Genomic DNA, 144,179 nt, shown 5'->3' with positions numbered 1-144,179 from the left:
AAGTCGGAAGCAACATTGTGTTGCTCTCTCCACGACCGAGGTCGAATATATTGCCATGGGAGAGAGTGTATCGCAATTGTTGTGGATGATACACACCTTAGAGGATTATGGATTTTCTTACAAGGGTGTACAAGTGCTATGTGATAACATTAGCACGATTAACCTAACTAAAAATCCAGTCCATCATTCAAGGACAAAACACATTGAAGTGCGTCATCACTTCATTAGAGATCATGTAGCTAGGGGAGACATTGCACTCACATATGTTGAGTCAAAGTCAAACCTAGCTGATATTTTCACCAAACCCCTTCCGGAAAATGAATTTAGTCATTTAAGGAGGGAGTTGGGAATGTGTTTGGCTCCTTAGGTCATTAGAGTTTCACCATGATCAATAAGGACTATTAAAATGACAAGAGTAATTGGGACAAAAATTTGGGCAACTTGGGAACATCTCACATACACTATAAGGTTTAACAAAATGTTTTTGTTTGCTAGAAATGGGGTGAGATGCTAGGATCAACCAAATTATTCAAAATGTATCATGCATCCCTTGAATAATTAGGTTGAAGAGACATTAATTGAGTTTGGGGAACACCATTACACAATTCATGTGTATTTGGTTCCTAGATCTTACTCATACATTCCAACCAAGGAATCTTGGTTGGACTTTTGTCTAGAAATTGTCTAACATAGTTAATGTGTTTGGTTGATACTTTTTGCTTGATACATTTCATGACTTTGATTGATGTTAGGACAAGTTGATAAAGAAGTATTAGGAACTAAGACTTATTTTGACAAACTTGAAACTAATCATAGAAAGGACGAATTTTGGAATAGGTTACAGGTAGCCTATGTCAGTTTTGGGACTTTGCTTCACTACAGATTGTAGTTTCAGCAATTTCCTAAGTTTGTGGAGATTCACTGATTTTGAAGCTAAGAATCGAGAAGGTTTAAATTTTGAATTTCTAAGCCTTGAATGAGTTCAATTCTTGAGAGCAAATCATTAGGAATTATCCATCTGATATCACTAACCATAATCTATGGGCTTCTAGGATCCTAGGAAGTTGTTGGAACAAAATTTAGGACTTTTGATACGAGTTTCAGATATCAGAAGTCTGAAGTATCAGACACTGATCGGTCGCTGGACCGGTCAGGAGACTCCCTGATCGGTCCACAGTCCGGTCAGGGGCTCTCTTGCGACAATCATATCTGAACGGTCTGCAGACCGTTCAGATATCGAACAGAGAGGTTGCCGACCGATCAGGAAATTTCGATAGGTTCTGTTCGCGTTTTGAACGGTCCCGGGACCGATCTGAAGGATGCCTGATCGGTCCAGGGACCGATCCGCTATCTCCGATCCAAGGATCTGATCGTTCAATCCTTCTCCTGATCGGACGGCCGTCCGATCGGGTTGGTCACCTACCCTCTTAAAACCTCCCACTCTTTGGCGTCTCACGCGAACCCTACCTCTCCGCTTCTCTCGTTTCTTCTTCCCAGCGCCGGCCGACCCTCGTTTCTTTCTCCGACGAACGAAGTAATGCCTCCAAGGTAACTTCCTCTTCCCATTCTATTCATCCTTAGCATTTTTTTTAATTTAGTTCTCACTGCATTTGCGTTTTTGGGTCGGTACTCATCTGTTGTGGTCTTGTGCTCCCATGTGTACCCCGGTCATGTCCCATTTCCCATCCTTAGGAAGAAATCTGCAGGGGAGGGTACCTCTAAGTCGGATAAGTCCAAATCTAAGGTTCCTACCTCTTCCCGACCTCAACCATCAAGTTCGGGGAGATTCCCGAACCAACAGTTTGAGAAAAACTTTAAGGACAGGATTTTCAAGTTGCTCCCGTGTAGGTCGGTTGATAAGAAGTACATGAACGAATTTTGTCCGTCCATAACCGAAACTATCGCCTACTACAAACTTGACGCCTTGGTATATTTGGAGAGAGACATCAACCTTGACTTAGTCTCGGAATTCTATAATAACCTTCATCCGACTCCTGATGGTAGTTATAGAACAAGAGTGGCTAAGCAAAACATTGATGTCGACATAATTGCCTTCTTTGGGTATTTAGGTTGTCGTTTGTGTTCGGGGACGGTGTTCTCCATCTATCCTGTTTTGCCTGAACCCGTACCTCATCCTCTTGATGTCTCTTCTGACTCAATCTATGAGTACTTCTTTGGTCATCCGAGACTGGATGGTTTAGATGAGTTAGATGACGACTTTCCTACATTTGCAGCCCTTAGACTTTCTGCTCCTGACTACATTCTTTTCAAAATTGTCACACAATGTCTTCTACCTATCACCTCTAAACCGTTGGCAGAAATTCGACCATATCACTGTCTGATGCTTTATGGGTTACGTCGACGTCTAGATTTTGATATTATGTCGAGTGTCTATATGTCTATCATTTCCCATAGCGAACCGAGCGGCAACAACATCTATATGCCTTTTGGGCATATAATTACTGATTGGCTCGAGTCCATGGGTATTGACGTCTCTAGGGGGAGGATAGTGAAGATGGTCAGGCAGGATTGTCGACTTGGGAAACGTGCGTTTTCCAAGTCCGGAATCCTAAGTCAGGATGGGACGGTTAGGTGGAAGGATGGGAGGGCACTGGGTGAGTTACCACTCCCACGACAGGGTGCTCGTGCTCCTGCTCCAGCTGCACTTGTCGAGGCGGATCCAGATCTGCGCTGGCAGATCGCGGAGTTGGAGGACCGATTTGATCGCCACGAGGAGATGGTGGCTGCTGAGTTCGTTGGTCTACGTCTCCACATTGACCGACGCTTTGAGACCCTACAGAGACATCAGCTGGCTACTCATCAGGCGTTTATGGGATGGATGGCCAGCCACCCACCACCTCAGCCTTCTACAGACGATCCATCTTCAGGCAGCGGCGTACCCCCTCAGGGATTCTCTTATCCTGTTGCTGATGACACTGCTCCTCATGATGAGGATGCGAGTTGATTTTGATTATGTGATTGATTGTTGATTGTGCTACTTTGTTCTAGATACGATGTTGATTGCCTGTCCTGGATGGTTGCTATTTTAGACATTATGTTTATTTTCATGCGTTTTGTACTCCTATGATATCTTTTTCATGCTATGTATATGACATTGCTTGAGTTCTATCATATCTTACTTCTTTTTGTGGATTATGATATGGGTTTAAGGGGGAGGTGTTTGTCAGTCCTCATATTTTTATATATATACCTTTTCGGTGTTTGACAAAGGGGGAGAGAGTATTTGAAGTTTAGAGACGAATTGTAAACTCAATATGAAAAAGGGGGAGAAGATATTTGAGATATATCCGTCTTAGGGGGAGGATCCCGATTTCCCTAAATTATGGATATGAAAGCATTTTGATTAAATTCTAATGTTAAACAACAAAAGGAGATTGTTGGTGCAATCATCCATTTGGGAGTTAGAGCATTTTCACTCTGGACAATGTTTAACCAGTTTGGTGTGAAGAAGATTCAAGTAAGTCAAGGTTGACCAAATACTTGACTGAGAAGTCCTAACTAGAGGTTGGGATTGGAGAAGTCCAATGGGAAGGTAGCAGGAGAAGAAAATCCCAGTGGGTCATGATTGACTGGACAATTGGTGTGAAAAGTCCCGATGAGTGAAGCCGGGCAATTGGAAAGTCCTGGTGAGTGAAGTCAGGCAGTGGAAAGATCCTAGTGAGTGAAGTCAATTGAAAAGCCTTATTGAATGAAGCCGTGCAATTGGAAAGTTACGGTGAGTGAAGCCGGGCAGGGAAAATCCAGATGGATCAAGGGTGATCGGACATCCGGTATTGGTAAGTCCAAGTATGGAAACTTGGCATGTATAGTCGGAGAAGAGCTCGGTAGCTCGGTCTCTGGACTGTCAGGATTAAGGGTAGCAAGCTTGGAAGCTTGCCTCTTAAATCACAGCCTTGGATCGGTCTGATGACCGATCCGATGGCACTGGGGTGATCGGTCGGCAGATCATAGGTTCGAGTGTGTCGACACTGATCGGTCTACGGACCGATCAGGAAATTCCCTGAGCATATGTGTTAGTAGATCGGTCCGCCGACCGATCGCTGAGAACTCGAAGCAATCTGCGCTCTATCAATCGTGGACCGCGGTCTGGACCGGTCGATTAATGCGATCGGTTTGAGACCGATCAGAGTGTAGGACACCGATCGATGCGGGGGACCGATCGGTTAATTGATCGGTCCGCGACCGATCAAGAACGTCGAAAAGAGATTTGAGCGTATGGATCGGTGCAGACCGATCCATATTATAGTCTGCTTTGCATGCACTTTCTCGATTCTTTCGATTCAAAGTTGCTTTTGCCTAAATATTTCTAACCATCTGCTGCAAGATTTTGAGGTGCAGGTTACTGGTAATTTGCAATTGGTTGATTTCAAATTGAGCTTCATTAGTAGAGGATACCAGAGAAACTTTTGCTATGTTCCACTGTAAACCTGTTAAAGCAGCAAAGTCGTGGCTGCGATCTGGCGGTGATCTGGCATCGATCAGCTCAACTCATGGTGATTGGGTGGAGCTCAGAGACACCAGTGAAGACCAGAATTCCATTGGTGTGAGCTCAGATGATCAGATGAGAAAGAAGCGTGATTGGCGATGCTATGGCTGGATGCAGAGATTTGCTGTAGTTTGGCAGGGATCCGTTGCGGGCGAAAGGCAGAGATGGCAGAGACATAAAAGGCTGGTTGAAGAGAGGGTTAAGAAGAAGTTTTTCTGGAGAAAAGAAACTCTCTGTCGATCGGTGCAAAAGCTTTGACGCTCGGGGCTGAGAAGCGGCTGTCTCGACTTGCTCTCTGTTTCACTGACCTTCGCGTGACTGTAAGCTTAATTTTCATTCTCCTAAGTCACCAAGCTCAGTAAGTCTTGTGCTATATTCTACATACCTGTTGAGATTTTGTTGAGAGGTCACTCCACCGAGAAGGAGAAAGTTCATAGCCGGGTGTTCACCGGGGTTGATCTACCGAAGATCGGCTTGTCCACCTTACGGACACCGAGGAGTAGGGGCAAGTTATCCCCGAACCTCGTAAACACTTGAGTCACTGTGGTTTGCTTTGGTTCTTCTCTTATTCTTATTCTGTTCTTAACTTGTTTTCCGCTGCGCTAACCACTCGTGTGAGTTTTATCTTTGAGTTTTAGCTTTTGAAGAGGCTATTCACCCCCCTCTAGCCATCCAGGATCCTAACAACAACAAGAGGAAACTCAACTGTGGCACAGAAGACTGGGTCACACTCACACTAGACTCATTTCAAAAATGAGTCAAAATGGTCTGGTTAGAGGTTTGCCCAAATTAAAATTTATTGAAAACTCAATCTGTGATGCATGTCAAAAAGGAAAACAAACCAAGTCAACCCACAAGTCAACCAACCTAGAAAGATCCAACACCATACTTGAGCTCCTTCACCTTGATCTATTTGATTCACATGGAGCCAAATCATTAAGCAAGAACCAATATTGCTTAGTAATAATTGATGACTACTCTAGGTACACTTGGGTAAAATTTCTAAAAACAAAAGATGAAACCTATGAAATATTTAGTAATTTTTGCAACTTAACGGAAAATGAAAAAGATACTAAAATCAAAAGAATAAGAAGTGATCACGGAGGGGAATTTGAAAATCATAGGTTCACCGAATTTTGTAAAATAAATGGATACCAACATGAATTTTCATGTCCTAGAACCCCCCAACAAAATGGACTAGTGGAACGTAAAAATAGAACATTACAAGAAGCAGCTAGGACTATGTTAAACGAATATCACTTAAATCATCAATTTTGGGCTGAAACGATGAATACTGCAAATTATATTCAAAACAGAATTTTAATTAATAAATTTCACAATAAAACACCATATGAACTCTATTATCATAAAATTCCCAATCTAAACTATCTAAAAGTATTTGGGTGTAAAGTTCACATTTTAAATACTAAAGATTACTTAGGAAAATTTACACCCAAATCTAACCAAGGAATATTCTTAGGATACTCCTCTACCAGTAGGGCCTTTAGAGTATATAATCAAAATACCTCGAAAGTTGAAGAAACAACTAATGTAATATTTGATGAAGAAAACAGTTTACCTTATATAAATGAAAATATTGACATTAATCCAAGAACTATAGACGATGAAGAAATCCAACCTAATCTTAATGAGTCAGAAGAACCAGTTTCTGACTCACAGATAAGACCAACTAGAGTAAGTACCTCTCACCCACCTGACCAAATTTTGGGTGACCCAAACCTTGGGGTCAGAACTAGATCATCCTATAGAAACCTTAGTCAGATTGCCCTAATCTCTAAAATTGAACCTAAGACTATAGAAGAAGCCCTGCCTGATCCAGACTGGATCATTGCAATGCAGGAAGAATTAGCCCAATTTGAGAAAAACCAAGTCTGGGACCTTGTACCTAAACTCATAGATAAATCAATAATAGACACCAAATGGGTTTTTAGGAACAAGTTGGATGATCACGGTGATATAATAAGAAACAAAGCAAGGTTAGTAGCCAAAGGGTTCAGTCAAGTCAAAGGCTTAGACTATGATGAAACCTATGCTCCAGTAGCTAGACTCGAGTCCATTAGGATGTTATTAGCCTATGCAGCAAATAAAGGATTCAAATTGTACCAAATGGACGTTAAGTCAGCCTTTTTAAATGGTTTTATCAAGGAAGAGGTCTACGTAAGCCAACCTCCAGGGTTTGAAGACATAGACTACCCTAATCACGTATTTAAATTAAAAAAGACACTATATGGACTAAAACAAGCCCCTAGAGCATGATATGAAAGATTATCTAATTACTTAATATCCAAAGAATTTAACCAAGGACAAATCGATCCGACTTTGTTCGTGAAAAATATAGGAAAAGACATCTTTATAGCCCAAATCTATGTTGACGACATAATCTTTGGCTCAACTAATTCAAAATTCTTAAAAGAATTTGTCAAATTAATGGAAAGTGAATTTGAAATGAGTATGGTTGGAGAACTTAATTTCTTCTTAGGCTTACAAATTAAACAAACTAAAGATGGAATCTACATTTATCAAACTAAATATTCTAAAGAGTTAATTAAAAAATTCTATATGGAAAATTCAAAAATTATAAATACCCCAATGGCAACCAACATAAACATTGATTCTGACCCTGAAAGAAAACCAGTTGACCCAAAATACTATAGGAGTGTCATAGGTAGCTTACTTTACCTAACTGCAAGTCGACCCGACATATTGTTTGCAGTAGGTATGTGCGCAAGATATCAATCATGTGCAAAAGAGTCACACCTATCATACGTTAAAAGAATGCTTCGGTATATTAAAGGAACTCTAAATGTAGGACTTTGGTATCCAAGAACTTGCACCTTTGACCTTTACGGCTATTCTGATTTAGACTATGCCGGGTGCAAGTTAGACAGAAAAAGTACAAGTGGTAGCTGCCAAATTCTAGGTCAGTGCCTAGTAAGTTGGTCAAGCAGAAAGTAACATTGTGTTGCTCTATCCACCACAGAAGCTGAATACATAGCTCTAGGAGAATGTGCATCTCAACTACTGTGGATGATGCATACGTTAAAAGACTATCAACTAGAGTATAAAAATACACAAATCTTTATTGATAATATCAGCTCAATTAATCTCACCAAGAATCCTATTCACCACTCCAGGACCAAACACATAGAGGTAAAACACCACTTTGTAAGGGACCATGTAGCTAAAGGTGAAATTGCACTCAACCACGTTGAGTCCAAATCAAACCTAGCTGACATCTTTACAAAACCCTTACCTGAACTTGAGTTCAGTGCACTTAGAAGGCAAATAGGAATGTGTTGGGTAGAGTAGAGTCTCATTTTGTTGTCTTGTTTTTTTTTAAAAAAAAATCTAGGAAAAATCATTTTCAAAATTTCTAATTTCCTAGATTTTTCAAAATTCTGGACTTACTTATCATTTTTTCAAATTCTAGGAAAAATAATTTTCAAAATTCCCAATTTCCTAGATTGTTCAAAAAATTGAAATAGCCTAGGCTTTCCCCCTAGAAATCATGTTCCCCTAGAATTAAGCCAGAACATGTCACAAGCACCTAGGTTTACCTTGATTGTGTTTGAAAAATATAGAACGACGTGAGATGCATAGGGTTCAGCCTGGACTCAAGAATGCTTATATCTGTGCATCGATATGAGTCTGGGCGTTAAATACGCAATATACATTAATCAAGTTGAGTCTTCCAGCTCTAGTCAAATCTAACTGGACCAAATCAACTTGACTTGACTAACCATATGAAAATTGCTGCCCTATAGGCAGTCAGCAAGTAACTAAAGGTTAGACAGTTGGTAAAGGATACTCAATTTTCTAGTTAAGAATGCCTTGATCCTTAGGGCTCTGATACCTAGTAAATCAATCTAGTAAACATGACTCATGCTTGGACTTAAGGATCAACTGAATTTGAATGACTAACCTTGTCCTAAATCTTAAATATTATTTAAGCTAAGTTCCAATCTTAACTTTCAAACCCTGTTGAACTTAGCTAACCTGTTAAACTTAGTAATTTCCTGTACAAACTTTTTTTCAAAAGACTAACAAACAATTTTTCTGTTAAGTAAGAAAGATATAATCACTAACTTTCTAAATCTATCAAAGCGATACACTCCTCAACAGTTTTATAATGCTATTCAAGTGTCTATTATTGATCATTTTTTGATATATGGCAAAGGGGGAGAGTAGCAAATTAAAATTCAAATTAATAATTAAGGGGGAGCATATAGGTTACTTTAGCAAATTTGGTCATCTTGTAAGTAGCAAATTGTAAAATTCAAATTAAGGGGAAGCAAAAGTTAAGGGGGAGCATATAGATTACTTTAGCAAATTTGCTTTGGTCATTTTTGTTCATCTATACTTAGCAGATTTTCCTGTGTTAAAAATGCTTATCTATTCGTTTGTTTACTTAACTTTGAATTTGAGTTGCCATAATCAAAAAGGGAGAGATTGTTGGTGCGGGAAGCATCCGACGATCGAACTTGTGTTTTGATAATGGCAAAGGATTCAAAGTTAAGGTGTTTTGTTTTCTAACAAGTCTACTTGAGGATTTCAAGAAAGTCCTAGCTGCGGTTAGGCAAAGGGAAAAATCCTAGGGGGTGGTAACTCTAGGTCATAGGGGGTGATAACCCTATGCGGAAAGTCTTGGTAGGTCGATGTCTTCAGGCAAAAGTCCTAGGGGGTGGTAACCCTAGGTGGAAAGTCCTGGTGTCGCGAACCAGGTGAAAGACTGGACTGGCCGGGAAGCGGATGTCCAGCAGAAAGTCCGGAAGTATCGAGTGCTGAGCAAAAGTCCAGTCGATCTGGAGGATCGACTGGCAACAGGTAAATCTCCTGAGTGGAGTAGGTGAGGACGCGTTCCCCGTAGAGGGAACAGTAGGCGTCGGGTCGACCTAGGGTTTCCGGTCGGAAATCCGAAGTCAGACCCGGACAGTCCGGAGACTGTCGAACTTTCATTCATATTTATGATATTATGTGCGCTAACTTTATCTTGTAGGATATGTGTGTAGTTTGTAGACTAACACATTGTGCAGGGACAAAAGAGCAACATTAGCCTCGGATAAACAGTGTCCGAGGCGCCTCCATGGAGCTTGGAGGCGCCTCGGGTGCGAAGGTGAGCTGGCTGTGCACTGGACTTGGAGGCGCCTTAAAGGGCAGTGAAGGCGCCTTGGACCGCAGCATGGAGGCGCCTTGAAGGCGCATGAAGGCGCCTTCAGAGGGATAATGCGCGACTTGATCAGCGCTTATCGACGCGTGCAACCCGGGGCTTGGAGGCGCCTCGGACAGCCTTGGAGGTGCCTCCAGCACCCTTTATAAGCAGTGTTCGAGCACCTCTTCAAGTACAACTCTCTCTGAATAATCACTTTCTACGTGCTGCGAACCTGACGATCCAGAAGTGCTGCGACGCGATACCAACGACCCGGAACTACGCTTCTCCATCTTTAGTTGTCGGTATAAAGTTTATGAGCTATAAATTCCTATACTTGTACAAATTATCGTGCTTATAGCTGTTGCCCACCGAAAGCGATCAAGGATCGCGGGCCTTCGAGTAGGAGTCGATCTAGGCTCCGAACGAAGTAAATAGTTTGCCTCTTTGTGTGATTGTTTTTATTTCCGCTGCATTTACTCGAACGGTTTTACGATTCCGAAAAACGAAATAGCCGCGAGCACTATTCACCCCCCCCCTCTAGCGTGTCTCGATCCAACACATGTCCCCAGAAGGAAGTAGGGAGATCTGTATGACTCATCATTGATCACACCATATCTAATAAAGTACAGTTTCTCCTTTCTGATACACCATTTCATTGTGGTGTTCTAGGTGGAGTGAGTTGAGATATGATCCCACACTCAACGAGATGATCATAAAATTCTTGGCTAAGATATTCCCTACCTTGATCTGATCGAAGCATCTTAATACTCTTACCAATTGGTTTTGTACTTCATTCTTGAATTCTTTGAACTTTTCAAAGGATTCAGACTTGTGTCTCATCAGATACACATAGCCGTATCAATTGAAATTATCAGTGTAAGTAATGAAGTAATGATAGCCTCCTCTAGCTGCTATTTTGAACGGGTCGTATACATCAGTATGTATGAGTCCTAACAAGTCATTAGCTCTTGTGCTATGTCCACTAAATGAAGTCTTTGTCATCTTGCCTTGAAGACAAGATTCGTATACCTCATATGATTCAAAATTAAATGAGTCCAAAAGTCTATCCTTATGGAGTTGGGATATGCGACTCTCATTTATGTGACCCAAGCAACAATGCTAGAGATATGTTTGGTATTTATTATAGATTGGGTTGTCAAAGTCTAGAACTTAGAGTCCATTCACAAGATGTGCACTATTTAGAACATTTCATGTAATAAACAGAACAACATTTATCCTTCATTACAAATGAAAAATCTTTCTTGTCCAAACAAGAAATAAAAATAATGTTCTTAGTTAAAGCAGGCACATAACAGTACTCTTCAAGTTCTAAAATAACCCGAGTGGGCAAAGATAAGGAATATATTCCTATAGCTATAGCAACAACTCTTGTGTCATTGCCTATTCGTAGGTCGACTTGCCCTTTGTCAATGATCTACTATTTCTCAGCCTCTACATATTAGTACAAATGTGAGATGCACACTCGGTATCTAATACCCAAGAAGAAGAAATAGATAGATCGACTTCTATAATATATATACCTGAGACAGAAGTCTCACTTCTCTTCTGTTTCAGTTCCTCTTGGTACATCTTACAATTCCTCTTCCAGTGTCCATTCTTACCACAGTGGAAGCAAGTTCCTTCCTTAGCAACTCCACCTTTGGGTTTTAATGCATGAGTCTTGCCCTTTCCTTTGGCTTGTGTCTTACCCTTACCTTTGGGTTTCCATTTGCCTTTGCCCTTTTTGCACCATCAAAATGGTACTAGGCTTTACCTTCTCAAGGTTGAGTTCAACAGTTTTCAACATGCTCAACATCTCAGGCAATGATTTGTCAATTTTATTCATGTTATAGTTCATAACAAATTGGCAGTAGCTCTCGGGCAATGACTGCAGAATAAGGTCAGTGGCCAATTCTTGGCCTAGTGAGAATCCCAACCTTTGTAGATTCTCCACATACCCGATCATTTTGAGCACATAAGGCCCTACAGGACTTCCTTCTTGCATTCTACACTGAAATAATGTCTTAGAGATCTCAAATCTCTCATGCATTGCTTGTCCTTGATACAGTTGTCTAAGATATTCAACCATATCATAAGAATCCATGTTCTCATGTTGCTTCTGTAACTCAGAGTTCATGGTGTCGAGCATAAGGCATGATACATCTAATGCATCATCTTAATACTTCTTATAAGCATCCTTATCATCTCTAGAAATGTTTAGGACTTTTCTGGGATTTAATCTGAGCTCGTATGACGTATTTTGAGGGGATAAATTTATATGTTTGGGAAAAAGTCTGTTTGAAATACCCAAAAGTGGGAGTTGATTGAGGAGTGTACTTAGAGTTTGATTAAGCAAAACATATATATATATATATCAGTTCTTTCCTTTTTCTCTCCTCTCACCGTCACGCACCACCTCCGCCCAATCTCTCTACGCCGACGATCTCTTTATCTTCACTGAGCCCTCGTCTTCGTCACCCCCAACCCGTTGACGCCTCTTCCTCTTCTCTCCTTTTTCTTCCCTTCTCCCCTCACCGCCGCACACAGCCATCCTTGATTTTTCCCTTCCCCATGGCCTAACCTCACCTCTTCTCCCCGACACCAATGCCACAAGGATACTGATCGCCGGTGGCTAAGCATCTCTTCTCCTCCATCGATTGGCCCTGTTCGTCCAGTTGTCTTCTTCCCGAGTTGCTGCCTCGTGCGGGCAGATCTTCGAGCAAAGGAAAGGGGGGAAGGTCGAGCCCTAGCATCGATTTTCTCTTGCGATCGATCCAGTGTTGGCACTTGCGCACCACCCCGATCGCTACCACCATTGCTCGGTGACGCCGTTGCCGAAGGGGAAGGAGCCAACGCAAAGGGGCCAGGGCTACCATTCGTGCCATCACCACCCCTTTCTTCTTCTCTGATTATCTTCGAGTCGGTGCCCTAGTGCTGTGGACATCCTTTCAGCCACAGGAAGGTATGAGGTGTTGTTATCCCTGTTCCTCTTCCCTGCTCGATAGCCGTCATAGCTTATCATGGACTGGTACCTTCTGGATTGCAGATCCATGGCTGCGGCGACCATTTTTGTGCTTGGATCGGTGCCACTATCGTAGATCAGTGATTCTTGAGGCGGCGAGGGTTGCTGGACAACTTTACCATCGTTGGAAGAGCCAAGAACCACTGATATGGGTAATAAACTGAATCTGATCAAATTTAATGAGTTGGTTAATCTATCCTTAGTTGATAGTGTTGGATTGAATTGGGTTTGTATTGATGTGGAATTAGTTGATCGATGGATGTAGATTAGCTATTTGATGTATGAAGAAATTTGGTTGTGATTTTATGATTTGTTACAGGACTTTGATTCGAGACGAGTGTCTCGATGTGGGATCTATCTGATACGACATTCTTTTTGAAGTGGATACCTTGACTTATCTCTTTTGATATTATTCTGATATGCGTAGTAGGTTATATCTAGTAGTAATAGTTATGTTTATATCTGCCTTGGTATGCCACTATTTGATATCTGCAGTATACCCGTATTGTTATCTGTTATGCATTTATACTTATGTCCTCTTGATTGTTGCCATGTGTATTTATGTTCATAGAAGTAGTAACATACAATGCAATACCAGATACAGGTCTAGCTACTAGATATACTTGGCATGTGTACCTAGATTCATGATACCTTGATCATGGTATGGACTTGGTTTTTCCCTTTTGGTACGCATTATGTGGAGGTTGATATTTTCAGGAGTTACATACTTGGTTTCCTTTTTGGTACACATTATGAGGAGACTGGTATTTTCAGGAGTTACATGCTTTAGTGTCATGCATCATTTTGCATGATTGCACCCTGAGCGATTACCGACTCCATTGTTATTGAGCACATCACTAGTTATATGATTTACACACACAACCACTCATGGGTTAGTGGTATATCAGGCAGGGTGTGTGCAGTTTGCTCTGTAAGGGCTCCGCTGGTCCGCTCATGGGTAGTGTGGTTATAGCGTGGTAGCGGGCAGGGATCCCTCCTCTTGACTACGCCACAGGGAGATAAGAGCTTAGGCTCCCCCACTATGTTTGGGGTAGGAGGATTGGTGTACTCTGACAGCATCCTGTCCACTCGGTCACTCAGGAGTAGTGATGGCAAAGTACACAGTTGTCATAGCCCTACCCACTTGGTCTCACCATCACGTGTGAGATGGCTGACTGGCGTCAGGAGTGACCATGTCATTTGCATCATATGCATGGATTGCATTTATTGCTTGTGATTGTTGTATTTTTGTATGTTGCATTTTGATGGTTGCATATGAGTAAAATCCGAGAGTCCTTATACTTGATCGGGTGTCTACCTGGCCAGCCTTATTTGAACACCTTGCTTAAGAGTCGTCCAAGCAGGACCTGAGAATTTTGAAGTTGGGTGATCAACAAGACCAAGTGTGGAATGCCCCTCCATCCTGACTTTGACTATCACCTCTCCTTGACTTTGACTACCACATTATCTTCTGGATTCGCTTGCTATAACTTGTATCACTAGTCGTCTCTTCAAGTCTAATCGAAGGAGATGTAGGTGACTGACTGGACTCGAGTTTTAGTCTCGCTCACTCACCTTCTATACTTGGTGATTTTCAATACTCATATTCTTGATCGTACCTTAGATACTTGATGCTTTTTTTTTAAAACGATATGCCCTCTGTTAGGACTAGTACCGAGGACATGCAAAAAAGTATTTTTTGCTACAAAATATTTCACTTGTCATGTCCTTCATAAATGCCCATTTATGGGTGCATACCACGTGACCCCACTACTCATTCTCTGCAACATTTGCTGCCATTGACCACCTCGTATAATGCACTGACACACTCAATTTTGCAAATCAATGATCCTCCTTAAGTGGGCCATTTTAATCTAACGGTGGCGATTAAATTCCTCTCTATAAAATGCTAAATGATATGGGTTCTTCGTACTTCGTGCTTCCTTTTCTCTGGTGACCTTCCTCCTTTCCTTTATTTTCTCCGGTGACCCTCGTTCCTCTGTATTACGTCTTTTTCGAATCCCCGATAACCCAGTAAGTTACTCATCCTTTGTTTAAGTTTTGTTCTACCATGGCCCAAGAATCTTTTGCCCCCTGGTATACCTCTACTTCTTCAATCTTTGATGCCGCTAATCGAGCCTACCTTTACTCCAGATATGAGATCCCTCATACTTATCGCATTTGTCTTCCTTCTCTGGCTGATCGTCCTCACCTTCCTCCCGATAACCATGTCACTTTCTTTTCTGACCAATTAGTGGCCAGTCTGCACTTTCCCATTCACCCTTTTTAATCAGAAGTAAGCCAATATTTTCGCATCCTATTACAACAATTTGTGTCAAACGTCTTCCGTTATATGTGCGGGATGTTCATGTTATTTTGTCTATTCGGAATTCCTCCCAATCTTTATCTGTTTGCTTACCCCAAAAAATCAGAATTTAAGATTTTCCTCTTCTAGTCCTGACTGAAAGCGGTCTTCTTTGAGGACATGTCGTCCTCAAACAAGGGCTAGAAATCTCATTTCTTTTTATAGAAATACCTGATTCTATCACTTGGTCTACTATTTGACAATCTTCTTTTCCTTCTCTTCCTGATCCTACAAATCTTAAATAGGATCCTATCTTTGCTTCTTATCTCATTTCTTTGTCTCTTTTGGTAAGTTGTAATAAATTTATTTCTATGTTACCACTAATTGAGACATTTTTTGTTCAATGCAGTGATCGCGATTTTAAAATCCCTGATTTCTAAAGAGATTATCTTAGCCAAGGGAGAGCTCCTCACTAAGGAACCAGAGCTGTTGAACAAGCAAGGTCTATCCTCAACCGTCCCTACCAGTGAGACTTCCACGAGCCACTCAACTGAAGCCACTATTTCTAGAGAATTGCCACCTGCTTCACCTTCGATACCTGACATTGTTCCTTTAGAGCAGAAAGTTGCCTTAAAGAAAAAGTACAAGGGGAGGAAACTCACCCTTGCCCCTAGTCCCAAGAGACAAGCACTCTCAGCTCCGGAAGATATCGCCCTAGAGGATGAACAGGAACCATCTCCCAAATTGACTTTATCCTCTCTCTATCCAATCCTCTCAACATCCGCTCCTATTCCTACTCAAGAAGATTCTTCCTTACCAGGTGATTCACTAGCTTTAGGCTTTTTGACCTCCCCTCGAGGGAAATCCATTGTGATTGTCCAAGAAAAGTCTAGCTCACTATCCATTCCTTTTTTCTCTACCTTTCGCCCAAGCTTCAATTTCTCCAACATCTCTCCTTCCCTCTACTCTCCCTAATTTAAGTAACATTTCCGCAGATCCAACTCTATGTGAAGCCCTAGAAAAGTTAAAGGGTGCAAAGTTCAATTTACCCTCCTTGACCATAGAGGGCCTATTATTTATTTTCGGGCTCACTCTGGTCAACTTAGAGCTAAGTGCCACCTTTGGTGAGCAAAAATCCCTATCTTCCTTGTAATTAACCAATTGCAATTTTCCTACCATTTGTTATAGAAACTTCTAACCTTCACTTATTTTTGTAGCGGAGGTCGTTCTCCCAACCTTCCTATACAAGAACACTCGGCTAATAAGAGCAGTCTTAGACAGGCTAGGGGAAGATTTACTGAAAGAGCGTCAATTTGAACAACCTCTGTGCTTGTTGGTCCATCTCCAAATCTTGCAGATATCTATTGGGATCTTCACCAGATAGTCCATGAAACTTCGATAATAGATGTACAATATGTCATAACTCGAAGTTCGTCTCTAAATCAGAATATCTGATGCAAAAAAAAAAATCATCTGACAAGTCTGGTGTCCAAAGTTCTTTGAGCGTTTTTTTAGTGTTCTTCTCCATGTTGCTCATCAAGTCTGAGATCCTAAACACACTGAAACTCTGAAACTACTGATAACACATAGATTTCCTGATCTTACCTGAAATACTCATACCAATACAATCAAAACACACAGGAAATAGACAAGATAGCACACTTGCATACAAGATATGAAATAATTAAACCCTAACAATGTTTTAGAATTTTTTTTCAACCACAAAGGGAATTTAAATAAGAGAGAAAATAGAAAAATAATTCTAAGATTACCAAACACCACTACTTCTCCCCGGCAACGGTGCCAATTTTTGATAACCACATTTTTTTTCATGTCGTGACATGATATCAAAAGAATTATACGTTCTGAACCCCCTCAACTACACTAATACAGTATAGAAATGACTCAGGTCATCTCCCAACGAAAGCAACGATAGGATGGTAATCTAGGATTGTATGTTATTCCTATTTTTGGGGTTTTCAATATGAATGGAGGTTTTGGATTTTAATTCTAAATCTATCAAATGAAAAGCAAAGCAAGTAGGAAACTAATCTAATGCTGGAATTAAATCTAACTAAGTGTCAATGATTAATCCATAATGCATTGTCACTCTACGTTATGGTTTAACTATCAACACAATTACACTAAGGAAGGAAATAGTAAAGCATTAAATGAAACCTAATCTAATAAATGAAAGATAATACGAGTAATAAAGCTAAGCCTAACCTAACTACAATTATAACAAATAAAAGATAACATGAAGTAAAGCATAAAACGAAACCTAAAGCATGAAATGAAACCTAAGCTAATCTATCCTAATTGCATTCAAATGAAGAACTGGAACTTAAAGAAATTGGAAGAACAAGACAACCAAGAATTAAACAAAGGAGAATGCATCAAATTGAACCTAACTATTTAAAGAGACATTTCACCAAACACCTACTATGCATGAAACAAATTAAGCAAAATTAGTGCAATTCAAATATGGAATTAAACTCAATACAAGCATTCAATCTAAATTAACAAACATCAATAAAACTAAGCTAATCCAACCACAATTCACACATCCACTTCCAGCTCCAAGGACTACCCTAGCCGTCATGTAAGGGTCCGGCTCCGGAACCCCCAAAACTGGTGAACAGTAGCTCCAGCCATCTGCTGCTTGCTTCTACAACAACGAGGATGATATGAATCTTGCAACGAAGAACCCCTCCGCTGGAAGTTGACTGGCTGTGGGATTGCGCAGTGAAATCGAATGAACCGCCACCGCCGCCTCCTTGCTCTGCCACCTGAACCCCAGGTGATGAAGCTGCCATAAGGAAGCTAGACGGTGGAGATCACATCGGAGAACCCCTCCGATGAGGTGAAGATGGTTGTTGTCGTTGCCATTGCTCATAGCTTCCGCCAAGGATGCTTGTTGCTACCACCGCTTGGATCTAGAAGGAGAACGTGGAAAGAGCTGGCCGGCCAGTGGCAAGGGAAGAGAAGACGTTGTCGGCCGGTGGTGAGGAAGAAGAAAGGAAGAAGAAGAGGTAGAGGTGAGGTGTGGTGGGAGTTCTCGCGAGCCCTAGCACGCGAGGAAAAGGATCGCGAACAAAAAAAGGGGTTTCACTGTTCGTCCGCGTGAAGCATTAAGAAAGGATTTCTCTCTTTCAATCTGGGTCGTCCATTCAATAGAAGTGGATGTAAGGTTCAGATTTGATGATAGAGATGATGGGTGGAATGATCTTTTCTTGATGAAGTAAAGGCCTAGATTGTTTTAAATCTGGATCAAGGGAAGGATGCTTATATCTGAATGAAGGAATAAGATCTTTGTTGATATGGATCAACGGTTCACACTGATTCAGCTTGATCTCCTTCGTATAACCTCTAAATCAGGCCAAATTTAATCCGGCTTAACCCTAATCCATGACTCTTTGAATTTCCTACAAATCCATAATAAAAACATGAGATTAAATACCATAATTTGTAAAAATTTACAATTAAGTCCAGAATAGATCCTACTCATAAAATATAATATAAATACAAAATTAAGCATGCGAGAAGGTAAAAATTCCAAGAATAAGAACTAAAATAATGCACAAAAATGCTAGTTATCAATGATTGTACAAAGTGTTACTGACCAAAGACCAGGGAAGTGATCCCTGGCAAGGTCCTCCGACGCTCAAGTCAGTACACTTTCTAGCGAATGGGCGAAGAAGAAGAACAGTAGTGGATATGCGTCAGAGTAAGTTCTAGATGATGTGAATTACGTACCTTACCAATGGAGAGGATCTCCTTTATATACCACCTCTCACAATCTCCATGATCGTGAGGTAGCCTCTTGTGTCAAAGTTTGTTAGGTGATGGAAAGAGTACAGTCTGAGTGATCGATAATGATTAGTCCGAGGAATCTTTTTTCTACCCACAGATGTACCTCTTTTGTCGCTTATGGCTTAGGCCTTTGATGAGGTTGTTGAGATATACTATTGTAACAGATCAATTAGTGAGGAAATTCTCAAGGAATATTCCCTGACAACTTCGACAGCCGGTCAGAATGTTGTTTGTTGTTTGTCTGCTAAATATATCTCGGACGATCCTTAAGCCGGACGTTTAACTGGAATATTTTTCATTGAATATATTTTAAGATGATCTTTCATTTGGCCGGGCATATATAGTAAACCCTATGAAATGAAATACCTTTAACCTGTATTGGTATCAATCTTCTCTCTTATGTGCTAAGTACTGCAAAGTCCTACTCAGAGACTAGTATAATGCCCATAGTATGCCAAAGATCAATTCAAGGAACCATATGATAAGTTATGTATGTTAGAGTCTTTATTTTAGAGACAATATCAAATCAAGTAAATTAGACCCGGTCGACCTTTATCCGGTCAATCGTATATTAAGATCTTTGTGAGGTTAAGTGTCTTTGAGCCTGATTGGCCTTTGCCCAGTCGGGCGTACACAAAGAGTCCTATGTTCGACTAGCCTTTATCTGGCTGATCGTATATTAAGATCTTTGTAAGTCTAAGTGTCTTTGAGCCCGGTCGGACTTTACCCGGCCGGGCGTACACAGAGAGTCTTACGTTCGACCAGTCTTTATCTGGCCGATCGTATGTCAAGAACTTCATAAGACTCAAGTGTCTAGAGTCTGGACGGCCTTTCATCAGATCGGATTCCTTTGAATCCAGCCAGTTATTTACTATCCAAGCACATTATTTCTTTAGTTTCAGAGTAAAACTCTAGAGTCTTATACTCGATCGGGTGTGTACCTGGCCAGCCTTATCTAAACGCCCTACTTTAGAGCCTCGCAGGCAGGACCCGATAATTTTAAGGTTGGGTGATCAACATAACCAAGTGTGGAATATCCCTCTATCTTAACTTTGATCGCCACATCTTCTTAACTTTGACTATCACATCATCTTCTAAATTTACTCGCTATAACCCATATCACCTTCCTTTCAAATAATAGGACCAATCTTGTTTTATGAAATTAAAATGATTTTTTCCCAAAATTGATTATTTTGGAAGAAATAGTTTAAATTTGAAGGTTTTCAGTTAAGGAGATTGACACTTGATAGAGTTAATTATTTTCCTTAACCTCAAAATTTCTAAGAACAAATAAATAAATTTAAAGCGATAAACAATAAACTTAATCGAGATATAGTTATGTCGTAAACATGACATCACATAAGAAAACATAATAGACAAGGAACCGGATTAAAGAGTCATGTCCTTGTCTTTAGTGTTGTTGGCTTGATCCATGTGAAAGAAGATGCAGTGGAAAGGAAGATCTTCTAAGGAGCTTAGAGGATGGCGGTGCCAAAAAGTTCTAGGTCAATGGGGAATCAAAAGCTCTGTCAAGATTACCTTAAACCCTTAGGGATCCCCCTTTATATAGAAATCCAATCTATTATTAGCCAATAGATAATAATGGATTGGACTAAAAGGTTCTACACATTGAACCCACATCAAATAACTTGAAACTCAATAACTTTAAGTTAGATCACTTAACAAATTTCAGTATCGTAAGTCTTTTAAATCACATGTAAATCCACCTTAAGGGATATTAAATTCAACACTCTCCCACTTGGACTATATATGATTATAGACAACACGGAAATGTAAATTTAATTGATATCATACTTTATAGGTATAAGATATCCCTGTAAACAACTTGGTTAATTAATTTCATTGGTATAAGACTAAAGAGATTATTACCGTTGAGATGTATACTATAAGCCTAACTTTTGTATAAACATCTGTTTTGAAATATTTTGAAATGAGAATCACTTTGGTCAAATGTTTGTATTTTATATTTATATATATGTCAATGTAGTTGCCCATTTAATTTATATTGTAGATAACATAGTATGTGGTGCCACATAGAAGATCATGTTATCGGTTCCTTATAAATTATAAATAGTAGCTTACAACCAAGATGAATTGGGATAAATCATTGAAACGATTGTAGTGTAATTTAGTATTAGTTTGTCTTGATTATAAAATTACACTAGTATACTATGTGTGTATTGAGCAGGACTATTTGAGGTTGTTCGATTTGTACTGACTACATAAAAGAACAGAACATTTGTTATTATGGATGTGTATCCTCTTAATCCCTATATAATAACAAACATGTATACTTAGTATTTATTTCTTTAACTTATCAATGAGTGAGATTTATTCGTTAAATCAATAGGGCAAATGAGTTGGGAGATAGTACTATTTATATGGTGTGTTGTTGATTATAGAAGGAATCTGTGTCCTAATTATTTAGGCTGATGATGTCCCCTTGAGGATCTTATAAGGATTATCATATAAACCCTGCAGGTGGACTTAGTCCGACATGATAATAAAGTTGAATGGTACTACTCTTGGAATCAGATGTTAATTAATTGGGTTATCAGTAACTCAATTAATTAACGAACACACGATATCTTAAATATAGGGAGATTAACGCACTCATGATAAGAAGGAGCACATATGTAATATGGGATTGGTGCGGTACTTCAATAATAACCCTTTAGAGGTATGTGTTATTATTGATAGACTTGAGTTGAATATTCGGGCCGAACACAGGAAGCCCAAGTCCATTAGGAGGCCTAAACCAATTCCTCCTATAGATCCCTGTTGTAGCCTTTATATAAAGCCTCGCATCCACCCATCCAAGTTGTTGTTGTTGTTGTGTTTTTTGGTGAGCCTCCTCCTTTCCTAGGGCCGGCGGCACCACCTCCTCCTCCTAGGGCTGGCGCCACCTCCCTCTTCTCCTAGGGCTGGCGCCACCTCCCTCTTTTCCTAGGGTCGGCGCCACCTCCCTCCTTTTCTAGGGTCGGTGGTTCCTCCACCTTGCTAAGGCCGGAGACTCCTCCTCCTTGCTAGGGTCGGTGGCTCTTGCTTTCCTTGTTGGGCGGCGGCTTGGAAAAGAAGAAGAAGAGGAGAAGGTGCCTCATCCTAGAGCTTCTCTTGGTGGAGGAGAGGAATACAGCAGAAGATCAAGAGGTCTTTAGCTATAAAGGAAAGGTACAACTAGTTCTTTGATTTCGCTGCGTAATTAGTTTAGTTTTCTTTGTATCGATTTTGAATACCAACACAAGAGGCCAGCGATCTTGTACTTCGATCAAGGTGTGCTTTGATCCATCAAGAACTTGCTTGATTGATCAAACACATGTCTGATTGAACATGGGGGTTACTAGGAAAAGTTCTGTACTTGTACAGTTTTGTACAGAGAAATTGAAATAGAACGGAATTCCAGCGCCTTCAAGTGGTATCATAGCCAAGTTTTCTGGCTCTGTGTGATTGGTTTTCGGTTAAATTATGCACTGCTTATATATAAGTTTAGGTAGGATAATAGTAGGATGTGCTAGAAAGATTAACTCTGTGGTTGCAGGCATCCTAGGCCCAACTATTATGGCTTTGTGTGTTTATGTATGATTTGAACCCTCAGACATGTCGAGGTTGTTTTGTATTGTGCATGATTGTAATAATTAAATACAGCTGGTTGCTATATTATTTTTTTACATTCTATTTGATCTAGATTACATGTAAATTCCTTTGTGGAATATAGGATCGATAAATGTAATTTTTTTTTTTTGCGACTTGTATCCTTGCTATGCATGGTGGTATTTTAAGGACCGGAGGCGCGGTGAAGAAGGAAGCAAGATAGACGCGACGGCTTGATCGATTAGCGACATATTGGAGGACAACGATAGATGAGGCACATATTGGAAAATAGTGATGGATGAGGTCATAATAGTTGGAAATTTTATTTCATATTTATTGCCTTTATATGCTGTTTTTATGTGCTGTGATGTGTGTGCATGTTAAAATTCCTCAATTTAAATAACTAAGTGGGAGAGAGATTATTTAAATAAATTCCACAGTCTCCATTACTGGTTTGTAAGTGATGCACTCAAACTTACGTGTTGTCTTTAAGTGTCTTCCTCTATATCGAATGAATTTGTTTGCGGATCACTAGATCAAACTTCCTCTTTGGATGATTATAGGAAATTATTTAGGTATGTGTGATTTTTTCTATCTGAAGGGGTACAATCCTAATTAATGGACTAAGTATCAAGTAATGGTATACACTTAGGCGCATTTAATAGTATCCTCCCCATCGGAGCCACTGTTATTATTTGTGTGACCAAAGATGAACCAATAATTAATTTTATTTGTCATAAAGTTAGGTTGACAAGATAATAAAATTAATGGATAAAACCTCCTCTTACAAATATTTGAATTAGTATACGTCCGCACTATCGTGGCATACGAAATTCATGGTGTTTTGAGGTGTTGGTGAATTTAAATTATATTGTTTGAGAAATCAATATTATTTTAAATTATAAAGTTTTGACCAAACATTTTATTTGGTGATTCTCAAGATTTTAAAATGGCTTTCAATTTTCTTGCTGTTATTTTAAAAGAAAATAAACTTACTGGTCCAAATTATATTGATTGGAAACAGAACTTGGGCATTGTCTTAACTGCTGAAGAATACAAGTTCATACTTCTTGAGGTCTGTCCAAGCATGCTTAATAAGGATTCTAGTGAAGAGTAGATAGAGAGACATAGGAAATGGGTCAAGGCAGATGAGATGACGCGGTGTTACATTTTAGCTTCTATGTTAAATGTGCTGCAACATCAGCATCAGGCCCTACCTGTTGGAGCAATTTCCCTAGGTCAAGTTTGACCAGTTTGACTAAGCTTGAGTTGAGTCAAGTTTGAGTCAGGATTTGAGTTTTGATGTTTGACAATATAAGGAGATTATTGGAGCAATCATCCGGTTATGGAGATGGTCAAAGGGTTGACCAGGTTGATGAGAATACAAGTCAAGTAGGTCAAGGTTGACAGGAGACTTGACTGGGAAATTCCTAACTCGATGTTAGGCATTTGGAAAGTCCGGGTGAGGAGCCAGGCAACGAAAAAGTCCTAGTGAGGAGCTAGGCAGGAGAAAGTCCTTGTGAGGAGCCAGGCAACGGGAAAGTCCTAGTGAGGAGCTAGGCAGGAGAAAGTCCTGGTGAGGAGCTAGGCAATTGGAAAGTCCTAGTGAGGAGCCAGACAGTTGGAAAGTCCAAGTGTGAACTTGGCAAAGGAGAAAGTCCTGGTGAGGAGCTAGGCAATTGGAAAGTCCAAGTGTGATCTTGGCAAAGGATGTAAGTCCAAGCATGTGGTCTTGGCAAGGTAAGTCCTGGTATGACTTGGCAAGGAAGACCCGACAACTAGGATGAGGCCGAAGGAAGCTCCTGAAGGCAAGGCATGAAGGATGGGGAGATATCTGAGGGGCGCGAGGCTGATGGAGGAGGCCAGAAGGCTAGTTCGAGGTTGGTCGGGTGTGGCCAAATGCTAGGCATGGAGACCCAACAGGTCACGGTTGACCGGGAGTTGGGTTGGAGACTTTGGACTTGAGATTGAGTCAAGTCCAGATCGTCAATCGATTGAACCAGGGTCCAATCGATCAGTCGATCCATTGGAGTGTGCTGCGAAGGAAGAAATGGCCCAATCGATTGGTCGATCGATTGGGAGCATGAATCGTGAGCACAGAGACCTTCCCAATCGATCGGGCAATCGATTGGGAATCTCCAATCAATCAGTCGATCGATTGGAGCTGGGAGTTCTCGCGTGATCGCGAGAACACAGAAAGCATCTGAATCTATCAATGGATCGATTCAGACTGTCCCAATCGATTGCCCGATCAATTGAGATTCGACCATTGCGCAAGATGCAGGTGATGGGCGGCTGCGATTGTGCGGAGCTGACGTGGCAATCGATTGGGGTTGATTTCAATCGATTGGAGGCACTGTATATAGCCTGGGCGGAGCGCCTTCTTCACTAGAACTTTGTGTTCTTCTCCTGCAATCTTCAGCGATTTTCACGCGAGCTTCTTCAGATCTTCACCGCCAGTTCTTGAAGGCGCTTGGGTGCATTCCCAAGGTTCAAGACGCAACAACATGCAATAAGTAAGTAAAAAGGAGGGTGTATTTCATTTATATCTTGTATTTTCTTCTTGTGTGAGTTGTGTTGTTGTGTGTGAGTTTGTACGAGGCTTCTCCGCCTCCGGCTGTGACTGAGAAGGAGGTTTTCATAGTGAAGGAGCATGTCGTGTGTGGATCCTTGGATTAGTCACCTCTTCTTGAGGTGGATACTAAGTAAATCTACTTGTTAGCGTTGTGTGAGTCTTGTATTTTATTTCCGTTGTATATCATCATCAAGACGCAACCAACGAGCGCACAATGAGACGCTATTCACCCCCCCCCCCCTCTAGCGGACACATCGGTCCCAACAATTGGTATCAGAATGAGGTCGCTCTTCTACGGACTAACCGCCAAGAGAGCAAGAAGCTAGAGGAAGAAGATGGAGTTCGAAGGACCGCTTGGATGGGACATCCGGATTCCACCCCCATATGACAAAGAGGACTTCAATTTTTAGAGAACTTGGTTGGAAACATGGTTCCAAATGGATTGGAACCAATGAGTTGTTTTGGAGGACCCATTTGAAGCTCCAACGGACAAGAAGGGTAAGCGCCTTCGACCTCGACATTGGACCTAGGAACAAAGGGAGCAAGCGGAGGCAGATAAGGAACAAAAACTTTGTTAAATCTATTACCCTCTAACATAATCTTGAGTGTAGGTGAATGCACGAGTGCAAGTGATCTTTGGAAAAAGGTCATTGCCTATCATGAGAACCCCACTCAATTTCAAGGAGTGGATGAGCCTAAGGAGAAGGGCTCATTGGTCCAAGAAGAGAAGGACAAATCCGATGTTGACATAAGGTCAACATTCGAGGAGGAGAAGGAAGAAGATGAGAGATCTTCTACATCTTGAAGAGAGGAAGAGGTAGAAGTATCCACATCCTCAAGAGTTGAAGAGGTGGAAGCACCCACACCCTCAAGAGGAGAAGAAGAAGATGATGATGCAACCTCCACAATGCAAGATAAATCAAATGGAGGATCAAGTGTCACCCCTACAAGCAAAGGTATAGAAATTTCGATTGTAAATAATAAAAATCATATTATTTGCTTTGAGTGTAGGGAACATGGACACTATAAGGGCAAGTGTCCAAAATTCGCCAAGAAGAAGGGCCAAGTGGCAACCAAGGCTAAGGAGAAGCCAAAAGTGGTTAGTCCCACAGAACACAAAAGCAAGGAGCACATTGTGTGCTTCTCATGCAAACAAAGAGGACATTACCGAAGTCAATGTCCTAAAGAGAGGAAGCCAACCAAAGTCAAAGGAGGAAGCACAAGCCTAGGGGGAGCTTCCAAGGTAAAAATCAATGTATCATTTAATGAATCTATTCCTTTGACACGATGTAAAAAGCATGCTAGATATAATTCTTACCATCTTAATGCAAATTATCATGAAAGTAGGAAGCATGATAGCGTTAAGGGAAAATACATTCCTCCTCATGCTAGAACTATCACACCTAAGTTTAGGAAGGTAGATAGTAACTTAGGCAATAACTCTAAGGATTATAGATATATGTCAAAATATAGAAATGCTCATAGGGGTCAAGAAATATCCAAATCTATGGATTTAATGATGGAGAACTAAGTCTTGAGGTCAAGACTTGATAACTTAGAAAGGACCCTGGCAAGAATGAAAAATATTCTTAAGGATCAAAATGAGCAAACTCTAGGGAGAACTAGGCAAGAGTCATTCAATGGTCATAAAGGTTTGGGATACAAACCCAAAGCCAAGAAGAGTGAGACTCAATGCCATAGGGTTCCATATAGCTATAGGACCAACCCTAAGTTTAGAGGTCAAGCCAAAAATACTAGGGAAGTCATCCCTAAGAGTACGTTTGTCAAGACCAATGTGACTAAGACTTCTAGAAGTCAAACAAAGTTACAAAGAAGGTCACAAGGGAAGCAATCCCTAGAGTTGACCTAGTAGAAGTGATCAAGGCTTCTAAGAAGCCTAGAAAGGTCCTTAGGAAGGTGACTAGGGAAGTTATCCCTAGTGAGTACCTAAAACATCCAAAGAGCATCAATATGTTTTGGGTTCCTAGGAGCATATTCTCTACACCCTAGATGGGTCTAGAGAGTGTCAACTCTATTTGGAAGGGTAGTGAACCCAACCTTGATGAAGTTGGCACTTGGAGAGCATTTTCAAGGTTTCACTAACCTTTGAAAATGAAAAGGATTATTAGTATTACTCTTTGAAAGAGTAAAATGTGTCAAAATTTGAGGAGTTGAATCTAATTTAAATTGGCACAATTTGGAGAATCATATGAACTACCAAGTTAGGATTTTGGTATGTTCTTAGGGAGTCAAGGGAAAATCCGGGCTTAAAATATAAGGTGATTACTCCTTTGGAAGGATAAATATGCCAAAATTTGAGGAATGTGCTTAATTTTAATTGACATAAATAAATCAAGAGATTAAAGAAATGTCAAGTTGGGGTTTGGCACTTTCTTGATGAAATTGGGCAATCTAGGATTTAATTTTAAGATTAGCTAAGGTTTAAGGACATTTAGATAGGTAATCTAGGTATTTTATTTATGCTAATTTGACATGCTTTGTTTGCACATCATATGTCATGACATCATGTGTTGCATTCATTTTTAGTATGAAAAACACAAAAATACCATGTCATGTCATACATACATCATGTAGCTATAACATTATTTTCTTTTGAAAATTGCTTATTTTGATGTATGCCATGTAACATCATGCATTATGTTAATTTCCTTGTAATTAAGGATAAAAGACATTTATCATGCATGGTAAATATCTCAACAAGTGGGATGACACCAAGTGACATCCTAGGTGGATGATCATAAGTTTCATAATGCCTAGATAGTTATGCATGATCCCTTAGTTTAGGGCAAAACCAAATATACATCTCACAAAGAACCATAAGATGACTTGTATGTGTTTTAGTACACATTAGATATAAGTGAGATATTAGGATGGTGAACAAAACTCAAGATGTTGATTTAGTGCATCTTGTTGAGTTTTAGGTTCATCAAAACACATGGTTATGTGTTTTCCAATCATTGGGAAAGCTAATGTACAAGTCATGTGCATTGAGCCCAAGGAACATGGTTGGATATTGATTTTGAAAATGTTTTTAAAATACTTTTGAAAATCTTGGTGAAGACTACTTTAGATAGTATTTATCGTTGAAAAGTTAGACACAAACTAGGAGAAAACATTGAAGTTTTCAAGAGTTTTTAAATTTGTGTCACTCTTTGAAAATAGGAAGTATTTTCATATAAAACTATTTTTCCTTGATAGAGTATATCCTAAAGAGTATCTACATGAATTTTCATGATTTTTATAATTTTGTATAATTTTTGGGGAGTTTCTGAATTTCGCTAAAACTAAATTTCAGAAAATCAGAAACTCAATCGATCAGTCAATCGATTGGGATGATTTTAATCAATTAGTCGATCGATTGGGAAGTCAATCCCCGTGAATAGAGGGTCAGTGGATCGATCAGCCGATCGATTGACCCAGGCTGGATCGATCAGCCGATCGATTCAGAGGGAATTTCTGCGAGCAGTAGCTTGTGGAATCGATCAATGGATCGATTGAAGTGATTTCAATTGATTGAGTCCCAACTTCAATCGATTGGGAAGTCTGATTTTGGCCTAAAAAGCATGATTTCAGCACTTTAAGCCACTTCAAGTTCCAATAACCATTCCAAATCCCTTGGAATACATTTGTATACATTTAAGGGGAGCTTTCATGATGAAAGCAAGCATGGATTGGTTAAGGTAGACTTAGGTGAAGTTTAGTTTCGTTATTGAATTTTGAACCTCAAAACTTCAAGTTTTAGTTTTCCTAATTGTTTAGGAACTCCAAGTCATTGTTGGTGCAATGACAGAAGTTTGACCATGTTTTTTGGGGGAGCTACTCCTTGAATGTATGAAAATTTATCTTCAAGGACCTTGGAAGGGAGTTAAACCTTCATAATGGATAATACTTAGGGTCGAGTATTGGGGAACAATGGAAGATTGGTTATCTTCATTGCTAGGATGATAAATACTCTCAGATAAGCATTATGAAGAAGATTACTGCTCAAGGGGGAGCATTGAATACAATGAATGGGAGTTTCATTGGGAAGTTGAGCATGCATGCTCTAGGATGAGCATTATGAAGTGAAGTAGAGCTCAAGGGAGAGCTTAGGCGGCAATGAAGAATATGAGATCTTTATTGTGGGGTTGTTAACAACATATGAGGTTGTAAACAACGTAGAATTAACTCTTATGGAGAAGAGTTTGTTTTCAGTTTTTGATGTGTGACAAAGGGGGAGAATGGAAGGTTAAGTTAGGCCTTCATCCCAAGCAGGGGGAGTTTGCCCTCTAGGAAAGGGATAGAATGAAGGAAACCTTCATTCATGCCTTGTCATGAAAAGGTTAAGGCTATGGGATTTAGCCTTGTGATAAAGAAGAGGTTAAGGCTATGGGATATAGCCTTGGTATAAAGAAGAGGTTAAGGCTATGGGATTTAGCCTTGTGAAAAAGAAGAGGTTAAGGCTATGAGATTTAGCCTTGGTATAAAGAAGATGTTAAGGCTATGAAATTTAGCCTAACTTAGAGGTATTGTCAAACATCAAAAAGGGAGAGATTGTTAGGGCAATTTCCCTAGATCAAGTTTAACCAGTTTGACTAAGCTTGAGTTGAGTCAAGTTTGAGTCGGGATTTGAGTTTTGATGTTTGACAATATAAAGAGATTGCTGGAGCAATCATCCGGTTATGGGGATGGTCAAAGGGTTGACCAGGTTGATGAGAATACAAGTCAAGTAGGTCAAGGTTGACAGGAGACTTGACTGGGAAAGTCCTATCTGGATGTTGGACATTTGGAAAGTCCGGGTGAGGAGCCAGGCAACGGAAAAGTCCTAGTGAGGAGCCAGGCAACGGGAAAGTCCTAGTGAGGAGCTAGGTAGGAGAAAGTCCTGGTGAGGAGCCAGGCAATTGGAAAGTCCTGGTGAGGAGCCAGGCAAGTGGAAAGTCCTGGTGAGGAGCCAGGCAATTGGAAAGTCCAAGTGTGAACTTGGCAAAGGAGAAAGTTCTGGTGAGGAGCCAGGCAATTGGAATGTCCAAGTGTGATTTTGGCAAAGGATGTAAGTTCAAGCATGTGATCTTGGCAATGTAAGTCCTGGTATGACTTAGCAAGGAAGACCCGACAACTAGGATGAGGCCGAAGGAAGCTCCTAAAGGCAAGGCGTGAAGGATGGGGAGATATTCGAGGGACGCGAGGCTGATGGAGGAGTCTAGAAGGCTAGTTCGAGGTTGGTCGGGTGTGGCCAAATGCTAGGCATGGAGACCCAACAGGTCACGGTTGACCGGGAGTTGGGTTGGAGACTTTAGACTTGAGATTGAGTCAAGTCCAGGATGGTCAATCGATTGGGCAATCAATTGAACCAGGGTCCAATCGATCAGTCGATCGATTGATTGTGCTGCGAAGGAAGAAATGACCCAATCGATTGGGAGCATGAGTCGTGAGCATAAAGGTCTTCCCAATCAATCGGGCAATCGATTGGAAATCTCCAATCGATCGGTCGATCGATTGGAGCTGGGAGTTCTCGCGCAATCGCGAGAACACATAAAGCATCTGAATCGATCGGTGGATCGATTCAGACTGTCCCAATCGATTGGCCGATCGATTGGGATTCGACCGTTGCGCAGGATGCAGGTGATGGATGGCTGTGATTGTGCGGAGCTGACGTGACAATCGATTGAGGTTGATTTCAATCGATTGGAGGTACTGTATATAGCCTGGGCGGAGCGTCTTCTTCGCTAGAACTTTGCGTTCTTCTCCTGCGATCTTCAGCGATTTTCACGCGAGCTTCTTCCAATCTTCACCGCCAGTTCTTGAAGGAGCTTGGGTGCATTCCCAAGGTTCAAGAGGAAACAACAAGCAACAAGTAAGTAAAAAGAAGGGTGTATTTCATTTATATCTTGTATTTTCTTCTTGTGTGAGTTGTGTTGTTGTGTGTGAGTTTGTATGAGGCTTCTCCGCCTCCGGTTGTGATCAAGAAGGAGGTTTTCATAGTGGAGGAGCGTGTCGTGTGTGGATCCTTGGATTAGTCACCTCTTCTTGAGGTGGATACCAAGTAAATCTACTTGTTAGCGTTGTGTGAGTCTTGTATTTTATTTCCGCTGCATATCATCATCAAGACGTAACCAACGAGCATGCGACAAGACGCTATTCACCCCCCCCCCCTCTAGCGGGCACATCAGTCCCAACACTACCCACTGCCTATGACATGATGCTCAATCTCAAGGAACTCTTCGGACACCAGAATCGGGTTGCCAGGCAGGAGGCCATGAGAAACTTAATGACGACCACCATGACTGAGAGGACACCCGTGAGAGATCATATCCTCAAGATGATGGCTCATTTGAATGAGATGGAAGTCCTTGGAGCTGAAATCGATGGGGAAATACAGGTTGATATCATTCTCCAAACGCTGCCCAAGAGTTTTGAGCAGTTCTGCCTGAACTACAACATGAACAAAAGGGTTTATTTGTTGGCGGAACTTCTGACAGAACTCCAAGCGGCAGAAGGGCTATTTCATCAAAGTTCTCAAGTTCACGTTGCTAAAAACGTTTCTGCCTCTAAGCTGAAAGGTGGAAAGAAGAAGAAGAAACAAGTTGGTTCGACAAAGAAAGTGATTCGACCTCAAGGGACTGGGCCGCAGGTAGGTGTGAAGAAGCCGAAGGGAAAATACTTCACATGCAAGCAGTCTGGACATTGGAAGGTGGACTATCCTCGCAGAAAGGAGAACAATAAAGGTATATCTTATTCATTAGTTGTTGAAACATGTTTAGCGGTATTATCTACCGGTACCTGGTGTGTAGATACGGGAACCACTGATCATGTTTGCAATTCATTGCAGGGGTTCCAGGAAACCAAACGACTACATGAAGGGGAGATCGTCGTCTATATGGACAATGCTACGAGAGTGACGGTTGTTGCAGTGGGAGATGTTTATTTATCTTTTGATAGGAATAAAACTTTGATTTTGAAAAATTATCTTTACGTACCATGTTTTAGAAAGAACTTGATTTCAGTTTCTAAATTATTTATCGATGGATATTCTGTTTCTTTTGATGACAAAGTGATTGTCAAGAAAAATAGGGTGGTTATCTGTTCTGGTACGTTGGTTGACAATTTGTATACTCTTAATCCAATAACTCTCATGATGCAACAAATGAAAATTAATAACACATCTTCTAATTCTAATAAGAGAAAGCAATCTTCGGAAATGAACCAAACATATCTTTGGCATCTAAGATTGGGTCATATTAACTTGAGTAGGATTCAAAGGTTAATAGCCGATGGACCTTTGGGTTCATTGGTAGTGGAAAACTTTCCGATCTATGAGTCTTGCTTGGAAGAAAAAAATGACCAAGAGACCTTTTAAGGGAAAGGGGTATAGAGCCAAAGAAGTGTTGGAATTGGTTCATTCTGATTTGTGTGGCCCTATGACTATCCAGGCAAGAGGTGGTTTCGAATATTTTATCTCTTTTATAGACGATTATTCGAGATATGGGTACATTTACTTGATGCGCCGCAAGTCTGAGTGCTTTGATAAGTTCAAAGAGTACAAGACTAATATGGAGAAACGTCATGGTAAAAGTATCAAGACATGACAGTCTGATCGTGGTGGAGAGTATCTCTTAGGAGAGTTTAAGAGTTACTTATCAGAGGCCGAGATTCAATCCCAATTGTCTGCACTTGGTACACCCCAACAGAATGGTGTGGCGGAACGAAGGAATAGGACTCTTATGGAAATGGTTAGATCAATGATGAGTTATTCAGAATTACCAAATTCGTTTTGGAGATATGCTCTGGAAACGGCGACGTACATTCTGAACTTGTTACCTTCTAAGTCGTACCCTCTACACCCATAGAATTGTGGAATGGGCGTAAGACTAGTTTGAAAAACATTCGGATTTGGGGTAGTCCAGCACATGTACTAAAGGGAGACGTCATATAGAAGTTCTCTTTTTCGTGGGATATCTTAGAGGAACGAAAGGTGGTTTGTTTTATAGTCCTAAAGATCAGAAGGTCATTGTTAGCACCAATGCCCAATTTTTAGAAGAGGACTATGTAATGAACCACAAGCCCATAAGTAAAATTATTCTTGAGAACTAAGAGAGGACACTTCTACTTTAGTACCAACGGTACAAGATAAGATACCACAAGTAACTGCAACACATGTCACAAATGATGCACAATTACAGGTAGTGCCTCGTCTTAGTGGGAGGGTTGTTAAACAACCTGAAAGATTCATGTTTTTGGGAGAGTCTTCGGACTTGATCCCTGGTGAACATGAAGATGATCCCTGGACATATGATGAAGCACTCTAAGATAAAGATGCAGCATCTTGGCAAAGTGCAATGAACTCTGAAATAGAATATATGCATTCTAATCAGGTCTAGAAGCTTGTAGAATCACCAAATGGTGTAAAAGCCATTGGATGTAAATGGCTCTACAAAAGGAAAATAGGAATAGGTGGGAAGGTGGAAACTTTTAAAGCGAGGTTTGTTGTGAAGGGGTATACTCAGAAAGAGGGAATTGATTATGAGGAAACATTTTCGCCGGTAGTCATACTTAAGTTTATCCAGATTCTTTTATCTATTGTTGCTTATATGGATTATGAGGTTTGGCAAATGGATGTCAAGACAGCTTTCCTTAACTGGAGTCTTGAAGAAAACATCTATATGAAGCAATCAGAGGGATTCATTGCGAAGGGTAAAGAGCATCTTGTATGTAAGCTCAATCGGTCCATTTATGGACTGAAGCAAGTTTCGAGATCTTGAAACATCTAGTTTGATGAAGTGATACAGTCTCATGGATTCATTCAGTGTCCCGATGAGTCTTGTGTATACAAGAAAAGTGATGAAAATGTGGTGGTATTTCTTGTACTATACGTAGATGACATTTTGCTCATTGGCAACAATGTCTAAGTGTTGTCAGACATAAGGGTATGGATGTCCAAGCAGTTTGATATGAAAAACTTGGGAGAATGTGGCCATATTCTTGGGATCAAAGTAATAAGGAATCGCAAGAAAAAGATGTTGTGCTTATCCCAAGCTTCATACATCAATATTATCCTAGATCGTTTTAGCATGCAAAACTCCAAGAAAGGTTTTCTACTTTTTCGGCATAGAGTACCTTTATCTAAAGAAATGTGTCCTAAGACACCAAAGGAGATAGAGGAGATGAGGGCAGTTCCTTATGCTTCGGTTGTAGGAAGCCTAGTGTATGCGATACTATGTACGAGACCAGATATCTGTTTTACCGTGGTCATGGTTACTAGATATCAAAGTAACCCAAGACCGGGACATTGAACTGTCATAAAGCATATATTAAAGTACCTGAAAAGGACTAGAGATTATATACTAGTTTACCAGGCAGATGATTTACTCCCTATGGTTTACACGAATTCAGACTTCCAATCAGATAGGAGCAGTAGTAAATCAACCTCGGGGTATGTGTTTACTTTGGGAGGTGGAGTCATAGCATGGAGGAGTGTTCAGCAGAAATGTATTTCAGACTCCACCATGGAAGCTGAGTATGTGGCAGCCTCTGAGGCAGCCAAAGAATTTGTATGGCTTAGAAACTTCTTGATGGACTTAGATGTGATTCCTGGTTTGCCCAAAGTTATTACAATTTATTGTGACAACAGTGGTGCAGTAGCAAACTTGAAGGAACCATGAGCCCATAAGGCAAGTAAACACATTAAGTGCAAGTACCACCTGATACGAGACATCATAAAACAAGGAGAGGTGTTGTCACCAAGATTACATCAGTAAATAACCTAGCAGATCCTTTCACTAAGGCCCTTCTAGCGAGAGCTTTTAATAGGCATGTTGAGGGGATGAGAATCAGATGTATGGTAGTATTTATGGCAACATAATCTTTTAGTATAAGTGGGAGATTGTTGGGGTGTATACTATAAGTCTAGCTTTTGTATAAACATCTGTTTTGAAATATTTTGAAATGAGAATCACTTTAGTCAAATGTTTGCATTTTATATTTATATATATGTCAATGCAGTTGTCTATTTAATTTATATTGTAGATAATATGGTGTGTGGTGTCACACAGAAGATCATATTATCGATTCCTTAAAAATTATAAATAGTAGCTCACAACCAAGATGGATTGGGATAAACCATTGGAACAGTTGTAATGTAATTTGGTAGTAGTCTGTCTTGACTATAAAATTATACTAGTACACAATGTGTGTATTGAGCAAGACCGTTTGAAGTTATTCGATTTGTATTGACTACATAAAAGAACAGAACCTCTGTTATTATGGATGTGCATCCTCTTAATCCCTATATAATAACAAGCATATATACTTAGTATTTATTTCTTTAACTTATCAATGGGTGAGATTTATTCGTTAAATCAATAGGCCCGATGAGTTGGGAGATAATACTGTTTATATGGTGTGTTGTTGATTATGGAAGGAATCTGTGTCCTAATTATTTAGACTGATGATGTCCCCTTAAGGAGCTCATAAGGATTATCATGTAAACCCTGCGGGTGGACTTAGTCCGGCATGATAATAAAGTTGAGTGGTACTACTTTTGGAATCAGATGTTAATTAATTGGGTTGCAGTAACTCAATTAATTAATGGACATATGATATCTTAAACACAGGGAGATTAACACACTCATGATAAGAAGGAGCTCATATTGTAATATAGGATTGGTGCGGTAGTTCAATAATAACCCTTTAGTGGTATGAGTTATTATAGATGGATTTGAATTGAGTGTTTGGGTTGAACACAGGAAGCCTAAGTCCATCAGGAGGCCTAAACCAATTCCTCCTCTAGGTCTCTGTTATAGCCTCTATATAAAGCCTCGCATCCACCCTGTTAGAGTGTATACTAAAAGCCTAGTTTTTGTAAACATTTATTTTGAAATAAAGAATCACATTGGTCAAAAAATATCTACATTTATATGCTAAGTGTAGTTGTTCAATTAATTTATATTGTAGATAATATGGTGTGTGGTGTCACACGCAAAAGATTATGTTATCGGTTATATATAAATTATAAACAGTAGCTCACGACTAAGATGGAAAGGAACAAACCATTGAAATAATCGTAGTGTAATTAAGTATTAGTTGATCTTGACTAATAAATTACACTAGTACACTCTGAGTGCATTGAGAAGGACCATTTAAGGTAAGTTCTTTTTATACTGACTTAATAGAAGAACAAGACCTTAGTTATTATGAAAGTGTGTGCTCTTAATCTAATATAATAACAAGCACATATATTTAGTATTTATTTCTTTAACTTATCAAAGGGTGAGATTTAGCTTGATAAATCAAAAGGCCCAATAAGTTGGGAAATGATATTACTTGTAGTGTGTGTTGTTGATTATAAAAGAAAACTGTGTCCTAGTAATCTAGGTTGATAATGTCCCCAAGAGGAGCTCATAAGGATTGTCATGTTAAACCCTGCAGGTGGACTTAGTCCGACATGACGATAAGGTTGAGTGGTACTACTCTTGGACTGAAATATTAATTAAAATGAGTTGTCAGTAACTCAATTAATTAGTGAACATCCGACATCTTAAACATAGGGAGTCTAACACACTCATGATAAGAAGGAGCCCATAATGTAATTTGGGATTGGTGCGGTAGTGCAATAATAACTCTCTAGTGGAATGAGTTATTATTGATGAACTTGAAGTTGTGTATTCGGGGTGAACACGAGATACTCGAGCTCATCGGGAGGCCAAAATCAATTTCTCCTCTAGATCCCTTTCGTAGCCTCATTAATGCCTCATATCCACCCATGAAAAGTCCATCTTGGTGTCCAATAGAGGGGTCGGCCCAAGGCTTGGTGACTAAGCCAAGGGCCGGCCACTACCTTCTCAAAGGGGGTCGGCCACAAGTAATATGAAGGGGCAACAACTATAAGCTCGAAAGATTGTTACAAGATTATTACAATTAGAACTATAAAAGAAAACAATATCGACAGTAAGAATATCAAAATCTGGAGTTCCGGGTCGTCGGTATGTCGTCACAGCACTTTGGGATGAACTCGTTAGCAGTTGAACGCAGAAGGATCGCTTGTGAATTGTTGTTCTAAGCTGCTGCTCGAAGTCCCCTTTTAAACAGTGTTGGAGGCGCCTCCAAGCCTGTCCGAGGCACCTCCAGGCCGCCGAGTCGCACGCGTGGATCAGCTATGATCTGGTCGCGCCTTATCCCACTGAAGGCGCCTCCAAGCTGCTCCAAGCCGCCTCCAACGCCTGGTCCAAGGCGCCTCCAGTGACCTCCGAGGCGCGTCCAGCGTCTCTGGACAGCTGGCTTCGGCTAGCACCCGAGGCACCTCCAAGCCCCATGGAGGCGCCTCGGACACTATTCATCCGAGGTCTAAGTTGCTCCTTTGTTCCTGCAAATTGTGTTAGTCCCAAACACAAACCCTGCAAGACAAAGTTAGTACAGAAACAATATGATAGACATACTTGACAGTCGTCGGACTGTCCGGGTCTGACTTCGGATTTCCAACCGAAAATCCTAGGTCGACCCGACGCCTATTGCTCAGCATTCGAAGCTTCCGGACTTTCTGCTGGACTTCCGCTTCCCGGCTAGTCCAGTCTTTCACCTGGTTCGCGACACCAGGACTTTCCACCTAGGGTTACCCCCCCCTAAGACTTTTGCCTGAAGCTGTCGACCCGCCAAGACTTTCCGCATAGGGTTACCACCACCTATGACTTAGGGTTACCACCCCCTAGGGTTTTCCACCTGCCTAACCGCAGCTAGGACTTTTGCCTAAGTACCACTTAGGACTTTCCTGCAAGCTCCATGAACCTTGTTAGATAACACTGCAGCTTAACTTTGAACCCTATGTCATAATCAAAACTCAGATTCGATCATCTGGTGCTCACTACACCAACAGTTTCTTAATACTAAGTCATTAATTTGATTTTTGAATCAAATTATATATTTCCATAAACTAATTTCATATATATAAATATCCATGTATATATCACATATACATGGTAATATATTTAATTCATATATAGTTTCTTGATAATCATTAATTTTATTTTGAATCAAATCTCCTATATATATATATATATATATATATATATATATATATATATATATATATATATATATATAATTTAAATTATAGGGTTTATATTATATATATTATTTATACTTTCTTTCTATATACAATACACCCTACATAAAATTTTAGTCTTATATTTCTTTTTTTATTCTTGTTTAATTATATATTCTATATTATATTTAATATATCCTATTATTTTCTTAATTTGATTAATCCAAATTCCATAATTAAAGGTTAACTTGATTAATCCTAACTAACTCATATATTTAAATTTATAATTCTTAATAAAATATGAATTCTAATTAAATTTCAATTACTCAAATAAATATCCTTAATTAAATAACTTCAAAATCAAATTAAATTACAATTAATCCAATAAATCTCCTTAATTAGATAAATTCAAATTCTAATTAAATTATAATTTAACCCAATAAATCTCATTAATTAATTAAGTGGTTTCGGAGACTACAATATATGTACATGACTTAGAAGCTAAACTAGACTTGTGAACTTTCTTAAACATACATCAGGCATAAAAAATGATTTTCCTTTGGACTAACCATCTTTTACATGCATGGATATATATTCATAGACGCAAATGCTCCTAGCCTCCCCAATAATTCTCGCTTTGGTGATAGTATTGGCTCGACTATGTAGTAAGTGTGAATAAGAATCTAGAAGAAAACTGTCAAAAACACAACTAACCAGTTATCAATCGATTGATGTCAGCCACCAATCAATTAACACACTGCTCTATCGATTGCCCACTAATAGCAATCGATTAGTACACAATAATCAAGTTCCTTGATCAACTCGGAAGGCTTCTGTTTGCAAGTTCATTCAACCCAGTCTATTGGTGAACACCAATTGATCCCACTGATAGATTTGGAAACCTTCTGTGGGTAACCCATCGAATAACAATTTATTGGTACTTATAGCCATCGATTGATGTTAACCAATCTATCAACCCAATCAATTCTGTGACCTTTTATATCTGACCTAGGGTTCTCCAATCGATTGACTACTCTTGGAAATCAATTAGTGTTGACCTGTATATATGAATCATAACTGTACTTATAGCCATTACATATTCTCAATTTAACTAATGTGCTTAAATAGTTCTTAAAACAATTAAATATTAGCAACATTTGATTCTAGGTGGATAGTCCCAGTACTTAGGTGGCGTTTGGTTTAGGGGTTTAGGAATAAGGGAATGGATTCATTCCCAAATCTTGTGTTTGGTTAATAGGAATGTAATTAAAATTTTAGAATGAACCCCAAAAAATTGGGTATTGATGAAACTCACCCCTCCCTTAGGTTTTGATGAGAATGAAAATGAGAATTAAATTTTAGATAAAAATATCCTTAATATATTTGTTCAATTTTTCTTTCATATTACTTTTTCTCTCCTTGTTTTATCTTATCATACTTTCTCTCTCTATTCTATCATCATACTTTCTCTCTCATCATACTTTCTCTCTCCTCAATCTCTCCCATCATATACTCTCTCTCTCTCTTCATTCTCTCTCATCAAACTTTCTCTCTCATCATATTTTTCCTTCCATCACACTATCTTTCCTCATTTTTTCGCATCATATTTTTTCTCTCATTATATTTTCTTTCTCCTCAATCTCACCCACTACACACTCTCTCTCCTTACTTTTTCTCATCACACTTTCTCTCTTCATTTTCTCCTATCACACTTTCTCTCTCATCATATTTGCTCTCTTATCATCCTCTATCGTCATGCTCTCTCTCTCACCACACTCTCTTTCCTTATTTTCTCTCATCATATTTTCTCTCTCTTTATTTTTTCCCATCATATTTTCTCTCTCATCACACTTTCTCTCTCATCATTTATTTCACCCATATTCAACTTTCTCTCACATCTATTTTTTTCTTTTATTTTCCTCTAAGGATAAATAAAGAAATTTCAGTTTATTCCGATAGAAAATATTCAATTAACTAAATATTATTTTTAAAAGTGATATCAATGCTCGTATCCATTCTCATTTCACAATACTATGATTCTCATTCTCATTCCAATTCCTAGGAAAGAACCAAACGCCATCTTATTCTACAAAAGGAAACATTTAGCTATGTGGAAACTAAACTGGAAAGGCCTTCAGGTTGTACTATCATTATCCCAAGCTGGCTCACTAGTCAATGCCTCCTACCTCGTTCATCTCATTTCCTGGAAAAAAATTACCATCCATGAATTGAGAGACTTAGCATATTTAGAATCGGGTTATGCAATAGTTAGCGTCTATAATCTAGTGTACTAAGAGATACTCAAGCTAGTTAACTTAGGATTTACCTACTGGCATATTATGGACATGAGCATAGGTGTCAACATAGGCATACGAGCATAAATATAAGCATAAGCATGTAAATAAATTAAGTATTAAATAGACATAATCATGAGCATGTACATAAATATAGGCATAAGCATACTTGCATGACATAAACGTACATATTGAGGATGAGCATAAACATAAGCATCAGCATATAAATAAGCTAAGCATGAAAATAAGCATAATCACATAGAGTTAGTGAGCTCCCGAGCTAAGGTCATCAGTCACACTCAACTACATAGTTTGGTGAGCTCTTAGGCTAAGGACACTTGTCACACTCAACCACATAGAATTTTGGTGAGTTTCTGGGCTAAGGACACCGGTCACACTCAACCACATAGAATTTTGGTCAGCTCCAGGGCTAAGGACACTGGTCACACTCAACTATATAGAATTTTGGTGAGCTCTCAAGTTAAGGACACAGATCACACTCAACCACATAAAATTTTAGTGAGCTCCTGGGTTAAGAACACCGGTCACACTCAACCACATAATTACATAAACATGGGCATAAGCATAAGCATAATCATGCACTTAACATAAACTTGATACTTACTTAAACATGGGCATAATCGTAAATCTTAACATAAGCATGTAAATTCATAACATAAGTTTAAACATAGGTTTGTGCATCAACATAGCATAGCATGCATATCAACTTAGACATGACATAATTGTAATCATAAACGTAAGCATGCAACCTCATATCATAAGCTTAAGCATACAAGGCAAATTCCGAAACTTACAAGTTCTAGGAGCTAACTTGGAATCATCCTCTAAATAAACAAGGGAGCATAGGAATTCATAAAAATCCGAACCTTACAAATTATACAATCAATCTAGAGCAACAAGAAGAATGTCACTTCTAATGGAACGCAAGTATAAGGACCTAAGCCTGATTGTAAGGGAAAGACATGATTTATAGCTTAACTTGTTAAACCCTAAAGATCCTAAAATTTCATCCCATTAATGAGTTAATAAGGTTACTAATTTCATAGAACTTGAATGATACAAACCGAATTACACTATAACATGTGATATCAAACAAACTAGCATATCAACAACCTCTTACAATGAAAGGTCATCAAAGACATGGTTTATGGCCTACTTGTTAAGTCCAGAGGATTAAAAACTATTATCATTTTGATGAGTTGCTAGGTTACTGGTTTCCTAACATTTATCATGATACAAATCGAAACTAAACTAAGGTAGTTAAACATACATAGAATTGAGGGACTAAAATAAAACATGATATGTGAAGAACATGGAGCAATTGTAGTGTAGCATCAAGGTAAAAAACTCCCTAAAATCAATGAATAAATCTCCTCTTAAAAATCTAAAACTTAGAAATTCTAGAACACAATTTGAGCATACAAAATTCCGAATCCACCTAAGATGACGGTACTCTTAAAAATTGAATTTAAACTAAGATATATGAACCTAACAAAAGGTTTCAAAACCACCTCTTATAATATATGAAGTTCCACATCTATACAAGCAATTGGGAGCATAAGAAAAGGACCTAATCTAGAGCATCATACTCCAATATCAGCTAAGAACAGCAAGTTATAGGATCCGAACTACAACAAATCATAGAACTAGAAAACACATAACTCAAGTAGAGATCATGCACAACTTATAAAGCAAGAACATGATGGACCTCCTTTAAAATTTCATGAGGAAAACTATCCTTTCAAGAAAACTGAAATCCTTCCTCTATACGCCCCTGTAGAGTGTGGGAAAAGAACCTAAAGCAAGAGCATCATGCTCCCAAAAACAACCATGAATATCAACCTATGGTACTTGAAATCTACAAACTATAGAAATTAACTATGCATTAACAAGATAGGGAGCATGCCTTCAAATCTTTAGCTACTAACTCCCTCTTCTTGTCCTCCCTTAGAGCTATAGAACTGGTGGAACTTGGTGAGGGTGAGGGGCTTAGGGCCAGCAAAAATCCAAAAACAAGGTGGAGCTTTATGTTAGGGTTTTATATAAGGTAGGAGTTTTAAGACTTGTTTTAAATTTTATCCACTAAATTATATAAATTTTCATACTAGATAGATTTTATAAATGCTAAGTCTTATGTATATATATTTTTTATAATAAAAACCTATATCCATGCTTATATAAATTTCATATGCATACCGAGTCATCAAGTTGATATTGAATCGAATTATATATATATATAATCTGTATGTTATAATATTATAGTGCTTAGTTATTATATACACTACATATTTTACATGTTATATATACACGTTATGTATATATAGATATATTAATCTTTTAGTTAATTTTATGTACACAATATAAATTTATACTTGACTACTATATTGTTTAGATGAATCTATAAAATTTATAAGTCTCTGTAAATTTTATACATATTTATATTCTACTATTTTCTTAATATAATTGATTAATAAATTCGTAATTAAATTTAAACTATTAAAATAACCTTCTTAATTGAACAATTGGGTTTTCGGACACAACACAACCAATCAATTTTAAACACTTCTGTACACAACCCAAGTTCATCAATCAATTGATCCTCATGGCAATCAATTGGTGCCAATTGGTCGCTCAATAGATTCTAGCCCTTTTATGCATAATTTTAGGCATCCCAATCAATCAGTCCTTATGGAAATCGATTGGTAAACATCAATCGATCTGCCTAATTGACTTGGGAGCTTTTGTACCCAAATTTACACTTACTAATTGATTAGCGACCTTCACCAATCAATTGATATCAGAAAACTTGACTTTTTAAACATGATTTTTAGCTCGAAAACCCCCTAAATTTTCATCGTCAATCGTGTTCTTCGCAAATAATACAAAAACTAGATCCTTATGTTAAATCCTAATCTATCAATGCTATATTCAATAGATATATATTAATTTTGCTCAATCAAATGGAATCGAATGTGTAATCAATGTATTGTGCCTTAAAGGATGAGAATAAGCTAATCCTAAATTCTGATACCAATTGAAAGGAATAGCGATACATCAAAAATAATCCATATGATGCATCAATTACAAGATCTAGCTATCATGTATTTTTAAGGCAATATTAAAAATCGAAACAATAGCTAACAATGGGCTAACCTGAATCCATTGCCAAAGTCATTGATCTTACTTATCACCGGAGTGGCTGCAAGCGCGGAATGATTTTCTATAGGAATGGACGGTAATCCGTAATCTTTCTCAATAGGGAAGAGAGGAGGAAGATGAAAAAACTGAATTGAATCAAAGATTATGCTCAAATTAATGAGCTTCTTCTCTTATATATCTTGCTCCATGGGGCCATCCACATAATAACTCATAACACATTAACAACTTATTATTGTTAATAAAATGTATTTGAATCCATATATAATCAAGGGTGGATCTACCAGGGGGTGGCGTCGGCAGTCGCCTCCCCCTTGCCGACGGAATAAAAAAAGGAATTTGGGGTCTCTTCACAGTCGTCGGAGAAAAAAAACGAACAGAAAATGAAGAAACTTTCATTTTTTTTTTTTGAACAAAGTTTACATATATAAATTCGGCTTATTTTTTATTTTCCTTTTTCTCTCTCCTCTGTTTTTTCTTTATGCCACTCACGAAGAAAACATCTTTGCCTTCTTTTTTTTCTTTCTGCCGAAGCCAACTTTCTGTCGTTGTGTCGCCGCCTATCTACCGACTGCTACTGTGCCACCGTGTTTCTTCTGTTGTGCCTCCGCGGCGCTGCCCACCTCCTGCCGACCAACGGCTCTTACCAGCCAGCGGGATCTCCGGGCCTTCGGCTAAACCCTGTCGCGGCACCACCCGACGTAACTCGCAAGGGAGCCGACGAACAAAGTCACAGAAATTGTCTGTCGCCACCCAGCAGGCTATTGTGTCGCCGCCACCTCCTAGGCTCCTAGCTACAGCTGGTCCCGGAGCAACTAAGTTCCCCTGCCGCCTACCGGTCACATGCGTGACGCGTCGCCGCAGCTTCAGCCTTAGTTAAGTGGGTTTTATCTTATTTTATTGTTTTATATTTTTTTTATTGTTTCTTGATTACAATGATACAATTAACAATTAAAAATTTTGATTATTTAAATGTTTAGTTGCTTTTGTATATTTGATTGTTGGATAATTGAAAATTTAGATTTTGTATATTTGATTGTTGGATAATTTATAATTTAGTTTTTGTATAAACTCCAAATATGTAATAAGATTAGTTTTTTTTATTAGTTGTTAGTTAATTGTGATTTGTGAATATTGATAATTTATGCTAAATTAATTTTGTTTTTTTTAAAGAATTGTGTCGATGAATGATAAATGATGCTAAATAATTTAATTGTGTTATTGTTAAATTATTCACATTAAGTTTAGTAAAATAATACTTTATGTTGATAATTTTTCCCCGTATATTATAATTTGTAGAAAAGGTTGAAATATTTTGCAAAGAGGCTTAGGAGTGCAATTGAATCATCTAGTGTTCCCGATGAAAAGTCTACTCCTGCACCACAACCACCACCACCTCCTCCATAAATTTTATTTGAAAATATTGGAAATATGAGTAATGAAGTAGAAATTGTTGTTGATCTTGGTTTACGAAAATTGATTGAAGAGTATGATGTTGGTGTTAGAGATCGTATTCAAAAAGAATATGTTGCTATGGGCCCTTGTTAACTTCGAGGCCATAATTTTCCAAGAAAAAAAATGGGTAAAGACAATAGATGTTTTAGAGAAGTTTGGTTTAAAGATCGTGATTGGTTGGAGTATAGTGTTTCAAAGGATATACAACCTTTTGTTTCTGGTGTTATCTTTTTAGATCTAGTAATATAGGGTTTGGAGAAGATGATGTGTTTACGAGATCTGGTTTCATAAATTGGAAAAAAGCAATTGAAAAATTCAATGAGCATGTAGGTGGAGTTGGTAGTGTGTACAATGAGGCAAGAATACAGTTTGAGGGTTTCAATAATCAAAGACAAAGTGTGGAGTATTCATTTTCATCAGGGAAACATGAGATTGAAGTTGCTTATCGCAAACGCTTGACTACCATTTTAAAAGTAATTCGATTTTTGTTGTTACAAGGATTGCCTTTTCGGGGACGTGATGAGTCTTTGACATCATCCAATAGAGGCATTTTTTTAGAATTGCTCAAATGGTATAGCTCAGAATGTCCAAAAGTTGTGGCAATTGTTGGAATGAATGCACCTGAAAATAATCAAATGATTATCCCAAAAATTCAAAAGCAACTGGTGAATGCTTGTGCAGTTGAGACCACAAATGTTATTCTAACTGATCTTGGAGATAGGTGGTTCACTTACTGCTTGATGAGGCTCGTGATTGTTTAGTGTAAGAGCAAATGATAGTTGTTATTAGATATGTGAACAAACATGGAGAGGTGACTGAACGATTTATGGCTGTAGTTCCTGTTGCAACAACTACAGCTGCTTGTTTGAAGGAGGCAATCGACTCTTTATTTGCTAAGTATGGTTTGTCAGTGGCGAGATTGAGGGGTCAAGGATATGATGGTGCTTCAAATATATCTTGAGAATTTAATATAATGGCTTAAAGTCACTGATAATGAAAGAAAATCCGTATGCATTATATGTTCATTGTTTTGCTCATCAACTCCAGCTAGTGGTTGCAGCTGTTGCTCAAGCAAATCAATATGCTTGAGATTTCATGTGGATTGTTGGTTCGGTTGTGAACACATCTACATCATCTTGCAAAAGGGCCGACAAACTTCGATAACTTGAACATGATAGAAAAGTTAAACTTCTTGAAAGAGGAGAGATTAGTTCTGGTAGAGGACTAAACCAAGAAACTAGTCTAGCTAGACCTGGAGATACACGATGGGAGTCTAATCATTCAACTTTATGTCATATTGAATAAATGTGACCATCTGTTATAGAGGTTCCTCAAAATTTGATTGATGATGGTGATCGTTCTCTAAGAGTTTGAGTTGAACTTTGGTTGAAAGAATTGAGAGGTATGAATTTGTGTTTATTCTACTATTGATGAAACATATATTGGCAACCATAAATCATTTGTCAACCATTCTACAAGAGAAAGATCAAAATATTGTGAATGTGATGCGTTTGATCAATAATGGAAAGGCAAATTGCAAAAGTTGAGAGATTCTGGATGGGATGTTTTACTTGAGGATGTGAAGAAGTTTTGTAACACTCATTCCATTGAAATAATTAATATGACAGATAACATCAACAACTGTAGTCGTTTGAAGAGAGATGGAAAAATATTAATTTTTATCACTACTACCATGTTGAAATCTTTTGTGAGGTAACTTCATAATTTTTTTTATTTAATTATCGTTAATTAAATTCTTTTAAACAGTAACATCTTTATTAATTTTTTATTTTGTTGTTTGGTTTTTAAATTACAGGTTATCAATATTATTCTACATGAGATGGATAGTCATTTTTCTGAAATTACTATAGATTTGCTGATTTATATGTCATGCCTTGATCCTAGGGACTCATTCTCTAAATTTGATGTACAGAAGTTAGTGTGTCTGGCTCATTTTTATAAGGATGATTTTTCTTGGAATGAGCATACATTAGTTGAATAAGAACTTGAAACATATATTGATGACGTCAGATCAGATGAACGGTTTGAAGGCATTTCAGATTTGGGAGCTCTTGCAAAGAAATGATTGAAACAATGAAGAACCGTGTGTTTCCTTTGGTGTATCGGATGATTGAGCTAGCATTACTTCTTTCAGTTACTACTGCAATTGTGAAACGAGACTGGAGATGAATGGATGAATGACAGTTTGGTAGTCTATATCAAAAAGATGTTTTTAATATTGTCCACAATGAGCCAATTTTACAGCGTTTTCAGAAGATGGAGTCTCGAAGAATGCAATTATCATGTATTCATTAGTAGACTACTTTAATATTATTGTACGAGTTTATTCATAATATTGTGCCTTTTTCCTGTATGTCAAGTTATTTAAAAAATATTTTTTTAATTACATAGATTTTATTAACGGTTCAAAAAAAAAATTCGCCACGCTTGATCACGATCGATCCTTCATGCTTGAATTTCTGGATCCGCCACTACATATAATATAACCCCTTCAAATTTAATATATTAAATTATTTAATTAGGGTTTAGATTTTTAACGGCATAATTGTTATGTATTGTTAAAATATAGAATAAATTCTAGAAGACTATGAATGAAAGAATCTTTATTTAGTAGATAGAGAATGTGAAAGGACGTTGGGATCGGTGGAAAAGAATCTGAATAGTCTGAATATTGAAACATTTGACTGGAAGATGGACTTTGCTTGATGCAGATAAGTATGCATGATATTACTTAATTCTGTGGAGTGGATCTCAGATCCTACTGGACTCGCATATACAAATGAAAGCTGCAGATTTATTAAATCTGTGCCTTCCTCCAATCCTTTGTCCATTTTCACTCACCTTGAAGTTGTTGGCTCAACCACAGTTAACTTCTTCATCCTGTTAATTCTGCAGGTTAATTAGCAAGCTAAAGGTTTTACGTGTCCTTTATTTCAGTTCTTCCCTTTCCCTTGCTGCTACAGCTAAACATATATAATTTAGGTGTCCCCACTAATCCTAGAGATAATTTGTATCTAATTAAAACAAACCACTTTGATCTGATATGTCATCCAAACTTCGTGCCACACTAAGCTCGTATCACACTACACATCTACTGTTAATGGACAAAATATTATTAAGTTTAATAATAGTTTGCCAACGTTAAAAAAAAAAAATCTAAATCCATCTTGTTAATAACTTTGTCTTAGAACGGATATCATTATACTAATATTTTTGGAAAAATTTAAGGAATCGAATAAAATTCTCTTATATTTAGATAATCTTAAAATTTTGTTTTCAATTTATTTTGGCTTATTTTATTTCTCAACCAAACAAGGTAAAGTTGTATAGGGTTGGACTTCATTTCATTGTGCGGAATTGAAATGGAAAGTGTCTTCATCCTAATATTGTTTCATAGATCTCTCAGCGAAATTGAAGTAGAAAGTGTCTCCATCCAAATATTGTTTCTATAGATCCCTCAGCTTCTTGATTACACTTACATTAATTGTTGTGCATGATTTTATATTTATCAATTTTCAAACATTATATAGGTTTAATTTGATTTCGGTTCTAAATAAAATTCTGGGTTGTCAAACAAAAATAAAGTGATATATTAATGGTATATATTTTATATGATGAAAATAAATTTTAGGGTGAGTAAAAGTTCAGTTAAATCGAATGAACCGATTGAACCAATTAAATTTAAAAGTTTGGTTTAGTTATTTTGAAAATTTCAAATTTTTTTAAAAAAATATCGATTATTTCAAATAATTTAGTTACACGACCTGACTATGTCTTCTAACACAATCGTACCGCATGGAGATACACAATGGAGAGATAAGGTCGTGTCACGTGATTAGCCATATAAAGTTGAGTTAATTTGGTTGAAGTTGAAAATTGAATTAATCAATATTCTATCAATTTAATTTACTCGATTTTTATTAGAAAATTTGATAAGTTTAATTACATTGAAAAAATTTGGATTGATTTAATTTTAATTAATTCAGTTCAATTTAAGAGGTATCAGAAGAGGGTTAGCCGATGCAAGATGGTGGTTGGCCGGCACCAGAGGCTAATTAGCAGGAGCTAGAGGTGCAAGAGGAGGATTGGCCGACGTAAGACGTGGGTTGGCCGGAATCGAGGTCGCCAGAGATGCAGAAGGTCGATTGGCCACTTTATATTTAAATTATTCTTTAACCGTGTGTTTATCTATAGCAGGTTGAATATCTAGTGAATTGAGACAGCAATAGTGGATTAACATTTTTGGATCAAGACTATATGACGGGTTTATCTATAACATGTGGAATATCTAGTGAATTGAGACAGTAATAGTGGATTAACATTTATGGATCAAGACTATATGATGGTAATAGTTAGGGATAAATACAAGTTCGGTTAATTTAAATTAACCGATTAAATTTAAAAGTTTAGTTTGGTTATTTTAAATATTTATTTTAAAAAATATTTATTTTAGATAATTTTATTTGAATTTTTTAATTCAGTTAAATTGAATACATCAACATTTAGGTGAAAGTCCTGAACGGGAAGGAGGCAATGGAAGCTGAGGAGTTCGGGTCCCTTTTGGGTTCAGAAGAGAAAGGGGTAGCTGTTAAAGAGAAGGATATCATTGTCAAGGAATTAAGTTCAACCGTAAACCTCTTGATCATATGGTAAAAAAAATGATTCGTTTGTCTCAGCGCCCCCGTTAACTCATCCCTAGGTCAACACAGAGGAGATAAATCACGGATGACTACTAGTCATTAATGCAAGTGGTCAAAACATGGGGAAGGGCATGTATGCTCGGACTGACGAGTTTCGATCCTAAAACCTCATGTGACAATGCCTCAATCACCGCACTGCCTTGAGGGGAGGTAAACCTCTTGATCATGATAACAAAAAAAGGCGAAATCCGCCACCCCTGCTGCCCCATACAGTCGGCCCCACGATCATCTGTGAGGAGGTAAATCGGGAAACTGTAATTGGCCAGTATGGAGGAGGGCTTTTTTTTCCTCAACTTTGCCGAGATTCGAACTCTTACCTTATGGTAGCAACTCTTCTTTGCACTAACGAACTCAATCTTACCAAGGGGGTTGATCATGGTGACAAAAGGTGAATTACACTCGCCCCCAGTGTCCCCGCTAGCCTGTCCCATAGCCAACACGAAGGAGGTAAATCACAGGCGGCTACTAGCCTTTGGAATAATGACTAGCGCATAAAGGAGACATTTACCTCGACTATGCCAAGATTTGAACCCCAAACCTCATAGTGACAATACCTTATATACTAGCTACTAGACCATCCCGAAGGGACACCCCGGGGGTTGATCATGGTGGCAAAAGGTGAATATGTTTGCCCCCAGTGCTCTCGCCAACTCGTCCTAAGGCCAACACGGAGGAGCCCCAAGGGTTGATCATGGTGGCAAAAGACGAATACGTTTGCCCCCAGCGCCCCCGCCAAACCCTGAGGGTTGATCATGATGGCAAAAGGCGAATACGCTCACCCCCAGCGCCCCCGCCAACCCGTCCTAGGGCTAACACGGAAGTGATAAATTACGGGTGGTCACTAGCTTTTGGATTAATGACTAGCACATAAGGGAGACATTTATCTCGGCTTTGCCGAGATTCGAACCCCAAACCTCATGATGACAGCACCTCATGTGCTAGCCACTAGATCCATCCGAGGGGATACACCGAGGTTGATCATTGTGGCAAAAAGGGTGAATACGCTCGCCCCCAGCGCCCCTGCCAACCCGTCCCAAGGTCAACGCGGAAGAGGTAAATCACGGGCGGCTACTAGCCTTTAGAATAATGACTAGCATATAAGGGAGGTATTTAATTACGTCGGCTTTGCCGAGATTCGAACCCCAGACCTCATTGTGCCAATACCTCATACGCTAGTCACTAGACTCATCCGAGGGGACACACCGAGGGTTGATCATTGTGGCAAAAAGGGTGAATACGCTCGCCCCCAGCGCCCCCGCCAACCCATCCCAAGGTCAACGCGGAAGAGGTAAATCACGGGCGGCTACTAGCCTTTAGAATAATGACTAGCATATAAGGGAGGTATTTAATTACGTCGGCTTTGCCGAGATTCGAACCCCAGACCTCATTGTGGCAACACCTCATACACTAGTCACTAGACTCATCCGAGGGGACACACCGAGGGTTGATCATTGTGGCAAAAAGGGTGAATACGCTCGCCCCCAGCGCCCCCGCCAACCCGTCCCAAGGTCAACGCGGAAGAGGTAAATCACGGGCGGCTACTAGCCTTTAGAATAATGACTAGCATATAAGGGAGGTATTTACGTCGGCTTTGCCGAGATTCGAACCCCAGACCTCATTGTGGCAACACCTCATACGCTAGTCACTAGACCCATCCGAGGGGACACACCGAGGGTTGATTATGGTGTCAAAAGGTGAATACGCTCGCCCCCAGCGCCTCCGCCAACCCGTCCCAGGGCCAACACGGAGGAGGTAAATCACGAGCGGCTACTAGTCTTTGGAATAGTGACTAGCACATAAGGGAGATATTAATTTTGACTTTGCTAAGATTTGAACCCCAGATCTCATGATGATAATACCTCATACGTTAGCCACTAGATCCATCCGAGGGATCACACCGAGAGTTGATCACTTTGATTTGATTGTCATTGATTAAACAAATATGCAGTATGCTAAGATAGTGTTGGAGTTCAACCACAACGGAGCAAGATTTGGCCGTGGGATCTGGCAGCGCCATTTTTTTTTGTTTTTGATGTTGAAATGCCAAGGAAGAACTTCCCTAAATTTTCGGTATCAACACGAGTCACAGTTGCTGTACAATCTCATCTTCCTTCACTTTTAACTTCCACTGAGAACTTTCACTAATTAATCCAAAATTACTCGAGATTAATTATATCTAAAAATTTTAGTTAATTCAATTAAAAATTAAATTAATTAATTAGTATTTTATCACTTCAATTTATTTAATTTTTATTATAAAGTTCTGTAAATTATATTAGTTTAATAAAATTTAAATTTATAAATGATTACATCAGCCATGTATCATGGCCCTGACGACATGCACGATGATGCATAGAGTTTAATCTTAAAATAATTATTAAAAAAAATTATCGAGATGTTTATATAATTGATACATTACATGCAGATTATATATATCTGTCTTGCGGGTGCATAAGACTTTGTAAGTAATTAATTACGATGGTGATCGATATTAAACTACGTAACTACCAAAAGAGTGTGATTTTGGACGACGGGGCTTGCCAATCCTCCTCGTCGTGCGAAGGAGAATGCACGTGTCGCCCTTCGTACGTCGTGATCACCATCCTCGGATCCTCTGCCAGCCGTTCGATCCGCTTCTTCACCCGGCAGTTCTCCTGTGTGCATCTATAGTAGCTCCTGTATATTAATTTCAACATACAATAACTAGATTTATATATATATAAAACACTAATTCAGAAAGGACAAAGCATTCAGGCATAAGAGAAAAAGAGAATGATTGCAATTTCAATCATCGCTCTTTTTGATCATTCCAGTAGTACTATTAAGACTATTTGTTCACTATCTACAGACTGTTAACGCAGTCCAATATTGGTCCACCACCTTAATTATATATTAAGTTTGAATTTTCAAAGTTAAGTATATATTTAAAAATAATAATAAGAGATATTTAATTCATATAAGAAATTGTTCATAAGATTTGAGTTGCATTCTTTCAAGTACAATAACACTATTGTTATCATAATTGAGAAACAATAGATTTAATGATGATCGTAGTTGACTTAATTAGTAATTTCTTTTGAAACTTATAAAAAGAGATAACATGATTTTAGAAAAATATGTTTTTAGTTGATAATAAGTTTACAGTCTAGTAAATAGAACTAATAAAGAAAAACCATACCGAGACCATTCTATATATAGATATATAAAAGAAAACAAGTTGAAACATGTGAGATACATGAGAAGAATAATTATTTTAAAAGAGATTAATTATTAATATTATGAAAATCACAATATATATTATTTATGTCAAAAATTTGACCACGTGAGGAAAAATAGAGAAACACATATCTTCCATATATATGCGACCTTTCAAGCAAAAAAATTATGTAACGTTATTCTTTAATGGAGAAACTTCTTAACAATGATGCCCATACTAATTAATTTCATTAATTTTTAAAATAAAATAAGAAATATGATTAGTAAGTTTTGATCTGATTAATTCATTCATCAAGCTGGTAGGTCTAACTCAAGAGATGACAAATATGAAAAAAAAAAAAAATAGCCAATGCATGTATATCATACACAATCAGTGAATTTTATAATTGGAACAATTGAAATTATTAGAGGGGATGAAAAGTACAAAAAAAAAATTAGAAGAATTAAAAAAATGCAGGATCAATGTAATAAAGATCAATTGATTAATATACAGTGTTTCTACCTTGGATAAAATTAATTATGTTAACATCTAAAGTATGACCCATGCCTCTAGAACCAAGTTAAACGCGATAAGGCCAAGCTAGCATATATTTAAATAGTTCCTAATAAAACTCTACCTATTAAATCATCTACTGGTTAGTTATGTTGGCAACATAATCTCACACAATGTCATGACTCTATATGTTTGCTGTAATCTAGTTTCAAATGTAATCTCTTGAATCAAACGCCCAAAGGAAGTGCTAATTTTTTTAGAGGTAAATTAAGTGATGGTGTTCACTTGTCTAGATCTGACTGTGGGTCTCCAATCCTCATCATTTCTCATGATCTTGCCCAATCCAAAGAGGGCCCTACCACCCAGCTTTTTTGGCTTGCAATGATCAAAACATTTGAAGCCCTTTCTAAAACCTGAACTCGTACTATAATTGTAACATCCTGATAGTTAAAGAAATTAATTTGCTTGTATATCCTTGCCCTAGCACTTCATATATACTTCATACCACTTAACAATTTGCCTTTATTCCTTTCTGTTTTGGCACATGTGATTGCTTAATCATTCACCTACAGCACCGCCCCTTGAAATGAGATGATCTACAGTTGCAGAAAAAGGAATCACAAACATGTAATTCATGTGTACATGCTTCCCACTTTTCATTTATATGATTATAACATGTTATTAATTTTCATATGTTGTGGATTTCTATGTATATCTGAAGCGATTTCCTAAAAGGAAAAAAAAAATCTTGATGGTCGAGGAAGAAATAGGCTTTAGTTCAAGTACAGATTTGCATTAGACATAATCTTGGAAGAGGATCTTTATAATACATACGAGAAGACCGTTTAAGTATCTTATCATTAATTAGGATGATTAATTACCTTAATTAGACTTAAACTCGTGGTCTCTGCCCTCTCCTCCTTTTTCAATTTCTTCACAGGTTTAGAATTACTCTGAGGAAATAAATCAGTTACCTTGGATGTTGTGTGTTCTTGACAACCTTCTGGCCATACTTCCTCCACTTGTAGCCATCATCCAGCACATCTACCTCGCTCATCGTCTGGAAGCTAAACCTTGGCTCCCTCATCTTCCTTCTCATACCCTTTCCCTTCTTCTTCATCATCCTCATCGAAGTCGAACCGATCGCCAAACTGCTATTGACCTTATCATTCTTGCTACTCATCATGCCATGAATCTGCACGATTCCAACTTCCGTTGATCCCAGCTTGTCCTTTGATGACCTAGCTTCTGACCTAATTATAATTACCAATCACACACGCACAAAAGAAAAATCCTTAGTTGATCTTGTTGGTTTTGGTGTTTGTAAGGATTTGATATACAAGTATAAGAAAGGAACAAAAAAAAACAGAATCATAGAGTCCTCATGACAAAGGAAAAAATGTTTTACCCTAAATCAATATTGTTTGAAGACCTAATACGGTGGTGACCAACATCTTCTCCGTGTATGGGAACAAGATCTCCTCCTCCAACCGTAGCGTAAGCAGAAGAGCTTAAAGGAAGAAGAGAAGGTTGGAAGTTGAAGCTGCTGATCGGAGGATTCTCCACCAAACCTATTTGCTGGTTCATCTTCGCTGCACCTGAAGTGGAAGGAAACATCGATCCCTCTCCCTTATCAATCACAAACTTGATATATCCTTCACCTCTCTCTTTCTGGCTCGATCTCTGTCACTTGTGTCTCACAAATTAAGGACAGGAATTTAGCGAAAGGTGCCTCAAGGCCCAAGTCAATGAGAAAAAGAAGTTATACAGCAATCACCCAATAGTTATAGTACGCATCTGATACTGTTTTCCTTGTTACCAACAGTTGATCAGTCCTTATCTTCTTCACGTTTTTTTAATATGAGATATTTAATTTCTCCAACCAATTAATTTTAGAGATCATCAATTTGATTCTATAAAAAAAATTTATTGACCATCCTAGTAAATCAAGAAATACTCAACTAATTTATTGTATTATGCTGCAGTTGAAATTTAAATCTTAAATTTCTAATTAATTGTTTGGAGAGTCTAATTATATACTGTGTTATATTTGTATGTTAGTTATATAGCACTTTGGTTATTGTCTATATGAATTAAATAGATCTATATATTGAAGGGAATAAAATCATGTGAGGTGCATATTGATTATATTCCTCCTCTTTTTGGCTCTTGCTGCCCATACTTAGCTATTCCACTTGTAGTCAACTACGACAACTCCACCTTTATTTTGTTTAAGAATTTTTTTTTTTTTGAATTAAAATTTTAAAGATAATCACATTCTTTCAAACAGTAGTTATTCAAAGTATTTAATTAATAGGGTTTTTTTTCCTGAAGAATATAGATTTACTCTTCCAGAGTAAAGACAATAATTGTAACTAGTGTCTCATTGATTTCAAATTTCAATAAAAAACAAAGAAAAAAAACTAAGCAAACCTTTTATAATTATATCTTTTGCGAGAAGAGTGTGTTTTGTGAAAATTGGGAGTAAACTCTTCCATTGAAAGATCACTTTTTACCCAATCGATCATTTTAATAGATTTTCATGATTATATATATATGAAACAATTAGTGAATGTACACGCGCATCCTGATCTGAATGTGGAATATTTAATCATTTGGCAATCAGATTATCATTAACTGTTTTTTTTCCGAGATAATATGATTATAGGGTGGGAAAGAAAATGATATTAATTTGCAGTTAAAACACAAAAATTATATTAGATCTCTAATATTATATTCCACTTTAACAAAACTAATCTACTTACTTGAGTCTTCTCCAACTATGTTTATTATATTGATATTTATAATTAAGCCTCTTGCACTTATAATTAGGTCCTAATAACAATATATAAACAATCAATTTGATAGCAACACTAGTTAATTGATTATGTTGGTTGGAGGTACTTGCTTTGTTCAGTACATGCATAGTAGTATGCGAATCTATTTGCATGGTTTAATGTTTGCGATTGTAGTCAGATATTATACAAATCTAATCGTGCTGGAGCACACACTTCCACGACTTAATTAATAGTCATCTTATTAGAGAAAAAAATAATTAAAGTACTAATTGCCATCATCTTTTTCACTCGCATGCATGAACGCATGCTTACACGTGAGATCATAATTGATCGAGAATATGGATTTTGTAAATTAATCATGGCATGCGCAGTAATTTTTTTTGCCTAACAATGTGCTTGATCCGGCCAATTAACTTGTTCAAGCACTTAATTAATTACTTCTCTTGAAAGCCAATCCATGGCATGCACAATAAATTTAGCAGTGAATTAAAAAGAACACACCGTACTCATTAAATACAGTGTGTAAGTCATCAAAACAATATAAAAATAATAAAAATGTAATTAATATTTAAGTTTTATGTGTTATTATTATTTAAATACAAACACTATAGAATTATTATTATTATTATTATTATTTCATTTTATGTCTTATAATAATTTGCTAGACTAAATTTGTGCTGGCTTATGTCATAGTTTGAGAAAAAAAACCTCGAAATATAAATTTTAATCAAACAATTAACAAAATTTCTAACGTTTTTTTTTTTTTTTTTTTTTTTTATTTATGTCAAGCAGTCTTTTGACTACACTCTCTCAAGCTCTTATGCACACACCTCAATTAAAGAAAAAAATATGAGGGAAAAAACTGCGAAGAAGGGTGGTGGGTGAGGTCAATCATGCCGTCCTGTCACCTATAATGATAGCATCTCAACTATCTCAATTCAATTCTCCGTCTTTTCAGTTTTACGTGGTTTTCAGAGAGTGGTTTCCTGCCGTCCTCATGAATATGACTTATATTGATGAATACGCTGGTACACTCACCTGATCGACGAGTCATCTTCATGTTTCATGCATCTTAAATAAAAGTTGAGGGTGAAGGGAAACCTCGAGTCCAAAACTGGCGGTGGTGGCTTGTGTGTCCTTCAAAAACTGGTGCATGATTATTGTGTGGCTATCAAACCCGATTTAATCTTTAACTATTGATAGCATACGTGTCTTTTACCTAATTTAAACCTTCAATAACGCCTTCTTGTTCAGATTTTTTAGTCTGTAATCTTTAATTTTTTTTATTCCCTTTCATAATGTACACATCGGTTTGGGGTCAAAATTTAATTAAAATTAGTTACGATTTTTTTTCATTTAATTTATAATTTTGAATTGAGTCAAGCAATCGGAGACCGCTAGTAGAACTGTATAGTACCAAGTAGAGGGTAGCTCATCTATCGTTGGAAGCTTTTGATCGTCTGATTTAACTTAAATAAGAAGATGAGCCTATAAAAGGTCATAGTCAATTTTGACCAGATTTCAATCTCAATCAAATGTGTAAATTATAAAAGGGCCAAAAAATTACGGAGAAAAAGATCTGCACTCTTATAATCAGACTAACGTATAAGGTCAAAAAAATCAAAAGTATGACTCTTATTTTTAAAATTTTGACGTTTTACTTTAATTTTTTATTAAAAAACCTAATTATAATTATCAAGTCATCCTTTACTATTTTATTTTTATTATTATCTCTTATCTATATTTTCTGTCTAAATCTTAAATTCGGATATATTATAATTATTACATAATTATAATAATTACAAATATGTAGCTATTATATAATTATAATAATTACAATTTTATAATTGTTATAACTGAACTGTCACATAAAGTTATAGTTTTATAGCCATTATATATATATATATATATAGTTATAGTAATTATAAAATCATTATACAACATCATTTGTAACTTAAATATTTCATAATTTTAACTCAGGTTGCACCACAAAATACATACCTGGCTACGCATTCTCCAACCGTCTTTAATTAATTATTATTATTATTATTATTACTTTAATTAAACTTTGCACCGCTTGCAGAGACTCTATGCCCTGTGGCGCTCCTCTGATCTCGCGCTCTCCTCGCCAACGAACTCTTTAATTTAAACCCCCTCTCCAGTCTCCACTCATATATATATATATATATATATATATATATATATAAAGACACCCTCTCTAAATTGAGCAACACCACCAATTCTCACCCACAGCTTTCCTCGGCGATTGGAAGTGTCCACAGCCAACAAAGGATTAAATTATATTGTTCGATCGGTGCGTGGATGTCAAGTTAAGACATACAAAATGGAGCTTTATGTCAAATTCTTCTCTTTCTCTCTGCTTTTCCTCGCCTCTGCTGCTCTGTCCTACGCCCACATCGCCGTCTTCGACGACTACTGGGCGAAGCGCGCCGCTGAGGCTCGCAACAATACGCTGAACGCCTACGTCTCCGATCCGGGGACCGTCGTCAACAATTTCAATGCGGGCTCAGCCAATCTGTGAGCCACTGTTTTATATAAATGACCAATTTAGATTAACTGAATTGTGACGTTAAATTTGCTGGCCAAACCGCAGCAGCACGAGGAGAAGCCTCCGGGGCAAAGGCAAGAGCGACGGCCCGTGCCTCGCGACGAACCCCATCGACCGATGCTGGCGGTGCCGCGATGATTGGGCGAGCGACCGCAAGCGTTTGGCGCGGTGCGCGAAGGGGTTCGGGCGCACCGCCTTGGGCGGCGTCCAAGGGCAGATCTACGTGGTGACCGACCCCTCCGACGACGACCTCTTGGACCCGCGCCCGGGGACGCTCCGGTACGGCGTCACCCGCGACGCGCCGCTGTGGATCATCTTCGCCCGCGACATGGTCATCCGCCTGCAGCAGGAGCTGATGATCAACAACTACAAGACGATCGACGGGCGGGGAGCCAACGTGCACATCGCCTACGGAGCCAGCCTCACCATCCAGTTCGTGCAGCACGTGATCGTCCACAACCTGCACATCCACGACATCAAACCCGGGTCCGGAGGTAACATCCGCGACTCCGAGCAGCACTGGGGCATCCGCACCCGCAGCGACGGCGACGGCATCAGCATCTTCGGCGCCTCCAACATCTGGGTCGATCACATCTCCATGTTCAACTGCGCCGACGGTCTCATCGACGCCATCGAGGCCTCCACCGCCATCACCATCTCCAACTGCCATCTTACCCGCCACAATGACGTATCCACATTTCACTCGATTATGTTGGTCTTCTATATAGGGGGGAAAACAAAACTACATAATTTGTATGTAAAAATTTTAGGTGATCTTGTTGGGCGCCAGCGACGCGAATTCAGCGGATGTGAAGATGCAGGTGACGATTGCGTACAACCATTTCGGGCAAGGCCTTGTGCAGAGGATGCCAAGGTCAGGAATTAGTCGGAATAAATAATCCTGAAATTATTGCAGGGATTTGTTGTCGCACTAGTGATTAATTAACGCTAACTAATCAATCAACGAACTGAATGTAGGTGCCGATGGGGATTCGTCCACGTAGTGAACAACGACTACACGCATTGGCTGATGTACGCCATCGGCGGCAGCATGCACCCCACCATCATCTGCCAAGGCAACAGATATCTCGGCCCAACAAATCAAGCCGCCAAAGAGGTGAGGTGATTAATTAACTAATTAATCAATGAGAAATTATTAATAAGAGGTTGATATATATATGCACGGCAGGTGACGCACAGGGAATACGCAGAGGAATCCGTGTGGAAGAACTGGAACTGGCGGTCGGAGGGGGACCTCCAAATGAACGGGGCCTTCTTCGTTCAGTCGGGCCGCGATACCACCGGTGGCTTCTCCAGGCAACTACTCATCAAGGCGAAGCCTGGGACGGCGGTCGGACGCCTCACTCGCTTCTCCGGCGCTCTCAACTGCCGCCCTAATCGCCCCTGCTGATCGACGTCGACGCCTGCATCAAATGCGAAGTTTGCTATTGTGATGGAGGAGGAAGAGCGCGGATGATAAGAGATGGGAATGAGATGGATTTCCTTTTCTAAAAAATTTCTCAAATCCTGTCTCTTATCTTGTGTATGCTGTGGCTTCACAAGGCGAATCTACTTAATTGCCAGTCATTTTATTTGTTGGGATTTCTATTTTTCTTCTTTACATAGAAGCATTGCACATCAGCCCACGTCGGTCGCCATTGCCATGCACCACGTCGCTTTGACCAATGAGGCTCATTGTTCCTTAATTATCCAATGATACACTCCCACGTAAGATGTCTGACGTTTCTCCCCTCCGCTTCCCGTCCCGCGTCACGAGCGAGTCGTCTCTCCACCAGCGCGAAGAGTCGCGACCTGACTATTCTGTGCCTTCGTTTTCCATGTTGGAAAAAAATTATGGGAGAAATAAAATCATGGAAGAGAAAGAGAATTGTACGAGAATTTTACGTGGAAGCATAGGAGAATAAAAATAAAATATTTTATTTTTTTTATTCATGAAAAATATATATATATATAGGTTTATTGGATAAGTACTAATACTTTAGATTTTTTTAAAATTCTATCTCCACGAAACTCTTATCCTTATTATGATACCTCGTCAAATTCTATCCTATCATAAACTCTCATCAATAATAATTGTTACCTCATCATTCTATTTTTATAAATTTTTTGTTGGTGCGGGAAACATCCGACGATCAAACCCAAGTTTTGATAATGGTAAAGGGATTCAAAGTTAGAATTCCTTGTTATCTAACATGCTTGAATGAGGTTTCAGGAAAGTCCTAACTGCGATTAGGCAGGTGAAAATCCTAAGGGGTGGTAACCTTAGGTCCTAGGAGATAGTAACCCTAGGGGAAGGAAAAATCCTAAGGGGGGTAACCTTAAGTCCTAGGGTTGGTAACCCTAGGTAGAGAAAAACCCTAAGGGTGCGTTTAGTTCAGGGTTATTCTTGATAACCTTGGTTATCCATCCAAGGTTATCAACAAAAACCTTGTTTGGTTTAGGTATTCGATGATTCCCAAGTAATGTTCCATTTCTGACACGTCAGCAAAAGCGTCATGCAGCCCGGAATCGGAAAACCTCAGAAAACTAAGGTTTTTCTTGATTCCGGGGTTAATGATTTTTTTTTAGCAAAAATACCCTCCGATAAGAAAAAACATGAAAAAAAGAAAAAAAATGTAAAAAAAATAAAAAAATGTTTTAAAAAATTTTAAATTTTAAAATTTATTTTTTTAAAAAAAATAAATAATTTTAAAAAATAAAAAATATAAATTTTAAAAATAAAAAATAAAAATTTTAAAAATAAAAATTTTAAAAATGTTAAAAAATTTAAAATATTTTTTAAAAAAATAAAAAATTTATAAAAATTTTAAAATTTAAAAAAAATTAAAAATAAAATAAATAAATAAAAATAAAAAATAAAAAAATGTAAAAAAATAAAAAATATAAATATAAATAATCTAAAAATATAAAAACATTAAAAAAAATAAAAAAACACATAAAAAGTAAAAAAAATATACAGAAAAAAGAAAAGTAAAAAACATTAAAAAATAAATAAATAATAATAATAATATTATGTATAGTTGGTTTTGTAATTGAGGGTAATACGGTAAAATATTAAACTAGGGTATTCATTAAAACCTTCAAACAAACAAGTTTTTGTTGCATTACTTAGGTTGAACCAAACAACATTTGGTTATGTTTTATTCCCCATAACCTTGGTTATGTGATTACCTGGTAATCACATAACTAAGGTTATACATGATGACTTGAACCAAACGCACCCTAAGGGGCGACAACCTTAGGTCTTAGGGGGTGGTAACCCTAGGTGGAGGAAAAATCCTAAGGGGGGTGGGGGGGTAACCTTAGGTCCTAGGGGGTGGTAACCCTAGGTGGAGAAAAACCCTAGGGGGCGGTAACCCTGGGTCCTAGGGGTGGTAACCCTAGGCGGAAAGTCCAGTCGGTCTGGAGGATCGCACTAGCAACATGTAACTCTCCTGAGTGGAGTAGGTGAGGACGCGTTCCCCGCAGAGGGAACAGTAGACGTCGGGTCGACTTAGGGTTTCCGGTCGGAAATCCGAAGTCAGACCCGGGCAGTCTGATGACTGTCAACCACTTAATTTATCATGTTTATATATGTTCAAACTTTGTCTTGCAGTGTACGATGTTGTTTTGGGACTAACATATCTTGCAGGTACAAAAGGAACAAGTTAAGCCTCGGATGAACAGTGTCCGAGGCGCCTCCATGGAGCTTGGAGGCGCCTCGGGTGCAAGCCGAAGCCAGCTGTGCAGAGGAGCTGGAGGCGACTTCATGGGGACTCAAGGTGCGTTGGACCGTGGCTTGGAGGCGCCTTGGAGTGGCTTGAAGGCGCCTTCAAGTGGATGAGGTGCGACCGGATCAGTGCTGATCGACGCGGCTGACTCGGCGGGTTGGAGGCGCCTCGGATGGGCTTTAAGGCGCCTTCAGCAGTGAATAAAAGGAGGTCTCGAGTAGCAGTCTAGTAGATCTTCGAAAAAACTATCCTTCTGTATCCAGCTGCTAACGAGTCCATCTCGAGGTGCTGCAACAACATCCCGACGACTCGGAGCTTTGAATATGATATTTTCCAGTGTCGTTGGTATATTTAATTTCTGTTTATTGTACTTAAATTGTAACATCTTTTCGATATTATAAGTGTTGCCCACCATAAGCGTTCAACGAGCGTGGACCTTGGAGTAGGAGTCGCCACAGGCTCCGAACCAAGTAAACAACATGTGTTTGCATGTGTGTTTGCTTTTATTTTTCCATTGCATATTCTGACTCTATTACTAAATCGTACGAAATAGCCACGAGTGATATTCACCCCCTCCCCCTCTAGCGCTTCTCGATCCAACAATTGATATCAGAGCGGGGTTGCTCTGAATTGGTACAACTACTGTTCGAGCATTTTTTCGTCGCTTTCTCGTTCGTTTAGGGTAAAAATAAAACCTTACGCCTTTTATTTTTTCCCTCCAAAATTATTTTCGAAAAATTCATTCTCATCTCTTCACCGCTCATTAGTATTAATAAAATATCGCATTTAGCAAAATTTGATATAATATTTTTTAATATTTTTTTTATAATATTTTATTATTTTTTGTCAAAATTCGTGACTTCCTATTTCTATTTTTTTTCCCGCACTACTAATCCAAGACCAAGTCTTGGAACAAGTTTTATTATTTTTATTTTACGAGATTCCTTCTTAATGGCCTACGAAGATGGGTATAGCTCCACATGCCTACCACTTCTGTCCGACGAGAATTCAAGATACTGGAAAGACTAGGTGGAGCACTAACTGAAGACCAAAGCGGAAATATGGACCATAGTCCATATTGGATTTATTCTCTCCACTGAAGAAGGTGTGCCCATCATGTGTGACAAGTGGGATGCACAAACAATAAGGACATTCGAGGCAAATGCAAAAGCAACTTGTATTATCCTATGCAGACTAACAAATTCAGATCTTGATCGAGTTGGAAAGTTCAACAATGCTAAGGAGCTTTGGGAGAAATTGCTCAAGCTTTATGAGATCCCTTCAGAGCTAGAAGATCAAATAGAACCTGAGTCCGAATCTGAATTTGAATCCCCAGAGTCAACCTCCGAACCATACTAAGAAGAATCAGAGCATACCGATTTCATAGCACTAATGGCCAAAGACGAGATATCTGAATCTGAGTCAGGAGTTGAAATAGCAACAGTCAAGGGGGAGAATCCTATCATGGATCCTAAAGGTAAAATTATAAATTCAAATTTTAAATTTCACATAACTTATTTTAAGTGTAGGGAGAGAGGGCACTATAGAAACGAGTGCCCTACTCATAAAATTCTGTCGGCTCAATTGGAGGAGAAGGAGAAAACGATCAAGAAAGGGAAGAAGCACATTGAATGCTCTAAGTGCAAACGAATGAGTCACTGCAAAAGACAGTGCCCAGAAAGAAGACCCAATAATCCAGGGAGAGAAATGAAGGTAAATAAATTTACATTATATGAAAATCCAATCTTTTCAACACATCTCTAAATAATCCTGCTTGCTCTAGTATAATTTTTTCTTCAAAATTGGATATGCCTGCTAACAATACAATAAATAGAGTTAATTCAAATCCAAATAAGAATAACTTAAAATTATTTAATAAACATAAGAAATTAACGTTGAGAAAATTAGAGAAACAAAGTAATATCTTAAAAAAATAAAATAGATAAGTTAGAAAAGATTGTTAATAATTTAACTAATCAACAAAATCTAGACTTGGGTTATAAGTCTAAAGTAAAACTTAAACATTACAAACCAAGCTATAATCAAGTACCTTTTATTTACTAAACTTAATTTAAATATAACTCTAATCTAATTTATAAATTTAAATAAAATTATCAATAATGTAGGGGGAGACACCAGAATAGCTGGCACCTCCAAAACTAACTTACCCGACAGGGTAACCCAAACCAAGCTACCCGACAGGGTAATTAAAACTAATTAGGAAGGGAACAAGTTTAACTTGACCTATGGTACTGGTGAAATTCTGGATGATAGTACGTTAGGGAAGTTTAGTTTATACATGTCTAGGAAGATATGACTTCGACCTGGTGCATTTGGCTAAGTGGAACTAACTGAAGCTACCCTTTATGGATCCTAACCAGTTAGACTAAGGTTTTGTATTAAGTTCAATGGATAGGACTATTTGGAAAACCTTGAAGGCATAGTTAATTACTTTAATAATGTCCAAGTGACTCACCATAGCCCAGAAGTTTATCCAGAGAATGCCTATTTACTGAGCCCAAAGCTAAACCTGAATCAAACACAAAGTTAAATCAAATCCTATAACTGAACCAATTCATCTCACAAAATTATCTAATTCCCTGATTTAAAATTTAAATCGGGTGAGATGACTAAGGATTAAAAATCAAATCAAATTAAATTAATGATTAAAAATCAAATTAAATTAAATTAAAAATTAAAAATTATTTAAAAAAGATTTTTAAAATTATTTAACAATCATTTTAAAAATTATTTAAAAATCATTTGGAAAATTACTTAAATATCATTTTAAAAATTATTTTAAAATAATTTTAAAATTATTTTTAAAACCATTTAAAAATCATTTCAAAATTATTTAAAAAAACATTTAAAACTCAAATTATTTAAAAATCATTTTAAAAATTATTTGAAAAATTATTTAAAATTGTTTTAAAAACTTATTTAAAAATGTTTTAAAAGCTTATTTAAAAATGTTTTAAAAACTTATTTAAAAAAGTTTTAAAAGCTCATTTAAAATTGTTTTAAAAACTTATTTAAAATTCTTTTAAAAACTTATTTATAATTGTTTTAAAAGCTTATTTAAAAATATTTTAAAAACTTATTTCAAAATTATTTAAAAAATCTTTTAAAATCAATTTCAAAATTATTTAAAAATATTTTAAAATCAATTTCAAAATTATTTAAAAATCTTTTAAAATCAATTTCAAAATTATTTAAAAATCTTTTAAAATCAATTTCAAAATTATTAAAAAAAATCTTTTAAATCAATTTCAAAATTATTTAAAAAATCTTTTAAATCAATTTCAAAATTATTTAAAAAATATTTTAAATCAATTTCAAAATTATTTTAAAAATCTTTTAAAATCAATTTTAAATCAATTTCAAAATTATTTAAAAATATTTTAAAATCAATTTCAAAATTATTTAAAAATCTTTTAAAATCTTTTTCAAAATTATTTAAAAATATTTTAAAATCAATTTCAATTTTTTTTAAAATTCTTTTCAATTTCAAAATTATTTGAAAATCATTTTAAAACAACATTTGAAAATCATTTAAAAATCATTTTAAAATTATTTAAAAATAATTTTAATTCTATAATTAATTTTAAAATCATAAATCGTATTTAATTCTATATCATTTCAAAAATCTTATTTAATTCTTTAATTATTAAGGTTCAAATCATAATTAATTTTTAAAGGCTAAGTAATTTCAATCAAAGTATTAATTTTTAACATATTCTTCAAAATTCTAAATGTTCACTCATTTGAAATTCAAACTAAAACTTATGTTTTATATCAAATGCAAAGACAACTTCATCTCACGCTCACTCATAAGCTGAACATGCTTGTTTATCTAGAATGAGTGAGATGGAAAATTAGGAAATTAAATATTCTGTTTTAACCTCTCATGCTTGGACTCCTGGACCCAAAGAATTTATTAAGGCATTTATTAAGGGGGAGTGATTTTGAGTTGGCTCTAAAATTAGTTTTTCTTTAAAATAAAAATTTGACTTGACTTCAAAATTAAAACTATTTTTGACCTGTCTTCGAAAATTCGGGTTATTTTTAATTTAGTTTTAAAATTAAAATTATTTATGACCTGACTTTTAAATTACAACTTTTCTAGAATGTTTTCAAAGCTAAGCCTTTATGTAAAACCTCTTTAAGCTAAGTACTTAATCAAGTCTTCTTTAACTAAACTTAGTTAGATTATTCTCTAAACTTAGCTATTTGGCAAGATGTTTTCTCAAGGTAATCATTTTTAAGCTGAATATATAGCTAAGTATTTCAAATTTAGCTAAGTATTTTCAAATTTAACTAAATATTTTTTTTCAAAAACATTTAGCTAAGTACTTTTTAAGGTTTAAAAAAAAGGAGAGTTAGCTAAGTGTCTCTCAAAGCAATTGTTTTCAAATGCTAAGTTTTGCTGAAAACGCTAAGTATTTTCCAAAGCATTTTCAAAATTTTATCAAAACAATTCTTTTTTGAAAAACTAAGACTTTTTAAGGTTAAATATTTAACAAAAATATTATCTTCATAAGTTTAGCTAAGTGTTTGATAAAAGTATTTTTCAAAGTAAAAAATCTTAGTTAAACTAAGTCTTGATCAAATTTTGTTTTTACTAAGTTTATTAAACTCCCTCTTTAAAAACTAAGAATTAGCTAAGTTACTTTTTAAAGACAAAATAACTTTATCCCAGCTAAAAGTATCTCTCAAACTAAAGGAAGGACTTTGTTTTCAAAATTTATGATAATATTTTTTGATTTCACCTAGCTAAAAGTCTTACAAGAAAATACCTCTAAGCTAAGTGCTTATCAAAGTATGGTTAAACCTCTATTTTTCTATCTTTTTGAAAGATAAAATAATAATTATTTCTGAAAAGTTAAGGTTTCTTAAAACAAGCTAATGCCTATACTCAATTTTTTCTTTACTCTCTCGGTTATTTTGATATATGGCAAAGGGGAGAGTATAAAATTCAAAGAAAGTTAAACAAATTCAGAGAAAGTTAAAGAAATTTAAGAATAGAAATCCTTGAAATTTTAAAATTCAAGGGAACTTTTATTAAGGGGAGCTTTTGTAAGCTTCTATTTAGGGGGAGCTCTGTATGTTGAATTTATGCTTATGCTTATTTCATATTTGTCTTTTCATACTTGTGCTATCACTGTCTTTTATTTATCTTTTATACTTAACTTTGAATTTCGGTTGCCATAATAAAAAAGGGAGAGATTGTTGGTGCGGAAAACATCCGACGATCGAACCCAAGTTTTGATAATGGCAAAGGGATTCAAAGTTAGGATTCCTTGTTATCTAACATGCTTGAATGAGGTTTCAGGAAAGTCCTAACTATGGTTAGGCACGTGAAAATCCTAAGGGGTGGTAACCTTAGGTCCTAGGGAGTGGTAACCCTAAGGGAAGGAAAAATTCTAAGGGGGGGTAACCTTAGGTCCTAGGGGTGGTAACCCTAGGCAGAGAAAAACCCTAAGGGGCGGCAACCTTAAGTCCTAGGGGGTGGTAACCCTAGGTGGAGGAAAAATCCTAAGGGGATAACCTTAAGTCTTAGGGGGTGGTAACCCTAGGTGGAGAAAAACCCTAGGGGGTGGTAACCCTAGGTCATAGGGGGTGGTAACCCTAGGTGGAAAGTCCAGTCAGTCTGGAGGATCGCACTGGCAACAGGTAACTCTCTTGAGTGGAGTATGTGAGAACGTGTTCCCCGCAGAGGGAACAGTAGGCGTTGGGTCGACCTAGGGTCTCCAGTCGAAAATCCGAAGTCAGACCCGGACAGTCTGATGACTGTCAACCACTTAATTTATCATGTTTATATCTGTTCTAACTTTGTCTTGCAGGGTACGGTGTTGTTTTGGGACTAACATATCTTGCAGGTACAAAAGGAACAAGTTAAGCCTCGGATAAACAGTGTCCGAGGCACCTCCATGGAGCTTGGAGGCGTCTCGGGTGCAAACCGAAGCCAGTTGTGCAGAGGAGCTGGAGGTGCCTTCATGGGGACTGAAGGCACCTTGGACCGCAGCTTGGAGGCACCTTGGAGTGGTTTGAAGGCACCTTCAAGTGGATGAGGTGCGACCGGATCAGTGCTGATCCACGCGGTTGACTCGGCGGGTTGGAGGCGCCTCGGATGAGCTTTAAGGCGCCTTCAGCAGTGAATAAAAGGAGGTCTCGAGCAGCAGTCTAGTAGATCTTCGAAAAAGCAATCCTTCTGTATCCAGCTGCTAACGAGTCCATCTCGAAGTGCTGCAACAACATCCCGACGACCCTGAGCTCTGAATCTACTATTTTCCAATGTCGTTGGTATATTTAATTTCTGTTTATTGTACTTAAATTGTAACATCTTTTCGATATTATAAGTGTTGCCCACCATAAACGCTCAACGAGCGTGGACCTTGGAGTAGGAGTCGCCATAGGCTCCGAACCAAGTAAACAACCTGTGTTTGCGTGTGTGTTTGCTTTTATTTTTTTGCTGCGTATTCTGACTATATTTCTAAATCGTACGAAATAGCCACGAGCGCTATTCAACCCCCCTCTAGCGCTTCTCGATCTAACACTTTTATCAACAACTTTTATCTCTAAAAAATAAAATATAATTCTCAACACCTCCTCTTAAATTTGATTTTGTGACTCCAAGCAAATATCGCATTTTAATGAAGTCTTCAAATTTGAGTGACTTTATAATGATGTTAGCAACTTGATCTTTAGTCTTCACATAGACTAGCTCCACATCTTTGGTTTTCACATGTTCGCGAATAGAATGAAAGCGAACATCAATATACTTACTTCTTTGATGATATACAGGATTCTTCCCCAAAGCAATTGCTGATTTGTTATCAATGCAAATTTGAGTTACTTCATTTTGTTCAAATTTTATTTCCTGTAGCAAGCTTCTTAGCCATATAGCATGACTAACACATGAGGATGTCGCAATGTACTTTGCTTCACAAGTGGAAAGAGTAACAATAGGTTATTTTTTTAACATCCAAGAAAATGTCGTATCTTCAACGAAGAATGCAAAGCTGGAAGTGCTTCTCCGGTCATCACAGTCTCCACCCCAATCGCTATCCGAATATCCAACAAGTTGAGAATTGTTAGAGTGAGAATAAAATAATTCGTGATTCAGAGTACCTCGGACATAACGAAGGATTCACTTGGTTGCCTTCCAATGAGTCTCTTTAGGCTCCTCCATGAATCTACTTACAAGACCGACTCCGTATAATATATTTTGTCGAGTGCAAGTTAAGTACCGCAAGCTTCCCACCAAGCTTTTGAAACGTGTGGGATCAACCGTCTTTCCTTTGTCACTCTTGGATAGCTTGTTCCGTAGTCCACCGGTGTGTTAATTGGATTACAATCATCCATTCTAATCTCTTAAGGACCTCCTTTGCATATTGTTCTTGAGTCATAAATATGTCATCAACTCCTTGTTTCACCTCCAAGCCAAGAAAGTAGGACATAAGTCCCATATCGGTCATATCAAATGCTTTTGTCATAGCTTCCTTAAAAAGTTTTATTATTTGAGGTGAACTTCCTGTCAATATTAGATCATCTACATATAATGATACCAATAAGATGTTATCATTATTTACTCTTGCATAAAGAGCATGCTTATAAGGGCATTGCATAAAACCATTTTCTTTAAAGTATGCATCAATTCTTGAATTCCATACTCTCGGTGCTTGCTTCAAGCCATAGAGAGCTTTCTTCAATTTCAACATCTTTCTTTTTTGCCCCCTCTTGATGTAGCCAGCCGGTTGTTCAACATAGACTTCTTCTTCTAAGTAGTCATTAAGAAATATCGATTTGACATCAAGCTGAAATATTTGCCGCTTTATTTGAGCGACTAAAGAGATTATCAACCTTATAGTCTCCATTCGGGCAACGGGAGCAAATACTTCTTCGTAGTCAATGACGACCTTTTGTTTGTAGCCTTTTACCACAAGCCACTCTTTGTACTTTTCTATTTCTCCTTGAGCATTTTTCTTCACTTTATAAACCCACTTCATGCCAATGAGTTTGTGGCCATCGGGCAAAGTAGTAAGATGCCAAGTTTCATTCTTCTCAATTGCCTTCATCTCTTCATCCATGGCTTTCTTCCATTTGCTATCTTTAATAGCTTCTTCAAAAGATACAATCTCTTCATTAGTATAAAGACAAATGAGATTAAGTGGAGTTGTCACCTCATATAATTTTTGAAGACTCTTTGTCTTTTGTGGTAGAGGATTTTCTTCATCCGAGGATGATAAAGAAGTAGGCGACAGTGGTGAAGTTGATTCTTTCTCCTTCATTTGTTCTTCTTCTTGAATCGTCACCATATTAGTGCTTCAATTCTAAGCACCATATTCTTGAAATTCAACATCTCTACTTATGATAATCATTCTGTTCACTGTATTATAGAGTCTGTAAGCCTTCAATCTTACATCATAGCCAATGAAAAATGCAAGGTAAGCTTTTGTCATCAAGCTTCGTTCTTCATTGATCCGGAATGTGTGCATAGACAATACACCCAAAAATCTTCAAATGAGATACACATGGCTTGTATCCGGTCCATGCTTCTTGAGGTGTAATTCCTTCTAGATTCCTTGTAGGAGATCTATTTAGCAAATACACAACACAGTTTACGACTTCAGCCTAAAATTCTTTAGGCACTTCTTTCGTTTTTAGCATACTTTGAACCATGTCAAGAATAGTTCGGTTCTTCCTTTTAGCAACTCCATTTTGTTGAGGGAAGTAAGGTGTGGTTAAAGGCCTCCAGATGCCATGATTTTTGCAGAATTTTTTAAATTCTTTTGAGGTGAATTCACCACCATGATATGACCGCATTGCCTTGATAGTATAGCCGGATTGATTTTCTACCAATCCTTTGAATTCCTTGAACTTCTCAAAAGTATAATCTTTATTCTTCAAAAGATAAACCCAAGTTTTTCTACTGAAATCATTAATAAAGGTTAGAAAATATCGATGACCTCCAAAGGAGGTCGGAGTGAATTGAGTGATTGACCCACATATGTATGTATGAATGAGTTCAAGAGACTTCTTAGCTCGGTTGTGCGATTCATTCGGAAAACTTGCTCTAGGGTGTTTGCCAAGAACACACCTTTCACAGATATAATCTTGGGTATTAATATGAGAAAAACTATTCACCATTCCTTTGCTTAAGAGAAGCTTTAGAGCTCTAAAATTTATATGCTCATACCTTATGTGTCATAGTCATGTACTATTTTTTATGCATGCACTTAAACATTTTGCAGTAACATGCTTAATATTGAGAGAAAACATCCTATTTTTATACATAGGAATATGAGCAATAAGTTTGCTTTGCTTTCTTAAACGTAGACTACCATCTTTTAGTTGCATATTAAAACCTTTCTCAAGCAATTGTCCAAGACTAATAATATTAGTTTTCATGTTGGGCACATAATAAACATTAGTGATGTATGTGTGAGCTCCATCTTTAAGTTTGATGAGAATCTTACCAACGCCTCTTACTTGGATTTTGGATGCATCTCCAAACGAGACTTGTCCATTCACCGTTTCATCCAACTCAATAAACATATCTTTATGCCCGCACATATGATTGCTTGCCCTGGAATTTAAGTACCACAAATTCTTGTTTGTGGAATCTCCATCCTTTCTTACTAGCAAAACTACATCATTGTCATTGCCTTCTTTTGATGCATAATTAGCATTCCCTTGCACATTGTTTGAGCGGTATTTCGATGCATAATGTCCAAATTTGTTGCAAGTATAATATCTTACATTTCTTTTGTCATACCTTTGGTCTCTACCTTGATTGTTGTCTTTACTTCTTCCTCGACCTCGAGCAAAGCCCCTGCCACAGCTTCTACCTCAGCCACGTCCACGGAAGTCACCACGGCTACCGTCGTTTTCTTGCGAACCTTCGATCTTTGACTCTTCTTTCTGGTCAATAATTGTGAGCTTGGTTTGTAGAGCATGCTCCATAGGCTCTCTCCGTCTTCTTTGCATTCTTGCTTTATGAGCTTGTAGAGAGCTTAATAGTTCTTGCACCTTCATGTCTTTTACATCTTTTGATTCTTCTATGGCCGCAACTACATAGTCATACCTTGGCTCCAACGATCATAGAATTTTCTCTACGACACGACTATCTTCAATGTCATCACCATTTCTTCTCAATTGGTTGACAATAATCAATACCCTTGTAAAGTAGTCTGATACACTTTCGGACTCTTTCATCTCCAACGATTCAAATTCCCCTCTTAGGATTTGAATGTGAATACTTTTTGCTCTTTCATCACCTTTGTATGCTACTTGTAGGATCTCCCATGCCTTTTTGGAAGTTGTAGCTTCGACTACTTTCTCAAAAGTAGCTTCATCAAGAGCTTTATAGATAAAGAAAAGAGTTTTCTTATCTTTTCTCTTTTGTTCCGCCATTGCTGTCTCTGTGCCTCCGTTTGGTAGACTCCTTCTTGAGACGCTTTATAGCCTCTTTCAACAATATCCCACAAGCCTTCGCTCTCTAGTAAGACACTCATTTGGATACTCCAATTACCATACTTCAAATCAGCAAGATGAGGGATAGGAAGCATCGACATGGCTCTGATACCACTTTGTTGGAAAAAAATTATGGGAGAAGAAAAATTGTGGAAGAAGAGGAGAATCTTTACGTGGAAGAGGAGGAGAATAAAAAAAAAATGCTCCACTTACTTCATTCATGAAAATGTACATATTTATAGGTTTATTAGATAAGCACTAATAATCTAGACTTTTTTTAATTCTATCTCCACGAGACTCTTATCCTTATCATGACATCTCATCAAATTCTATCCAATCACAAACTCTCATCAATAATTAACACCTCATTTTTCTATCTCCATAAATTTTTATCACCAACTTTTATGTCTAAAAATAAAGTTTAATTCTCAACATTCCCATCCCCTCTCTCTCTCTTCATTCTCCTCACATCGATTGCAAGCGCGCTACGGAAGATATTACTCTACCAGAGGATGGAATTTCGCGATGCCATTTCTGAGCTCGAGCGCATCTTCTTGCGTCAGCATGTGGTCCACCTACATCTTCCAGGGTGTCCTGTAAGAAATTGTGTGAGCACCTTCACTTCATTCTCGCTTCGCTTCCACTTTTACCTTTCTCTAACTTTTCCATTCCATCCTAAATTGATCCTTTATCTTTGGCACGAACATTTAGGGGTTTGAAAGATGAATCTTCTTTCTTATTTTTCTATGCAGATCGACCAAGCTTTTTGGGCCGGATGGGAGACGATCCGAGCACGTCTCCTTTTTAAACTTGGCGCAGAACGTGCTTTGCCTCGCGTGGTCGTTTATCAGTATGCGCATTGTGGATTTTGCATGTTCTTGTCAATTGAGGGTGATGTGAGGTTGTTAATTGATTCATTTTGATTTGGGAATGACTAATTGCATAGTGATAAAGTTGTGGTTGTTGGTTGCTACTCGGAATATTGTACTAGTTCCCCTATACAAAAATTTTATACAAGTCCTATACCATTCCTAGCAACCTATTGTGTTCTTTAGAAATTAAATTTGGAATCACAAACAGAACTTAACATTATTAATTCCATATTCAACTTATCTGTTCTTAGAGGTTTAGCTTTGGATTACAAATGATGCTTAACATTATTAATCCAAATCTACCTATGTTACAAATTTGATTAAATATTAATTTCAGAGATCGGCTTCCAGGTTAAACATGGCGAGACACTAGGTCTTCTTGGTTATGGGAGCATCCACCACTTCCTAGACAAATTCTTTCAACGAAATTCAATATTTAATCTCCTTATAGTAACCCTAGGTTTAACCATTAAGAACAATTGAATCACAAGATTGAAAAATAACAAAAGAAACACAAAATCGAATCATAAATTCAAAACCTAGAATCACTAGCCTCTTATGTTTGGTATTTCAAGATCTAAACAAAAGGATGAACTAGTTATGATGCGGAAACTAATAACTAGTTATACCTTTTGTAGCTTATAGAGCTCACGATCTTCTATCGTATTCCTCTTCTTATCTCGGACGTCGTGTGGGCGACGATCTACCGAGACGAGAATCCACCCAAGCTTCCTTCTTCTCCAAGCAAGTTTCAACCACCAACAATCTTCAAGAGATGAAGAACTTTCGGCCACCAACCAAGCTCCAAGGGATGCTAAGAAACAAAGCCTCCTATCTCTCCTTCTTCCTCTAACAATATCCGGCCACCAACCAAGCTCCTTGAGATGAAGATGCCGCCGGCCACACAAGGAAGAAGAATAGGAGAAGGAGAAGGGATGAGGGACGACCACCACCAAGGAAGAGAAGAGAGGAATAATAGAAGATATGTTGTTATGAGATGAGACACCTCTACCCTCTCTTTTATATTCCTTGGTCTTGGTAAATAAAGAAAGTTTTAAACATAATTAAAACTTTCTTATTTTCTTTGCCAATGAAAGGAAAATTTAATAAAACCTTCCTTATAATTCCTTCAATGGTCGACCATATCAAATCCTCCAAACAAGGAAAGTTTTAAACACAAAATTAAAACTTCCTAATTTGTTTCCGGAAAATTTAAAATAAAAATTTCTCTTTTAAAAATTCCCTTCATGGTTGGTTATAAAAGGAAACTTTTATAAATTAAAATCTCTCTATTAAAACATGTGGATGATTACAAAAAGGAAAGTTTTCTCCAAAATTAAAATCTTCCTTTTAACTACAAATAAGGAAAGATATTAAATCTTTCTCTTAATCTTTTGTAGAAAGCTATAAAAGGAAAGATTTAAATTTTAAAACTCTCTTTTAAAACCATGAGGATGGTTACAAAAAAGGAAAGTTTTATCAAAAATTAAAATATTCCTTTTAACTACAAATAAGGAAAGATATCAAACCTTTCTCTTAATCTTTTGTAGAAAGCTATAAAAGAAAAGATTTAAATTTTAAACTCTCTTTTAAAATCATGGCTTTCACATAAGGAAAGATTTTAAAATAAACTCCTTTTATTTTTTATGTGGCCGGCCACCTAAGCTTGTGCTAAACTATATCCATGACCATCACTAAGTCTAAGTGCGGAAAGCTGTACCAATTTAAACTTTGCTAAACTAATACAAGTTCTTGGTCCTACATGTGCTGAGGGATGCAATCTAAGGTATACATGGCATATCCTACATCCCCTATGGTCAAGGAGCTGAATTACAAGGTCTCTTGGTCGAAACCCAGCTTCCCAATCGATCCAGATTGAACTCAATCGATTGCAAGCTGTTGAATCGATCCATGGATCGATTTCGATGGCTACTGTGCTCGGGTTAATATTCTGGATCGATCGACTGATCGATCCAGACTGACCAATCGATCCAGAGCTACTGTTCGCGGAACAAGTTCACCAATCGATCAGCTGATCGATTGAAGTCCCCCAATCGATCGGCTGATCGATCGGGGTTTCTAATTTCGTATCAGAAGTCTGATTTCAGCACTGTTTCGTGCCTAAATCACATATACAAGTTCCAAAATGGCTGGGAAACATTATAACATCAAATATTTAGTATTCTAAACATGGGCTAATGCATAGTTCTCTAGTTCATGGCATTTAAACATACCAAAGTGCGGAACAACTAAAATGCTACAGAGTTCTAATGCTTAAAACAAAATTTGCTAGATCCCTAAGATCTTTATTCCAAGTTCCACCCACACACATCTTCCTTGCATTGACCTCTAGCCTCCACTAGTCCATCTTTCCTTTACCTTTATCTGCAGTATAAGGAAAAGAGTATCTGTAAGCTTGAGAGCTTAGTAAGAAACCATCTACCTCACAAAAACATGCATACGATGAAATCATGCTTTTAAAACATGCTATTTGAAAAATATGTATACTGAACATGTAAGAGCATAGCATGACATACAAACAAACTAGTCATGGCAACAAGTGCTAACATAAGCTATCATATTGTATCAATAGAAAACTAAACCGATACAACCAAACTGAGCTGAGCTAATTCTAACTAATGCTAAAGCTGTACTGAATTCACATAACTATTTGCGAAGTTTGAAAACTATTTTCATAAATAGGTTAAAATACATAATCATGCTACTGTTTGGGCCCGACAACTGTACTTGCTATGCGCGCATCCCTAACTAGACCCGGGTTTGCAAACCCAAGGACATCTGAAGTCCAGACTGAAAAGTAAAATACTGTTTTATAACTGAATTCTCTTATCTCGCTATTTCTAGGTTATCTGAACCTAGAGGCGACTGTGGGAGCCCACCCATTGGACCATAGTCCCATATAAGCTGTAGCAAGACTATTATGCTATTCTAAATGCTTCTACCGCATTTACTGAACTATTAGAATGCCTACTGAAGTATTTTACTGAGCTAAACATTATATCAAGCACTTGGTGTGCTCTACAACACACCCTTCGTACTAAAAATCTGTATACTACTAAACTAATGCATAAAACACACGATTAGCTACTTATACTGCAGGTGAGGGGTTTCTTACCTCTTGTGCTAGTTTTCTTACGAATCTAGTCGCTAGTTTTTTCCGGTGGAGACGATCTTCTCGACGATTCTCTTGCGTCCACACGTTCTTCTCGCGGAGAGAAACGTCCTCATGTCGGAGTCGTCGCCGGAAGATGCTCCTATGGCCGTTGGGACGGAAACCTAGCCCTTGGGGCTTGGTGCGCCGAGAGAGGGAAGAGGAGAAGGGGGCGGCGTGGCTAGGGTGAGGGAGGAGAGAGTCACGTTAAAAATAACTCTTCACTTAATTTTTCTCCTATTTATATTAAGTGGTAAATTCACCCAACTCTAACTTAAATAAAATTGTTTCCCTTTCCTTACAGCACGGCCCTGCTGGGTTCTCCTGGTTACTAGAGTTCACCTTAAGTCGTAGGGCCCAATAGGTCTCGGGTTCAATTTTCGCGTAGGCTATTTTACGATTCTATTTATTTTTGCTACTTCTGCTACTCTAAAAATTTTGTAAAAATATCCTAAAATTCCAAAAAAATCATAGAATATTTCTAAAATAATTTTGAGAATTTTCAGGCGCTACAGCTTGGGCTCCAAGCTAGGGTCGGCCACTACTTGGTCTATCCAAGGCTTATCTTGGCCGACCCTTGCTTGGGCTCCAAGCTTGGCTTGGCCGGCCACCTAAGAATGAGTAAGAAGGTGGATATAGGTGGGTATAAAACTTTATAAATAAGCGGTTACAATAGGGACCGAGAGGAGGAATTAGTTTTGGTCTCCCGATGAACTTGAGCTTCCCGTGTTCTCCCCGAACACCCAACTCGAGTTCATCAATAATATCTCATTCCACTAAAGAGTATTATTGAACTACCGTACCAATCCCATATTACTATATGGGCTCCTTCTTATCATGAGTGTGTTAGTCTCCCTGTGTTTAAGATATAGAATGCTCACTAATTAAATGAGTTACTGACAACTCACTTAATTAATATCTAGCTCCAAGAGTAGTACCACTCATCTTCATTGTCATGTCGGACTAAGTCCACCTACAGGGTTTACATGACAATCCTTATGAGCTCCTCAAGGTGACATCATCAACCTAAATTACTAGGACACAGTTTCATTTTATAATCAACAACACACCATATAAATAATATCATTTCCCAACTTATCGGGTCTATTGATTTAATGAGCTAAATCACACCCTTTGATAAATTAAAGAAATAAATATTAAGTATATGTGTTTGTTATTATATCATGATTAAGAGTACACACTTCCATAATAACAGAGGTATTGTTCTTTTATATAGTCAGTATAAAAAGAAACTACCTCAAATGGTCCTGCTCAATACACTCATAGTGTACTAGTATAATTTATTAATCAAGATAAACTAATACCTAATTACACTACAATCACTCCTATGGTTTGTCTCATTCCATCTTGGTTGTGAGCAACTGTTTATAATTTGTAAGGAACTGATAACATGATCTTCTGTGTGTGATACCACACATCATGTTATCTACAATATAAATTAATTGAACAACTACACTTAGTATAAATGTAGACATTTGACCAATGTGATTCTTATTTCTAAATAAATATTTATACAAAATTATTTCTAAATAAATATTTATACAAAAAGCTAGGCTTTTAGTATATATTCCAACAGTGGTCGAGGAGTTCGTCTGGGAGAGCTCCATTACGGAGCTACCGGAGCCCGAGCATCACTAATACCATTAGTTCATCTATGGGAATTGAAGCTTTGAAGTATATCAGTTATCCCAAAGAGGTTAGTCTAGATTTTGATGTTTTCCCCTTTGTTTGCCGACTACTAATTCATATAGTTAATATCGTGTCTGTTGGCTCGGGTCATTGTACTTTCATTAGTAAAGCTCTAGATTTAGCAATTGCAACTCAATATCTTAGCATTGATAGTCTGAATGCAATAGATAGGAAAACATATAGCTTTTTTTTAACCAATTATATACATGACATATATATTCTTCATGATGCCTTAAAATTGTTCTTCTGTAAAAGTATCTATGTGACTACAATGATAACACATCAATTTAGTGTTGGTTGATGAATTAGGTGATCCCTAGCTTCCATAGATTTCCTATTGTGGTGGTGGACATACTTATAAGGTGGTGGTTAGATCTCCTCCTCCTTCCTCCCTCCCTCCAATTCAAGTATTCTAGCACGTCTTTCCTGCTCAAGGGATTGAGTCACATGGATAGCGTAAAGGACATAGTGCTTATTGCATCTTGCTTAAGATATGGAAATCTAAACTTTCTTCCATTCCAATACATAGTTTGAATTTCCTTCACACGGATGCAAGCATGATAAAGAATAAAATAATATGTTTTTACAACATCCTAGTGTGCTTTTTCCGTTGTGATGATCCTAACATTAAGATATATCACATAAAGTTACTGATATTTTCTTTTAAATGAAGTATTTTCATAAATGGGTCAATTTATATTAACCTATTTATATATTCAGGTCGTGTAATGACACTTTTTGTTCTTCTCTCTATTAACTGTGTTTCAGGTCGGGTTGTTTAATATTCTCAGCTCTAATTGTTGCTCTAACAGATTAACCAATTAATGCAATTCAAAGATGTACTTGGTTCTATCTGCCAAATTAATTTGTTTGGAACTTAGTGTTGAGTTTTAATTCAAGTTATTTCTTTTGGTAATGCATATGTATGCATTTAGTCTCACATTGCTAAGCAAAGAAAGTTGAAAGGCCTTATATATGGACCCCTTCCATCCTTGCTTAGCAAAGTTAAGGGGGCCTACACGCATGCGCGGACCGAACCCAAATCAAGTGATTTCGGGGGGTTCGAGCCGAAAATCCATAAACCGAGCGGGACGCACTTCCTTCCGAGTTTTCCTTCTGTTCTGAGGCTTTGGTTCCGCGATCTGAGGTTGAGTCTGAGTGCGGCGCTCGTCTTGGAGTGCACTTACGAACGGCGCGAGTGATTGTCTAATCTTGGGAGAATTTTGCCGGAGAGCCTCTGCACCGTGGGCGGCAATAAAATCTCTAAAGACAGTCGGCACGCCGGCGCTTCAACTAGAGATACACAATTTCTGAACCTTACTCTTATATTATCCATTTATTGTATGCTTGCTATTTTGATGCAAATAAATTACTGTGTTAGCGTAATCAGATTACAACACTTACTGTGTGTTTCCAAAGGCATTCATATTTACCAATAACAAATTGTTAATATTTGAACTCTAAACTATCCTAAGAATGTGAGCTTTTGGAAACATGTTCCTTTTATGTTACCTGTGTGATTGGGCACAACCGCACATTGACATGATCGCCTCACTTTGTTTCTCTTAATTCACTTCTCTAGCATCCCTTATTCCCTTGTTTGTATCATGAATGGATAAAAAATTACCCTTCTAAAAATCACTGTTTTTATGCTGCCAGATTAAGGACTTCTAAGAGTATTGAGTTTGTTTATAACAGGTATTGGCAAAGTCTACAAAAATGATTCCTGTTGAGTAGAGTGTTTAACCTTATCGATAATAAACATTTTATTTTTTCCTAATTAAGTATGCATATTGTTTTTCCATAATGAAAGATTTGATGCTTCTAGTATGGTAGAACTAGTTTAAAGATACCAACTTGAAAAATTGATTGTTATTTAGAATTCCGTAAGTATTCTATCTGAATGGAGTCTTAACATAAACATAAGCATACTTTTTCTCCAACTGATAATTGTTACTGACAAGTATGCCTTGATCTCACAGTTATGCTGGTGGGTGCTCGTGTTTATGGAATCAAATATAGTATTCCAGAATATGTTTGCACTTTCCTTGTTGCCGGAGGGGTATCTTCATTTGCACTTTTGAAGGTTTGGCATTTCCCTTCATACTCTTTTGCATCAAAATCAATTTTTTTTTCACTCATGGGGATCCAACTCTTGCAATGGGGATGCATATCCAAATGACTAATTTCTTGGGATAAAAGATGGTGGCTGCATCTAACAATTTTGAATATACATTACAAATGACTTTTTTTTGACTGTCATTCAGTGGCTTCTGAGTGAGTTTGTTATATTCCAAGGACTGGGTTCTTTGTTGTGCCTTGGTATGTGGAATTGATTTCAGACATAAATAATGAACACCTTATTAAAGATCTAACTTCTTTATTTGAGGACCAAAACCTCATGATTGCTCATGTAAGTCATTTTCATCCTCAATGCCAGTCATTTTGGCCTGATGTTCTTGGTATTATCTTGTTCCATGAAATATGGTTAGTAGGGTATGGTCTATGGAAATGGACCATGCCTGGCTGTGTATCTTCTGAACTACCACAGTACATTAGAATCTACATTTTTTATTGATATGGTTACATTTTTGTTTATTGTACTTTTCATGCCCTTCACTCTCTGAATACATTTACAATAGCTTTGTTATTAAATTGTTTGATTCGATTGATTACAGACTAGCTCAAAGACCATAAAGAAGCTTGCCCATCCAAATGCTCCACTTGGCTATGGGCTTTGCTTCCTGAATTTAGCATTTGACGGCTTCACAAACGCCATTTCTTAAACAGATGAAACAAAAATGCTTGTGTACCTTCAAATTTATTTTAGTGCTTTAATCGTACTTGAATCCAAAGTTCACAATAATTTATAACTGCATCTATTTGTTTCTCTTTTAATAAAAAACCTTTAATAGGTACCCAAAAACTTCTGCTTGGGAGATCATGCTTGGAATGAACCTTTGGGGAACCATTTACAATGTTATTTACATGTTTGGCTGGCCCCATGCAAGTGATTATGAGGCAGTGACTCAGTGAGGTTCTGCCAGGAGCACCCAGAGGCAGCTTGGGACATCCTTATGTACTGTCTCTGCGGCGCAGTGGGACAAAATTTCATCTTCTTGACCATAAGCCAATTTGGCTCACTTGCTAACACAACCATCACCACCACCCGGAATTTTGTCAGCATCATTGTATCATCATTGACAAGTGGCAACCCTTTATCAACGAAGCAGTGGTCTAGTGTGGTTATGGTCTTCTCAGGTCTTTGATCTTCCTCAAGTGGAGAAAGCTCTAGAGAACAAAGGAGAAGAAGGCTGCTTGAAGACCATTTTCTTTCCTTCCCCAGGATTCCTGGTGGCTTTTATTGACTTTATTGGAACTAAACACGGGAAGAGCTTTATTCAATTTAGGCAGATCTAAACTCGGTGGCCAATCCAAATTTAATAGTGTATGTGACCGATATTTATGTCTTGCTGCTAATAGTATACTTCAGAAATGTATACTATTAGCAGCAAGACATAAATATCGATTATGGCAATCGTACGTTGATTGGACTTAAATTATTAGTCTAATATGATAAAATAGTTAATAGATGTGTAAATCGACTTCATCTAGTTGGATAAAATTTAATTATTATTATTATTATTATAATTAATAATTATTATAATTAATAGATGTGCAAGTAGTTTAGGTCCCTCTGTATAATCTAATCTTGTATATGTAGGGCAGTAAATTAATCAAATATTTATGAATAAGTTTGATATTTGGTTTGGTAAAATTTATTTATACTCGTTTAATATACACAAGATCAATTAAATAAACAAGCTTGAACAGCTCGTTAAACTAAATAAACAAGTTTGAACATATATGTATTTAGTGATCAACATTCGTGAATAATATTTATGAACAACACTCTTGAACAATGTTCATAAACTATATTTATTAATAAAATTCTTATTAATACGTTAAATAAATAAAATAAAATAAATAAATAAGTTTAATTAAGATGTTTAATGATTAATTAAACAAATAAAATTTTCAAATAAATTTGAATTGAAAGTTTGATAATATCTAAACGAATCAAATTTGAACTAAGCTAAAGTCAAGCTTGAGAGTTTGATAACATCTAAATGAACTCAAGCCAAGTTTCAAACAAGCTTATAAAAATTAAATCAAGCAAGTTGAATAATCATTTTAAAAGTTTAGTCATTTTAAGCTAGACTCGACTTGTCTTAGTTATTTTATCAAACAAATTTGAATATCCCAAATCTTGATCCGGCTTGATTTGACTTATTTATTGAAGGTTAGATCCTCTGGTCCAGGATCTTCTGGATTAGGAAAAGTCCTGTAAATTTATTGGTGGGGTGAGTTGAACCTCATCTGTTAGGGTACAATTCATCATACCAGTGATTGAACAGGAATTCAAAACTGGTCTATGGATCCTGGCCAGAGAATTCCTGCCCTGTTTACCGCCATGCGTATTTGAACAGAAAGATTTTTTTGAATGTTTATTAGACTGATCTGTAATCCAAATCTGAATCTTCCTGACCAACTACGTTTGGTAGGATGTAATGTAATACAGCTTGTAATGTAATCAAATTTGTAATGTAATGTAATCAGGATTACATTATTATGTTTGTGAAATAATTATATACTATGCATGTAATCTTTGATTACAAGGGTGATTACATTATCTTATTTGATGTACATTATTTTTGATAAAAAAATGTAATTCATATTATTGTAAAATGATAAAAATAATCTTATAACAGAATTTAAATAATTTTATTCTTCCTTTCAATTAAATCTCATCTGTTAGGGTACAATTCATCATACCAGTGATTGAACAGGAATTCAAAATTGGTCTATGGATCCTGGCCAGAGAATTCCTGCCCTGTTTACCGCCATGTGTATTTGAAAAGAAAGATTTTTTTGAATGTTTATTAGACTGATCTGTAATCCAAATCTGAATCTTCCTGAACAACTACGTTTGGTAGGATGTAATGTAATACAGCTTGTAATGTAATCAAATTTGTAATGTAATGTAATCAGGATTACATTATTATGTTTGGTGAAATAATTATATACTATGCATGTAATCTTTGATTACAAGGGTGATTACATTATCTTATTTGATGTACATTATTTTTGATAAAAAATGTAATTCATATTATTGTAAAATGATAAAAATAATCTTATAACAGAATTTAAATAATTTTATTCTTCCTTTCAATTAAATCAAATTTATCGCACTAAATTAAATAAGATCAAATTAAATAAAATTATTCACAAATACTGTACAGTTGGTTTTACAACATTAACTTCTATGCTCGCCCTCTTGATGAAAAATAGTCAGACAAGTAAATTATATTGATTAATACTAGAGAAAATGACATTAGATTTTTCAAGTTAGACCAGCATCGTACCATGGCGGAAACAAATTGGATCGTTGTTACAAATACATTTAACATGAGAAACATAACAGTCGCGTCTGCATATGCTATACAATGTATTCTCTGACTTGATGCATGCACGGGCTCCTAACTTCATTAGTGTCGATCGAGCAAAGTGTTGGAAATGCATAAGTACACAAAAGAAAGTTTGACACTCCGCTGGGATATAGATTCTTCAGTTGAGGGGACATGACTTTTGGTATATGAAGCAGACAGGTTGTTGGAAAGAAATTGTGCTTCCCTGCATAGGAGCTCCTAGTGAGGAAGCAATGACATTTGATTGATAAGTGCATATCGTTGGCTAGCCATATTACCAAATGGAAACGAATCACCAATTGCAAAGTTCACTGCTTCACCACGGTTGAATCCTAAGATGAAAAAAATGGAGAACGAATCCACTTCAATAATCCTTAGACAATGACGTGTAGAAGAATGTAAAAATTAAAAGAACTCTAAAATGGAGAAAAGGATCAAATTCCTGTAAGAAAGGTGAAAATGTATTCTCCAGATTTTTGCTGATGGAGGCGCTGGGATGAGTGTGCGAGACGAGATATGTGCGAGGCGAGGGAGAGGTTCTGCCAAGGCGAGGAAGAGTTGTGTCGATGATTTTGGTGAGGAATTGGTTCGATGAGATGAGATCAAGGTTAGATTTTGTATTAAAAAATTTTGAGTTGTAATGTAATCCGATTAAGTGTTGTTTGGTTTGTAATTTGGATTACAAAAGGTTATTAACTTTTGTCATTCAGATTACATTACATTATAAATTTAGAATTATATTAAATAAAATAATCAATTTTGTAATGTAATCCAGATTATATTATATTACAAATTTAGAATTACATCAAATAAAATAATTAATTTTGTAATATAATCTTCATTACATTACAAATTTAGAATTATATCAAACAAAATAATTAACTTTCTAATATAAAATTACATTACAAGTAAATTACACCATACCAAACTAAAACGGGAAAGCGGATCCGCACGCAGGATCACGTTCGCGAAACACAACAAATCGAGCTTTGCTTACCTTGCTTATTAGGGTCGATTGCAGCGGCGGCAGCTCCGCTCCCTATCCGGCCTTCTACGAGGCGGTCGTTTGTTCTTGTCTGCTGCGCATCCAAAAAGATGTATTCGCCCTCTTCTTCTCACGCTATCCATTGTCATTGCGCTTCCCCTTCTCCCCTCCGTTCTTCGTCTGCTTCCTTCAAAAGTAGTAGTACTCTCTGCGCTCCCAGAACCCTAGCCATTGGTTTCGTAAGTAACTACCAACGGCAACATCTCTCCATTCGATGCCGCCGCTCCGAGTTCTTAGACCAACACCGCCTAACTGGTCGTTCTCCTTCACCGCCGCCTGAGGAACCTGCCTCTTTCAACCCCCAACCCCCCGGAGGTGCCCATTGGCTTCTCGCTTCAGGTTGTTAACTTTGTCGCCGTTTTAAATTCCTTACCTTTCTTGTTTCGTCTTGCTCTCTTTGCAGCGTTGAATTCGAGGGTGTTCGTTGGTTATTCCATTTACAAAGGGAAGGCAGCGCTCACGGTGGATCCACGAGCCCCTGAATTCGCCCCTCTTGAAGTGAGTTTTTTAGTTTCTACTCAGAGTTCGTCAAAATTTGTTTTTTTTACATTTTTGTAGTCAGCGTGGTGGTTTTATATCATATCGTTGCAGTCTGGAGCTTACAAAGTCTCTAAGGAAGGATTTATTCTCCTCCAATTTGCTCCTGCTGTAGGTACTCGACAATACGATTGGAGTAGAAAGCAGGTATGCCAAATTGTTTTTTTCCTTCTCTCTGTGTGTGATTGTAATGTCATTACACTTAGATAATTGCAATCCTTCCCTTCTTGTCATAAGTGGTGCAAAAGATGAAGAAAAAAGGCTTTTCTATTATCTTTCTCATGATACTTGCCACTAGCTAGAGCCTCAGTCAGCCTGTTAGTGGCTAGGGGTGAGCATTTGGTTGAAAACTGAACCGAAAGTTAATAAACCAAAATTTGTTCGAACCAACCGAATTTTCTAACAAAATTGGAAAAACCAAACCGATATAACATTGGTTAATTCAGTTTTCGACTGAATTAACTGAACTTAAAAAATAAAAAAAAAATCAGAATTAACTGCTTGTAAAAGGTCATTCACACAGCGGCGCTCTCAGCCGACGGACAGAAATCCAGCCATCATAACTAACCTTATAATGATCAGGCAGCCAAAATACGGAGAAAACAACTCGATCTTATCACAGAACTCAAGTTATAATTCCGCAATAACTTGATCTTATCATAGAATACATCAACATGAGAAAAAACAAATGCTTTAAACTATATTTTCGAGTTATAAAACAAATGATTTGATCGAAGAAGAGCGAAATATGGAGAAAACATAAATCGAAGTAATCTGTGTGAGCTACCTCCAGATCTGATCGATAGGCGGCGAGATCATCAAGCAGAGAAAGTGATATCAAGAGTTAAATCGGAGAGGAGTGCTTGGAGGAAGGAAGGGGAAGAGATCGGGTGACATCAATGAGGTAGCAATCCTCTTGATCGCTGGTTGCAGCTTGCGTGAAGACAAGGGGATGCAGAGGACTGCCAATGATGGCCTCACAGGTGGCGAGAGAGACAAGAGGGGAGGGAGGTTGCCGGTCGCTCATTGGCTACAGCCTACGTGAGGATGAAGGGACTTAGAGGGACGCCGATGATAGTCTCATTGGTGGCGAGTGCAACAAGAGGGGAGGGGAGAAGGCAAGAGCTACAGGAGGAGAGGAGAGGGGGAGTCGCGACTCTGGAGGTTGACGAGCGACGAGAGATGGAGAGAGGGATTAGGAATAAGGATTTAGGGATTTTATTTTAATTTTTAAACTTCTTCTCGGTCAAGGCTGGGTCGGTACGATATATCGATACCGAATTCTCATATCGTATACCGTATCGAAAAATTTAGTATAAATAAATTTATATTGATACCGTACCGTTATACCAAATTTTCGGTATGATATGAGTTTCATACTGAAAATTTCGGTATACCAAAATTTGGTACGGTATGTTGTAACAAGATAAAGCTATATTGTAGCAGATACTGGTTACTAGCTGCTACAACAAAGAAAATTATGTTGTAGCAACTATTGGTTAATAGTTGTTACAATGTATTTGTTGCGTGAACTTTGGGAGGTCATACTTTAGATTGAACCATAAGCCGCATAATATAGAGATCTTCGATTTGATATATTGTGCATTATATGATTTATCCAGAATTAAAAGTTCTGACCTCTCAAAGTTTACTTGACAAACACATTATAACAGCTGCTAACTAGTAACTGCTACAACACAATTTTCTCTGTTGTAACATCTACTAATCAGTAGTTGCTACAATATAGTTTTTCCTATGCTGTTGTAGCATCTACGAACTAGCAGTTGTTACAATAGAGAAAATTGTGCTGTAGCAACTATTAGTTAGTAGCTGCTACAATGTATTTGTTAATTTGAGAAGTCATAACTTTTGACTCAAATTGAACCATGAGATGCACAATATATCAAATCGAAGCTCGTTTAGTGATCTTCAATTTGATATATTGTGCATTATATGCTTCATCTAGAATAAAAAATTATGACCTTTTAAAGTTTACTCGACAAACACATTATAGCAGGTACTAACTAGTAGCTGTTACAACATAATTTTCTCTGTTGTAGCAACTACTAATTAGTAGCTGCTACAACAAAGTTTTTCCTGTGCTGTTGTAGCATCTATAAACCAGTAGCTGCTACAATAGAGAAAATTGTGTTGTAACAACTACTAGTCACTAGCTGCTACAACGTGTTTGTCGAGTGAACTTTGAGAGGTTATAACTTTTAATTTTGAATAAATCATATAATGCAAAATATATCAAATTGAAGATCTCTGAATGAATTTCGATTTGATATATTGTTATTCTCAAAGTTCACTCTGAGTCAAAAGTTATGATCTCTCAAAGTTCACATAGCAAATACATTGTAGTAGCTACTAACCAATAGCTGCTATAACACAATTTTCTCTGTTATAGCAACCACTGGTTCGTAAATGCTATAACAGCATAGGAAAAATTATGTTGTAGCAACTAGTGGTCAGTAGTTGCTATTGTGTTAACTAGTAGCTGCTACAATGTGTTTGTCAAGTAAACTTTGAGAGGGAGAGAATTTAAACAAACTAAAACCTATTAAAGCCCAAAATCCTAATTTAAAAAATAAATAATTTATTCAGTATTTTGGTATATACCAAAATATCGAAAAATAATAAATTTTATACCGATATCGAAAATTTTGGCATGAACGGTATATATTGGTATAGTATGTGCGGTATACCGAAATTTTCGGTATTTTTTCCACTCATATTCTTGATTCGGTTTAATCGATTTTGGTTTTTTAAAACTGAAACCTAACCGATTAAACCGAAATAACCGATATTTTTTATATAAAAAATAAACTTCCGAATTAACTGAACCGAATTTCAAATTTCGGTCGATTTAGTCGGTTAATTCGATTTAACCGATCTTTTGCTCGCCCCTATTAGTGGCCCATTGGAGCTATTTATTTAATTTTGAATAAAAATAAAAAGTTGTTATGCTGAAATTTGAGCCTTTGATCTCGTAATAAGCAAAATAACTCTTTTACCAACTTAGAGACTTGATACATATGACATAGTGATGTGTGAAACCAACCCTGGTAAAAGAATGGTTATGTGCCACATGGGTATGTAAAAACCATAAGTCATGTTTTTTCTTCCAAGTTTTGCACGTGGTTAGTGAAGAACCATATTTTGATGACTCATAATTCTGGACAATTTTATGGCACATGGGTGTCCAAAAGTCCTAATCTTCATAGAGAAGCATAATGAGGCATCACTGGTTGCATTGATGTAGTTTTCTCTTAGTTTTTGATACTTGGAGAGTGTAAAATTATATTTTGTCAGACATAGTTCTATGGTGTTCAAACGTTCTAATTTTCAGAGAAATATAATGGAACACCATTTGTTATATTCATGCTGCTAACTCTAATTTTTGACACTTGGAGGATGCGTAACCATGTTTTACCATAAATGTGTCTAAATTTTCTGATTTTCACACATATATATAACATCATTTGACAACATATGGTCCTGCACTTTGAAATGTCAAAACTCAAACAAAACAGCAAGAGTGAAACTAATGACAAGACTTCAGTGACTCTGTTTAGACTTTTGGTTACTCCATTGAATCTTGATGGTTGACAAGACTCCAACCAACACCTTGTAGAGTCCAGCGAAGGGGTATGTATATTTTCATAAGAAAAAGTTGGAAAAGGTCTTCTATAAAGTATTTTGCAAAATTGAGACCTTTCTAAGGCTTTCTGAATTAAAAGGAACCATTCTAGGACTTTTGCCCATAAAGTTTTGAGTCCACTAGGACTTCAGAGATTTAAAAAAAAAAAGTTCTCGTTTTTTCATACTAAATTAACCCGTGTTGAAATTTAGTTGAATGATTTTGGGAGATTTGATCCTTCATTATTGAGTTAATGATGAAATTAAGCCTGTGTGCTACAAATATCATAGTCAATGATGCTCCATTATGATTATTGCTGGCATGCTTTGTTCATATAATTTGTTGGTCAATATACAATTAGCTTTCATTCAACTTATTGGCTCCTTAATTCTGAAACTGTTTCTGTCCCTTCTGCTGGCAAGTCCTTGTTCTCTTTGGCAACTATGTTTGCTTTCTTGTGGTATTTTATACAAACATATGTCAATTTTTTTTATTATTTTTCATTATTGATGCAGGTCTTTTCTTTGTCCATACCTGAAATTGGCCATCTGATGAGTCTTGGTGCAAAGGATTGTTGTGAATTTTTTCATGATCCATTCAAGGGAAGAAAGTAATATTTTTGGACTTTGATAAGAAATTTGTTCTGCACATGAAAATCATTTGTGTAGTTTATCTTGATTCTTGAATATGATGTGCTGCCCTTGGGGCAGAGTTGTATCATAGGATAAGGGTTCGAATCTCGGCAAAACCTTGGAAAAAAATCCCTCCCTGCACTGGTCAATTACAGCTTCCCGATTTACCTCCTATAGATGGTCGTGGGGTCGTTGGGGGGGACGGATTCCACATTTTGCTATCATTGAATAGGGATGTGCTAACCGTTCTAAAATGCTTTTTTAGTTTTTAAACATCATTTTTATGTGTCTAGTTACTTCTTAGAGATATATGATTTTCTCTATTGCACAGCTTTATTTGATCAAACAATACTTGTTAGTTAGCGTATCTTCATATTCATGCACTTCCACATTCCATGAAATAATTTCTTGATATTTCTGAGTCTAGGTAACGATATTCTAGCTTAACATCATAATTCATGAAAATCTATAAGACTACAACTGTAACTCAGTCAGTGTTTTGCCTAAGTGCAACTTTTATTATTATTTTTATTTTGCAGTGAGGAAGGCAAGATAAGGAAGATTTTAAAGGTTGAACCTCTTCCAGATGGCACCGGATATTTCTTTAATCTCAGTAATTCACTAGTTTCCCACATTTTGAATTTAAATAGATTTTTTTTCCATATGATGCAATCTGTCAGGCCTCGACAGTTGCTCTTCAAATTTCTGTGTTTCTCATCTGTTATTAACACTAAAAATGTTCATCTTTTAAATCCTATATGCAATCTATTTGTGCTATTCAAGCTTACAGCCGTACGGTACAACGGATAATTGTTCTTTGGCTTTGTGCCTTTGAAGCCTCAAACTAGTAACTAGTCTTGCCTGTACGCAAACATCCATAAAATCTGCATGAAACAATTTTGTTATTTTCTTGTTTTAGTTCATCCCATTTCTCTGGATCAAATTATTCCATTCATTCATAATTTTTTATAGTTTTGTTATGGCTAATCCTACTGAAAAAATCTCCATTTGTTCATAATGTTTCCTTCCCTTTCTGCTTTTTCTGGCAAATGCATATCATTGTGCCTTTCTTGAAGCTGCACAATATTGGCTACCTTTGGTACTTACAAAATGCTCACCGTTGGTATTAGGAAGGTCTGCCATAGTAAATTGCTTTTTATTTCTCTGTTTCAGATGTTCAAAATCGGCTATTGAATATGGATGACAGCATATACATACCAATCAGCAAACCGGAGTTCGCTATTCTTAACTCGGCTTTCAATGTATGACATCTCTCCTCTATTTGTATTCCTCCAATATGCTATTTTCTTGTTTTAACAATCACAAATATATCTCAAATAACTCCTTTTCTTCAGTTTATTGTTCCATATCTTCTTGGTTGGCATTCCTTCGCTAATGCTATCAGACCGGAGAATTCCTTCCGTATGAACATGGCAAGATCCTCTGTTGATTTTGAATGGGGTAAGTGAAGGACAACTCTCAAAAGAAAGAAGCAATTCCAAACTATGAATGCGTGCCATTTCTTTGAGGCTGGGTTGGTCGTATCGAAGTTCTAATGAAATTCTCTGGACAGATGTGATTTCAGGGAATTTGCTCTCTATGTCATGATGTTTTGAGGCAATTGCTCATAGTTTTTCCTTTTTAAACTGAGTTAGTAAGCTTCGATTACTATGGATTTGAATTTGATTGTGTAGCAAGGGCTGTAGTTGCTAGAATGGGACTTCTAGACTAGTTGGTTCTGAGAAACATAAACTGACGAAAAAATCAAGTTTATTCTCAGGTTGTTCATGTGATTCTGTGATCAAGGTGGCTGCCATCCATCATGCATTTTGACGGTGAAATAGAATGGAGTTTCTTCATCCTGAAATGAGACAAATCATTTGTGAAAAAGGTATTTCTCCTAATACTTAAGTATCATGGATCACTCATTCACCCCTGAAGGATTATTTAGCGTCAACCATGGCAATTTTATATCCAAATATTGAATTGATTTCTTTGATTTTCTCTCCCGTTTATTTTTGAAGTTTTGCGTGTGGGTTAGTCGCACAAAATAATAAATTCACTTGAAACCTTAATGCTATACGTGGCACAAGGCAAAATCGCTCGCCTTCAGCGCTCCTGTCGCACCCGACTTCAGGTCATCACGAGGGAGATAAATCACAACAATCGAGAGGACAAGTGATGATGGGGTGAGTTGCACAAGATTTAGGGATTTATGCTTCAACAATCCTGTGGTTTGATTTTACGATTTTATATGATAAGTATTTCATCATTTATCATCTCGGATGATCCGTGGGGTCACCTTATTGTTATATGGCACTATTATAATGTCATTTGCCACTTATCATTTCGTGATTTTCGTTTCCCTCAAAGTTCATAGTCAAAATTAACGTTCATTCATCGCTCATATAATAAAGCCAATGGCCTTTTTAAAATACGATTTATCTATATCCTTGTTCAATTAATTAATTATAAAAATCAATCTAAGTATTCAATTTCACTAGAAACATGATCAAAATTTAAATTGTAATATAGATGAATATTTTGAAAGTGAATCTCTAACTGTATATAAATGGTACTCTAAATTTATTCAACAAAATCTAAACACTTAAAAATTTAAAAGTATAATTATGCTATGGGTTGAGATTAGGGCGATAATTAAGTCAAGCTAGAGTCAAAACAAGTTTTGGGTTGTTTAATTTTATTTGATAAGATAGTTGAGCTGAGTTTAAAATGAATAAAATTTTTGAAATGATTATTTAAGATTGACTTGGTTTATTTATTATGAGCTTGAGATTGGTTCAAAATTAATTCGTTTGGATGTTATCGAGTTTTTAATTTAAAGTTGGCTTGAATTTGGTATTTTTTAGGGATGTAAACGAGTCGAACAGAGTCGAACAGTATTGTTCGGCTCAAGCTCGGTTCGTTTAAGTTATATTCGAGCTCGAATCGAGCTTTTATCACAAGGCTTGAGCTTGGCTCGTTTTAGAATTATCAAGCTTGCGAATAGTTCGAGTTCGGGTTCGTTTTCGGGCTCGTTTAGAGTTCGTTTTTTTGGCTCATTTTAAAGTTCATTTTAAGGTTCGTTTTAGAGTTTGTTTTTTTGGCTCGTTTTAGAGCTCGTTTTTTGGCTCGGTTTAAAGTTCGTTTTAAGACTTGATTTTTTGCTCGCGAACCTATAAACGAACATGTTCGCGAACTCATGAGCCGAATATCCTTAAGCTCGAGCTCGGCTTGATAAAACTGTTTAGCTCGAAATCGAGATCGAGTTCAGCTTGATAAGATAAACGAACGAACTCGAACGAATTTTTTACCGAATCGAGCCCCGAATAGCTCGCGAACCTCATTTACATCCTAGTTTTTTTAGATATTATCTAGTTCACAATTCAAATTTATTTAATTATTTAAATTTTTATTTGTTTGATTGATTATTGAATTTGATAATTCAAATTTGTTCATTTAAAAAATTTATTTATTTAGTATGTTGATAAGAGTTTTATTAATGAACATAGTTCATGAAAATTATTCTAACATTAAACGAGTTAAATACAATATTTAAATTTATTTATTTAATTTAAGGAGTCTTTTAAACTTATTTACTTAATTAATCTTGAGTCTATTAAATAAATACAAATAAATTTTTACCCAATTGATCATAACACCATTCATGAAGATTCAGTTCATTCACAGCGTTAAGATTGTTAAAATTACAATAACTAAAATTTGAATTTTTTTAATAAAAAAATAAAAAAAATTGGATAAAAATATTATAACATCCCTGTCAATTTCTCTATTCAAAATATATAATTTAAAGTAAAAAAATTATTTTATTAAATTTAGATATTTATTTTTCAATACACTATAATATCTCGTCCTTCTTTTAAACTCTTTTAAAAATAAAAACTTTTAAAAATTATTTTAAAAAATCTTTAAAAATCATTTAAAAATTCTTTTAAAATCCTTAAAAAAAATAGTTTAAAAACTTTAAAAATTATTTTAAAAATTCTTTAAAAATTTATTTTATAAATTTTAAAAATTCTTTAAACTCTTTTAAAAATTCTTTTAAAAACTTTAAAAATTTATTTTTAAAACTTTTAAAATCATTTTAAAATTTCTTTTAAAATCTTTTAAAAGTTCTTTTAAAATCTTTATAAAAATTCTTTTAAAAACTTTAAAAATCATTCTAAAATCTTTATAAATCATTTTAAAAGTTCTTTTAAAATCTTTTTAAAAATTCTTTTAAAAACTTTAAAAATTATTTTAAAAACTTTAAAAAAACATTTTAAAAATTCTTTTAAAATCTTTTAAAAACTCTTCTAAAAAAACTTTAAAAATTTGTTTTAAAAATTTTAAAAATCAGTTTAAAAATTCTTTTAAAATCTTTTAAAATTTCTTTTAAACACTTTTAAAAATTATGTTAAAAACTTTAGAAATCTGTTTAAAAATTCGTTTTAACACTTTTAAAATTTTTTTAAAAAACTTTAAAAATCTTTTTAAAAATTCTTTTAAAAACTTTGAAAATTATTTTAAAAACTCTTTAAATTTTTTTAAAAAAATTCTTTTAAAATCTTAGAATAATTATTTTAAAAATTCTTTTAAAAACTTTAAAAATTATTCTTTTAAAATCTTAAAAAAATATATAATAGTAATAATTATAATCACATTGATAATTATTTTATGAGTAGTTTTACCTAAACAAAATGAGAGTCAAAACTTAAGCTAACCTTCAATCGCTACTTATTTTAGGTAACAAAGTAGATCTTGGACAGTGGTTGCTCCAAACACATGACTGGGGATCACACCAAGTTTACACAACTTACCTTCAAAAGTTTAGGAACAGTTACCTTTGGAAACAATGACGAACTCAAGGTAATTGGTATAGGTAATATTGAGCTTAAAATTGACTTTATTACAAATGTTCTACTTGTTGAAAATTTCAAGTATAATCTCCTAAGTATTAGTCAATTGTGTGACACTAGGTATAAGGTTAGATTCTTATCCTCAGAATGCTTAATTAAACACCTAAATAATCCTAAGATAAGTCTAAAAGAGTTTAGAAAAGATAACATCTATGCAATTAACTTAACCACTTCTTCAATTAAGTGTTATTTAACAGAAAAGGAAGAAACTTGGTTATGATATAAAAGAATGTCACACACTAATTTCAGAAATATGAGTAAATTAAATGGATTAGTTAGAGGTTTACCAAAATTACCTAATTTAGACTCAACAATATGTAATGTTTGTCAACAAGGTAAACAAACAAAGTCTACTCACAAACCAACTAATCAAACTCAAACCAACTTAATACTAGTTGACCCAAATGGAAAACCAGTTGACTTAAAATACTATGGGAGTGTCATAGGTAGCCTACTGTACTTAACTGCAAGTCGACTCGATATTTTATTTGCAGTGAGTATGTGTGCTAGATACCAAACCTGTGCTAAAGAATCTCATTTGACTCAGGTCAAAAGAATCTTTAGATACCTTAAAGGAACAACAAATGTAGGGATTTGGTATCCTAGGACTAGCAATTTTGAGTTAATAGGGTATTCTGACTCAGATTATGCTGGATGCAAATTAGACCGCAAGAGCACAAGTGGTGGATGCCAACCACTGTGTTGGTCCATCACTTGTCAGTTGGTTTAGTAGAAAGCAATACTGTGTTGCTTTGTCTATAACTGAGTCAGAATACATAGCTATAGGTGAATGTGTTGCCCCACTACTATGAATGATGCACACTTTAAAAGACTTTAACTTAAACCTTACAAATGTAAAGGTATTAATTGATAATATTAGCTTAATTAATTTAACAAAAAATCCTGTGCATCATTCCAAAACCAAACACATTGAAATTAGGCACCATTTTATCAGGGATCATGTCACTAAAGGAGACATTGAACTCAAGTACATTGAGCCCAAATCTAACTTAGCTGACATATTTACCAAACCCCTCCTTGAAAGTGAGTTTAGTAATCTACGCAGAAAACTAGGAATGTGTTTAATAGACTAGGATTACAAAAACTATTTTCAAAAATACTATTTTCAAAATTCTAGGATAAAATCTTTATTTTTTTAAAATCTTCCATTTCTAGAATTTTAAATCAGTTTTAGCCTTAGATCAGTATAATCCCTTAGAAAGTATGTACCCCTAAGGCTAGTACTTAAGCATCTCACCAACACCCTAGGATTCCCTTGTTTGTGATTGCCAAACATAGAAAGGGGTGAGATGCATAAGCAAATTATCTTGACTTAAGATGCTTATTTCAGTGCATTGACATAAGTCTGGGCGTTAAAATACCAAACAGATATTAATCAAGCTAAGTCATTTAGTGTAGTCAAGCACTACCTGATGCTTAGACTTAACTTGACTAACCAAGTGAAAGCTGTTATCCTCTAATAGTCAGTGAGTAGCTAATTGGTTAGACATATTTTGTAATGTCAGATTCAGAGAGAGGTTAATTATTTTTATTCTTATTTTGAAATTAATTTTTGAAAAATACCTCTTTTTAAATCAAGTCAAAACTAAGTGTTTTAAAAATTTCTTTGGATTTTTCAAAATTAAGTTTTGAAAGTTAAAATCATTTTTGAAAATTAGCTTTATTTGCAAATTTTAAACTTTTCAAATTCAACTTTGATGACAACTTCTAAACTTAGTTTTAATATAATAATATTAGAAATTTTAAATTCAAAATTTAACTATGAATAACAATTAATTAGAAGTTGATTTTAATATTTTTTTTAAAAAAATTAATCGATAGGTATATTTTAATATAGTATTATTTTATATATAATATTTTAATTAAAATAAGTAATTTTTCATACGATAGAATATATGGATTTATGAGTTGAGATAAAATTGTCGATGAAAATATATATTTTAAATTTTTTAATAAAAAGATAAATATACTTAAACACTGACCAAATTCCAACCGCTCATTGAGAATAAAAGTTACAAGTTTTTTCTTCATATTATATGATATGGTGTTGTGAGCGAACAGAGATAATGTGATAGTCAAAATTAATGTAAAATAATAATTAAAGTTAAGATGATATTATAGGTAAAGTTAGAGTAGATATAGTTGAATAAGTTTTTTTTCATCAGGGCTTAACTCTTCACTTTTCAACACCAAGTCTATATAGTCGATTGGCCCTAGTGTCGGTCAGATTTACGAGGCTTGACTTCCTACTTTACAGCACCAAGACTCTCAGTATAAAGCCGGTCGACCCCAGCATCGGTCGAACTTACGGAGCTTAGCTCCCTACTCTTCAAAGGTGAGTCTCTTAGTATACAACCAATCGGTCATAGTGCCGGCCGGACCGACAAGACTTAGCTCCCTATTGCTTTAATACCAGGTTCCCAGCACCAAGGCATATAACATATAGTCGATCGACCCCAGTACTGATCAGATTTACGGGGCTCAGTTCTCCACTTCTAATGCTCAAGTCTCCTATCATACAGCCGATTGGATACAGGGTCGGTCAGACTGCCTCTAAGGGATAGCGTTATCAGGAAATCGTAACAACCAATCAGAGAATAACAACTACCCACCAAGGAATATTCCGATACTTTGACATATACATGCAATGAAGCCTTCTATAAGAGTGGTCGTACATCTTCCATTACCTAACATCATTCATTCTCAGCCACCTCATCAATGCGAAGGTTATAAAAGATGGTTTATATAGATGTAACGTAAGCATTTTCAGAGGATGATTGTACAACATATTATGATACCAGACATTCTCTATTATCTTATTATTGTAGAGGTTATGAGAGACAATATAAAAAGGGGTTCTTTTCATTGGTCAGGTAACTTAAATTTTAACTTTTATGCTCATACGCACGCACGTATTTACTATTCATCTTCTTTTCCACTTTTTGCTCGACTACTGTTCTGATTTGAGTGTCAGAATACCTGCACTAAGAACCCCCTACCTTGTTCTCCCTCTAATGCTTCCCTTTGATCTCTCTGTAGTGTCTGCAGAAAGGAGTGCTCAGTGTCATCTTTTCTCTAGCTTGGAGTCTTCTCACGGTCAACAACAACGTCATATACTCGGTGTGTCATCTCCACAAGTTTTAGACAGGATCAAATTTGAAGTCGTCTGTGGGAGAGGAGTTGCCTTCCGACCCTCTCCCACGGGGATGACCTCATTTATTTTCTCCTTGCCCTTAGGTGCCACTTGACTTTTCTTTTTGATCAACTTTGGACACTTGCTCTTGTAATGTCCATTCTCCCTATGTTCAAAGCAAATAATATGATTTTTTATTTTTACAAATTGAAATATGTATACCTTTGCTTGTAGGGGTGACACATTTTTCTTTATTTGATCTAGAAGTAGAAGCTTCTTCTTGTATCGGTATGGATGAGCCTCGCTCCCCCTCAATCCTTGAGGTGGATGACTCTTCAATTTTATTCTCGGATGTTGAGTACCTCTCAACCTCCGAATCCTCATGTACATAAAACAAAGAGTTTCCCTCTTTGCATTTGTCGTTGCAGTCCATTGAGGATGGATCTTTATGAAGTTTTGTCAATTTACTTCATAGCTCCTTGGCATCTTGAAATTCTCTAATTTTATACAAAATAGAGCTTGGCAATAAATTAACCAATAATTTGATTACTTTCTCATTGATCTCGCATCTCTTGAATTGCTCCTCATTCCATTTCTTCTTCTTTAGGAGATTTCCCTTTGAATCTTTCAGAGCTTCAAAACCCTCTATTTGCTTTATATCCATCAAAAGAAAATTTCAACCCTTGATTTCCAAAGGTTGAAGATTCCAATTTCAAATAGTATAGGTGCTTGGATATCATATTCAAATCCATCTTGATACTCCATTTTTGAACTTGAGCTCTTGAATGATAATTTATGGACTTGTTGAAATTTGGGCTTCAAGATTCAAACTTATTCTTCTTCTTCTAGCTCATTGCTCTCTTGGCGATTAGTCTAATGAAGAGCGACCTAGCTCTGATAGCACTTGTTATGATACTTCGGGAGCTAGAGGGAGGGTGATCAACTCCATTTACTTTGTTGATGATGATTTGTAGTGGAAAACTCGAAGCAATGCTAAAACCCTTGATTTTACTTGGTATCCACCTCCTTGAGGTGACTAATCCAAGGGTTTACTCTCCTAACTCATATTACACTATGAAAAACTCCTTCTAGGAGATGGAGAAGACTTGTACAAGTAAATACACAAACAAATATGAGAGATACAATAAGAAATACAACAAAACAAAAAAAATGAATACAACAATGAATGACCTTTGCTCTTGATTTCTTGTTGCTATAAATTGCCTTTTGATACTTAGAAAGTGCAGAAACACTTGTCTCCAAGAAGCTTCAAGAGATGGCAGAGAGTGGTGGAGTAGAAGATGATGATGAATCCTTCGAAGAAACGCCTTTTATCTCGTAGATTAGGACTCTTAATCGATTGACCTTACCCCTAATCGATTTCCATGTTAGATCCGAACAAATCTGGCCATTCAAACCTAGTAACAATTCTTTTCTACTTATCCTAATTGGTTATCTAATTGATTACCTGGCTTCAATTGACCACATGATTGATTACGAAGCCCACTATGCGTTCGTGACATCCTCCCAATTGATTACCTAGTCGATTAAACTCCTCACAAGGAAGCTACTGTGCTTCACGAAAAAACTCCTCTTGATCGATCAATTGATTGATCAAGTGTGCTCTCAATTGATTACCTAATTGATTAAGACACTCATTGTTCGTCGTGAGGAAATATGCCCAATCGATCACCTGATTAATTGGAATTAACCCAATCGATTGCCCAACCCTCACTTGGTTAACTCAAGTCTAGGATTCCCTTGCCCAACATCTGATCAACCGTGGCTTGTTGAGACTTCTTCACCGAGTGTTCGGTCAACCTTTGGACCCATTTGGGCTTTCCATCTTGTGCCAACTTCCCATTGGACTTCCGATCACCAAGTGCAGTCCTCTTTGACCCACTTGGATTTTCCTCTTGCATAACCGCAGTTAGGACTTTCTTCTTACCAAGTGCATTCCTCCTTGACCTACATAAACTTCCCTTTCCCTAACCACATTTATGACTTCCCTTTGCTAATGTGCAGTTCTCCTCGACCCACTTAGACTTTTCTTTGCCTAACTGCAGTTAGGACTTCCCTTTGCTAACATGCAGTTCTCCTTGATCCACTTGAACTTTCCTTTGTCTAATCACAGTTAAGGCTTTCCTTTGTTAACATGTGGTCTTCCTTGAACCACTTGGACTTTCTCTTACCTAACCCTTGAGTTAGGACTTTGCCTTTGCCTAACCCTTGAGTTAGGACTTTGCCAGTCAAGTATCCAGTCAACCTTGACCTACTTGACCACTTTTAGATATTTTTCATACATATTGTCCAAACATCAAAACTCAAGCTCAAATCCACTCAACCTTAGTTAAACTGGTCAACCTTAACCCATGGAAGATTGTACAAACAATCCCCCAACATAGATACCCTTGGATTTATTCTGACCCCCTTACTTTAATAGTCAAGATGTTGTATGAGAGAAAGAGGACTTAAATGGGTTAAAAAATCTTCTTCTTTCCTTCTTCAGACGGTCCCTTATACAAAAATAATAACAACAACAATAAAGATTTATCCCACTAAGTGGGGTCAGCTATATGGATCATTTTATGTCATCAAACTCTATCTCCTACTATATCATCATCATCTATACTTGAATAAATTTAATCTTATTTTATTATTGCTAATTAAGTCTTTTTTGGCCTTCATCTTTTTCATTTGATATGCATGTTTGTCATATTTTTACATCATCTAACTGGAGCATTTATTGATCGTCTAAATACATGCTCGTACCATCTTAAACGTGTATCTCAGAGTTCTCCTTCAATAAATGTAACTCTGACTTTCTTTCTAATACTCTCATTTCTTATTTTGTCCATCCTTGTATGTCCACACATCTACCTTAACATTCTCTTCTCTGTAGCCTTCATCTTCTACTCATGTGCTCGAATTATAGCCCAATATTCAACTCCATATAATATAGCAGGTCTAACTATTATTTTATAGAACTTTCTTTTAAGTTTTAGAGGTACTTTATGGTCACATAAAATACCCGACGCTCTCCTCTATTTCAACTATCCTGCTTGTATTTATATAAGACATCTCTCTCAATCTCTCTATCCTTTTACAAAAATGATTCTAAATATCTAAAGCTCTTAGTTCTGGGCAACTTGTCATCGTCTCCTATCTTAACAATTATCTCATTATGTCTAATATTGCTAAACTTAAATTCCATATATTCTGTCTTTATTCTACTAAGTCTAAAATCTTTTCCTTCTGGTGTTTTCCGCCAACATTCTAGTTTAGCATTTACTCATTCACGTGTTTCATCTATCAAAATAATATCATCTGCACACAACATGCACTACGGTACCATGTCTTGAATGTGTGCAGTAAGTTCATCCATAATTAGTGCAAAAAGATAGGGACTTAGAGCTAATCCTTGATGTAACCCTATCTTTATTCGAAATGCTTTAATTCTTCCACCTATAGTCTTTACTCTTATCGTTACATCCTTGTACATATCCTTAAGTAGTTCAATATATGTTACACCAACACCTTTTTTTTCTAGAATTCTTCATATAATTTCTCTTGAGACTCTATCATAATTTTTTTTTAAGTCAATAAATACCATGTGTAGATCTTGTTTTTGCTCTATATATTTTTTAATTAATTATCTAAGAAGATGTATAGTTTCTATTATCAACTTTCCAAGAATAAAGCCAAATTGATTTTCGGTTATCATGGTTTCCTTCTTTATCTTCTTTCTATTATTTTTTTTAAAAAAAATTTTATGGTATGACTCATTAGTTTAATATTCCTATAATTTACATAATTTTGTATGTATCTCTTGTTCTTATATAAGGGAACTAGAGTACTTATCATCTATTGATCAATTTTTTTTTTTCATTTTTAATATCATGTTAAATAATTTTATAAGTCATTCAATACCTTGTTTCCCTAGACACTTCCATACCTTTATCGGAATATCATCTAGTCCAACGACGTTTCCATTGTACATCCCATTTAAAACTTGTTCTACTTTTAAAGTTTGAATTCTAAGATAAAAAAATAAATTTCTATGCTCATTTGATCTACTTGAATTATCTAAGTTGAATTAATCACCTAAACCTTCATTAAAAAGTTGATGACACTATATCTTTCACTGTTATTTTATTTCTCCATCATTTACTAGTGTCCTATTGCATTCATCTTTAATACATTTTGTTTGGATAAGATTTTTTTGTCATTCTTTCTTTCACTTTAGCTATTCTATAAATGCCTCTTTTCCCTTTTTTGTATTAAATTTTTGATATAATCGTTTAAAAATTTCATTCTTTAGTTCATTCATCGCTCTCTTAACTTCTTTCTTGGCTATTGTATATTTTTTTTTTAAAGTTTTTCTCGTTCTTATAAATATATAATTCCTTATAAGTTATTCGTTTTTCCTACACTTTCTCTTGTACTTTCTCATTCCATCATCAATATTCCTTACTTAGTAGTGCATGTCTCTTTAACTCATCGAATACACTCTTAGCTACTATTTTTAACTTTGATACCATCTTATTCCATATTATATTAGAGTCACGGTATATTTCACCAAATATTTATACTTTTACCTTCTCCTTAAATATATTTTATTTTTTATCCTTTAACTTTCACTACTTAATTTTAGTAGTCATATATATTTTCTTTCTATTGATACTATGTTTGAAACGTATATGTAGGTCCCATGGGCGACCGGCTAAAGGGGGGTGAATAGTCTGCACAAAAACAAACACAACCTTTCTCAATCTTTTATAGCTTAGTTAAATAAAACACTTACATAAAATGAATTAAGAAATTAAATAAAGAAAAGGAGAGACACAATCGATTTACTTGGTTACAACCGGGGAGACTGTTAATCTAAGGAAATTAATAGCTCACTAAAGTCTCTTTCGGGCAGAAAAGCTTCTTATAGCAGTCACAACTCAAAAATAGAAAACTAAACTCAAACAGAACTAATCACAAGTGTTGTTTCTTTAATTTCTTGTTATACTTAGCTTCTGGGAGCAGGAGTGATTATATAGCCCTGCTTGGGGTGCTTGGAAGTGTTCCAGGTGCCTAAAAGGGGATAAATTTTTATCCCCGACACAATAGGACGCGCCACATTACATTTGGCTAAACTTTTGATTCCGGGCGCCCAAAGGGGTTCCGAGCACCCGGAGTCCAGGTGCCTTGGACTAGTCCGGGCACCCCAGACTGGACCTGGCACCCTGGATTGGTCTGGGTGCCCCAGTCTAGTCCGAGCATCTTGGACCGAAAAGTCAACATTTTGTTGACTTTCAGTTCTGATCTTCCGCTCCGGCTCTGCTCTCTTGGGTGATTTCAGCCATCCGGAATAGGGTTCACCCAAACATAACTTTCAGCCTTCTCAAGTAAGCTTCTACTCTGACTCCTTGTTCCTCAGAAATGTCGCACGTCTTCTTCTCATCCGCTTACATACTCTTCCGCAGCACTTCGTCCCTCAGACGCACCAAGCTCGTCGGCTCTCTCCCATGTCGTCCTTCTCGCTAGCTGCGTCTTTTGCTCGACTTCTTGTGCTCCTAAGTTCCTGCACACTTAAACACAAAGTTAAAAATCAACTGGACCTGACTTAACTTGGTTGATCACATAAAAACTACCTTGGGGTACTAACAATCTTCTGCTTTTTGATGTGAGCAACTCAAGTTAAGTTAGGGCAAAGCAAAAAGTAATTTGCAACTATTCAACAAAGTGCAAAAAAAAATTTAAATTTTTTTCAAAATATTCAATTACTACCCCCCCTAAACTTAATCTTCATTTCTCCCCTTTGATCACATAAAAATGGGGTACTTAAAGATAACTTTAGAAAATCTTAAAACACAAGTCCAAGGGTAAAAAAATAAAAGTTTAATCTTAAAGAAACTTTGAGTTAAAAAAAAACTTTTTGTTAAAATAACTTCTAAGTGTTAAAAAAATTTGCAAGATAAATAATTTTTAAAAACTTTAACTTTTTTCTGCATATAAGTGATGTTTTTTTTTAAAAAAAAACTATTTTTGACAAACATTGAAAGTATTTTAATTAAATTCTTATTAGTTAGTCAATTAAACATTCATTTCATTAATTGACTTCTAGACTGTGGCGAGGTGTTAGGATGTATACTAAAAGTCTAGCTTTTGTATAAACATTTATAAGAATCACATTGGTCAAATGTCTACATTTATGCCAAGTGTAGTTGTCCATTTAATTTATATTGAAGATAACATGGTGTGAGGAGACACACAGAAGATCATGTTATCAGTTCCTTATAAATTATAAATAGTAGCTCACAACCAAGATGGAATGAGACAAACCATTGGAGTGGTTGTAATGTAATTTGATATTAGTTTATCTTGACTATAAAATTACACTAGTACACTATGAGTGTATTGAGCAGGACCATTTGAGGTAGTTTTTTTTTATACTGACTATATAAAAGAACAAAACCTCTGTTATTATGGAAATGTGTACTCTTAATTATGATATAATAACAAACACGTATACTTAATATTTATTTCTTTAATTTATCAAAGGGTGTGATTTAGTTCGTTAAATCAATAGGCCCGATAAGTTGGGAAATGATATTATTTATATGGTGTGTTGTTGATTATAGAATGAAACTGTGTCTTAGTAATCTAGGTTGATGATGTCCCCTTGAGGAGCTCATAAGGATTGTCATGTAAACCTTACAGGTGGACTTAGTCCGATATGACAATAAGGTTGAGTGGTACTACTCTTGGAGCTAGATATTAATTAAGTGAGTTGTCAGTAACTCATTTAATTAGTGGGCATTCAATATCTTAAACACAGGGAGACTAACACACTCATGATAAGAAGGAACACATATTGTAATATGGGATTGGTGTGGTAGTGCAATAATAACTCTTTAGTGGAATGAGATATTATTGATGAACTTGAATTGGGTGTTCGGGGCGAACACGGGAAGCTCAAGCTCATCGGAAGACCAAAACCAATTCCTCCTCTAGGTCCCTATTGTAGCCTCTTATATAAAGCCTTATATCCACCCATAAGCCTAGCTTCTTAAGGCCCAAGCTAGGGCCGACCAAGCCTTGCTTGGAGACCAAGCAAGGGGAAGGCCAAGCTAAGCTTGGAGCCCAAGCTAGGGCCGGCCAAGCCTTGTTTGGTGCCCAAGCAAGGGGCCGGCCACACACAAGAAGAAAATGAAGTTTTATTTTTTTGTAAAATCTTTTCTTTTATAGAGATCCATAAAAAGGATTTAAAAGGATGATTTTAATATAAAACTTTCCTTTTTTAGATTGGTCACAAAAGGAAATAAAAGGAGTTTTTATTTTGTTAAAAACTTTCCTTTTATGATGGTTTTAAAAAAAGAGTTTTAAATTTTAAAATCTTTCCTTTTATAGCTTTCTACAAAGGAATACAAGAGAGATTTGAAATCTTTTCTTATTTGTAGTTATCTATAATGTGAAAGAAAGATTTTAATTTTTATTATAAAACTTTCCTTTTTATAACCATGTTTTATTTTAAATCTTTTTTTTATAGATATCCATAAAAGGATTTAGAAGAGATAGAGATTTTAATTTATAAAATATTCCTTTTATAACTATCCACAAAAGGGATTTTAAAAGAGATATTTTAATTTTGTTTAAAATCTTTCCTTGCTTGGAGCACAAGCTTGTGGCCGACCATGTCATGGGAGAAAAGGAAGTTTTATTTTTTGTTATAAAACTTTCCTTTTTTTAACAAGACCAAGGAATATAAAAGAGAAGGAGGGGGTGCCTCACCTCATAAAACATCTTCTATTCCTCTCTATTCTTCCTTGGTGGTCGACCCTTGCTCTTTCTCTCTTCTCCTTTGTTTTCCCTCTTGGTGGCCGGCGGCATCTTGGTGTGGAGATCTCTTGGTGGCCGGTTGCTTGAAGGAGAAGAAGAAGAGAAGGAAGCTCTCTTGTCTAGCATCCCTTGGAGGAAAGTTGGTGGCCGGATCTTGGAAGCTTTGGAAGAAGCTTGGGTGGACTACCTCTTGAAAGATCGTCGCCCACACGACGTTCAAGAGAAGGAGAGGAATACAATAGAAGATCAAGAGGTTTATAAGCTACGAAAGGTATAACTAGTTATTAGTTTCCGCATCATGACTAGTTCATTCTTTTGTATAGATCTTGTAAAACCAAACATAAGAGGTTATCGATTTAAGTTATCATTTTTGTTATCGATTTTATTTTTCGATTTCATGTTTTGATAATGTGTTTCTATTGAGGTCTCTATAGTTAAACTTAATTTACTGTAAGAAGTTAAATATCCAATTTATCTGTGAGGTTTTGTCTAGGAAGTGGTGGATGATCCCATACCCAAGAAGGCCTAGTGCCTCGCCATGTTTAACCTGGAAGCCAATCTTAGAAATAGATATTTGATAACTTTTGTAATATGGTTTAACTTAGGAAGATCACATCGGTTGAACTTGGAGTAAGAATGTTATGTTTCGTTCCCAATCCAAGTTTAACTTCTAAAGGGAAATTTGGATTAATAATGTTAAGCATCGTTTGCAATCCAAATTAACTTTAGTAGAACACATGGGTAGCTAGGATAGTTCTATGCTTGTAAAAATTTTTGTATAGGGGAACTAGGACGGTATTCCGAGTAACAACCAACAATTGATATCAGAGCTAGGTTATACCTCTGTGTGTTTGGTTTTTAGTTTAATTATGCACATGTCATACATATTTTAGGCAGGATAATAGCAGGATGTGCAAATAGATTAACTCTGTGGTTGCAGGCTCCAACTATTATGACCTATTGTGATTGTGTGTGATTGGACCCTCGGACATGTCGAGGGCATTTTATGTGTGTGCATGATTGTACTAATTAAATATAGCAGGAGCTGTATTAGTTTTAGGATTTTACATTATTGTTCGATCTAGACTTTATGTACATTCCTTTGTGGAATATAGGATCGATATATGTAAAATTTTATTTTTGTAGTGGATCGTATCCTTGCGAGGCGTGGTACTATTTGAGGAACTTGAAGGAGGAAGAGATCGCACCTGACTTACCTCGTCAATCTTGTTATCCGTAGCTCCCCCTAAAATGTTGTTTTCTTTCGATGTCGCTCCCCCTTCATCAATACTTTCGATGTTCATTTCGGACGAGCTTGCTTCATTTTCATCTTCTTTATGACTTGCCACTAGCACAAGTCAGACGATGGCTTCAATCTATGATTCGGACTACGTTTCTTCTCGTGTTGCCTTTAGATTCTTGTACTTGTTTGTTTGGATGAGCTTCTTATTCTTTCCCTTGTCCTTGTTATTCAATTTAGGGTAGTTATCTTTTATGTGTCCTTCTTCATCATAGTGGTAGCATCTGATCCTTCTTCTTTTTCTATCCTGCAGGGTTTAGTTTTTCTAAATTTAAATAATTTTTTAAATTTACGTACCATTAGCGCCATTTCATTATCATCGAGAGAGAATTCTGAATCTTGTTCATCCATCTTTGCCTTAAAGGCAATGTTGTGCTTTGGCTCCTTCTTCGGATCTGCACATCTCATTTCATGAACTTCAAAATTTGAAAATAATTCTTCTAAGGTAGTTATTTCTAAGTCCTTGGATATATAAGGGCATCCATATTGGTGGGTGTTATAACACCCACCATCTCATCAAAAAGTGTGGGACTCACATGCCACATATACATTATATTAACACATTCATTCTCTTGCATTCGTTTTAACATTAACCTTCATTATTTGTGGGGCCCACTGTCCATTCATCTTTATTTTTTAATACAATTTCAATTGTATTTACACAATGTAAATAATTATTATTTAAAATAATAATATTATTATTTTTAAATATATTATTAAAAAATAATGGGTAATTTTGTGGATATGTAAAAGACATACTAGTTGCATGTGAAATAGATCGATACTTTTGTGGATATGGATTATATGGATAATTTGGTGGATATAAACCATATGGATTTGGTGGGTATGGATTATGTGGATAATTTGGTAGATATGAAAAATATGGATAATTTGGTGGAATTTGTGAATTTTAAGAAGAAGGATTTTTTTCTGGCAATTTTTGGTAATTCACAAAATTTCTAAAAAAATCTCAGTTATTTTCATCCATTTCAAAGGAAAATATGAGAAAGAATTTTAGAGGAATTTAGGTATTGAAAGATTGAAATAAGGTGATGAGTATTTATAGATAAAATTTTATATTTTTTAAAAAAACTATCCATTGAAACTTGAAATAGCCATTGAAAAATTAAAATGATCTATTGTGTTAATTAATATCCATTACGTTGAAAAATTAAAAACTAAGATTTTTTTTTTAAACTATCCGTTAAAAAAATATTGAAAAACTATCCGTTGATTGTTATCCGTTTAAATGATTTTTTTAATATATATATATATATATATATAAAATAAAAATAATAATAAGTTTATGGTGGGCCACATAGGGATTAAAAAATATAAAAATATACATTGAATGCATTCAATATTTGTGTGGGTCCCATATATGTTATAACTATTCCTGCATTGGTTTTAACATTCTATGAACGTTATAACACCTGAATAATGCTCCAATGTAGTTGCTCTAATAAGCATCTACTAATGATGTCCATTCAGTGCTTATAGGGAATGCATTAAGTGTGTACCTTAACGAATCTTGGTTGCTTACCTTTTCTCCGAGATTTGTGAGTTCGGTGATGAGCTCCTTGATCCTTGATTGAAGGTGTGCAACAGTTCCGCCTTCCTCGAATCGAAGGTTGCTGATCTGGTTTCTAGGCAGATCCCGTCTCGTGAGTTTCGCCTTCGAGGTTCCTTTGTGTAGTTCCAGGAATTTCTTCCAGAGCTCCTTGGCAGACTCGTAGGCTCCGATTCAGTTGACTTCTTGTGGTGTCAATACTCTCAATAGATAGAATTCTACTTTCCCGTTTGCCACGAAGTCATCTTACTCCTTTTTTGTCCATTGGTATTATTTTTTACCTTCAGGTGCTACAAAACCGAATTTCATTATTAAAAGTAATTTAAAATTAGTTTTAAAGAATACCTTTATTTTCTTTTTCCAGCTCGCCAATTTCCCATCGAATTTTGGTGGGTAGATGCTCAGTCCGGCCATCTCATGTACGTCGTTCAACGGTTAGTCCTTCTAAAGTTGTTAGGCTCTGATACCACTTATAGGTTCCTTAGGTGACTGGCTAGAGGGGGGTGAATAGCCAACACAAAAATAAACGCAACCTTTCTCGATCTTTTATAGCTTAGTTAAATAAAACACTTACATAAAAAGAATTAAGACATTAAATAAAGAAAAGGAGAGGTACAACCGATTTACTTGGTTACAACCAAAGAGCTTGTTAATCCAAGGAAGTTAATAACCCACTAAATTCTCCTTTGGACGGAGAAGTCTCGTACAACAGTCATAGCTTAAAAATAGAAAGCTAAACTCAAACAGAACTAATCAAAAGTGTTGTTTCTCTAATTTATTGTTATACTTAGCTTCTGGGAGCAGGGCTGTTTATATAGCCTTGCTCGAGGCGCTTTAAATGATTCCAGACGCGAGAAAGGGGATAAAGTTTTATCCTCGACGCAATGGGACGTGCCACGTTGCATTTGGCTAAACTTTTGATTATGAGGGCCAGGTGGGGTTCCGGGCGCCCCAGACTAGTTCGGGTCCCCGGTCTGGTCCGGGCGCCCTAGACTGGTTCGTGCACCCTGGTCTGGTCCGGGCGCCCTGGACTAAGTCGGGGCGCCCTAGACCAAAAAGTGAATATTTTGTTGACTTTTGGTCCCGGTTCTTTCGTTCCTGCTTCGCTCTCTTGGGTGATTTCGGCTATCCAGAATAGAGCTCACCCAAACCCAACTTCCGGCCTTCTCGAGTAAGCTTCTGCTCCGGCTTCTTGTCCCTTAGAAACGTTGCGTGCCTCCTTCTTGTCCGTCAGTGTACTCTTCTGCATCACCTCATCCCTCAGACGCACCGAGCCCGTCGACTCTCTCCCGTGTCGTCCTTCTCGCTAGCTCCATCCTTTGCTCGACGTCCTGTGCTCCTATGTTCCTGCATACTTAGACACATGATTAAAAATCAACATGACCTAACCTAGCTTGGTTGATCACATCAAAACTATCTTGGGGTACTAATAGTATATCCAATACTATTAATCTATGTTGGGTAGTTAAGCTTTCTCTAGGGATGCCCTTACAATCTTTACAAATCTTTCTATCCTTCTTCTTAACCATAAGAAAGTTAATTTGTGATTTATATTTCCACTTTTGAATATGACTAAATATTTTTTTTTTGAAAAATGTATTAGCTGTTATTGTAAAATTTAATATAGTTTTTCTTGCCTCATTTCTTATTCCAAACTTATAACCCCCATATATCCCCTCATATTCCTCATTTTTCATTCTAACATGCTCATTTAGATCACCTTCTATTAAAATTATTTCATTTGATGGAATATTTTATAATATTTCATCTAAATCATCCCAAAACTTTGATTTGGTAGCTTCATATAATCCTACTTGCGGTGCATATATGCTAATTATGTTCATAGTTTCTTTTGTCACTATTATCTTAAGGGCTATAATTCTATCTCCTTTTCTAACTACTCTTACAACTTCATTCTTTAAGAATAATTATCTACAACAATATCCACTTCATTCTTACTTTACTCTTTCTTATGTACCATAACTTAAAACTCGAGTTCTCTATCAACTTTACCTTTTCGTCTACTTATTTTGTCTCGTGTACACACAAAATACTAATTCTTCTCCTAATCATTGTATCTACTATCTCTATTGATTTGCTAGTGAGGATTCCTATGTTCTATGTTCTAAATCTTAGATTATTATTTTTCCTATCATATTTGTTCTTATTTAACATATGGTGTGAGAATTCTTGCTTATTTAACACTATACCCAAGTTCTCGCAGAGATGTAGCGATCTTTGTCGATACATTATAATCAAACCCTGCAATGTGAACTCTTACATATTTAGCACTACACCCGAGTTCTGGAGATGTAGTGGTCCTTGCCGAGATGTTACAGTCGAACGTTATATCACGTTCCTTCCAGGGAACAAACTAGCATTTTGGGGCCCATTATTTTTAGTGTATTAAATATATTTTTGTGTGTTTTTAAAAGAGAATAGAAAAGAATAGGTCCACATGATAAAAGATTGCACAATTTCATTTTCTAAAAATTAGGGCATTATTTTTAATATATTAAATATATTTTTATGTATATGTTTTAAAAGAGAATAGAAAAGAATATGGTTAACGTGATTAAATATTTATATGATCTCAATCTTGATCAAAGTTTCAGATTTTGCAAAGATATCCAATGGATAGAGTCACAAAGGGACTCTATTTTTTAACAAATTAAATTTATTTTTAATTATGGATATTATTTTTATAAAATCTAATCTATTCCTCTTCAATATCTCTCAATTCTAGTCTACTTTCATTAAGTTTCTTATTCGTTGGTGATGTTTTCTCTTTTGATCAATAAGAACATAAATTAGAAATTTTTTATCTTATCCATACTATACAAAATAAAAAAAAACTTTTTTTTTGAGTTCCCCTCTTCCCCTTTTCCAAGTCTCCCTCTCTATACTTCTCTTGCTCATTGAGATTGGAGAGGAGAAATCACATCTAACATTAACACGTTGATCCAGTTAGTGCTACTATGCTCTTTGATTAAATTCAAATATTGATGTATTCATATATATAGTGTCTAATCAAAATGGAAGATTTTATTATTTTTTAGCAATAAGGAGTTAGATAGCTTTACCATTTTACTTCCTTGATAGATATTAAATTTAACTTTTATTTAGATATATTTACAATAATAAATTGTTTGATCTTCTCTTTATCTCCATTCTATCATTTACAACTACTATGGTTCAGGTGATGAAAAATATAGTTTATTTTTTCTTTTGCTCTGTGCCTAAAAAGGCTTCCATTTAGTTCTTGATAAATGATAATGGCCGGTCTAGTCTCATTGACATCTTTATTTTCTAAGGATTGTATTTAGTTTTATCATTTTGTACATATATTTTTTTATTTATTTATTGTGCTTTGCCAATGATGCTAAGTAGAATGAGAGCATACTTTTTTTCTATTGTTATCCTATTTTATTGTTTTTATTTTCTCAATTTTATTCCTTTTTTTAAAAATTGTTCTCTCCATCTTTCATTTAAGTAATTAGATATACTTTTATCTTTCTTCATTATTAAATAATTTTGAATGCATTTATTTTTTTTGGCTAACTGAATTGTAAATTTATTATCGACTTGAGATGTATTATTATATCTAATAATAATACTCTATTTAATACATTAAAATTTATACTTCTTTAAATTAGGTTATCAAAACATGAATATAAAAATTTAATTAATAATTTTACATCTCAACAAGTGAAAAAATTATATTTTATATAAAAAAATATTTTTTAAAAAATTATATTTTATTTTAAAAAAAAATTAATTCAAATCTGAATCAGAAGACTTCTATCGAGCAAACTAGTCTTCTATCCGGGTTGGAATGTAAAGGTATAAGAAAAGAAGTGGGAGCATTTGAGTCACCAAGACAAGCCGCTCGAGAGTTTTGGATGGGGTATCATATTAAATTTTAGTCTATTTTAAATTACACTAATTTTATATATAAGAAAATTAATTTAGTCGTATTTAATTAAATTATTTTATTTTTATAAAGTTAAAGTTAATTGTATGCGTCCTCTATTCTTATTGGGCACTAACCGCTCACTGCGCTCGTCGTCTTTAGCGGCCGCTTCTTTGTTGTACGTCTGTTTGGAGATTTTTTTTCTTCGTTTTCTCATTCTTTCCGATGTTTTTTTTCCGTATGCCAAGCTCGTTGCGTCTTGGTCAGTCAGACAAAATAATGAATTCACTTGAAACCTTAATGCCATATGGCACTATTTTAACGTCACAGTAGCATAACGTCACTTGACAATTTGCATTATCATTTCGTGATTTTGATTTCACTCGAATTGTTAGGACGGAAAGGATTTCCTTTTGACTTAAATTATGATGGTTTTATATTCCAATTTTATTTAAAAGGTCCAGTACCAGTGGAAATATTTTCCCTTATAAGTTAATGGTATATATATATATTTTAATATATTGTTAATGTAAAATTTTGTTTATAACCCTATAATTCTAATAATTCATCTTCGAACGAAAGACCATATATCCACCTCAAGCGAAAAGTTTATCAGTTCAATCGGCCTACTAAATGTTTCTTGTCTAGTTGCAACTAACGATTCTTCATATGAGGTTTGTGTTCAATAAATGTGATGTGAATAGAGAAAAAGTAAAAGAAGAAAGAGACTTAGGGGGTATTCGGTTCTTTCCTACGAATAGGAATAGGAATAGGAATGAGAATCATTGTATTATGGAATGGAAATGGGTATGAACATAAATATCACTCTTAAAAGCAATGTTTGGTTAGTTCCATATGTTCTATCGGAATAAATCAAAATTTCTTTTTTTACCCTTAAAGGAAAATAAGAGAAAAAATTAGATGTGAGAGAAATATATGATGAAAGAGAATAATGAAAGAAAAAGTGTGATGAGAAAGAATGAAGAGAGAGAACATGTTATGAGAGAAAATAAGAAAAGAGCGAGTGTGATAGGAGAGAGCATGATGAGAGAAGATGAGAGAGAAAATATGATGTGAGAGAAAGTATGATGGTAGAGGATGAAGAGAGAGAAAATATAATGAGAAAAATGAGGAGAGAGAATGTGATGAGAGAGAGAGAAAGTGTAATGAAAAAAAGAGAACATTGAGTGTGATGGGAGAGATTGAGGAGAAAGAAAGTATGATGAGAGAGAAAGTATGATGAGAAAAAAAAGGAAGAGAGTGCGATGGAAGAGATTAAGGAGAGAGAAAGTATGATGAGAAAGAAAGTGTAATGAGAAAAAAAAGAGGAAAGAAAGTGTGATAGGAGAAATTAAGGAGAGAGAAAGTGTGCGATAAAATGATGAGAGAAAAAATATAATGAGAGAGAACAAGGAGAGAGAAGTGATATGAAAGAAAAAATAAATAAATATATTTTGATATTTAATATTAAGAGAGAAAATTTTAATTTTAGGTCAAGGGTATTTTTGGAATAAGGGAATATTTTGATTGATGAAAATAGGGTAATGACTCATTGAAGGGGAGGTACATGGGAATGATTACCCAATTTCAAGGATTCATTCCCTTATTTGTATTCCTATTCCTATAATCCAAACAGTAACAATGACAATCAATGATTCTCATTCCATTCTCATTCCCCACTCCTATTCCCCTAAACCAAACACCCCCTTAATTATAAATGAGACTTTAGCCCCACATTAGAAGTTTCAAGGTATATTGGTTTGTTTATATTAATTCATATACATTGATGATGTGAATAAATATATAGGGAGAGGTTCTCTCTTATGCGTGAGTGCGCAGGGGGTGTAAATCTAGAGCTCAGATTGTACTGAACTAAGCTAATTTGTATATGAGCACGACCTACGCGTGTTGAATGTGTCGGGGCAAAATTTGCCTAAGTAAAATAATCAACATTTTACCATATAAACCTTTTAAACCTTTTTGCTGCTTGTGTAATAGGTGCATTAAATTAAGGATTAATGATCATTAATCGATCATCGACGTTGTAATTGATCTGAGCTCCTATATAAGGAGGATATTATCATCGACAAAAGACTGACACACACACAAACAGGAGCTCTCCATCTCTCTACCTCTCCTTCTCTGTCATGCATCTCTTGCTCGACGAAGTACCCGTGATAACAGTCGGGTATCTCTTAGTTGGTCATGACCATCAGTGCTAGGTGGGAATCACAGTTCACCATTGTATTCTAGGAAACGGATGACCCGAGAAAACTTCAAAGCACAACCGGAGGTGGGGTAAATTTATTTTAAGAAAACTATGACTTTCGTAGGCCTCAATCCCTTCACCTACTCGGGACATTAGGTTGCTCGGCCTTTCGGACCGCTCAGCTCTCCCGATCGTTTACACGCCTGACCACTCGATTTCTCTGCTCGGCCGACCACAAACTCACTCAGCCACTCACCCGTTTAAACTCTTCATCCAGCTGCACACTCACTCTGCGTTCACTCGCTTGGCCTCTTCGTCTGCTCGATTACATGCCCGTCTGACCACACGCTCGCCCAACCGCTCAGTTTTTAGCTCAAATGACCGAATACTCAGTCGACCACTTGCTCGGTTTGTCGCTCACTCGTCTGATCTGTCAGCCGCCCGAGACATTAGGAGCGAGGAACTGTGCCCCGATTGTTTGACTAGCTCACTCACCGGGGTCGGGCAAATGTAAGCTGGGAGCCTTACCCATGAGGAGCGAGGAACTATGCCCCGATTGCCCGACTAGCTCTAGGGTTGACTAGATGTAAGCTGAGAGTCATACCTATAAGGAATGGAGAATCAAGTCCTGAAAATTCGACTGACACTGGGGTCAGACGGATATAAACTGGAAGTCATGCCCATGAAAAGTGGGAAAACTAAATCCTGATTATCCGACCGACTTTTGGGGCTAACCGAATATAAACTAAAAGTCATGCCCATAAGGAGTGGAGAACTAAGCTCCGAAGATCCCACCAACGTTGAGATCAGACGGATGTAAATAGAGAGTTATGAATATGAGGAGTGGAAATAGAGCCCTGATTATCCAACCGACGTTGGGACCACGCGGATGTAAGTTAGAAATCATGTCCATAAAAAAAAAAAAAACTAACCTTGGTTGTTCGACTGACTAGATGTAAAATGGAAGTTATATACATGACAAGTAGAGAGAATTGAAGTCCGAGTGTCCGATTAACTCTGGAACGATCAACTACTTATACTTTGACTTCGATTATCATGCCACTTTAACTTTCATTACTATGCTATCGGGAACGGATCCTTTGATCCCCTTGTCCTGGTTCATTCCTAGATCGGGACAAGGGAATTGGTGGGAGGTAATGACCCCAACCTGTTAATAGGTGGGGGGTCATTGTCCCTCACTAATATAAAGACTGGATCATAAATTGATCCAACCTTTACGGACTAGAGGATCCACCCCTATATTATCTTGCTATCAGCCCCTCATAATTTTTGCTATCAGTCCCTCGTAATTTTTGAGATCATTCCCCACACACTGTATCATTCTTAAACTGATTAAATTCCTACCGCTTATCGAGAATAAAAATTACAGAATTTTTTATCATATTATAATTTCCCTTCTTTAATAATAGAAGAGTATTCCTTATGCGGAAAAACCTGACGGAAAAAAAGCATTGGTAAAACTCCCCGATTAAAGAAGGGAAAATATAATATGAAGAACAAACCTGTTAGTTCTATATTAGATGAGTGTTTAAGTATATTGGTAAAAAATTAATCGTGTCTTATTAACATCTCTGTTTTGCTTTTTAATTATTAGACTTCTTTTTTTCCTTTAAAACTATTCTTATTATTATTTCACGTCTAAATCAAACAACTTTGTAATTGATTTCTAAATAATAGATGAGTAAATCAAATCCGTGAAATCATAATTGTTATAATATTTTATAATTACTATAATTTAAAAAAAAATTCTCTTTGATGATTTAGAAAATAACGATCTTTTAATTTTTTTAATTGTCACCCATTATACTTGAACATCGAATTTCAACGGCTTTATTTGGAATAAAAGTTACTTCTTCATATTAAATTTTCCCTTCTTTAACCGGAGAGTTTTCCCTATGCAGGAAAAACGCATAAAAGCCGCCCATTGTTGTCGCACAGTTCATACCCCACAAGATCGCCGCCACCGGCCATGGCATCACCGCCGCCACCTTATAACTGAACATTCCGGTGAGCAGCGAGGCCAGCAGCCAGATAGCCATTTTTAGCCACCCTTTGTCCCGCTCGTTGGCCCACTCGAATCTCCTCAGGCACCAGAACAAGCAGAGGAGGTCGACGTAGGACGCGACGGTGAAGGCGAGGGCCCCGGGGTCGTCGATCGACCTACGCACCGCGATGGCGGTGTTGAAGGTCAAGAAGGCGAAGGCGGCGAGGGAGAGCCAAGAGAAGAAGGGATGGTCGTCTTTACCGTCCTTGGGCTCCTCCGGCGGACGAGATGCGGCCGGAGGCGAGAATTGGAGTGAGTGAGCAGCTTCTGCCTGTAGCGCGGCCATGCCTCACGATGCGCGGAGAAGCCAGGGAGGGAAAAGATAGAGAAAGGATGGCGTGGGTTGCCTTGGGGATGTATCCACCGTGAGGGAGTATGACACCCTTTTATAAGGATGCATAAGTTCCCTGTTGACAATGTCAGAGAACTGCTATTCTGCTATTGTAGGGCAAATTTCCAGGCGTGATTATGTATGTTAGACTTGTTAAAATTTGTCAAGAGACCTACAATTACTGATAAATTGTTTTATATAGGGCCCATTTTATTGTAAACTGTATATCGATAATATTTAATTTATTTTAATTTGTTCTAAAATTAAATTTCATTAAGTTATTTTTTAAATACGCTCCAAAATATTTTTTATTTTTTTTTTATTTTTAGTGAAATATAAATAAGATAAGTCCTCCGCCTCTTATTGGGTTTCCTTACAATTTTTTTTCCTCTCTCTGACGCTCTGTTTTTAAAATTCTGCCTTACAGCCTACCCAAACAAAAAGTCAGTCGCGCAGACGTTAACTTCCATAATTCATATCGTGTGGGCCCCGATCGTGATGGTCATTAATTATGAACGCAAAGAAAAAATGTGCGCAGGAAGCTACGCGGAACTTTCGCGGAAGCTTCGCGGAAGTTTCGCTATTTATTTTCCCGAATTAAAAATAATCAACTATAAAAAAATAGAAGCATCCCCAATTAAACCTTTCAATAAATTTATTTATAATTTTCAATATATCATATCAATGTTATATCATAAATATAATAAAATTCTTAAGACATCTTCAATGGTTAAATCTCTCAATGATTTTTTTTATAATTTTTAATATATCACATCATAAGTATTGATCCTGTCTTAGAGCTTGCGAGATGAAGCACTGGGCGGCGATGGATAATGGCGGCGATAGGTGATGGTGTATTCGGATACCGATGAACAAGGGAGGATTCAAGAAAATCACAGCGGACCTCACTTGCGCTTGAAGATAAGATCACTAATCCAAGAAAACCAAAGCGGATCTAATAAATAATACCTCCCAGAAAAGAACGCCGGTGTGATGACTCCCAAGATCAGTAGAGATCTAGCGATCAGATGAATGAGATGATCCCGCGATCCTGCACACAATGAGACTAATCGACAAAGCGTTAGTGACCTAAGACCAGGGTGGGAATCCCTGGCTAGGTCCTCTGACGCTCAAGTTAGTTTCCGGCGAAAAGAGGAAGTAATCTGGAAGAAGATGAAAATTAGGGTTTGAGTTGTGTCAGAATGATTGCATACCTGGTCAGTGGAAAGGATTCCCCTTTTTATACCACTTCACTTGACCTCCACAGTCATGAGGTGGACCCCGGTTTGTTGAAGTTGGTTATGAGATGACGTAAGCACCACTTGTGAAAATAGTTTAAGGAATCTTTATCGTACCCCAGATGTACCTTTTTTATCGTTTAGCAAACCTGTACAAGCTTCTAGAAGACATTTCCTGCCAATTTAGTTAAGCCCTCATATAATCACAAAGTATTTCCGTATTATATGCTAGAGTTTGTGAGGAGTCAAACAGTGCAAGACTCGGTCGGCCTCTTTCGCTCGGCCTCTTTCGCTCGGTCGGTCTTCACCTGTCGAGCACACTGTGCCTTGTTTGCTATGGGGTCAATACCTCTTCTGGTCGACCGACTGTTCTTGCTCGGCCTGTCTCGGCCGGCCGAACTTAGATGCTCGGTCGGCTTTTTCCGCTCGGTCGGTCTGTTGGTTGCTACTCAGAAAACCTAATGGTTCCACTGTACAAAAATTTTGTACAAAGGTCTGAACATTTTCCTAGATACCATGTGTTCTTTTAAATTAAACTTGGATCGCCTGCGGAACTTAACACGTTTGATCCAAAGTTTAATCTATTTGTTCTTTTAGGTTTAGACTCGGATCTCCTGCGGAACTTAACACGTTCGATCCAAATCACCTAGGTTATTAATTTCATTAAATATTAATTTCTAAAATTGGCTTCCAGTACTGAAGTGGCGAGGCACATGACCTTCTTGAATATGGGAACAACCACCACCGACTAGACAAAGCCTTTTAAGGAAAGTTAATATTTAATTTCCTTAAATAACTTTAGGTCAACCGAAAAGAACAATCAAATCACAAGGAAAAGAAAAAAAAACAAAAGAACACAACCTCAAAAACAAATTCGAAATACTAGAATCGCATGCCTCTTGTATTTGGTATTATTTCCAAAAATAACTAGTATGATGCGGAAAGGAAAAATACTAGTTATACCTTTTAGAAAGACCTCTTGATCTTCTACCATATTCCTCTTCTAACCTCGGACGTTGTGTGGGCAACGATCTTCCGAGATGAGAACCACCAAGTACCTTCTTCTTCCTTACAAGTTTCGGCCAACAAAACTTCTCCTAGGATGAAGAGGTTCGGCCACCACCACCATGCTCCAAGGGATGCTAGAAACAAAACTTTCTTTCTCTTCTTCTTCTCTAAACTTGATCCGGCCACCATATGAATCTCCACAAGAAGGATGAGGTTCGGCCATCAAAGAGAAGAGAGGAGGAGAGGATGGCCGGCCACACCAAGGAAGAAAAGAGAGAGAAAATAGAATAGAGTTATTCACCATGAAGCCTTCTCTACCCCTCTTTTATAATCCTTGGTCTTGGCAAATAAAGAAAATTTAATAAAAACTTCCTTAATTCTTTTGCCATTGAAAAGGAAAATTTATTTAATTAAAAAACAATTTTTCTTTTCAATTTACAATGGCCGGCCACACCATAAAATTTCCAAGTAAATAAAATTTTAAACACAAATTAAAACTTCCTTATTTGCTTTCGGAAATTTATAAAAAATTTCTCCAATAATTTTTCTCTTCATGATTGGTTAATAAAAAGGAAATTTTATAAATTAAAATCTTTCTTTTAACATGTGGATAAAAAGAAAGTTATCTCTAAAAATTAAAATCTCTTTTAATCTACAAATAAGGAAAGATATTAAATCTTTTCTTAATCTTTTGTAGAAACTAATAAAAGAGAATTTTTAATTTTTAAACTTTCTTTTAAATAATAAACATGATTAATAGAAAAGTTTTTACCAAAATTAAAATCAACCTTTTAATCTACAAATAAGGAAAGAGATTTAGCTCTTCTCTTAATCTTTTGTAAAATCTTATAAAAGGAAAGATTTAAATTTTTAAACTCTCTTTTAAATCATGTTATCCACATAAGAAAAAATTTTAAAATTAAAATTCCTTTTTATTTTAATAGGGTCGGCCACAAGAATTCACCCATGAACCAAACCATGGCCGGCCCTAGCTTGGTCGGCCCTTAGGATGGGTGAAGGTGGGTATGTGGTGGGTATAAATCTCTATATACAAGAGGCCGATAGGACCAGGAGGAGAATTGGTTTTGGTTTCGCTTGGAATTAAGCATTACGAACAACAATTAACAACCTATCAATAATAATTCATTCAATAAAGAATTATTATTGAACTACTGATCCCAATTACATTTTGGGCTCCTTCTTATTAAGTGTGGTCTCCACTGTTTAAGATGTCGAATGTCTAATAAAGTAAGTAAATTCACAACTCATTTAATTAATATCTTAGTCCAAGAGTAGTACCACTCAACCTCATATGTCGGGATGTCCACTGCGGGGTTTAACTGACAATCCTTATGAGCTCCTCTTGGGACATTCTCAACCTAGATTACTAGAACACGGTTTCCTTCATAATCAACAACACACACTATAAGTGATATCATTTCCCAACATATCCCTTATTGATTTATCGAACTAAATCACACCCATTGATAAATTAAAGAAATAAATATCAAATATATGTGCTTGTTATATATGGAAGAGTATGAAATATCTTGTCTTTGTTCCTTCTTCATGTGTCGAATGATGATAAGAAAGAAATTGATCACTCTAAGTGTACTAGTGTAATTATATAGTTAAGATAAACTAATACCTAATTACCTATGACCTTCCATGGTTTATTCCTTCTATCTTGGTCGTGAGCTACTATTTATAATTTATAAGGAACCTATAACGATCGTGTGACACCATACCTCCATGTATTATCTACAATATAAATTAATTGAGCAACTACATTTATAGAATGTAGACATTTGACCAATGTGATTCTTATTTCTAGATAAATGTTTATACCAAAAGCTAGGCTTTTAATATACATAACAATCTCCCACTTATACTAAAAGACTAAGCTATATATCGCTACCATACATCGATTCCCCAACCTTCAACATGTCCATCACTCTTGCCTTAAGGGCTTTAGGTGAAAGGATCTTCTAGGTTATCACTTGATGCAATCTAGTAGACAACAACTTTTCTTCTCGTTTACGATTCATTTCGGGTGTGGTACTTGTGCTCATCTGACGCCTTATAGACTTATGGTTTCTTCGAGTTTGCTACATGCTCCACTATTATTACAATGAATTGTAATAATCTTTGGACAAACCGAAATCATATCTAAGTCCATCTTGAGGTTATTGAGTCATTCGGCCTTTTATGGCTACCTCAGAGGCTTGCCATATACTAAACTTCTATGGTCAGAAAAACACCTATGCTTATCACTCTTCCATAGTTATGACTTTACCTCCTAAAGTAAACACAAAACCCCGAGGTTGACTTACTATTGTCCCTTTCGATTGGATGTTAAAATCCTTGCATAACTAGAACAAAATTCTGCCTTTAAGCTATAATCTCTAGTGCCTCTAAGGTACTTCAATAATGCTTTACACCAGTCCATTGTCCTTGTCGAGTTACTGATATCTACTAACTATGCCCGCAAAATAGATAGATATCCGACCTGACATACGATTGTATACATTAGGCTTCTCATAGCCGAAGCATAAGGAACTGCCTTCATATCCTTTATCTCCTTTAATGTCTACGGAGACATTTCTTTAGATAAAGTTAATCCATGCTAAAAAGGTAAGAAACCTTTCTTGGAGTTTTGCATGCTTAAAACGAGCAAGGATTTTTTTTTTCAATATATGAAGCTTGGGATAATATTCTTTTCTTGCAATCCCTTATTACTTTGATCCCAAGAATATATTCATTCTCCCAAGTCCTTCATATCGAATTGTTTGGACAACCATACCCTTACTTCTGACAACATTTTGATATTGTTTCCAACTACCAAAAATGTTATCTACGTATAATACAAGAAATATCACCACGTTTCTATCATACCTTTTGTATACACAAGACTTATCCGGTTAGTAAATAAATCCATAGGTCTGGATTCCTTTGATAAACCGGATGTTCCAAGACCTTGAAGTTTTGCCTCAGTCCATAGACTGATTGAGCTTGCACACAAAATGCTCTTTGCCCTTTGCAATGAACCCTTCTGGTTGCTTTGTATGGATGCTTTTTTCAAGACTTCTATTAAGGAATGCTGTCTTGACATCCACTTGCTAAATAGATAAAAGAATCCGGATAGACTTAAGCATGACTACCAGTGAAAAAGTTTCCTTTTTTATCAAGCCTTGCTTTGAAAGTTTCCACCTTCCTGTCTATCCATCTTTTCCTATTGTAGACATATTTCTACCCAATGGCTTTTACACCATCTGGTGGTTCTACAAGCTTCTAGATTTTATTAGAATTCTAATTCTATATTCATTGCTCTTTGCCAAGATGTTGCATCTTTATCTTGGAGTGCTTTATCATATGTCCGAGATCAGGCTCATGTTCATTTGGGATCAAGTACAAAAAAAACTCTCCCAAAACATGAATCTTTTAGGTTGTTTGACAACCCTCCCACTACGATTAGGCACTGTCTATAATTGTGTATCATTTATGATACGTGTTGCAGTTTCTTGTGATATTTCATCTTGTATAGTTGGTACTAAATTAGACATGTCCTTTATAATTTCTTTAAGAACAAATTTACTAATGGGCTTGTGGTTTATTACATAGTCCTTTTCTAAAAACCGGTCATTGATTCTAACAATGACCTTCTGATTTTTAAGACTATAAACCTACTTTCGTTTCTTTAGGATAACTCACAAACAAGTGAACTCCTGTCCAACTTATCAGTGTCTCTCATGTGCTAGAACACCCAAATCCGAATTTGCTTCAGACTAGGCTTACGCCCATTATGCAATTCTATGGGAGTAGAGAGTTCTGACTTTAGAAGGTATTATGTTCACTTCTGTTTCTAGTGTATATCCTTAAAACGAATTTGGTAATTAATTCATCATCAATCTACTTATTTCCATAAGAGTCCTATACCTTCTTTCTACTACATCATTCTGTTGGGGTGTACTAGGTGCAGCTAGTTGGGATTGAGTTCCGACTTCTGATAAGTGACTCCTAAATTATCCCAAGAAGTACTTGCCACTACGATCTTACCATAGTGACTTAATACTTTTACTTTAACATTTCTCCGCATCAGCCTTGTACTCTTTGAACTAATCAAAGCACTTAGTCTTGCGGCACATCAAGTAAATGTATTTGTATCTTGAATAGTTGTCTGTAAAATAGACGGAATATTAGATACTAACTCTTGTCATAGGATCACACAAATCAGAATGAACCTATTCCACTGTATCTTTGGCTCCATACCCCTTATACTTAAAAGCTTTCTCGGTTATTTTTCCTTCCAAGTAAGACTCGCAGGTTGGAAAGATTTCCATTACTAATGAACCCAAAAGTTCGTCAGCTACCAATGAATCCTACTCAAGTTAATATAACCTAGCCTTAGATGCCAAAGATATAATTGGTTCATTTCCGAAGGTTGCTTTCTCTTAAAGTTAGAAGATTTCCATTTGTTGCATTGTGGGAGTTATTGGATTATAAATTGTCAACCAACATACCAGAATAGATAACTTCCCTATTTTTCTTGATAACAACTTTGTTATCAAAATAGACACAATATCTATTCTATAATAGTTTAGAAACTGAAATTAGGTTCTTTCTAAACTTAGTATGTAAAAACAATTTCTAATAATCCATATTTTATTCCTATTAGAGAATAAACCTCTCCCACTGCAACAGCTGCTACTTTTGCAGTAGTGCCAATGCAGACATGATTAATGACATCTGTATCTACACTCCAGGTTCTGGTAGATAACACCACTAAACATGTTTCAACTAATGAATTAAATACACCTATATTGTTCTTTAGTTCTAAAAAGATAAACTACCTTAATGTCCAAGTCCTATTTCCAATTTTTTTTTTACAATCGGGACTACTAAGTCTTTTCTATAGTATAACAACTAGGGAATTGACGAACATTTTAAATCCTAAGAATCACAAAAATATTTGGTCAAGATCAATTCCTTAAAATTCCCATGAATTTTGTATGCCATGATAGTGTGGACGTATACAAAATCAAAGAAGAGATTTTATCCATTAATTTTATTATCTCGTCATCTTTACTTTATGACGAATAAAATTAATAGTTGATCTTTCTTTGATCAAATATTTGGTCAAAACTTTTGAATTTTAAAATAACATTGATTCCTCAAACAATATTATTTAAATTCACCAATACCTCAAACACCGTGAATTTTGCATGCCACGATAGTGTGGACGTATACAAAATTAAACATTTGTAAGAGGAGGGGTTTACCCATTAATTATCTTGTCAATAAATCTTTATGATAAATAAAATTACTTCAAACACCGTGAATTTTGTATGCCACGATAGTGTGGTACAAAATCAAACATTTGTAAGAGGAGTTTTTAATTTTATTATCTTGTCAACTTATTTATTTAACAAATCAATAGTTGGTTTTCTTCAGTCACACAAATAATAGCAGTGACTCCGATGGGGAGGATACTATTAGGCATGCCTAAGTGTATACCATTACTTGACACTAAGTCTGTTAATAAGATTGTGTCCCTTCCGATGGGGAAGATCACACGCTCTTAATTAACTTCCTATAGTCATCCAAAATGGAAGTTTAAGCTAGTGATCCGCAAACAAGCTCATCCGATATGGAGGAAGACACTCAGAGCCAACGCGCAAGCTTGTTGCATCACTTATAAACCAGTAATGGAGACCGTGGAATTTATTTAAAAATAAATCCCTCTCCCATTTAGTTATTTAAAGTGAGAAATTTTGACTATGCTAGCCTACTTAGCATGCATACTAACAAATACACACAACACAGCATAAAAAGCAATAAATAGAAAAACTAATTTTCAACTATTATAGCTTTTATCTATTGCTGTCCTCTGTGTTTCGCCAACCCTAGCTGCTGCCATCTTTCTTGTTCCGCTGCGCCTTTGATCCTCAAAAGGTTCCACGCCTTGCAAGATTCGATCCGCAACATAAATAGAATTTTACATTTTTTGATCCAATATTCCTCGAAGGAATGTACATGTAAACTAGATCGAACATAAAATAAAATTTACATCCATCGATCCTATATTCCATAAAAGGAATGTACATGTAACTAGATGAAAAAATAAAATCCTAATAAAACTAAATACAGCTCCTGCTGTATTTTATAATACAATCATGCACACACAATAAAATGCCCTTGACATGTCCAAGGGTCCAATCACACACTTAATAACTATAAGCTATAATAGTTGGATCTTGCATCCACAAAGTTAGCACATCCTACTATTAACCTGCCTAAATTATGTATGACATGTGCATAATTAAACTAATACCAAATACACAGAGGTAAAACCCTAGCTCTGATACCAATTGTTGGTTGCTACTCGGAAAACCTAATGGTTCCACTGTACAAAAATTTTGTACAAAGGTCTGAACCTTTTCCTAGCTACCATGCGTTCTTTTAAATTAAACTTGGATCGCCTGCGGAACTTAACACGTTTGATCCAAAGTTTAATCTATTTGTTCTTTTAGGTTTAGACTCGGATCTCCTGCGGAACTTAACACGTTCGATCCAAATCACCTAGGTTATTAATTTCATTAAATATTAATTTCCAAAATTGGCTTACAGTACTGACATGGCGAGGCACATGGCCTTCTTGAATATGAGAGCAACCACCACCGACTAGACAAAGCCTTTTAAGGAAAGTTAATATTTAATTTCCTTAAATAACTTTAGGTCAACCGAAAAGAACAATCAAATCACAAGGAAAAGAAAAAAAATAAAAGAACACAACCTCGAAAACAAATTCGAAATACTAGAATCGCATGCCTCTTGTATTTGGTATTATTTCCAAAAATAACTAGTATGATGCGGAAAGGAAAAATACTAGTTATACCTTTTAGAAAGACCTCTTGATCTTCTACCGTATTCCTATTCTAACCTCGGACGTTGTGTGGGCAACGATCTTCCGAGATGAGAACCACCAAGCACCTTCTTCTTCCTTACAAGTTTCGGTCATCAAAACTTCTCCTAGGATGAAGAGGTTCGGCCACCACCACCATGCTCCAAGGGATGCTAGAAACAAAACTTTCTTTCTCTCCTTCTTCTTCTTCTTCTCTAAACTTGATCCGGCCACCATATGAATCTCCACAAGAAGGATGAGGTTCGGCCATCAAAGAGAAGAGAGGAGGAGAGGATGGCCGGCCACACCAAGGAAGAAAAGAGAGAGAAAATAGAATAGAGTTATTCACCATGAAGCCTTCTCTACCCCCTCTTTTATAATCCTTGGTCTTGGTAAATAAGGAAAATTTAATAAAAACTTCCTTAATTCTTTTTCCATTGAAAAGGAAAATTTATTTAATTAAAAAACACTTTTTCTTTTCAATTTACAATGGCCGACCACACCATAAAATTTCCAAGTAAATAAAATTTTAAACACAAATTAAAACTTCCTTATTTGCTTCCGGAAATTTATAAAAAATTTCTCCAATAATTTTGCCCTTCATGATTGGTTAATAAAAAGGAAATTTTATAAATTAAAATCTTTTTTTAACATGTGGATAAAAAGAAAGTTATCTCTAAAAATTAAAATCTCTTTTAATCTACAAATAAGGAAAGATATTAAATCTTTTCTTAATCTTTTGTAGAAACTAATAAAAGAGAATTTTTAATTTTTAAACTTTCTTTTAAATAATAAACATGATTAATAGAAAAGTTTTTACCAAAATTAAAATCAACCTTTTAATCTACAAATAAGGAAAGAGATTTAGCTCTTCTCTTAATCTTTCGTAGAATCTTATAAAAGGAAAGATTTAAATTTTTAAACTCTCTTTTAAATCATGTTATCCACATAAGAAAAAATTTTAAAATTAAAATTCCTTTTTATTTTAATAGGGTCGGCCACCTAAGCTTGAGTTCAAGCTAGGGCCGGCCACATGAATTCACCCATGAACCAAACCATGGCCGGCCCTAGCTTGGCCGACCCCTATAGGATGGGTAAGAAGGTGTGTATGTGGTGGGTATAAATCTCTATATACAAGAGGCTACGATAGGGACCGAGAGGAGGAATTGGTTTTGGTCTCCCGATGAAATTAAGCATCCCGTGTTCGCCCCGAACACACAACTTAACTTTATCAATAATAATTCATTCCAATAAAGAATTATTATTGAACTACCGCACCAATCCCAAATTACATTTTTGGGCTCCTTCTTATTATGAGTGTGTTAGTCTCCCTGTGTTTAAGATGTCGAATGTCCACTAATTAAGTGAGTTACTGACAACTCATTTAATTAATATCTTAGTCCAAGAGTAGTACCACTCAACCTCATCGTCATGTCGGACTAAGTCCACCTGCAGGGTTTAACATGACAATCCTTATGAGCTCCTCTTGGGGACATTCTCAACCTAGATTACTAGGACACAGTTTCCTTCTATAATCAACAACACACACTATAAGTGATATCATTTTCCAACTTATCCGGCTTATTGATTTATCGAACTAAATCACACCCATTGATAAATTAAAGAAATAAATATCAAATATATGTGCTTGTTATTATATTAGGATTAAGAGCACACACTTCCATAATAACTGAGGTCTTTGTTCCTTCATAAAGTCAGTATAAAAGGAACGACCTCAAATGGTCCTACTCAATATACTCTAAGTGTACTAGTGTAATTATATAGTTAAGATAAACTAATATCTAATTACACTACGACCTTCCAATGGTTTGTTCCTTTCTATCTTGGTCGTGAGCTACTGTTTATAATTTATAAGGAACCTATAACATGATCTTCTGTGTGTGATACCACACACCATGTTATCTACAATATAAATTAATTGAGCAACTACATTTATCGTAAATGTAGACATTTGACCAATGTGATTCTTATTTCTAGATAAATGTTTATACCAAAAGCTAGGCTTTTAGTATACATCCTAACACGGTCTTCACCTGTCGAGCCTGTACAAACATCGCCACTCGTTTAGTCCTCTTTCCCCTCTTTACTAGAAAAATAGATCCCTTCTTCATAACCTGTATCACTAGCCTTTCCTCTAAGTCTAGTCGAAGGAGGTATAGCCAACTGACTAGACCCAAACCTATTTTTGTTTCTTTGTCTATCTTTGGTTATTGGTCTGCCATGGCCATTGCAGCGGTCTCATGACCTTTTCTATAGTAATTCTCGTGACTCCCAATACAACGATCTTGTGACCCCCCAGTATAGTGATCTCGTGAGTCTTTTAGCCTGTTAAATAGAGCTATAATCCTTCCTTCCTTCTTCACTTGCCTCATTTCTTTACCTTCCTGTTCCCCTTGTTGAGAATATGACTTTATATTTTCTCCTCCGGGAGCAATCCTCGTTAGAAGAGGCCAAATTTATAGATGAAGCTACTCAGGCTTTAGATCTAGCTAGTTTCCGGGGGCGAGCGCTGGGAGTACTCTTGTTGATCACCCAATCTCCAGCATGGTGGCAAATGGCCTTGCGGAACAAAACTTACCGAGATTTAGAACTTCAGGCCAAAGAACGAGCTACTTCGGGGACTCGACAGGCTTCGAAGGTATCCATGCTAACTAGGGAGGTTTAGGTAACTAGCTTGTTGGCGTCGCGGTGGCAGCAAGGTTTAAGTCGTTCGCAGGCTAAGGTGGACGCTATGGAAGCAGAGCTCAAAAGGTTCAAGCAGGAAGTGGATCATTTTATCATATGTCTGAGGGGATTTGAACAAGCTCGCACCCCCTTGTCCATGAGACCATTCTCCTTCCTACTTTCTCTCGGGCGCAAAAGAATGCACTGGCTCTTTTAAATGGGGAGGGGGAGGGACAATTTGGTCGAATGACAGGTTTCTCATCCTACTCCCCTACCAGGTAAAATATTCCCACTTCTCCAACCTGGTCGGGTTTACCTTCAGCTGAGTTGAAGTTTTCTAAGAAGTTTGATAGCTCATGTTTTAAAATTTCTATTGACATTCCAAGGTTTAATATTTTGGGAGGAAAATGTAACGCTATGTAACTAATTATGTCCAAAATGTAAAACTGAACGGTCTCTTGTATAAGATTGGATGATTTTCTTGGGTTCTTCTGGTTGATAAGAATAAACATGCTTCTTTATTTATTCAAACACTTCACTTCCACTTATTCCCTCATTTATTATACATAGGAAATTGGATACCTTGATTGGTTCCCTAATGAGGAGATAACATTAGTATCACGATATGCAATGATATCGACATGAATATGACTCGTTCGATTATATTCATTATAAATGCTTTCGTACGGGCTCGTGACACGTGTTCTCCAATCTTCTATGCTGATGTGCTCGGATACTTGCCTCGACGTCATTGCCCTGCCATTTCCTTTTTCTGACAGATCAACGTCTCCCCTTATGGGCGCACTCTATATCCTACGGTGCTGGCTATTAATTAACATTCACCAAAACCCTAAACCATTTACATTATAGCCCCTTCGTCTTCTTCCTTGAGTTGTTTCAGTGGTGCTACGGTATAACTCTTTTCCGTCCTTTGTTGATCTCCTTCTTCTTCCGGCCTCTTCCTGTCGTGTTCTCCCAAAAGATTTCAGTAAGTGTTTTCCTTCTTTACTCCTACATTTCTCCATGACCAAAGAATCATTCTCTGCTTGGTATGCACAAACTCGCTCTACCTTTCGTGATTTTGATCGGTCTGCTCTCTATTCCGGATACAAGATTCCTCAATCCTTTCGTATTATTGCTCCTACCTCTGAATCTCGTCCCCACCTCCCTCCTAAGAATTATGTAACTTTCTTTAAAGATCAACTAGTAGTTGGTTTACGCTTTTCCATCCCTCCTTTTTTGGTAGAGATAAGCCAACATTTCGGTATTCCCTTACAACAGCTTGGTGCCAATGCCTTTCGTTACCTTTGTGGTTTGTACATGCTCTTCCGTCTCCACGTCATCCCTCTTATTTCTCAGAATTTTTTCCTGTTTTCCTACCCCAAAAAGTCATATCCTGGGGTTTTCTTGTTTCAATCCAGACCCAAAATGATTTTTTTCGAAAAAATGTCTTCCTCCATTAATGCTTGGAAATCACGCTTCTTTTTCATATAATTTCCCGAACCTATCTCCTGGCCTTATTCTTGGACATATTCTTTCCCTAATTTGCCTGATGTGAAGGAGTTACACAAGCTTCCCTCTTTTGCCACTTATTCCAAGAAGCTATTGGGTCATCGATTCTACATTCACAAATGGCTTCGCGATGACCCCTTATATATCTTTGGATTGAGTTCTGTCAGGGTGGAGCTTCGTGGCTCCCTTAGTAAGTTGATATTCACTCTTCTAAGTCTCTTTTTACTAACTAAGCTATTTTTTGTTGGGTGCAGTGGAGGCCTATTATGACTCCATGATTGAGCAACAACTGAAGGCGCGAGACGAAGCAATCAAGGCGAAGGAGAAAGAACTTTTTGTTGCTTTGAATAAGCCTCCCTCAACAGAGGTTCTTGCTTGCGTGGGTCAATCGTCTTCCGTAAAGGTCCCCACGAGCACAGAGGGTGCTTCTGTTTCTCAAGCTACCGCCTCGGAGGAGACCATCAATGATTCCCCCTTGATGGTAGAACTTCCCTCTCCAATGTCCTTGGGGAAATCTCCTGAGAGAGCTCCTGTTCGGAAGAGGAGTAAACTGGCTACTACCCTTTCTCCCAAGAGGGCCTCTTCCTCTCTTCCTGTAGATTCTCCTCCCCTGGACACTGCCCCTACTTCTCCGGATCTTCCCCTTTCATCTCTCTATCCGGTTCTTGCGTCTTCTTCCTCCACAACCCCTTCTGTTACTGCTGGTAGCTCTATATCTACCTTTTTTACAAATTTTCCTGTACATACTACTCTCGCTTCAACCTGTCTTGTTTTTTTATCCCCCCTTGACTCAGTCCATTGTATCCTCTGCTTCCTCCCTTACTTCTTCTCTTCCAATAATGCTAGGAGGGTCTTTTAGTACTCTTTGGGAGGAGGTACGTCAGTTATATGAAGGGACTTCTCCCTCAGAGGTCACTATTCGATTTTCAATTGAGGAAACAAAGGTAATGACACTTTCTTATCTGTACTTATCATTCTTCCAGCAACCTCTTAATGCATTGTACTTGTGCAGCGTTGGTTGCACAACTTGTGCCTATCTCATTTATTGCATTCCTCCCTTCGAGAGATTGAGGAGTTAAGGGGGGTAAACTTCAGGCTCCTCTTCAATTCAGGTAGAAGAATAGGTGAACAAGTTGTCCACCGAGCTTCAGGAGGTTCGCTCATCACTTCAGTCTGAGACTCAAAGGGCTGACCAGTACAAAATCGAGGCGAAGAAGTCCCAGTCTCAATTACAGTTAGCTATCACCCATAGTGATGAACTATCCTCCAAACTGGTGGGACAAGCGGCCGAGATTTCTCGCTTATCTTCTCAGCTACAATCTTTAAAGGATGGTCACGCTAAAGAGCTGGCTGATCAATTGTCCCAGCTGAATTTAAAAGAAGATGCTTTAAAGGTCGCTCAAAAAGAACTGGCAGATTACAAGGCTGATGAGGATGCTCGGTTCGAGACGTGTCAGAAGGCTTTCTTCACGTCTCCTGCCTTCATGGCCCCTATGTCTGATTTCGTTATCAACAGCATCAATTTCATACCCAAGGAGGGGGTGGATCAACTAAAAGAATTGAAGTTGGTGGCCGCTGATCCTCCTCCCAGCTTTCCTGATCATAGAAGGATATTGAAGAACCGCCCTCCTAAGTTCTATCCTCAATTTTTGTAATTCAGGAAGTGCTATGTCTTTTACAATGATCTTATGGTGATTTTAAAACTTGGTTGGATGTCTTTTGCTTATTCTTTGGTTGGTTTCCTTCTCCGGGTAATGTTCCCTTCGCTCGACCCTTCTCTTTGAGAATATTGATCGACTAATTGTATGTGTAAGTTAGGCATTCGCTCGGTCCTTCTATCGAGACAGGGCGAGCTTATCCGCCCGACCCCCCTTTCAGAAGACAGGGTGAATCTATAAATTCCTTTTTTCTCGTTCGTTCTATATACCCGGATGAAACTTTCACATCCGCTCGAGTTGTCTCACACCTCTTTTTGATTTTCTCGATCGTGCGGATGCCCGTTCCTTCCATACCGATTGGATATCTCGATATACCTTCTTATTGCCTTGACCGGGCTAATATCAAGCATTCGCTCGTGCTTATCTTCTAGAAGTCTGTTAAAAGGCGGGTTTTCATCCTTTTCGGGATCTGATATTTATTTGGGATTATTATCCTGGGGAATGGCGCAACATAATCACACTTCCTTTTGTGTACCCTCTGCTCTACCTACACTTCCATTGGTCCTCCTTCCTTCTTAGCGCTTTCATCTTGATCTGTGAATCATCTTTTCGAGCTGTTGTTTCAGGGGTTTTAGGAAAAAAGGATGGAAAAGAGATTAAGGGGTTTTCTCTTCGTCTTCTTCCTCACGTTATTTCCCCTATCTCCATTCGATTAGCAACTCCAGCCCTTTTCTCTGGTCCTTCGCTTATGATGGCTTCTTCTTCCTCGGCTACTGAATGGTTTGCTAGCTGCTCTTCTGACGCTAGTGAGGTGGAGGTTTGTGTGCTTAGTATGGATTATGACTTTCCTTCGTATGTAGCTCTTCCTACTCCCGAGGATCGCCTCCACCTTCCTCCTACATGTAGCATCGCCGTCTTTTGGGAGAAAGTTTTGGTAGACTTTCAACTTCCCCTACACCCTTTCTTTGTGGATGTAAGCTCCTATTTCGATGTACCCTTGAACCAACTTATTCCTCAATCCTTTTCCATCCTATCGGGCTGCATTGCGTCTCCCAGATATTGGATTTTCCCCCTACTCCTCGCTTGTTCAGTCAATTTTTCATTCTCCGTCAAGTAGAAGATAGTCTTTTCGAATTTCAAAGTCGTCCTAAGACCAGTTTATTCTGCCACATTCCCCCTCAAGAAGAATGGAGACAAAAAATTTTCTTCTTACAACTTCCTTCTCTTCCCCCATACCCCATAGCCTGGCGACGGGTTGTTCCTCCTTCTCCCCCTCCGGAGACAAGGTCCGTTGATCTGACATTCAGTCCCTCTATGTCAAAGCTATGAGGGGTTAAATTTAGTTTGCCTCCATTGATCGTTGAAGGCTTGTTATTTATTTTTGGAATAAGCTCCGTGGTCATAGAATTGGAGGCTTCTTTCGGTGTGTTCGATACTTCTATCCATGCTCATTAATCTCTTATTATCTTTACATTATCTTCTTAATTCTTGTTTCTCTCAGTTGATGTTGTTCTCTCCGCTTTCATGTATAAACATCTGGGGCTAACTAAGTCAGTTCTAGCCGATTTGGGCGAGGGACTATTACGGCGGCGCCGACTCAATCCTCGTTCCTCTTCTCTTGGATTACTTCCCTTTCACGAGGCTCCTGTTGAGGCTGATGAATCCTCTGAAGAAGAGAGTCCTTTTATTATCTAACGCCTGCAACATTTCACCGCAAAAAATAATCGACCTCCGATTTTTATATCTGAATATTCACACAAGCCTCAATTAAGCCCGCCGAGATTTCCTACGAGAAGGGTAAGGGACCAGCGCCCCCCAGTCGCTTTCGTTGTAACATGGCCCTTAACATGATGCGACCCTGTTTACTGATTTCTACAGTTCTCCCAGTCGTCTCCGCTTATGAGGTAACACCAACCACACTTGGATCTCCTCCACTTCCCCTTGCCTTCTCTTCCCCTCAATCTAGGGCGAGGGCCAAAAGAACTCCTTGTAAAAGGTCTTCTCGTCTAATTTCTCAAAATATTAACTCCGAACCACCCTCGGGATCTCTTCCTTTAGCATTACTTCTCCGTACTTCTAACCAAAGCAGTCATGTAACTCTCAACATTGAGCCCCCACCTTCTTCTGAATCCCTACCTCCTTCCTCTACTGGTCCCTCATCTTCCGCTCCTCCTAAACTTCTATTTCGGCAAGCCCAATGCGTGCCCTCTGTGATGAGGAAGAATATATCCCCTTCTGCTTACGGGATCCTTCAAATGCATGACTCGATAGCTGGAACTTGGCTACGTGGCCAAGACTTTCTAAAAGGCAAGAGTGTTTCCGAGCAGACAGACCTTCACAACCGTCAAGCTTCTACTGTAAGTATTTTGGATATGTCTTCTTACTTTATGACCACAGTTCTGTAATTGTGTTATTACTTTTACTTAGTTCATGGCCTCGAGTTTTCACATGGGCCTCCTGGCTGCTGAATTAAACGAAGAGAATAAAATCTTAAAGGATCAAATAAAGGCTTTGGAAGCAACCCCCCTTTTCTCTGGTGGAGAAATCACCAGGTTGCAAGAAAAGATAGATTCTCAGGCTCAACAGATAACCCTCTTAGAGCAATATTTGCAACATCATTGACAACTGCTAAAGACTAAAGATGAGGAGAAAAGGACTTTAGAGTTACATTATAATTTAATGTGTTAAATTTAAGAGGAATTATACTCATTTTTAAACTTTTTTACCTAAAAAATATGAGAAATAATTAGATAAATTGGTATCCATTATGTTTACTTAAAATGGAAAATTGAGAACGGTTTTTTCCTGCTTAATATAATTACTACTAAATTCAATACTATTTAAAGAGAATCTAGTATATTTTCTATCCAATTGAGTACTATTTTAAAAGAATCTAGTATATTTTTATCTAATTAAGGTGGAAAAAGAGTTATACTCAATTTGATAGAAAATATATTAGATTTTATTGTAATGTGCTGAATTTAAGAGTAATTATACTCATTCTTGAATTTTTTATACCTAAAAAATATGAGAGATAATTAGGTAAATTGATATCCATTATGTTTAGTTATGGACTGGAAACAAAGTTTTTTTTTTTGACAACGGGGACTGCATGTGTTAGTCCTCGGTCGACCATCAAGAAGGGGTGAGTTATCCTAAAAAAGCAAATAGACCTTTCTCGATCTTTTGAAATAATTTAGACAAACACTTATTAAAAAAATAATCAACTAATTAATACAAGAAAGAGGCACATAAATTTGCTTGGTTTGTAATCAGAAGATTGCTAATTTAAGATTATAAAAAGCTCATTAGAATTCTTCTTCGGGCGGAGTAGCCTCTTACAAGGTTGATAGCTCACAATTAAAGTAGAACAGAAAATGAATTTGTATACAAGTGATGATCTGAACTACTGAGACCAGGGTTCTAGTTATAGTCTACTAGTCGAATATAACTGTTTGCTGACATGGCAGCTTCGGGAGCTAGGAAGGGCTCTAGGTGTCTGAGTATGGATAAAACTTTATCCATATCATGGCAGTTTGCAACGGCTTGATCTGGATAAAACTTATCTTGTATAAGTGCTTGGAATAGCTCCGGGCGTCCGCATCGTTCTAACTCCGGGCATCCGCATCGTTCTAACTAGCCTTCGAAAAGGGGGTGTCGAGGAGGCGCCCCAGGCTGCCCAAGGGGGTCCGGGAGCTCGGACAGTCAACAACAGGTTGACTGTCTGGATTCTCCTTCGTTCTGGCTCCATTCGGTTGGGTGATTTCGGTCATCCAGAATGGGGCTCACTCCGAATCCATTTTCCGGCTTTCTCCTCAAGCAAGCTTCCGCTCCGGCTTCTCGTCCCTCGGAAACGTCGTGCGCTTCCTTCTCGTATGCCAACATACTCTTCCATAATACCTCGTCCCTCAAACACACTGAGCCTGTCAACTCTCGCTTGTGTCATCCTTCTCGCTAGTTTCATCTTTCGCTCAAATTCTTGTGCTCCTAAATTCCTGCACACTTAGACACAAGATATCAAACATACACATGACTCAGTTGACTACATCAAAACTACCTCGGGGTATCTACAATCTTTCCATTTTTGATGTGCATCAACCCGAGTTAGAGTCAGGTAAAAAATATAGTTTTAATAAAATGACAATTAAAATTAGAATTTTACAAACTATAAAATTACAAACACAACCTCCCCTTAGACATAAGCTCTCATCTCTCATTCTCCTCCTTTGATCACAGCAAAAATAAAGTCGGAAAAAGAATAATGTTAGGTAAAAAAATTGTGAAACTTTTTCGAAGGGTTAAGGAAATAGAAATCAAAGTAAACAATTTTATAAAATATTTTTTTAAAAAAATTTAATTTCTATGATTTAATAATCACATTTGTAAATTTAATTTAAAAATACGTTTATCATTTGAAATTTTTTTATAAATCTCAACATAAGTATATGAATATGTAGAAAGATTTTCATAAAATAATTATAAGTATTTTAGCACAAACAAATTATTTTACATAAAAACATAGTTTTTACAAGTTAAATTTTAAAAATTTTATTTGTATTCAAATAAATCTCCCAAATTTTCTTAGATATTGAGAACAGAATGCACAGAAAAAATAAACTTTTCAAAAGTAAGTTTTCAAGACTTTTTAGTTTTAAAAATAAGGTTTTTGGTAAATAATCCATAGAAAATTTATTTTTTATCAAAAATTTACAAAAAAAAAATATTTTCAAATAAAAATGGAATGACTCTATCATTATAAAAATTTTGGATAAAAATTTATAACAGAGAAATTATACAAAAAACATTTTAAACTTATTCTTTTTAAAATTGAATATTTAAAAATAGTTTTATTAGCTTATAAATCAGATTGATTTTTCTCTTTATTCAAAATATAATGGTAATTATCTAAAAAATAGGTTTTTCAAAATACATAACTGAAAGAATTTTAAATTTTAAATTATGCTTTTTTAATTAAAAATAAAAAAATAAACAAAAATCAATTCTAAAAATTTAATACTGAGAGCAATAGAGGAAAAAATTTCAATAATAAATGTTAATAGTGGTAAGCATATGAACTTAATTTTATAAGTAAAATTTATATTTCTAGACATAAAACATGCATAATTATTTATTTATACTAAGTAAGATTTTGGGATATAAAATAAATTTTTACCCACGGGATTGATAAGAAATTTATTTGGAATATATTTTCATGATATTTTTTAATTTAACCCTTATGATATTTAAGATGTAAATTTAGGCTTTTATAATTTCTCCAGGTATTTTGATTAGCACATGCATAATTTCTAGATTTTTCAATTTAGTCTTTCAATTTATTTCATCCTTTAATTTATCATATATTTCTAAAAAATATGTATTTGCTAAAATTATTTTAAATTATAAAATTTTCTTTTTTAAATTATTATTTTTAGATTTAAGTTTATATAATGATCTAATCATAGATTTAATACATGTATATAATTTGTCAGGAGGTAGTAAACATATCTCACTTATCAGATATACTCTGAAGTTTATTTCTTCCTTCTCGTTGCAGCTTTCTTCTGAGGAGTCTCCTCCTTTGTCTATGCTCTCCTCTGTGTAACTTGCCATCAGTGTAAGTCCAACATATACTCCTCCAAATCAGATTCTAATGACAACTCGTCCCAAGTTGCCTTCACAGCTTTAGGCTTTGTTGTGCTTGATCCTTTCTTGTTGTCCTTCTTCTTCATCTTTGGGCAGTCCTCCTTGATGTGTCCCTTTTCATTACAGTTATATCATCTTATCTTCTTTGCTCTTCTTATCTTCACCTGCACTTGATTAAATTTATTAGATCTAAATAATTTCTTAAATTTCCTTACAATATATGTTGATTTATCATCATCGAGGGAAGTGTCAATGTTTGATTCGTCCTTTTTGACTTTTAGGGCAATGTTATTAGATTTTTTAGTTCTGATTATCTACACAACAAGACTCATGAAATTCAAAAGTGAAAAATAAATTTTTAAGTCTTTCCTTGAGGTCCTTAAGATATAGTAAGCATCTACTAACACTGACCACTCTTGAGTTCTCGGAAAAGTGTTAAGTGCGTATTTTAAAGAGTCACAATTTGTTACCTTTTCTCTAAGGTTGTTGAGCTGAGTGATCAGATCTTTGATCCTTCCATGGAGTGGGGCTACCTTTTCTCCCATGTTCATCTGGAAGTTCGTTAGTTGGCTTTGGAGGATATCCCGCTTTGCTAGTTTGGCTTTCAAAGTACCTTCGTGAAGTTCCAGGATTTTTTTTCTAGAAATCTTTGACAGAGTCGTAGCTTTCGATCCGACTGACCTCCTAGGGCGGAAGAACACTAAACAAATGGAACTCTACTTTTCCATTAACCACAAAGTCGGCTTGTTCCTTCTTCGTCCATGTGTACTCTTCTTTCTCTGCTCCGTGTTGATCCGTAGGTGCTACAAAATAGTATTTTATAATTAATAAGATTTCAAAATTGGTCTTGAAGAATACCTCCATACGCTTTTTCTATATTGCGAAGTCTCCCTCAAATTTTGACGAGTAGATGTTGGATTCGACCATTTCTTTTGCTTTGGATGACGGTTAGTTTTTCTGAAATGAGCCTTGCTTTGATACCAATTGTTGGTCCTTGGTCGTCCGACAAGAGGGTGAATTGCTTTGAAAAAGCAAACAGACCTTTCTTGATCTTTTGAAATAATTTAGATAAACACTTATATAAAAAGAAATAATGAACTAATTAATAAAAGAAAGAACCATAAAAATTTACTTGGTTTGCAATTAGAAGATTGTTAATCTAAGACCATAAAAAACTCACTAGAATTCTCCTTCTGATGGAGTAGCCTCTTACAACATTGACAACTCACAATTAAAGTAGTAGAATAGAAAATGAATTCGTGTACAAGTGATGATATGAACTACTGATATCAAGGCTCTATTTATAGTCTGCTGGTCGAATCTAACCGTTTACTGATGTGCCAGCTTCGGGTGGCTGGGCGTTAATAAAACTTTATCTATGTCATAATGGTTCACGATGGGTCAATTTGGATAAAATGTATCTGGTCAGAGCGCTTGGAACAATTCCGAGCACTCGGATCATGCTGACTAGCCTTTGAAAAGGGCGCATCGAGGAGGCGCCCTAGGCTTCCCCAGGGGGTCCGGGTGCCCGGACTAGTCAGGGCGTTTGGACTGTTTGGGCGCCTAGAGAGTCAACAACAAGTTGATTGTTCGGATTCTCCAATCCAACTGACCTCCTAGGGCGGAAGAACACTAAACAGATGGAACTCTACTTTTCTATTAACCACAAAGTTGGCTTGTCCCTTCTTCGTCCATGTGTACTCTTCTTTCTCTGCTCCGTGTTAATCCGTAGGTGGTACAAAATCATATTTTATAATTAATAATATTTCAAAATTGGTCTTGAAGAATATCTCCATATGCTTTTTTTATGTTGCGAAGTCTCCCTCAAATTTTGACGTGTAGATGTTTGATCTAGCTATTTCTTTTGCTTTGGATGATGGTTAGTTCTTCTCAAGTGAGCCTTGCTTTGATACCAATTATTGATCCTTGGTCGGCCAGCAAGAGGGCTGAATTGCCCTAAAAAAGCAAACAGACTTTTCTTGATCTTTTAAAATAATTTAGATAAACACTTGTATAAAAAGAAATAATGAACTAACTAATAAAAGAAAGAGACACAGAAATTTACTTAGTTTGCAATCAAAAGATTGTTAATCTAAGACTAAGAAAAGCTCACTAAAATTCTTCTTCGGGCGGAGTAGCCTCTTATAACGTTGAGAACTCACAATTAAAGTAGTAAAATAGAAAATGAATTCGTGTACAAGTAATGATCTGAACTACTGATACCATGGCTCTATTTATAGTCTACTGGTCGAATCTGACCATTTACTAGTGTGGCAGCTCGGGGTGCCTGCGTGTGAATAAAACTTTATCCATATTGTAACAGTCTGCGACGGCTCAATGTGGATAAAACGTATCTAGTTCGGGCACTTGGAACAACTTCGGGCGTCCAAACCGTGCTAACTAGCCTTCGAAAAGGACACGTTGAGGAGCCACCCTAGGCTGCCCTAAGGGGTCCGGGTGCCTAGACTAGTCCGAGTGCCTGGACTATTTGGGCGTCTGGATAGTCAATAGCAAGTTGATTGTTCAGATTCTCCAATCCGACTGACCTCCTAGGGTGAAAGAACACTAAACAAATGGAACTCTACTTTTCCATTAACCACAAAGTCAGCTTGTTCCTTCTTCATCCACGTGTACTCTTCTTTCTCTGCTCCGTAGGTACTACAAAATCATATTTTATAATTAATAAGATTTCAAAATCAGTCTTGAAGAATACCTCTATATGCTTTTTCTATATTGCAAAGTCTCTCTCAAATTTCGACGAGTAGATGTTGGATCCGACCATTTCTTTTGCTTTAGATGATGATTAGTTCTTCTGAAGTGAGTCTTGCTTTGATACTAATAGTTGGTCCTTGGTCGGCCGACAAGAGGGGTGAATTGCCCTGAAAAAACAAATAGACCATTCTCGATCTTTTGAAATAATTTAGATAAACACTTGTATAAAAAGAAATAATGAACTAACTAATAAAAGAAAGAGACACAGAAATTTACTTGGTTTGCAATCAGAAGATTGTTAATCTAAGACTAAGAAAAGCTTACTAGAATTCTCCTTCGAACGGAGTAGCCTCTTACAACATTGACAACTCACAATTAAAGTAATAGAACAGAAAATGAATTCGCGTATAAGTGATGATCTGAACTACTGATACCAAGACTCTATTTATAATCTGCTGGTCGAATCTGACCATTTACTAACGTGGCAGCTTCGGGTGCTTGGGTGTGAATAAAACTTTATCCACATTGTAACAGTCCGCGATGGCTCGATGTGGATAAAACGTATCTGGTCTGAGCGCTTGAAACAACTTTAGGCGTCCGGACCGTGCTGACTAACTTTCGAAAAGGGCACGTTGAGGAGCCGCCCTAGGTTGCCCTAAGAGGCCCGGGTGCCCAAACCAATTCGAGCGCCTAGACTTTTTGGGTGCCTGGACATGTTCTAGGTGCCCAGACAGTCAACAGCAAGTTGACTGTCCGAATTCTCCTCTATTCCAGCTTCATTCGCTTGGGTGATTTCGGTCATTTAAATTAGGGCTCATCCGAATTCATTTTCTGGCCTTCTCCTCAAGCAAACTTTTACTCCGGCTTCTCGTTCCTCAAAAACTCCGTGCACTTCCTTTTAGTTCGCTAGTATACTCTTCTGTAGCACCTCGTCACTCGGACGCACTAAGTCTGTCGATTCTCTCTCATATCATTTTTCTTAGTAGTTAAGTCTTTTGCTTGACCTCTTATACTCTTATGTTTCTATATACTTAAATACAAAATATTAAATATACAGAACTTAATTTAATTTGATTGACTATATTAAAATTATCTCGGAATATGACATGTAAAATTTTATTTGGGGTGTATCCAAATTTATAAAGAAAAATACAAAGAAAGGCAGCGTGGCGTTCCACTTGATGCGGACATGGCAACAACTCTTTTGTTTCCGAAATTATCTAAATTTTATTTTCACCGACCAATATAAAAGGACGTGATGCGTGAGGAATACGGGATAATCGTATAGGTACTATTTAAACCCAGATAATACCATATGTACACTAAATACTCATTTATATATATTTTTTAAAAAACAAGTATTTGGTATAGATGTGAGTCAATGACACTAGCTGAGTGGGGTTTAAATAGTGGCTATCCGATATCATCGTGCCACTGTTGTTTATTATTATTATTATTATTACTACTACTTTGATGGAATCTCAAATTTTATATTGAAAGGTAAAAGGTATGTATTTCTATGAGAGGTGACTGTATCATTATCTCTTATTCTTCTTTCTTTCGTCATGGCTGGCCCTAGGGTGGTTAAGATGGAGCCGGTACACAGGACCCGACTTCGGATAGTGTCCACTTCTATTAGTAAAAAATATGTTAGTATTTATTGAATAAAATATTAATTAAAAAAGATCTAATTATAAAAGATCTAACTATAAAATATAAAATGATTGTAGTTTTTTTTATTTAAAAAGTGTTAATAATAAAAGAGAGAAATATTCATGGGAGGAAGTTTGATCATATATTTTCTTCCTTGTTTTTTTTTCTATTTTCCCCTAAACTCTAAATTCACTTTTGCTCCTTATCTCACACTTAAACTCTTCACTTTCGTCCACTTTGACAGCCACCGACAGCCATCTTCCTAGTCCCCACACTATGATTTTCAGTGTCATCGTCGTCGTTGCATCGTTGCATCACCATCGATGCCCACTGACACTACACATGCGCTTAAGACCCTTTGAGACTTCAATTTAGGTAGAGTTTTCTTATCTGATCCATGTTGATTTAGCTTTGTGCATGATTAAATAAAAAATAATTTTAGATTATTCAATTAGTTTGTTTGATCTCTTTTTATTATGCTAAAATTTTTATTCTATTAATGAAATTATTTTTATAGTATCGATTTTATTATTATTTTTATATAAATACAAAGGGTCTTCTTCTTTTTTTTTTTTTTTTTTTTTTTTTTTTTTGCACCGGACCCTTCAAAATCTAGGGTCGGCCCTATCTTTCGTCATGTAGATTTTGATAATGATAAATTTCTCCCATGCGTGAATCTGTCACTGATTTTTATAACTTACAGATCTCTTATGCTAAAAAAATTAAAGGGGATGACACACGCCCTTTAGGCTTTATGTTATTATTTTTTATATTATTATTTATCAAAAGGATATTTAAAAAAATCAAATAACTATTATATATATATATATAAATAATATTATTTAATTTATAATATTATTATTTATATTTAAATAAAATTTATTTTATTTTATTATTATTAATCAAATCTACTTTAACTTTCTTTAACTTATTTAATATATATAATTGTCGTACTTCTATATTATTTAATTAAATATTTATTTATCATTTAATATATTTTATTATTATCTTAAATACATCTTTTTAAATTTCTTAAAAGTATCATCTTTGTTTTTTTACATTAATACTTTTATTATATTCATTTTTATATATTTACGTATCTATTTTAATATTTTGATTCTATAATTCTATCTTTACTTATTTATTTTAATATTTTTATCTTTATAATTTTCATCTTTACTTTACTTTGAGTCATTATCCAATATATTCAACTTCATGTCACATAACCCGTCCCATCGTCATATTGCATAATTTTCTGTAACTGTCAATGGTATATGACGTATCATCTTATTTGTTTTAAAAAATATCTTAAATATTGGATTTTTTTTAAATAAAAAATATTTTTATTATAATAAAAAGATAGCTACTGTAATACACCTATGGAGATAGCGCGCTAACTACGATGAATCAATAGTTGATTAATAGAAGATCTTTCTTTTCTCTTATAGTTTTTTCTTCGATGTTGTGCATACACAAGGAGACAAGTTAATAAAACTTTAGTATCTAAAAACTAAAGGGGTCTTTGGTAATGATGACCCTCTGACACTCAAGTTAATTATCATCTGAACGAATGAATGAATAAAGAACAGTAAGAACGTGTGTGCGAGAGTAGAATTGCAGATGTCAATGAGCGTACCTTCGTCACGGAGAGAACTTCTCTTTTATATACCACCTCACATAACCTCCGTAATCATGAGATGACAAAATGTGTCAGAGTTTGTTAAGCAATTCACCATAATCGTTCGAGGAATCCTTATTTACCCATATGTATATCCCTTTTGTCTTTTATAACTTATATTATTGTCGATATT

The 144,179-nt window shown here is 36.5% G+C and overlaps 5 protein-coding genes and 1 pseudogene across 6 annotated transcripts; 4 read left to right on the top strand and 2 right to left on the bottom strand.

Moving 5' to 3' along the window:
- Window positions 1-14,770: 14,770 nt before the first annotated feature.
- On the top strand, window positions 14,771-45,924 carry LOC121996880. The gene is made up of 4 exons (XM_042551045.1): window positions 14,771-14,960; window positions 15,414-15,824; window positions 45,213-45,684; window positions 45,753-45,924. The coding sequence occupies exons 1-4, from the start codon at window positions 14,771-14,773 to the stop codon at window positions 45,922-45,924; spliced, it is 1,245 nt and encodes a 414-aa protein (XP_042406979.1).
- A 6,113-nt stretch (window positions 45,925-52,037) lies between these two features.
- On the bottom strand, window positions 52,038-55,137 carry LOC122020700 (probable WRKY transcription factor 13). Of its 2 annotated transcripts, none has more exons than XM_042578708.1 (3): window positions 54,802-55,137; window positions 54,368-54,646; window positions 52,038-52,360 (listed from the first exon to the last, which is right to left on the bottom strand). In XM_042578708.1, the coding sequence occupies exons 1-3, from the start codon at window positions 55,008-55,010 to the stop codon at window positions 52,189-52,191; spliced, it is 660 nt and encodes a 219-aa protein (XP_042434642.1). In that variant the 5' UTR covers window positions 55,011-55,137; the 3' UTR covers window positions 52,038-52,188. The 2 variants fall into 2 exon arrangements, with proteins under 2 accessions (XP_042434642.1, XP_042434649.1); XM_042578715.1 differs by having other exon boundaries at window positions 52,038-52,348.
- Window positions 55,138-58,535: 3,398 nt separating this feature from the next.
- Window positions 58,536-60,303, top strand: LOC122020689 (pectate lyase-like). Its single transcript, XM_042578702.1, has 5 exons — window positions 58,536-58,729; window positions 58,809-59,448; window positions 59,531-59,634; window positions 59,739-59,877; window positions 59,950-60,303. Exons 1-5 carry the CDS (start codon window positions 58,536-58,538, stop codon window positions 60,169-60,171), a joined length of 1,299 nt encoding a protein of 432 aa, XP_042434636.1. The 3' UTR covers window positions 60,172-60,303.
- Window positions 60,304-73,531: 13,228 nt separating this feature from the next.
- On the top strand, window positions 73,532-82,043 carry LOC122001043 (annotated as a pseudogene).
- Window positions 82,044-85,149: 3,106 nt separating this feature from the next.
- Window positions 85,150-92,066, top strand: LOC122020679 (single-stranded DNA-binding protein WHY1, chloroplastic-like). Its single transcript, XM_042578692.1, has 7 exons — window positions 85,150-85,570; window positions 85,659-85,753; window positions 85,847-85,939; window positions 89,951-90,045; window positions 90,607-90,680; window positions 91,241-91,329; window positions 91,423-92,066. Exons 1-7 carry the CDS (start codon window positions 85,306-85,308, stop codon window positions 91,534-91,536), a joined length of 825 nt encoding a protein of 274 aa, XP_042434626.1. The 5' UTR covers window positions 85,150-85,305; the 3' UTR covers window positions 91,537-92,066.
- A 24,612-nt stretch (window positions 92,067-116,678) lies between these two features.
- Window positions 116,679-117,399, bottom strand: LOC122020670. The gene has a single exon (XM_042578682.1). It carries the CDS (start codon window positions 117,311-117,313, stop codon window positions 116,843-116,845), a length of 471 nt encoding a protein of 156 aa, XP_042434616.1. The 5' UTR covers window positions 117,314-117,399; the 3' UTR covers window positions 116,679-116,842.
- Between the last annotated feature and the right edge of the window lie 26,780 nt (window positions 117,400-144,179).

The sequence above is a fragment of the Zingiber officinale genome, chromosome 1A, assembly GCF_018446385.1.
Source record: "Zingiber officinale cultivar Zhangliang chromosome 1A, Zo_v1.1, whole genome shotgun sequence".
NCBI lineage: Eukaryota > Viridiplantae > Streptophyta > Magnoliopsida > Zingiberales > Zingiberaceae > Zingiber > Zingiber officinale.
Note: the sequence above shows the minus strand (reverse complement) of the source record. Positions and strands in the feature narration are given on the sequence as shown.

Excerpts from the sequence above, each read along its gene's own strand:
- LOC121996880 (XM_042551045.1), top strand. The coding sequence starts at position 14,771 with ATGGCCCAAGAATCTTTTGCCCCCTGGTATACCTCTACTTCTTCAATC. Across the intron at positions 14,961-15,413 it reads TTCTGACCAATTAGTGGCCA|TGATCGCGATTTTAAAATCC; the intron begins GTCTGCACTTTC and ends TGTTCAATGCAG. Across the intron at positions 15,825-45,212 it reads AGAAGATTCTTCCTTACCAG|GGTTTGGAGAAGATGATGTG; the intron begins GTGATTCACTAG and ends CTAGTAATATAG.
- LOC122020700 (XM_042578708.1), bottom strand. The coding sequence starts at position 55,010 with ATGTTTCCTTCCACTTCAGGTGCAGCGAAGATGAACCAGCAAATAGGT. Across the intron at positions 54,647-54,801 it reads TCAAACAATATTGATTTAGG|GTCAGAAGCTAGGTCATCAA; the intron begins GTAAAACATTTT and ends AATTATAATTAG. Across the intron at positions 52,361-54,367 it reads AAGAACACACAACATCCAAG|GAGCTACTATAGATGCACAC; the intron begins GTAACTGATTTA and ends ATTAATATACAG.
- LOC122020689 (XM_042578702.1), top strand. The coding sequence starts at position 58,536 with ATGGAGCTTTATGTCAAATTCTTCTCTTTCTCTCTGCTTTTCCTCGCC. Across the intron at positions 59,635-59,738 it reads CTTGTGCAGAGGATGCCAAG|GTGCCGATGGGGATTCGTCC; the intron begins GTCAGGAATTAG and ends AACTGAATGTAG. Across the intron at positions 59,878-59,949 it reads CAAATCAAGCCGCCAAAGAG|GTGACGCACAGGGAATACGC; the intron begins GTGAGGTGATTA and ends TATGCACGGCAG.
- LOC122020679 (XM_042578692.1), top strand. The coding sequence starts at position 85,306 with ATGTATTCGCCCTCTTCTTCTCACGCTATCCATTGTCATTGCGCTTCC. Across the intron at positions 90,046-90,606 it reads GATCCATTCAAGGGAAGAAA|TGAGGAAGGCAAGATAAGGA; the intron begins GTAATATTTTTG and ends TTTATTTTGCAG. Across the intron at positions 90,681-91,240 it reads CGGATATTTCTTTAATCTCA|ATGTTCAAAATCGGCTATTG; the intron begins GTAATTCACTAG and ends TCTCTGTTTCAG.
- LOC122020670 (XM_042578682.1), bottom strand. The coding sequence starts at position 117,313 with ATGGCCGCGCTACAGGCAGAAGCTGCTCACTCACTCCAATTCTCGCCT.